Source organism: Gastrolobium bilobum, unplaced genomic scaffold, assembly GCF_033153095.1.
Source record: "Gastrolobium bilobum isolate Gb01-03AN ecotype WA unplaced genomic scaffold, APGP_CSIRO_Gbil_v1 utg5155, whole genome shotgun sequence".
Taxonomy (NCBI): domain Eukaryota; kingdom Viridiplantae; phylum Streptophyta; class Magnoliopsida; order Fabales; family Fabaceae; genus Gastrolobium; species Gastrolobium bilobum.
In genome coordinates, this window is record NW_026899054.1 from 445,944 (window position 1) to 590,122 (window position 144,179).

At 31.8% G+C, this 144,179-nt stretch overlaps 14 protein-coding genes and 1 pseudogene across 20 annotated transcripts in view; 6 read left to right on the top strand and 9 right to left on the bottom strand.

The window, feature by feature from the left end:
* Positions 1–10,523: 10,523 nt before the first annotated feature.
* LOC133286668 (phosphatidylcholine:diacylglycerol cholinephosphotransferase 1-like) lies at positions 10,524–12,003 on the top strand. The gene is made up of 3 exons (XM_061484113.1): positions 10,524–10,933; positions 11,163–11,300; positions 11,410–12,003. Exons 1-3 carry the CDS (start codon positions 10,556–10,558, stop codon positions 11,698–11,700), a joined length of 807 nt encoding a protein of 268 aa, XP_061340097.1. The 5' UTR covers positions 10,524–10,555; the 3' UTR covers positions 11,701–12,003.
* A 12,115-nt stretch (positions 12,004–24,118) lies between these two features.
* Positions 24,119–28,477, bottom strand: LOC133286635 (protein POST-ILLUMINATION CHLOROPHYLL FLUORESCENCE INCREASE, chloroplastic-like). The gene is given in 9 exon segments (XM_061484073.1): positions 24,119–24,258; positions 24,334–24,413; positions 24,415–24,428; positions 25,383–25,475; positions 25,553–25,637; positions 25,930–25,982; positions 27,087–27,179; positions 27,554–27,681; positions 28,308–28,477. Coding segments are annotated over 9 exon segments (771 nt in total). The 5' UTR covers positions 28,393–28,477.
* A 754-nt stretch (positions 28,478–29,231) lies between these two features.
* On the top strand, positions 29,232–30,964 carry LOC133286651 (palmitoyl-monogalactosyldiacylglycerol delta-7 desaturase, chloroplastic-like). Its single transcript, XM_061484092.1, has 5 exons — positions 29,232–29,845; positions 29,938–30,078; positions 30,197–30,337; positions 30,483–30,589; positions 30,680–30,964. Exons 1-5 carry the CDS (start codon positions 29,282–29,284, stop codon positions 30,891–30,893), a joined length of 1,167 nt encoding a protein of 388 aa, XP_061340076.1. The 5' UTR covers positions 29,232–29,281; the 3' UTR covers positions 30,894–30,964.
* An 8,001-nt stretch (positions 30,965–38,965) lies between these two features.
* On the top strand, positions 38,966–40,386 carry LOC133286679 (pseudo histidine-containing phosphotransfer protein 6-like). The gene is made up of 5 exons (XM_061484127.1): positions 38,966–39,064; positions 39,245–39,375; positions 39,582–39,725; positions 40,153–40,225; positions 40,333–40,386. The coding sequence occupies exons 1-5, from the start codon at positions 38,996–38,998 to the stop codon at positions 40,384–40,386; spliced, it is 471 nt and encodes a 156-aa protein (XP_061340111.1). The 5' UTR covers positions 38,966–38,995.
* Positions 40,387–58,062: 17,676 nt separating this feature from the next.
* Positions 58,063–59,542, top strand: LOC133286658 (protein LURP-one-related 5-like). Of its 2 annotated transcripts, none has more exons than XM_061484099.1 (2): positions 58,063–58,487; positions 58,952–59,542. In XM_061484099.1, exons 1-2 carry the CDS (start codon positions 58,263–58,265, stop codon positions 59,387–59,389), a joined length of 663 nt encoding a protein of 220 aa, XP_061340083.1. In that variant the 5' UTR covers positions 58,063–58,262; the 3' UTR covers positions 59,390–59,542. The 2 variants fall into 2 exon arrangements, with proteins under 2 accessions (XP_061340083.1, XP_061340084.1); XM_061484100.1 differs by having other exon boundaries at positions 58,955–59,542.
* Positions 59,543–65,574: 6,032 nt separating this feature from the next.
* Positions 65,575–66,320, bottom strand: LOC133286637 (cucumber peeling cupredoxin-like). The gene is made up of 2 exons (XM_061484074.1): positions 66,131–66,320; positions 65,575–65,936 (listed from the first exon to the last, which is right to left on the bottom strand). The coding sequence occupies exons 1-2, from the start codon at positions 66,318–66,320 to the stop codon at positions 65,575–65,577; spliced, it is 552 nt and encodes a 183-aa protein (XP_061340058.1).
* A 2,005-nt stretch (positions 66,321–68,325) lies between these two features.
* Positions 68,326–70,485, bottom strand: LOC133286675 (glucan endo-1,3-beta-glucosidase 14). Its single transcript, XM_061484119.1, has 3 exons — positions 70,416–70,485; positions 69,149–70,182; positions 68,326–68,449 (listed from the first exon to the last, which is right to left on the bottom strand). The coding sequence occupies exons 1-3, from the start codon at positions 70,483–70,485 to the stop codon at positions 68,378–68,380; spliced, it is 1,176 nt and encodes a 391-aa protein (XP_061340103.1). The 3' UTR covers positions 68,326–68,377.
* Positions 70,486–72,750: 2,265 nt separating this feature from the next.
* Positions 72,751–77,515, top strand: LOC133286642 (pre-rRNA-processing protein ESF1-like; annotated as a pseudogene).
* Positions 77,516–78,446: 931 nt separating this feature from the next.
* LOC133286640 (methyl-CpG-binding domain-containing protein 11-like) lies at positions 78,447–81,726 on the bottom strand. The gene is made up of 2 exons (XM_061484077.1): positions 81,493–81,726; positions 78,447–79,528 (listed from the first exon to the last, which is right to left on the bottom strand). Exons 1-2 carry the CDS (start codon positions 81,571–81,573, stop codon positions 78,758–78,760), a joined length of 852 nt encoding a protein of 283 aa, XP_061340061.1. The 5' UTR covers positions 81,574–81,726; the 3' UTR covers positions 78,447–78,757.
* Positions 81,727–91,892: 10,166 nt separating this feature from the next.
* On the bottom strand, positions 91,893–93,799 carry LOC133286671 (uncharacterized). Its single transcript, XM_061484116.1, has 3 exons — positions 93,092–93,799; positions 92,657–92,829; positions 91,893–92,260 (listed from the first exon to the last, which is right to left on the bottom strand). Exons 1-3 carry the CDS (start codon positions 93,659–93,661, stop codon positions 92,107–92,109), a joined length of 897 nt encoding a protein of 298 aa, XP_061340100.1. The 5' UTR covers positions 93,662–93,799; the 3' UTR covers positions 91,893–92,106.
* Positions 93,800–98,184: 4,385 nt separating this feature from the next.
* LOC133286666 (uncharacterized) lies at positions 98,185–99,405 on the bottom strand. Its single transcript, XM_061484111.1, has 2 exons — positions 99,121–99,405; positions 98,185–98,543 (listed from the first exon to the last, which is right to left on the bottom strand). The coding sequence occupies exons 1-2, from the start codon at positions 99,380–99,382 to the stop codon at positions 98,404–98,406; spliced, it is 402 nt and encodes a 133-aa protein (XP_061340095.1). The 5' UTR covers positions 99,383–99,405; the 3' UTR covers positions 98,185–98,403.
* Positions 99,406–113,209: 13,804 nt separating this feature from the next.
* LOC133286620 (26.5 kDa heat shock protein, mitochondrial) lies at positions 113,210–115,011 on the bottom strand. 2 transcript variants are annotated; one of them, XM_061484057.1, is made up of 2 exons: positions 114,683–115,011; positions 113,210–113,788 (listed from the first exon to the last, which is right to left on the bottom strand). In XM_061484057.1, exons 1-2 carry the CDS (start codon positions 114,945–114,947, stop codon positions 113,391–113,393), a joined length of 663 nt encoding a protein of 220 aa, XP_061340041.1. In that variant the 5' UTR covers positions 114,948–115,011; the 3' UTR covers positions 113,210–113,390. The 2 variants fall into 2 exon arrangements, with proteins under 2 accessions (XP_061340041.1, XP_061340040.1); XM_061484056.1 differs by having other exon boundaries at positions 113,210–113,803.
* Positions 115,012–115,543: 532 nt separating this feature from the next.
* On the bottom strand, positions 115,544–118,650 carry LOC133286645 (uncharacterized). Of its 2 annotated transcripts, none has more exons than XM_061484082.1 (6): positions 118,458–118,650; positions 118,234–118,340; positions 117,503–117,759; positions 116,685–116,775; positions 116,051–116,159; positions 115,544–115,969 (listed from the first exon to the last, which is right to left on the bottom strand). In XM_061484082.1, the coding sequence occupies exons 2-6, from the start codon at positions 118,242–118,244 to the stop codon at positions 115,916–115,918; spliced, it is 522 nt and encodes a 173-aa protein (XP_061340066.1). In that variant the 5' UTR covers positions 118,245–118,340; positions 118,458–118,650; the 3' UTR covers positions 115,544–115,915. The 2 variants fall into 2 exon arrangements, with proteins under 2 accessions (XP_061340066.1, XP_061340067.1); XM_061484083.1 differs by having other exon boundaries at positions 115,553–115,969; positions 116,051–116,117; positions 118,458–118,647.
* A 20,909-nt stretch (positions 118,651–139,559) lies between these two features.
* Positions 139,560–140,289, top strand: LOC133286677 (uncharacterized). The gene is made up of 2 exons (XM_061484123.1): positions 139,560–139,771; positions 139,902–140,289. The coding sequence occupies exons 1-2, from the start codon at positions 139,609–139,611 to the stop codon at positions 140,144–140,146; spliced, it is 408 nt and encodes a 135-aa protein (XP_061340107.1). The 5' UTR covers positions 139,560–139,608; the 3' UTR covers positions 140,147–140,289.
* Positions 140,290–143,876: 3,587 nt separating this feature from the next.
* LOC133286619 (phospholipase D alpha 1) overlaps positions 143,877–144,179 on the bottom strand; it is a 3,923-nt gene continuing 3,620 nt past the window's right edge. For all 4 annotated transcript variants that reach the window (XM_061484052.1, XM_061484054.1, XM_061484053.1 and 1 more), the window contains exon 3: positions 143,877–144,179. This exon is cut by the window's right edge and continues 276 nt beyond it. In XM_061484052.1, the coding sequence (XP_061340036.1) occupies positions 144,022–144,179 (158 nt within the window). In that variant the 3' untranslated portion in view covers positions 143,877–144,021.

Below are 144,179 nucleotides of genomic sequence, written 5' to 3' on the forward strand. Positions count from 1 at the left end.
AAAAATGCAAATATTTTGTGTATAATTAGAATATGTGTTATTGGTTTTTTTCATTTGGTAATTAGCTTCTGTGCACATATTTCTTCTCTTATCTGTGTGTTTATCTTCTTCATCTTCTCATATTGTTGTTCTATCACATGAATATGTAATATTTTTGCTTTTGTTTTGCAGTTTTGTTGTAGAACAAAACTGACGGGATGATTTGGAATCACTGGGATATTGCTTTTGTACTTCCTCAAAGGAAGGTATGACATTCTTTCTTCTCTATCTGCTTCTCTTCTATAAGTATTTTCTCCATAATATAATATCATGAATGAATGAATGAAATGATATAATAAAATGTTTTAACTTTAAAGTATACAACGAGCAATGACATATTGCGTGGTTCACCCTAGCCTTTTGGCAAGTTCTGTCTTTTTCTCTCCTGTGTGTTATCTGTGCTTTTTGATCACCATCTCAAAATTCAACACGGTAAAAATTTCTTCTTTATCTTAAAGTTCTTCTATTTTCTATCTTTAATGTCTGCAAGAGGAAGATGAGTTTTCCCTTCTATTCTTCCTGTCCATGCATAACTTGTTTCGCATTGTTGTTGATGTTCTTTAATTTATGTTTGTTCTGTGCAACCCAGCAACATTGTTTTAAAGCAATTTTTCTTTTAGGAATTTTTTGCTTTAATTATCATTATTAATTTATTATTTTACTTTTTTTAATTTTGTTTGTTCCTATTGTATAAGTGCCTAGCCTAATTCAATGTAATTAGACATTGAAAAGCTCTGCTTTGCATGCTCATGACGAGAATATGAACTAGAAGAGAAATGGATGGCTCTTCAATTTCAAAATATAGTACAGGCATATGAAGCTTTTTTATATTCTAATTAAATTTATCATAATTAGCCTTGAAACCAACATCGTTTAAAAATAAGTGAATATTCCAGAATTTATTTTTAAAAAAATCGAAAATATAAAACAAAAGGATAAAAGAATTTCTTAAACAATGACATCAAACAAAAACCAACAAATTTAAACTTTAAATTTGACTCACTATAAATTATTTTCCTCATTGTGACAAGAAAAAAAAACAAATCATTATCAGAAAATATAGCCATATAATTCTTAACAACTTATACCACATTGTTTTGGAAAGATCTAATATTAAAAAAAACAAATCATTATTTCAAACATTTTTCTTTCTCTACATTTTCAACAAACTTATTTCTCAACTAAAACATTTCATATGAATTTGACTCAAACCAATTTAAATTTAAACTTTAAATTTTAATATTTGTTTAAAAAGGATTTCGAGCGTCTAGTTTAAACACAAAATATTTAATGTTTTTTGAATGCCTGGTTTGTATTTTTAAAATTTAAATTCTAAATTTGACTCAAACAAAAATAAACTAATTTAAACTTTAAATTTTAATATCTGTTTAAAAAGGATAAAAAGGATTTCGAGCGTCTAATTTAAAAACAAAAAATTTACTATTTTTTGAACGCTTGGTTTGTATTTTTAAAATTTAAATTCTAAATTTAACTGAAACAAAAACTAAGAAATATAAACTTTAAATTTTAATATCTGTTTAAAAGGGATAAAAAAGATTTCGAGCGTCTAATTTAAAAACAAGATATTTACTGTTTTTTGAACACTTGGTTTGTATTTTTAAAATTAAAATTCTAAATTTGACTCAAACAAAAATTAACTAATTTAAACTTTAAATTTTATTATTTGTTTAAAAAGAATAAAAAATATTTCGAGCGTCTAATTTAAAATAAAATATTTACTATTTTTTGAACGCTTGGTTTGTATTTTTAAAATTTAAATTCTAAATTTGACTCATACAAAAACTAACTAATTTAAACTTTAAATTTTAATATCTGTTTCAAAAGGATAAAAAAGATTCCGAGCGTCTAATTTAAAAACAAAATATTTACTGTTTTTTGAACGATTAGTTTGTATTTTTAAAATTTAAATTCTAAATTTGACTCAAACAAAAATTAACTAAAAAAAACTTTAAATTTTAATATCTTTTTAAAAATGATAAAAAGAATTTCGAGCGTCTAATTTAAAAACAAAAAATTTACTGTTTTTTGAACGCTTGATTTGTATTTTTAATATTTAAATTCTAAATTTGACTCAAACAAAAACTAACTAATTTAAACTTTAAATTTGTCTCACTGTAAATTATCTTTCTCATTGTGGTAAGGAAAAAAACAAATCATTGTCAAGAAAATATAAAAATATAATTCTTAACAACTTATACCACATTATTTTGGAAAGACCTAATGATGTTACTTGGTTCTTTAAACAATGGTGTATTTTATAACGCATTGAAAAAGTTAAGTGCTAACGACACAAATCGTTGCAAAAAATATTAATTTATTATTATTTTAAATCTGTTATAATAAATGAAAGTCCATCTCTGAGATAAAATATAAAAATCTAAATGCAACTATAAGAATATTTTTTTTTGGATAAATTTTAAAATCTATTACATGCTGATAGTTAGAGATGGCAAACTAGGTTTGTCCCGAAGGACCGACCCACCAACTTATTTTTATAATTAAATTAAAATTTCACTATTATTCTTTTATAATTAAATTCCTAAACCTGTTTTCAATTTTTGTAAATACAAATTTTTAAAATTTCAAATACTAACGACACACATCCTTGCAAAAAAAATAATTATTTATTATTATTTATAAATCTAATCGTAATAAATGAAAGTTTATCTCTGCGATAAAATATAAAAACCTAGACGCAACTATAAGAGGCTTTTTTGTGTGGATAAATATAAAAATATATTGCATGCTAATAGTTAGAGGTGACAAACTGAACTCGAAGAGAAGGGCCGGCCCACCAACATATTTTTATAATTAAATTAAAATTTCATCCTTCTTTTTTTATAATTAAATTCATAAATCTGATTTTAATTTTTGTAAATACAAATTTGTAAAATTTCAAATACTAATGACTTAAATCCTTGCAAAAAATAACTATTTTTTTTTTTAAATGTGATTGTAATAAATGAAAGTCCATATTTGAGATAAAATATAAAAACCTAAATGCGGTTATGAGAACTTTTTTTTTGATAAATATAAAAACATATTACACGCTGATAGTTAGAGGTGGTAAACTGAGCTCGACCCGGAGGACTGACCCACCAACTTATTTTTGTAACTAAATTAAAATTTCATACTTCTTCTTTTATAATTATATTTCTAAATCTGATTTCATTTTTTGTAAATAGAAATTTTTAAAATTCAAAATACTAAGGATACAAATCCTTGCAAAAACATTATTTATTATTATTTTGTAATTCTGATTGTTATAAATGAATATCCATCTCTGAGATAAAATATAAAATCTTTGATGCAACTATAAGAATTTTTTTATGTGGATAAATATAAAACATATTACTTGCTGGTATATAATGCTGACAATTAGAGGTTGCAAACTGGATTCAGTACGGAGGATCGGCCTGCCAATATTTTTTTATAATTAAATTAAATTTTCGCCTTTCTTCTTTTATAATTAAATTTCTATTTCTTATTTTAATTTTTGTACTATTGATGTTTTTTAAAAATTAAAAATATCTAATGATTATTTTAATTTTTGTCCAAACCAAATGGAAGAAGTTTTTTTTTTAACCGATGTTATTATTAAACTTACAATCAATAAAATTAGTCATGATATCGAATTGTGGAGTAATATCAGCCAATTCTTTGGAAAGTAAAACAAATGAATTGAATACATATACTTAAAATCAAAGTAAAATTACACTTATAGTTATATATAATTTTTTTAAAATTATATGTGACTTTAAAATATAAATTAGACATAACTTATTATTTTTAAATATAAATTTAAATTCTAATTTTGAATTTTGAATATGAAATCTATACTATATTATATTTCGGAGCAATTATGCTGAAAAATTTGCTACGTGTAATTCATGCAATGATTTGAAATCTTTTGAAAAGTGTAAATTTTCCATCTTAAGTAAGTTTTATAAAAGTTTAAATTATATGGGTCGCAATTTATTTTAAGTGGCAAAATTTTCATATAATTGGTTCCTTACTCCCAAGTCCCAACTAAAAAATGACAGCCAAAGTTTGCTCAATTGTATATCTAGATACTCAAAATGAAATTTCAAATAGAATGAACCCTTTAGGTGATTCAAAATTTTAACAAATATCTCATAATGCTTAAAGTATTCTTTTTTGTTATATGATATATCAAATGCTCATCATTATAGTCAATAAATCATTTATATGTTCTCTTATTTGTCAAAAATAAAGGTAGCAATACAGGAAATTTTGATGAATCTTTGGTTGAAGATTTGAAACAGATGATTGATGAACACAATGTGCCTGGCAAAGAGCTTTAGAGGGGTTAAAAATTATTTTGATCAACATAAAGCATTTGTTGGCCTTATATTGTTTTTAAATCGTTCAAGAAATTTAAGGACATACAATCTTTAGCGTATAATATTCATATAAACATGTAATAAAAATTATTTCATCGTAAGCCCCGTCGTCGCATGGGTTAAAATACTAGTTTTTTAAATGGTACTCTCTCTTTTTTACCTATGATCTAGGAAATGATTTATTTTATTTATCTGTTTAAAAAATTAATGAAATAATTAATATTTTTTATAATTAAAAGATTTTTTTTTTTGATATAATGGTAGTATTTAAGTTTGAACCTATAACTAGGGGTGTAAATGGGCTGGGCTGGGCTGGGCTTTGGCCATCCTGGCCCAAGCCTACGTCAAAAAAAATTCAGCCTATCTGGCCTACTGGCCTATTAAAGGCTTTATTTGTAGGCCAAGCTCGGCCCATTTTCAAAAATAAGAAAGCCCGACATGGCCTACAGGCCTTGTAGGCCTCCCACTATATATACTGAGCAAAAAAAATAATTGTTGATATCAAAAAAAAAAAAATAATAATAATAATAATTGTATAGAGCAAAGAAAGCTCCATTCATGCATGCACTAATACTTCTCATAAGAAAAAAATGACAAACAAGAAAGAGTCAACATACTACCTCAGCTCTAGAATGTATATCATAGAGGAATAGAGTCAAAGAAATGGGAAAAATATGAAAAATACAATTACTGGATGCTGAAATAAAGTCTACAAGAGAATGTCATTCATTTAAAAATCTTTAAATCACCATCAAGATAAGGGAAAGAAGAGTATTATTGAAAGATTTTCATCAGCAACATCATAATCCAGCAAGGTACCCATTGCTCTATGGTATTAAGCTGCAACAGCATGTAAAATTTGGAGACATTAGACAAGTTTTCCTTTCATAGAATAAAATAGCACAAAAAGTAAGAGATATTAGTATTTGGTACTTTGTGTCTTTGCCACATAAAATAAATATTATTTTATTATTTTATTTTAATAAATTAAATAGGCCAGCCTACAAGGCTGTAGGCCGGGCTTGACAAAATTGGCCTATGGCCTATTTATTAAAAAATCTTTTTTATAAGCCTAAGCCTACTCTATTTTTCTGAAAGGCCGGGCCTGGGCTGGGCTCAATGTAGGCCGGGCTGGGCCAGCCTGACCCATTTACACCCCTACCTATAACCTCATACACAAACTACTCAAACTCCGTACTACTAAACCAATTGACTTATATTTTAAGGTTTTTTTTATGTAATATATACGTCAAATAATTTTTTTTTCTTATAACCAACTTTATATAAAATACAATAAGGAGAGTAAACGGTTAATAACTCAATGTATTATTAAGGACGTATCTTATGTGTTACGTAGATAACTTTTTTTTTTTAGTACAACAAAGGAGCAGAGCCTAAAAGAAAAACTAGGAAATCAAAATGTCAGAATCCAACAGGGGACCCAACTCAATAGGAGTTGCTGGTAACAACAAAAAGTCCTCAAAAGCAGTGAAAGAACTCTTGGCTAGGTGATCAACACACTTGTTTCCTTCTCTTCCTACATGCTGGAAAGCAACTTGCCAGTTCAAAGAGCACCAACGGTTAATGCTGAAGATAATTTGCTGACGAGGGGAGTCATTAGTTGGGTTAGAGAGATAACTTTAGCTTGAGATTAAATTTTAAAAATATGAATCAAAGAATCAATATTTAAAAAAATAGAAAAATACATAATTAATTTGGGTAAAATTTAAAATATAACTTTTAAAAATTTAAATTGTAAAAATGTCCATAATTAATTTTAGAAAAATAAAATTTAAAAAAATTCAGAATGACATACTATTTAAAAAAGAAATAGACTAAGAAATTAAATAACTCAAAATAATAAAATCTAATATGTTGGGTTATGTTTAACAAGAGAGGTTATTGTAGTCATGAGAATATTAAAATATGGTTATTTATATCCTATATATTATGTAAAATTTCCCCACTAAGTGAGAATCAAAAAATACCACCCACCTAGTGGTATTATTTCATGGGATTCTTATTCATAATTATAATTTACAGGAATCTCATTTTTTTAAAAAAAATTTAAGAATACTTGTACTAAATTTGGATAACTAGAATTCTCAATATGAATTTTTTAAAAATTTAAAATCTATCCTTTTACGGAGTTTTACCAAACCGTCTATATATGGTAATCTGAAAAGTGATTCTGGCACTGTTGGGTTATGTTTGACAACATTATAAATAGGCCTTCTTCATCACATGAAACCCATTTACTTGGAATTGTTGTTTAGCCTTAGGGAAAACTCAGGCCCGTTTCTAGAAATTATTTTCTTCAGGATCCTCAGGCCCGTTTCTAAAATTTCTCTCTCTTGGTTGTTTTGGTGCAAATCCGCAGGCCAAATTTACGGGTAAAGAAAACCTAGCAAAGTATTCTGTTTGGATAACAAATCGAAGAACGCAAGAAAATTTAAAACAAGAGACTATATTACAACATATGGTATATATTTTAAGAGTGTTGGTGGTAGTGGATAAGAAATTGTTGGAACTCCTCAAGTTTTCTTTCCATTTACTGAAATGCAATGAGATGTAGCTAGCAACTAATACGATTAATACTACCTTAATGAGTTATGATGTAATTTTTAATCATTCTTGTTTTCTTTTCTTTTTTCTTGTTGCAAATTTTCGATAGATTATTAAGAAAAAAATCGGAAGAAATGCCCCAATTATATAACTTGCAATTTGGATCAGATTTACTAGATATATAACGATTTAATAGTACAATCACACCATTGAAAAGGATTCCAAAAACGGCATTCCTTGTGTCTGTTATACTATAACAGTTAAGATTTGGCTCAAGCTCAAAAGTAAACATAAGGAACAGTGACTAATGTACCACATATTAGTCATCTTTTTATCAGTATGTCACGCGAATAGTAATATTTGTCAAAATGTCACGTGTCCAAGTCCACTCTACAGTAGTTAGCAAACTCATTTTGTTGATGTGACATATTTTTGATGGTCACATAATTCGCTACTGGATGTAACGAACTATATGATAATAAATATCCCTCTGCTGTGACAAAAGGTGGATACGTGACAGTGTTACACAAGTTTGCTACACTCAGCGAACTATGTGAAACATGTACTGTTTATAATGGCAAAGCTACCTCTATTTAAAAGACCCTGTCTGCGTGTATGTGCCAAAAAGAAAAAAAAAGACACCGCTGTCAGTCTGTCACTTAATCATAAAAAAGCATCTCAAGTCTAAGTATAATAACATCATTTATTCGGAAGCTAAGAGCACGAAGTGTTGGAAACTTTATATGCACGATGAGTAAGGGTCAGGCTTAGGAAAATATAGGGGAATCATTTCTCTTCGAGAGCAACTTTGCAAAAGGTAAATAAAAGGTTGCATGTAGTTCGCTAATTAAGCAGCGAATTTATGCATATTTCAATAATTATTTTTAGCTAGTTCGCTATCACTTCTAGCGAATTTGTATGAGATTGTCATATGTACAATTTTTGTCGGAGCAGAGTAATATTTATTTCCACCCAGTTCGCTACACCTAATAGCGAATTTGGTGTCCTCAAAAAACACGCTACATCAGCAAACCAAGTTCGTTAACTGCTGTAGCGAACTCAGACACATTATATTTTGACAAATATTACTGTTCGCGTGACATATTGGTAAAAAAGTGACCAATGTGTGATACATTGGTCACTGTTCCTAATCATAAACTAACAGATATAAAAGAAATTGACATTACAGAGCTAGTATTTATGATTAATTTCCATAGTGTCTCAGTTATTTAAATACTTTTTTAGAAAATTACTATTATTAATTAAAATAAATATAGAATGAGAAAAATATTTGTCTTTTTTAATAATATAACTATTATTTTAAATGAAACGATCATATTTTGATACATATTTAATTGTCTTTTATATATTCTCCCTTTCACAAAATAAAGAAAAGAGATAATATTACGGAGAAGAGAAAAGTCAAAAATCAACTAAAGTACAATAGTTTTAGTTAAAATAACACAAAATTATATGGGAGAAGTTATACTTACAACCTATTTTCTTTTACAACTTCTTACAATTAATATCTTAACCGTTGATTTTCGTCAATCAACGGTTAAGATTTTCGCAAATAAAATTTATTAATTAATTATTAATTGTTATAAATCTTAATCGTTGATTGACAGAAATCAACGGTTAAGATATTAGTTGTAAGAAATTGTAAAGGAAAATAGATTGTAAGTATAACCTTTCTCAAATTATATTATTTAAAATGATAAATATTTTTCTCATATACAATAACAACTACCAAATATCAAGCATTAAACTCAGGTACCGCATATTTCTGAAATCAATAAATTACGCTAATACTATCACTCGAATTATATGGTAACCCTTTGTATGAAAAGAAGTCATCATATTATAATAGATTTCACAGATTCCAACGAAATAGAGGTAAAAAGGATCTCGATCCCCAACAAGAGTCCAAAACAGTCGAATTGATGACATGAATCTCTTTGTTGTAATTGTGCACGTAATCTAATCACGAGTTATTGGCCTGTCTCTTTTAGGATAATACGTACATACTTAACTTTTTCTTTCCCAACAAACTTAGATATAATGTATCAAAAAAAAAAAAAAAACTAAGATCTTAGTGCCATCATATCAAGCCAAAATCACGCCTCTTATTTAAAATAAAATGTAAGATACGCGTTTTTGTCATTTAAAACTTCTAGTTGCTTGTACTCTTTGTGCTAATATTTAATCCAGAGTTAATAATAAAATCATAATTAAAAAGCAGAACTTGCGTCGTGTCAAAAAAAAAATCTGCTCCCAATATTTTTTTTGTTATAAAAAATAAATTTATTATCTATATAGACATAAAAAAATATTGAATTTATATTTTTTTTCTCACATAAATTTTATACACTTTTAAATATGGGTAATGTGTTCCTCCTTTCATATGACACAATCAATTTTCCTACAGACACATAAAAGTAGGTCTATTAATTCTTTTACTTTCTTTTATTTTAAAAATAGTGGTCCCCACAATTGTTTGTCTCTATGACATGATTTAAGAATTTTCCTACAATATAATAATTGTTTTCCCTTTAAATATATATAAAAAAATTATTTTTTATAACAAAAAAATATTAACGCTTGCGAAGAAAACTCAAAGTCAAAACATACATACCTCTTCCCAATGTTATTAAAACTGGTCCGGTCATTGATCCGGTCGAGGTACTGGGACACTGGTTCAACCAGTGAGTCACTGGTTCAACCGCATGACCCGGTAACTATATATAATTTTATAATTTATATTAAAAAATTATAAACACACTCAAATATTTAACCAAAAATGACAAAAAAATTCAATGTTTTAATATAAAAAAGAATAAATCACATATTGTTATACAATAAAGGATCAAACAAAAATATAATGATCGTGATACGAGGCTTTAGGTTCAGAAAATGACATCTCTAATTATAAATCAAATCAAAATTTTCTACATAGTGTATAATTAAGATAATATTAGTGTTGTAGGTACATAGCTTATGTAAGTTAATAAGAAATAAATATATTTAAATATGTCTGATATTTTTTTTTGAAAAAAAATTTAAAAGTTTTTTGGGACCGGACTGAGTCACCGGTTAACCGATCGGATCACTGTTTTTATAAAAACTGGCCGGGTCAGATCGGGTCGCATCGATTCTGATGCATGGCCGATCCGTTGCTTGAACCGGACTAATTATATGACCAATTTATCGATTCACGGATCAACACGACCAGATCGGTTCGATTTTAATAAATCTGAGTCTTCCGATCAATTCTGACCACCTTTTCCTACGCGTATAAATATTCAACGTAACCGATCACAAAAGGCAGAAATAATCACACATTCACACCCACAAAAGCAAAGACCCTTTTGCTCTTTTTTTTTCAAACGTAAAAAAGAAAAAATAATAAAAATTGGAAATTTTTCCAAAATATTGCATATTCCAAGATCTAGAAGACAACAAAACAACCCTTGACCTAACCTTTGGAAACTCCGTCACAGCCATCGATTTATATCTTCATATCCCCAACATTATGCTTTGCGCAGTAACAACATTCTCCAACGGTCATGAACGGCGTCGTCGCCTCTCCCTCCGGTGACGGCACCGTCAAGCGCAGGCTAAGCCAACAAACAAAACCTGCTAACGGCGTTAACGTGGTAGATCCCTCTTGTGGTGGTGTCATGGCGAAAAACTCTCTGCACTATTACTCTGAGGCTTCGTTCATGAAATGGACCTATTCCGATGCGGTACACGTGGCGAATCACCATTGGATACCTTGCTTGTTCGCTCTGGGGCTTCTATTTTTCATGGCCGTGGAGTACACGCTCCGCATGGTCCCGCCGTCATCGCCGCCGTTCGATTTGGGTTTCATCGCCACGCGCTCTCTCCATCGCGTGCTCGAGTCATCGCCGGAGCTCAACACTCTCTTGGCCGCACTCAATACGGTACTTCGTTTCTCTTTTCTTCAGATCTGAATGAATAATCTGAGTTTTTTTTTTTTTTTTGGGACGTTTTGGTTATGGTTTCTCGGTTTTGGATTTCTTGGCTTGTTTCTTTGTGGGTAATCTTGGAATCGAATCTTTTTGAAGGAAATGGAAATGGGTTGGTGTCAAAATCTGATATTTTTTTGAATTTTTACAGTGTTTGTGCATTTATGAGTTTTAACATTGGTAGGTGTTTGTGCTAATGCAAACGAGCTATATCTTATGGACGTGGTTAATTGAAGGACGCCCAAGAGCAACTATCTCAGCACTTTTCATGTTCACATGTCGTGGGATTTTGGGGTACTCCACTCAGTTACCATTGCCTCAGGTGATTCATTGAAATAACCTTAACCAACCAAATTTTCTATTTTCCATTTTTTGTTCTTCTTATGGTTATTATTGATGATGAAATCTTTTTTTGTTTTGTTAATGAATAGGGGTTTTTGGGTTCGGGTGTGGACTTCCCTGTTGGGAACGTGTCTTTCTTTTTGTTTTTTTCGGGGCATGTGGCGGGTTCGGTGATTGCGTCGTTGGACATGAGGAGGATGCAAAGATGGGAACTGGCGTGGAGTTTTGATGTGCTCAATGTTTTGCAATCTGTGAGGTTGCTTGGTACAAGAGGCCATTACACTATTGATTTGGCTGTTGGGGTCGGTGCTGGCATTCTTTTTGATTCTTTAGCTGGCAAGTACGTAGATAGCAAGAGGAAACACGATTTGATTGAATGAACAAAATTGACAAAGCCAAAAGGGATAAAGGATAATGGGAAAAGTTGACTGTTTTCAGAGAGTGATATATGAAACGTAAAAGAGAAGGGAAGAATTTTAACCGTAAAGAAAACAAAGAGAAGGCTAGAGAGAGATATAATATTCGGTAGCAGTCTTAATTACCGTGTAATTTTTAAATTTGATTTATTTTCCACTAATGGATTCTGCGTTGGAATCTCTTGCTGTGCTTGCTTGTCATATTGCTCTGGCGGTTGCTCCGGCCTTGTGAACGGCAATGCATGTTAACGGAACTTGATGGTAACATCAAATTTTTAAGATGTTTTTAAAGTTATTTCGCAGTTGTAAATTTTTTTGAATGTGTTAAAGACAAGTCCGTTGAAGATATTCGAAATTAAGCTGGTTTGAATTCACATCTGAATAATGGGAGGAATAAAAACTTACAAGAACAATTAAAGGATTAATTGATAATGTTTGAATTGAAGTAGTCAAAATTTTGATAAATCAGTGAAAAAATAAAAATAAAAATAAAAAATTGTTGACTTGAATCTTTTGTTTGGTTGGTTGTTGTGTCGTACAATGTATATATTATGGAATGAACGAAGTAATGATTCTCATATTAAATAATTTTATTTTTTATATATAGATAATGGGAGAGGTTATGTTTACTATAAATCTTAATTGTTGATTTCTGCCAATTCAACGGTTATAATTTATTGAAAATTAATAATTAATTAAAATTATGACCCAATAAATTATAATCGTTAAATTAGCGAAAATCAACGGTTAAGATTTAGTAGTAAGAAGTAATAAGAAAAAGAAGTAGTAAGTATAACATCTCCCGTACATAATACCTAAAAGTGTCTGATTTTTAGATTTTCTTTTATATAATTTTATATGGGTTCTATATATTTTTATGTATATATAAGAGATAAAACAATCTGGTATAAAAATATGAAAAATTATTTTCTCATTTTAATGAGATAATTATCTCATATTACTCTCACGTAAAAAGTTGTGCTATAACTTTTTTTTCTTTCTATTTTAAGGAAAAAAACTATTTTCATGTTACATGAGATAAGTTTTCTCTCTTATATATCTTTCGATAACTGTGTCACTTTTTTTTTCAGGTGGTGGAGCCCACAAATTTGTCTCTATGACATGGTATAACTTATCTCCTTTAACATGAGATTAATAAAATCCTTTTAATGGGTGGTGGGCCCACCATATTATATGTCTATGATAGGAGATACTTATCGCCAATAACACGAGAGTAATAGAATCCTAAAAATATTTATCCCTTGTGGAATTTTATATTAACTGTTTTTATAAATCAAATGTTAAGAAAGCATTAAAAGTATAAAAGAAAATGGAGAGGGAGGATTAAAGAGTTCAAAGGGTAAGTACAAGCCACATTTATATGGAATTAAATGAATGGGCATAAATTGACATGTACTCTCTGTCAAGGGGCATGTAGAGAATTGAATTCAAAATTAGTGGAACATGCTTCCTTTTCTCAGGTGAGGTGCAGTGCCAACGCTCTGCACGCTGTTTCCAAATAATACTATTATTAACTCGCGCTGTACACTTCTTCTCAAATAATACTTTTGTTATTAATGCAGCACTTCCTCTTTAAATATTGCCAAGTTATATGATAGAATGCACTTCCTCTTCAAACATTTGATTTTTGGTTTGGTGTTGAAATTTTTGCACGTAAGAAGACTTACTGGAATAAATTATTGTTTTTAAAACTGATCGTAATTTGAGAGATTAGTTAGTTTTTCTTTTCTTTTTTGGATATTGAGATATTAGTTTCATACCTAATACATGGAAAAACTAAAAAAACATTACTCTGTTCATTTAAAAAAAATTGTTACTTCATTAATTTTGGTCTATTTCATATTATTTATCACTTAAAAAATTAATATTAAGTTTTATTTTATCTCATATCGTTATATTTATATTGAAGAAATGATTTAGAACATTAATATAATAAATAATAATTTAGGGGGTGTATTAGATTGAGATTTGCCCAAAAAAATCCATTAGTATTCGATTAGGATTAAAAAAAATCACGTGGTAATCGATTAGGATTTTAAAAAATTATTTTAGAGTCCGTCCAAATCTATTGGTATTCAATCAGAATTTTAAACAAAGAAAAAATAATCTTGTGGTATTTAAAAATGTTACGATTGTAATGAATTTTCTATTTGTATGGATTTCTTGAGACTTTTTACTGAGAAATATAAATAGGATGTCTCTCTCACAATCTCACTCTAATCCCTAGAATTTCTTGAGATTTATCTATTACAGTGTCTTCTTCTTTCTTTAGTGGGTTGACCCGTTTGAAACCAAGTTTCGCCATGGGAGCTTCGCCAAAGCTCAAAAATAACATATTTTTGAGCAATTTTCATCACAAAACAACCCAGAAAAAACAACCCAACAAGATTTTAATCTAATTCATCTCAAAAATAGCATATTATCTAGCAACTTTTGAAAGTTTAAGCTATTTGTTATGATTTTTCAAGCTATGGTTATGATTTTTCTTGGTAAGAAAATGTGTGATTTTTGTATTAAAAACAACATAAAATAGTGGGAAAACAACAAGGGAACAAAACCCCCCAACCAATTTCTATTTTACATCAATGAAACAAGATCGATTTAAAGAAAGATTGAAACTTTCATAATATAAACCCTATATTTTATAATAATACATTTATGAACGAAATTCTTTCGCTATATAGAAAACAATTTCAAACAATTTTTGTGTCAATATATAACTAAAAATTTGCTTTTCAAAATGCTTAAAGCAATTTAAGATTTCAATATATTGATTGAAAATAATTTGAGAAATTTTCTAAACTTTCATGTAATAAAACCCATAAATTCAGATTCAAAATTTCTTGGATTACTCAATGAAAACATGCATATGATATATGGTTAGAAAACTCTCATCACGTAGAACAAAAACTCCAAGATTTACAGGATCAATTGCAAAAAATTCCAAACAAAAATTTATCATGAGTTTCACTAATTCAGAAAATTATATTACGTTTTACATTTTAACTTTTTTTATTTACTTTTGTAATTTTGAATGTTTGTTAAAAATTCATATTGTCCTTTCAATTCTTATAAATTCTATTAAAATCCTTTAAAATCCAATCTTACGAAATCTTGAGTGTAAAAAAAGTCTTTAAAGTCTCTTCAATTCTGAATAGTCTTTTAAAATCTATAAGATTTTTTATCTCAAGAAAGTCTTTTAAAATCTTAATCCAATACACTTCCTTAGTCTTTTCTATCATTGTTGTGATTTTTAATATATTTCATCTTATTTTTTCTTCAATATTTTCCTTATTCTATTTTTTATACATTTTTTTATTATTTAGACACATAAAACATTTGATTTTTTTTGCTATTTTTTATTTTAGTCTTTGATTAAGTGTTATAAGTTTTCATGATTTTTGATCTTATTTTTTTTCTTTATCGCTTTATTTTCTTCTTTTAAGAAGGGTAGAATAGGTATATTTAGGGGGTGTATTGGATTGAGATTTTAAAGGATTTCAATGAATTGTTTTTGGACAAAAAAATTCATTGGTATTCAATTAGAATTTTAAAAGATTGTAAAAAAGTCACATGATATTCGATAATGATTTTAAAAGATTGTTTTAGAATTCGTTGGTATACAATCAGGAATTTAATAAAAGGAAAAATAATTTTGTGGTATTCAAAAATTTGACAATTTTAATGATTTTTCTATTAGTGTGAATTTTGTGAGACTTTTTAGTGAGAAGTATAAATAGCATATCCTTCCTACAATCTCATCCTATCCCCTGAGTAGGGGTGAAACTAGGCCGGGCTAGCGTACAGGGGCCTACGTCAGGCCAGACCTGACATAGTATATTTCGTAAAATAGGCCGAGTTTGGCCCTTGAAAAAGCTTGTTTAATAAAAAGGCCGTAGGCCCACTTTCACAAGGCTGGCCTATAAGCCTACAGGCCGGCCTATATCGTACTATTTATTTTAAATAAAATAAAATAGAATAAGTATGCCTTGAAGAAAAAACAAAAGATATAAATTTAATCAATTGTAATTATTTATAACTTAATTATATTCGATTATATTTTTCTTATGTAGGAGGAACCAAGATCTCAACATGTTAGATTATGTATATGAATATATTAAAATGTTTTCAGGAGATGTTATACTTATCACAAGCATCATGATGTGTTTGTTGGATTCATGAAGTTATTCTAATTTACATAGTATGGATTTGTTTGTTGGATCTGATGAAATATATGTTATTTAGTTTGAACATTTTGCTTTTGAAAATGTTTTAAATGCAAATTGTATGAGTTTTGTTGTGATTCATAATTCTGTTTGTACGTTGAAATTATGATTTTTAGTTTAGCAACAGAATTTGAGTATTTTGTAAAGTTGATTCATGATTCTGCTTGGAAGTTAAAAATTAGAGTAAATACCATTTTTGGTCCCTAACAAAAAACAAGGTTCCCACTTTAGTCCTTTACAAAAAAAAATTAGTCAGTTGGTCCCTAACAAATTCAAAGTGGACCCATTTAGTTGAAATCGTGGTCCCTCACAATTTCAAAAAAGACCCATATTAGTCCCTCAAAAGGACTAAAATGGGTCCATTTTGAATTTGTCAGGGACCAATTGACTAATTTTTTTTGATAAGGGACTAAAGTGTGGACCATGTTTTTTGTTAGGAACCCAAAATTGTATTTACTCTAAAAATTAACAGGCTAACGGGCTAGGTCGGGCTATTTATTTTTTTATAAACGGGTCAAACCAGGCTATCAGTTAGACTCATACCAGACTTGGGCCAGGCCAAATTAAAAATTTTTTGTGTAGGCTTGAGCTTTTCGGTGCATAGCTTGGCCCAACCCAACCCACTTTCACCCATACCCCTGAGGTTTCTTTATTCTAGTGTTTCACAATCAATCATATCATTTTTTTCAAAGCCAAGATATGTTCTTTTTTTACTCTCATATATTTTTCTTTGATTTTGGCATTCTTCTTTATGTTATTCTTCTTCATAATTAATTGATGATTTATGGTTGTGCTTGTTATCTGTAATGATGTGTTACATTTTATTTTATTTTTATATAATTGTAGCACTGTTAATACGTTGACGGTAAACAAGTTTAATAAGCATTATATTGCCGATAAAAATTTCTCAAGACTTTTTATGCACCATATTAGGCACACAATGAGAGACAGATTTTCAATATTAATTTGTTGAATAACAAGAAAAAAAATCGTTGTTGCTATTGCATAATTTGTTTTTGTAAATGAGTTAAAAGAGCTTATATTCAACAATGTTAAGCATTCACATACCATAATGAATGAAAGTAACTATTTCATAAGACAATCAGCAAAAGAATAATGTCCCTTGCACAATACATATGTGCCAGCTTTTCACTTTATGATATATTAAATTGGGATAAATACATTTGCATTTACTATAAATAATTTTATATAATAATTTTAATAAACATTTTTAAAAAATATTGCTGAAAATGAAATAATTTTTTTTAAATGTGAATAACATGCTACTTCACACTAATAACGTGCAAAGATATCATGAAGTTTTAATGAATTTTATACATATAAATTGTTGATTTGATTATCATTCTTAAGAATCACCTTTCAATAGTTCACCAAAAAAAAAAAAAAGAATCACCTTTCAATGTTTGTTAAAAATTCATATGATTTTTTAAAATCTTATAAATCAATATTGTTATTTCAAATCTTATAAAAAGAGAAATAAATTTTTTTAAATACGAGTAACATGCTCCATCACACTAATAACATGCAAAGGCATCACCCAATTTTAATGAATTTTATGCATATAAATTTGTGATTTGATTATCTTTCTTAAAAATTACCTTTGAATGTTCGTTAAAAATTTATATGATTTTTAAAAATCTTATAAATCCATATTGTTCTTTCAAATCTTATAAATTCTATTAAAATATTTTAAAATTCAATCTTTTAAAATCTTAATTGTAAAAAAATCTTTTAAAAAAATCTTTAAAGTTATTACAATTCTTTTTTTTTTTGATAGACAAGTTATTACAATTCTACAAGACTCTGGTGAAGCTGATTCATACCATAAGAATCAGCTTATGATTGCTTGAAATGCTGCAACTCTTGGTTCTTATTCTCATAATCCGCCAATTTTTAGAAGCTTTAATTCTAAAAGCATTTTTAAAAGAATTTTTCTCCCTAATCAACACTTCAATTTGCTCCTTCAGCCTCAAATTTTTCCCGAAGCTTCTTGAATCTTTCTAGAAAATCATGTCAGAAATCACCTTTGATTATCCCTAATCAAAAGGGTTCATTTAACACTTAACAAAAATTCATTTTCCAATTTCTTTTTGTTGAAATACTCATTCCCATGAATTTCTTGAGTTGAAAAGTGAAAGAATCAAACCAATGAGATAAAGAAATAGTAACAAAGAACATAAAAAATTCATCCAATCATTTTTTCATACCCAGAAAAGAAAAGAAATTAGAAACCCATATTCATATAACGAAATCAAAGATTAAAGAAAACAGAAACATGCATTTAAAGATAAACGCAGAAGATTTGTTCAACAGAACACCGATCCTAAACTAGAGCAGGATCTTGAATCTTCACTTGCATGCACCTCCTTCGATCCTTTCTTCCAGCGTTGTCAATGCTTGAGATTATGGGTCTTGAAGATCTAAAGAAGTGAAGAACATGCGAGTTTTCTAAACAATGAAAATAACGAAGATTGAAATTTTTCTCTCTAAGTTTCTGGGTCTAAAAATCTGATTTCCAGAAAATGAAAACATATTCCAACAATTATCATATGAACACAGCCCAGGGACACAATGTTCTGTCCTTGAGACAGAGATTTCTAGCCCAGTCAGGCTAGTACGTTAATATTGGATCTGGTGCCATCTCCAAGGTATCTATGAGGGAGATACCTTGAGTCAAGGATATCACTGTGCACGGAATACTATAGTGGCATTAGCCAATGGGGTGTGTGTGCACAGTGACAAGTGACAGCATAACAATGAGAGAGAGAATGCGTGTACCTTTAGGGTTTGTCCTGGTATTTATACTTGAAAAAGGGTATTCTAATATATTATAGAATTGTGTAAATAATCTGTACAAAGGGTTCTCTATTTATAGAGAATATTTGACCTACTTTTAACCTAATGGGCTTGGCCCAATACAACAAAGGGCTTGGCCCAATACAACAATAAATGACTAAATAAAAACTAAATAATAACTAAATCAATATTATTTACAACACTCCCCCTCAAGCTGAGGAATAAATATTTATCATTCCCAGCTTGCTAGTAAGTTCTTGAAATCTGTCTGAAGGAAGCCCCTTTGTTAATAGATCAGCCAATTGACGCCCAGTGGGAATGTATGGAGTGGTAATCAACCCGCTATCAAGTTTCTCTTTGATGAAATGGCGGTCAACCTCAATATGTTTAGTCCGATCATGTTGAACTGGATTATGAGCTATACAAATAGCGGACTTATTATCACATAGCAGTTTTATAGGTCCCTCACATTTTATTTTGAGATCATCAAGAACAATTTTCAGCCACAGTAACTCAGAAATGCCTTGAGCCATAGCTCGAAATTCAGCTTCTGCACTTGATCTGGCAACCACATCTTGTTTCTTACTTCTCCATGTCACCAAGTTACTGCAAAGAAACATGCAATAACCAGTGGTAGAACGACGATCAGTCACGGATCCAGCATAATCAGCATCTGTGTAGACTTCTAAAGATAGATTGCCATCACGTCGGAATAACAATCCTTTACCAGGAGTACCTTTAAGATACTGAAGAATTCTCTCTACTGCCTGCATGTGTTTTTCTTTTGGATCGTGCATAAACTGACTGACAACACTAACAGCATAAGCTAGGTCTGGTCTAGTATGGGCCAGATATATCAATTTCCCAACTAGCCGTTGATATTGTCCTTTATCAACTGGAGGACTCTCTTCTTCATAGCCCATCTTGTGATTCTGCTCAATAGGAGTATTAGAGGGTTTACACCCGAGCTTTCCTGCTTCTTTGAGAAGATCAAGAACATATTTCCTCTGGCTGATAAAAATTCCTTTGCTTGAATGAGCTACTTCTATCCCTAGGAAATATCTCAGTTTCCCAAGGTCTTTGATTTCAAACTCAGAGGCAAGCCGTGTTTGCAGAATCTGTCTCTCCACAAAATCATCACCTGTGATAATAATATCATCAACATATACAAGGAGCACAGTAAGCTTCCCATTTTGGGAGTGCTTGAAGAAAAGAGTGTGATCTCCTTGGCTCTGTCTGTATCCTAAGGTCATCATAACCTTAGTAAATCTTCCAAACCAAGCACGAGGTGACTGCTTCAATCCATACAAGGCCTTTTTTAATCTACAAACTTTATTTTCCCCCTTCATAGAATCAAAACCAGGCGGGATTTCCATGTAGACTTCTTCTTCTAACTCACCATTGAGGAAAGCATTTTTCACATCAAATTGATTTATATCCCAATTGTAATGGGCAGCAAGGGATAACAAGATTCTCACTGTATTCATCTTTGCAACTGGAGCAAAGGTTTCTTCGTAATCAATGCCATAGGTTTGAGTGTAACCTTTGGCCACTAATCGAGCCTTATATCTCTCAAGAGTGCCATCAGAATTATATTTCAGGGTATAAACCCATCTGCACCCTACTGCTTTCTTTCCGTTGGGTCTATCAATAACCTCCCATGTTTTATTTTTCTCCAAAGCATTCATCTCCTCTTGCATGGCTTGAGCCCAATTCCTATCTTTCAAGGCTTCATGTACTGATTTTGGGATTGCAATAGAATCTAATGCTGAAACAAAGCTTTTGTGCTGCACAGAAAGATTAGCAGAGGAAACAAAGTGGGAGATAGGGTATTGAGTACAAGAGGGACAAGAGGAACAAGTTTTCTTGTGACAAGATCTTTTTCCTTTTCTAAGAGCAATAGGTAAGTCATCAGAAGTAGAAGCAATGGGTAAGTCATTAGAGATATCAGAAGAAATAGACAAATCATGAGAGGAAATAATATTAGAATCAGAAACAGGAGATTCAGAAGAAATAGGAGATTCAGGACTTACCAGTGGTTCAGACGATTGAGGTTGCTGGTGAGACAGTATGGGTTGTATCTCAGGTGTATTTGAAGGTTCTGACACACCAGGAGCAGACACACTAGGAAGAGAGAAGATTGATCCAGACTCAAAGAAGGAAGGGGACGAGTCTTCTGAAGAACTATTCTCCCCCTGACGATGAGGACCCAGGAAATAAGATTCAGATTCTTGAAAGGTGACATCCATAGAAACAAAAAATTTCCGACTTGGTGGATGATAACACTTGTACCCTTTTTTATAAGGGTTATAACCAAGGAAGACACACTTAAGAGCCCTAGGATCCAACTTACTCCGATGTTGTTTATGAACATGGACAAAGGCAACACATCCAAACACTCTTGGTGGAAGGCTCTGCAATATGGGAACAGAAGGAAAGAAGGAAGTCATGGAATGAATAGGACTGATATTGTTAAGGACCCGTGAAGGTAAACGGTTGATCAAAAAAGTTGCAGCTAATACTGCTTCTCCCCAATAAGAACTAGGAACAGATGTCTGAAAAAGTAGTGCTCTAGCAACTTCAAGAAGGTGACGATTTTTCCTTTCAGCAACCCCGTTTTGTTGAGGGGTATCAACACATGTGAGCTCATGAATCATACCTCTGTCTGAAATGAATTGTGACAGGCGTTGATTGACGTACTCAGTACCATTATCAGATCTGAGTCTTTTAATACCCTTACCAAACTGAGTCTCAACCATGTGATGAAACCGAATAAATATCTCTGGTACTTCAGACTTGTCTTTCATCAAGTATATCCATGTTATCCGAGTACAATCGTCAATAAAAGAAACAAACCACCTAGCACCTGAAACACTGTGCACTTTAGAAGGGCCCCAAACATCAGAATGGATAAGAGAAAAAGTTTCTCTGCTTTTAATAGTGCTAGAAGGAAATGACACTCGATGGTGTTTTGCAAATTCACAAACATCACAATGAAAGGTCTCAACCGACTTATTGAGAAACAGAGAGGGGAACATAGACTTCAAAAGACTAAATGGTGGATGCCCGAGACGCTTGTGATGGAGCCAAATCATAGACTCTGCAGTAGAAGGATGACGTGTCATTAATAACTGATTTTTGCTAGCATGGTCTGGAAGGAGATGATACAACCCATCCTGTTCATTAGCAACTCCAATTGTCTTCTTCGTGGTAAGATCCTGAATAAGACAATGAGAAGGAAAAAATGTGATAGAACAATTCAAATCAGTTGTAAGTTTTTGAGTGGAGATAAGATTAGTAGAAAGCTGAGGAACATAAAGAACATTTTTAAGAAACAAGGAAGGTTGAATTTGAATGTTACCAGAACCAATAACTGATTTATGGGATCCATCAGCTACGGATATAGTATGACTACCAACAGTAGGATGATAAGAACAAAATAACTCAGTACGACAAGCCATATGATCAGTTGCACCAGAATCCAAAATCCATGAGGTTTTAAAATCAGTGCAAGAAGCAAGAAGAGATATAGAATGTGTGCTCTTACCAGATAAGATCGAAGAACTATCATGCTCAGCCATTCTTTAACAAAAAAAGTTAACAACCAGCGATAAAATCAACCAAACAGAATATCAAATGACCTCTGATCAGAAAAATAATTATAGATCCAGACAGAAGACAAGAAGACGAGAAGAATGGTGGTGGTCCGGTCCAAAAACACGGCCGCACGCGCCTCCACGCGCCGGAGAAAGGAGCTGCGCGTGGGATTCACTCGCCGGGAAAGGGGCGGCGCGTGAGAGCGCGTGGATGGGCTTCGCCGGCTGAGATTTTTCTGGTGTGGTCGTCCGGTGAGCGCACACCTGTCTGTGGGTGGTCGCGGTTGAAAAGTCGCCGGAAAGTGGTCCAAACGGTGAAGACAGATCTGATTGGAGGCGATCGGAGGTGTTTCGGTCGTTTGTGGCGGAGGAACACTGCGTAGAATGATAGATCGGAGGAAAAATAAGGTCAACAATGGTCCCCTTGGTCCAAAAGGTCCCCGGAAAAATTTTCCGGTGGCGGCTAATGGCGGCAAGAGGCAAAGAAATTAGGGTTTTGTTAAAAAAGACGATAATATGTGCGGAAGCAAAGCCCTCAGATCGAGAGCTCTGATACCAACTTGAAAAAGGGTATTCTAATATATTATAGAATTGTGTAAATAATCTGTACAAAGGGTTCTCTATTTATAGAGAATATTTGACCTACTTTTAACCTAATGGGCTTGGCCCAATACAACAAAGGGCTTGGCCCAATACAACAATAAATGACTAAATAAAAACTAAATAATAACTAAATCAATATTATTTACAACATTTATAGAGTTTAACTGTAGATAGTTTGGATAGCTATGCTGACACATCAAGTGGATAGCTGTGCTGACACTAAGATTAGTAGGATTTGACTAGCATCAATCCATATCTTGGATTGCCCCTTGTTGGGCTTACTACTTAATGGGCCCATCATATGGGTCCATAACAGTTGCCCCTCAGCCGGGCTACCTGGGTATCCGGGTAGTCGGGATGAAGCTATGAGTGCGCTTTTGTAGACTTGTACGCTCTTCTGACGAGCGAATTCTTTTTTCTCACGGGATGCTCTTTGCCCCTCTTGAGTTGAGTATCAACCCGGTGCGATACTTTGTAGAAATTTTTTTATGGGTCTGGACCATGGTAGTCTATTCCCAAAATAGAAAAAAAAGAAAAGAAGAGGAATTGAATGAGAGAAAAAAAAAGAGGAATAAAAATGAAAGAAAATTGTTCATAAAAAAAAAAGGACCACTAAATAAGTGATAGGCTTGGACCATATTAAATTTTTCCGCACAGTAAAGAGCTCAACTGTGCATCACAAAAATCATGGAAAGATTGCTTTATTTGTGTGTGGAAAGATTGCTTGTTCCTCTGCCAAGCCCTGCCACACAAGAATTATTAATGCACCTTAGGCTCGTATCAAATATTGTTAAAAAAGATTCAATTTTTACATATTCAGTTTCTTTAATTACACATTTGCGTCAAATTTGTTGCAGTAAATTCTTCCAAGCTCTAATATTGTCAAATAAAAATAATAAATAAGACTCCTTTGGACTTGAATAATGTTATGTTTTGGGCTACATTACTAAAGTTTTGCCACCAACTTCTGTTTAGAATGAAAATTTAGTAATTTTAAAATCAAATATAAGACTAACAAAGATATATGGATATTTACTTTTTCTTATTTCTTCAAAAGTAATAATGTGAGTTTGATTATTAATCTAGAAAGATTTCTATATTAAGCTAGAGGCAATTGATTCAAAGAGAAAAGGTATGCATATTTACTTGATTAAAGAATTCTATTGGCTTGTTCCGGAAACCCATGGGGAACTTGAAACTGCAGTATATAAGACCATCACTATCTACTCCATTTGTAAATGAGAAGATCAAGCTCAGAGCTGCACAAAAAAGAGAAGTTAACAAGAAGACATTGAATGATTTCATCAGCAAAATAGATTGAGAAATAAGAATACCATACTACCATACTTAGGAATGAATGAATATTTGAATGGTATATATTGGGGAATCCGCTTTGCCTCGATCTTTTCTGAGCACCACACATAATTGACTCCCCTGAATAGAAGAAATTAATGTACGACGAAACCTTTCTTGAGGCTCAACATCTTCCAATACTTAAAGTTGATGTTTTCAGACACACAATTCCCATGATCTTTCCAAATTTGTTTCAAGGACTACAAACTGTTCGTACGACTCATATTTCTCCTGCTGAGAGCCTTTGTTATTGGGTCAGCATAAAGGCAATGAGCCTCTTATTTATTATAATTTTTATTTTTCTTAGTGGTTTGAGTTTGGGATCATGAATAGCTGTTGTTAGGGTTTTCTAATTCTATTTATATTCTCCTTATAATCTGAGTGACTTGTAACAAGTGGCGGTGAAGTAAATATAGTACAGACAAGCTGGACTTAGCCTACATTGGGTGAATCAGGGTAAATCACTCTGTCAATTCTCTCTCTTTCTCTTTTTATTTGCGATTTGTGTTTGATTGTCGATTTCCAACACAAACATACCATGGCAATTCTGAATTACAATTTGGAATTATTATATCACTTGTTCTTGAAATACTGTATGTATGATGGATCCAAATCTTTTGACATATAAATGTTGGGTTTTATTTGTATCAAGTAACAGCAAAGTCATTTTGTTTCCTGCTCTCACATCGGTAAGTGCGCTATTCTTTCTTCTTTTGTTTTTTTTGTTTCACCTAGTGGGTCTCGCTTTTGCATGTGAGGGCACGAATCAACTTTTGTTTTACAGTCACTTGATACTAATAAACCTCATAAATGTTATGGAAAAAGGAAAAGTGTTTATCCTTTTAAATGACACAACTTATATTCTTTCACTCTCAAAAAGAGGTGAGACTCACACCTTTGTTTTTTTGTCAACTCTCTCTCCTCTTTTATCTATCTCTTTCTCTCTCTTAAAATGACATAACTTTACTTCCTTTAAAATGACACACATTTTTTCCTACGAAAAAATGACATGTTTTGGCAACCAAGGGACATCACAAAAATTACCATTAAAAGCAATTCCAAATTCTTCACTAGGGGCAAATTGAGTTGCAGCTGGATTATAGAAAAGTTTTAGCTTTTCTCCCTACCAAAATTTGTAAAAATAATTACCAAAAGCTGATCAAGTAACTCATAATGAGTTGACTCAATACTGTCTCATACTGAAGTAGGAGGGAGGCCATTCATGGTTTTCCAATAGACAGCAGCCCTCCCAAGTTCAAACATCGCCCATGAAGGAAGCTTGTACCTGTACACATGTCACATTGATACTAGATTTTGTAAAGTTACCTAAAATAATTTGAATTTTGGGAAACAAAAAATTCTTAGAAATTGGAGAAAACTGTGACTTGAACTCCATCCGCTTGTCATTTCACACATTCATTACTTAATTTTCCAATATATAATGCCTTTCCTAAAGGGCAAGTAAAAGCAAACGTCTATAAATTTAAGGTTTTTTTTTTCCTATTGCATGTGACACTATAGTTGCAAACTGAATAAAAAAACAAAAATTGAAAATGGTATTAAGCAGGAATTTATACTCTTGAATTTGCTTAGTTGGAGTTGTTGCGTGCGCAAGTATACGCGACAACAAGTAATATAGGGCTTTTGTGAGTCCCAGTTATCGTTCCCACAAGGATCTTTGGCGTTTTTGACTTGACTAAAATTGTAATTACTAATCAGAACCAAAAATAAAATAAAATCAAATTAAGTGAACTGTTATTCTAAACGAAGTGCAAGAAAAATATTTTTGAGAAGATTTTCTTTTTCAAATAGAGATTCAGTTGATGCAAGAAGTTGAATTACTGACTGGAAATTAATTAAATAGAAGCATTTATATATATTTTTTATGATTTTCTCTCAAGTAGTAGAACAGAAAATTAAAATTCTGATTTGAACAAAAATAAGAAGTAGCAACAAAGATTGATTTAAAAACAGTGTTTGAAAACAAGTTGGATTTCAATTTTCCCTTCCCTCATTTGCTATTAAGTTGCTTTGACAGAAAATAGATGTTGCTTTTTCAACAGTTCCAGCTTAACGAAAATACACAAACAACCATTGTTTCCCAACAACGATTTTTCCCCCATAGATAACAGATGACACATCCCTGTGTATCCATTAGTACAAGACCTTGAAGCACCATTTCCTTAAGTTACATGGGGGTAACTTCATCCCTGGAGCCATACCCATTGAGAGATATCTCACTCAACTTTCCATGTGCTTACTGTGAGGTCTAGTGTGGGTTATTTCCCAATAATTTCACACCACTAGGAGTAGCCTATGTGTGGCCATCACATCTCAAACTCAGCATGAAAAACACACAGTAAACAAACTGGAAATTAATACTTTAAGCTTTAAAACAACAACTAATAACAAATGAGTTATGGGTACTCTTTCAACCCAACTCGAAAGAAATTTAGCTCATCACCATGGGTTTATGAGCATGTAAAACAGTAAAGAGAAATTACAAACAGGAATTTAAAACCCACGAACAAAGAAAATTAAAAGGCAGAAGCTATATCAAGAGAATAACTCTGCTACAACAGTACTCAGAAAATTACAAAAATTAAAATCCTTAAAATCAGAACGGAATCAGTAAAAATAAATCCAAAGAGACGAAGAGAAGAGAGAAGAGCCCTACAATGCTTTTTCTTCCTCCTTTTATAGCTGAAGCTCTTTCATGCAGAATGGTTCACACCTCAGCCAGCACGTGTGCTCCACGCTCTTCCCAATCATGCGTTTCCTTTGCTAGGGTAGCAACGCACTCCAAAAGAATCTCCAGCCAACATTCCTAACAAACTCCAGCTCACCAAATCAGTTATGGGTAGTGTTTGGCTTTTTCTGTAGCTAGCAAAATGGCTAGGGTCAGTGTGTAGGTTGAATCACTCACTTAATGAACCATGGGTGAGGATTAAAGCTTGATGGTTTAACCGAAATCAGGGAACGGTCTGGCTTGGTGGGTCGATTTGTAGAAGGGACTCAGATTAACGGTTTGAGATGAGGGTTTGGATGCTCACACGATGGCTGTGCTAGAGTTCGTGTTTTTTCTTCTCTTGTGTCAAAGCTGCGTTGCCTTTCTTTCAAACTCTTTTCTTTTCTTCAATTTGGACTTCTGACTTGCCTTTCAAAAGATCAGCCCATTCTTTCTTTTCTTGATTTTTTTATTCTTTTCTTTCTTCTTCCTTTACTTTTCTTTCTTTCCTTGTCTCTTCTGCTTGTAGTGTAAAGGTTCAACCCAACTCTTTGCCTTCTTTTTGTTCCTTTCTTTACTTGGGTAGTATCAACAAGTGGGCCTGAAAATTACAAACAAAAGCCTATTAGCACTTTAAAATGGAATCATTCAACTCAAATCATTTGGGGCTAATATTATACACAAGATACTCATTTCATTTACATTTTCATATTAAAACTGCATGTTTCAAGTCACATTTTATGGACTTATCAGTCCTCAATGAGTATATTCTGTAGCTATAATTTAGCAAAGCCTTTCTAGGGTGATAATGAGAGGATTTTGTAGTATGAAACTTTTGGAATTTGAATGAATTATAACAACCCTAACAGCTACTTCTTTCCCAAAAAATTTAGAAATAGGAACTCTCATCTTTGAGCCCTTTAAGGGAAAGAATTGCTGAACTTATTTTAGCTTTATTAAAGTTCTAATTCAATCTCAATATACTGATAATTTATTCTGATTCCTACATTGGTGGAGGAACTTTCTTCTAGAACTCTCACTGAACAATAAACTTAGTCAGCACAAATATGAAATTGTCCATGACTCACATGGTCCCTTTGAACTGTTAGTATTGTTTTCTCTGCAGCTAAATCCTAGAGGTTTAAAAATTAATCCGTCCATGTAAAAGATGGTGTAGACAAGGATGCAATAAAAAAAACAAAATAAACGTGTAATAGAGAGACTGACCAAGCGTGTTTGAATGAGAAACGGCCTGCATAGGCAAGCATGTTTGCGTGGAAGACGCAAAGATTGACGCGTTCGTTGCAGCCATGTTTTTTGTGCCTGCTTACTATTGGATTGGAATAAAGCAAGCAGCTAAAGAGTACAGAAGAGTTGTAGCTCAATTTAACAACTGAACATGTCCATAGATAAATGATATTTCAGTGTGCGTGAGTGAAATATTTATGGTATTGTACCATTCATTCGGTATATCTATCCAATAAAAAAAAAAATGACTGTCATGATTGTATGAAAAGTAGAGAAAAATATTTTTTTTATCCAAGTATTACTTGTTGAATAACATATATACATATTACAATTGAATAACAGATATACATATTACAAATATACAGAAGATGATCTGGTGCGCGAAAGTGAGAGGTGTCAAAATACAAAAGACATATCAATAACACCAATTTTTTAGAAAAATATCAGAAGATAATCGACTCCTTTTAAAATTTCTAATAACCGACTCCTTTTAAAATTTCTACAAAGTAACCTTTCATTTTGCATGGAAAGTTTTTTTTAACAAGTGTCGAATTCATCACTAACATAATAAGTGTTTTAACACTAAAAACAAAGGAATAAGGTTTATCTAAGCATTGAAGATATCTGGAATTCTGGACCTTATTTTCCTCCAATATCACCAATCTCATTCTTAAGCCAATACCCTTCCCGGGTACACAGCCTTATCCTCTCTCTCTCTCTCTACTTCGGTCCACATTTTCGTCAAACCCCATTTTCCCCCAAAAAAAACGGCCTCCACAAGTGCTTGGTTACTTGCACATCACAATCAACCCCACAAGTCCACAGCATAAAAAGCCTAAACCCAAAATCCACCAAAGAACTTCAACTTCGACTCTAAGGCCACGGTTTTAGTTCACACTTCACAGGAGCTTTGCCCTGTACAAGTAGAAAGAGTAAACACAAACTTTTCCTTCATGGCTCTGATAACATCACAGACAAAAAACCCAATTTTCCATCGCTTAACCACCTTTCACCGTGCAATTCCACGGTTGGATAGGTCCGTAGTTGGTCTTGGGTCCTTCTCTCAAAATGCCAAGGCCATTAAAGTTGGTAACTTTAACTCAAAGTCAAGCAAACTTTCCCTGAAAAACAACCCCTTTACCTATAATCTAACACTGTTAGCCAAAGCCAATGCAGCAATTGGAGAAACATTGGAACCAGAACAGGGGACTCTGAAGCATAGAAGGATTTTGTTATCGGACGTGGAAGTGAAGAGAGAAAGGAGAGTGTTCTTTGGTAGGAAATGGAACTCATTGGATGTTGCCACTGCTGGTATTGTTTTGGCAATGCATGTGCTTAGCCTCTTTGCGCCATTCCAATTCAATTGGCCAGCTTTTTGGGTGGCAGTGGCACTATATGTTGTGACTGGACTTTTTGGTATCACACTATCTTTTCATAGGAATCTTTCTCATAGGAGTTTTAAGGTTCCCAAATGGCTTGAATATTTCTTTGCCTATTGTGGGGTTCTGGCTCTTCAGGTGGAAATTTTCTTTCTTGAAAACCTTCACTTTTTGTGATTCTCTCTCATTGGTTTTTGGCTGAATGAATAGAAAACTGTTGTGGTATGCAGGGGAATCCAATTGATTGGGTGAGCACACATAGGTACCACCACCAGTTCTGTGATTCTGAGAGAGACCCACATAGCCCTACTGAAGGATTCTGGTTCAGTCATATGAGTTGGCTCTTTGATACCAATTCTGTGATAGAAAGGGTATGAAACTATGAATGATCTTTTCTCTCTCTTTCACACACACACACACACACATTTGTTGTCTGTCTCTTTCTTCTTAATAGGCAAACAAATCTTATTGTGGGATATATAAGTGCAGTGCGGAGAGCCAAACAACGTTGGTGATTTAGAGAAACAATTCTTTTATAGATTTCTCCGAAGTAGTTACATTGTTCATCCACTTGCTTTGGGAGCCCTTGTATATGCCATAGGAGGATTTCCTTTCCTTGTTTGGGGAATGGTATGTCAATTTCTTTCACTTTACTTACTTTTCCTGAATTGATTCATTGGTTAAGTATAACTCGGAATGGAACATGAAGAAATGATGGTTTTGGAAGACAATTCCAATTGACACATTTTTCTATAATAAACTTACTTGAACGCAGGGTGTGAGGATTGTTTGGGTATACCACATCACTTGGCTAGTCAATTCAGCTTGCCATGTATGGGGGAAGCAGGCCTGGAACACTAGGGACTTATCAAGAAATAATTGGTAAATTTACACTATGAATTATTCATTGTTTGGTGATTGATTTATGTTCACAAATTAATCTTTTAAAGATAAACTAAAATTATTTATTAGGTGGGTGGCGTTGCTTGCATTTGGTGAGGGTTGGCACAATAACCACCACGCTTTTGAGCACTCAGCTCGACATGGCCTACAGTGGTGGCAACTAGACATGACTTGGTACGTTGTGAGATTTCTACAAGCTATTGGGTTGGCCACTGACGTGAAGGTACCCACTGAGAATCAGAAGCAAAAAATGGCATTCAAGAACGATAGATTGGCCACATGAAACACAATTTCTTAATAAAAATGAAAAATAAGGATTTGAGAGGTGTTTGTTGATGGCAAAAGGATTTTGGTAGGGAATTGTACTTTTGAGTGTTACTTATAGCCCTCGTGAATCATGAGTGCTGATTTGACTATGTAAAAACGTACATAAGAATATTTTTTTCTTATGCTTGTCACCTTCTTCCTCTCTTTTTTTTTTTTTTTTTTTATCATATTATAAGTAGGGATAAATTATTTTATCATGTTTATATTATTCATCACTCTCCAATATTATTATATCAAAATTTCAATTAATTAATTTTTTTTGAAATTCTAATATAACAATATTGACAAAAGACAAATAAAATAGATATGAAAAAAATATAGATAGAATAAATTATTCTTGTAACAATGACACATGTTTCCTGCTTCATAGTTCATATTAAGGCAACTTGCTCCACAGTTTGCACGCTAAACCATATGCTTTCTCCAAAATCAGGTTCATTGACCGAACACGAATTTTGATGTTATAAAGTCAAACTCATAACTTCGAAAGAGACTAAGAATCCGTTTGTTTTCACTTTTAAAAAAAATTATTTTTATTATTTTTATTTTAGAAGTTCATTTTACAAAAGTTAAAGTTATTTATATTTTTATAAAAAAATTTAGTTTTTGAAAAAAATATTTGGTTTTTGACTTCTCCTTTTTTTAGAAATTAAAATTTTTAGCTTCTGTAAAAAATAGGTTTTTGGCTTTTTTAAAAAACAGATATCCAAATGAACTAAAACTGAGAAGTGCTTTTTTTCAAAAAAAAAAAAAAAAGCAGCTTTTAGAGAAAAAAAAATCAACTTTTAGAGAAAAAAAAACTCATCCAAAGAGCCCTAAGACGTTTAAAGATGTTGGTCCCATCAGTATTCAAATCAAATTGTGTTTTTTTTTTATGGATATTAATTAGGAATAAATTATATTTACAAATTATATTATGGTAGTACATGCTCAATAATATCTGCTACCCATATTATATGGTGTAATTTATGAAAAAAAATTTATAAATATAATTTTTTTTATTAAATAAATGAATTTTTGGAATATATATAAAATGAAAGATTAACTCAAAAGTTTCACGTGGCATTTGGTGCTCTTAAATATTATACAAGTGGTCAAGAGTCATGGCATGGAAAATGTACCCATATTAATTCTTGGGCACATATTAGTACACGAGTTTAATTAAAAAGGGTAGGAGATTTGTTTAAATTGAAGTGAACTTATTTAAAACTTGAATAAATATCATTTTTAGTCCCTAACAAAAAATACAGTTCCCACTTTGGTCTTTTATAAAAATAAATTAGCAGTTAGTCCTTAACAAATTCAAAGTGGATCTATTTAGTTGAAATCCTGATCCCTCACAAATTCAAAAAAGGCTCATATTAGTCTCTCAAAAGGACTAAAATGGGTCCACCTTGAATTTGTTAGGGACTAACTGACTAATTTATTTTTGTAAGGGACTAAAGTGAAGACCGTATTTTTATTAGGATCAAAAAGGGTATTTACTCTTAAAACTTATACCACTTGACTTGATGTATTTCAAATGTTGTGCAAGAATCACCAAGCAAGTAGATCAATTAGCACTAGCTTCATCAGTGTTGAGTGCACCGTCCATGTTTTTTATTTTTCTTTGGGCGTCACCGACCGGTTAAACGAGGGGTATTCATTGTTGATTTATGAGTAAAGATTTTTTTGATCCCTTACAAAAAATACGATCTCCACTTTAGTCCCTTAGAAAAACAAATTAGTCAGTTAGTCCCTAACAAATTCAAGGTGGACCCATTTTAGTCCTTTTGAGGGACTAACATGGGTCTTTTTTGAATTTGTGAGGGAACACGATTTCAACTAAATGAGTCCACTTTGAATTTGTTAGAGACTAACTGACTAATTTATTTTTGTAAGGGACTAAAGTGGGGACCGTGTTTTTTGTTAGGGACTAAAAATGGTATTTACTCTTGATTTATCATGTGTTACACGGTGACGGAACTAAAATCGCATACACTTTAATCGGTTAGAATTATGATTTTTCATGCGTGTCTAAATATGTTAGGCTAGATTTTGGCTTAAATAGGTCATATTTATATAAAAAATAGAGGGTTTGCCCTGACCTGTTAGCCTGTGTAAGCCCAAAATTACAAGTCTGGTCTGACCTATATTTAAAAACTAAAAGTCTAGGCATGTTAGCCTGTCTAAGCCCATTGAACATTCGACAATTAAAACAGTAACTAAAATAATATTACTTTATTATTCAAAATTATTAAAATAATATTTTTATTTTTTTATTTAAAATAATTAATATAATATAGGTCGATCAATAGGCTTATAGGCTTGACATGTACAAAAAAGCCTATGACTTATTTTCTAAATAGTTTTTTTTAAAAGTATAGGCCTGTTCTATTTTTTTATTTGTAATAGACCAAGTCTGGCCTAATATAGGCTAGGCTGTTGGTCCCTGTAGGCCGGCTTAGTCCATTTACATCTCGAGCTATAGTCATATGATAAGAAATTAAAAAGTTATTTTTAAAAAATTTTAAGTTTATAAAATTAAATTTGGATAAATTTTAAAATAAATGATTTTAATTTAGAAAATATGATAATGGCTGGAACATTCAAGATTCACTATATTAAGTTGCTTTTTTGTTTTTCTTTGGGTTCACAAGTTTGTCTCTTCTTTTTCTTTTTTTCCTCTTTTGGGCTAAAGAATTATCATTTGGGCTTGTTCATGCGCTCGGGCTTTTGGATTAAGGATTAACCATTCGGTCAAACAGATCTCTACCAAGCACATTTGGCCATATATTTATACACACAGAGAGAGGAAAATGTTACATTAGGAGACCAAAACTCTAATTAAGCACAACTTATAAAATGAATCATCCTTCGACTGCATCTCTTATGAGAGCGTTTAACTCGGATATAAAAATCAACTCTTACATATCACGGCACACCTTGGTGGGAATGATATACAAATTGACAATCAATAAATATTTTGGTAATTGGCAATGCTAATTGACACAAAATTATTTTGACACCATTTTTTTAATACAATCTACTAAAATCTTAATTACCCGAAGTGTGTCTTATAAACAAAAATTAAAAACACTCTACAACTAAGTGAAAAATATAATTTTACAAACTCATTATTAATAATTCTATTACAAAATATGGCTGGAACAAACAAAATATATATGTTCTTAGGATTTATAACCATTTTTGTTGGTATATATATTGCCGCAGACTTGAATACATGCACATAGCAATGAATATTTTTTGAAATAATGAAAAATAAAAACAAAGTATTGCTTTTAATTATTGTGTTGATACTCGAAATTCTCGTAGATTCTTCAAAAAGAAAAGGGTGGGTATTATCCAAGAAGTAAGAATAACCGTAACAACCTCGAGCATTGAAACCACCAATTTTCCATCATTACCTTTATAGCATAATCATCGTACCTTAATGACCTCACAGGCGTGTCAATTATATGAAAATGAACATAATAGTAGAACAGCATTAGTTCAACTTTAGGTTCCTATGGAACAAGAACAAGAGAAAGCTATTTATGTCGTTTGGAACATCGAAGCCATTAGGGGAATGAAACAATAATCATATGAAGACAGACAAAAGGCATCTCTTACTAGATTTGAATAATAGCTACCGTATATAATATATGCACGGGGGAGCATTGAGTCCAGGGACTATAGTATAGTTTAATTGAAACATTGGTATGATCGCCAACAGAAGTGCTTCCTATAAATTAAGGAAATTTTAGTTTGTTTAATCAGCAGCTGGTTACGTCAACACAAAGCATGCTTCAATTCAGGCATTCGCACTTCAAAAATAAAAATAAAATAAAAAATACATATACTGCATAAATTTAATTTGTATAAAGCATGCATGACTTAATATCGGGTCCCAAACTAAAAGATTCGTGTTGACTTGGATCTATTTTTGTGGTAGAATAAATCAAAATTAATTTGTTGTCCCCGATTCCTTGATTTGTCATTATTTGGGTAAAAGATATTTATTTGGAAATTTTGTTATACTATCTAATTTTATATGTGAGCATAAGTCATTATATTTATTAAAAAAATAATGTAAAAAATTACTTGTTCCGTGTTATTAGCTTGTTGTAGCTTAATAAATGAAAAATAAAACTTAACAGTCAATTAATCAGTTTGCTTACGTCAGTACAGAGCATGCCTTTCGAGCGAGCATCGAGGTGATTATAAACAAATTAACATGCTTCCTTTTTTGATTAGTAGAACTAATTAAGTATATGTAAACCCATAACCGAGATTGGGCTGCTGTAACACTATTGTACGGTTAAAGTGTATATTTAACGGTTGCATGTGTGAATTCAGGTATATATATTAAAATATGTAAGATAAGATAACATTTATGCAGAGAGAAATGAATATTATACAAAGTAGCTAGACTAAACCTTTATTTATGTAACAAATTTTTGATATATATTATAATATACAACAATTTATTATCCACTTATAGGGTTTGATGGGTATTACGAAAAAAAAAATAGAGTCTTCATTTCTTTTGATTTATTTTATCAAGAAAAAATATAAATACATAAAAATTAATGTTAAAATATTTTATTATTTTGTATTTAATAAAATTAAGTTACTTAATATATTCATCCTTTGGAATATTTGATATAAAAGAGGGATGTAAAGTATATGGATACCCCAAATAATGCTTCTATCTGACTCTCTTATTAATTAATGGAATTGGAATATTCACTGATCAATTAGATTATTATAGAGGTAATGCTCCTAATTCTTAATTTACTTTTTGATTCAAACCCATCCAAAAAAAATTTCCCCATAGCTTGCATATTGAAAATTATAAAACAATGTTATTGATCAGTTTTTATAACTTTTTTTTTTCCAAAACTCAATTATTTTTTATAAAGCAGTATAACTTTTTCATATTTATATTTCCATCAGTACTTCTTTACAATATATTTCTACAAAAACCAATCTCTTTGTTGCTGTTTACCGAAAATAAATAAAAAATCTCTTTGTTGCTTTTCCATTTGTGTGAGTGTTTTTGAATTTCCTTCTCTTCCCAGCGAGGCACATCCTCATTAATCCGTATGAATAATTTATTTACATACTTTCTCCTAATTTAGTGGACCATAAGAGATACTTTATTATAATTTTGCCAACAATTTAAATTGAGATAAAATTAACTTTTACATATATATATATATATATGTGCGCGCGATGCTCATATATGATAATATAAAGAGAAGAAAAAGAAAAAAATAGAACTCGTACACTTATTTATGTATATATAAATATATTAAGATAAAATTATTTTTTACATTTATGTTACACACACTCATGTGTGTATATATATATATATATATATTGGTAGGATCTTTTGACACCGGTGTCAAATTTAAAGTTTGACACCTCATCTGAGAGTCGTTTGATTTTGACACCAGTGTCAAAAGATCCTACCTCATATATATATATATATATATATGAGATTAATATTTCTTATATTATAGAAAATAATTTTATCTCTTACATATACATAAAATCATGTAAGATTTTTTTTTTCTCTTTTCTTTTTATATAGACTTTATATATTTATATATAGAAACATAAGAAATATTAAACTCCATGTATATATGCATCTTTAAAACGTAATCATTTGCCTTTGAAATATTAGTATTAACATATAATTTTGTCATGAATTTCCTGGCAGAGTAACTGCTAAGTTAAGGTTTTTTTACCCTTAAAACTTTTAATTAATAATTAATTACCAATTTAGCAGTTAAACTGTATTGTCGTGTTGCCCCATTACCAATGGCAATCCATTTGAGAAGTCTTCTCAAACATCAACATGGACCTGCTTTCTAGCTACCTCCAGTAAAGAAATATTTTAACTCAAAATTTTGAGGTGTTAAGTGATAGTTTTTTAAATGGTTTAACACATCTCTTCGTGCAAGAGTTTATTCGGCTTGAAGCGTGAATATTGTACAAACTCAATTTTAATTTACTTTTTTGTACTTTTTAATTAATTCCACTACAAAGTGGAAGCTGTGAGGATCGAACTCATGACTTTGAGATCACTTAAACTCTTATACCATGTAAAGAATCACTTCAACCTAAAATCTTAAGGTGTTGGATGATATATTTTTAAATAGTGTATATTATTTTCTAAAGACACAAAAGTCCACCTCAGTCACCCATAATCCACCACGTGGCCACCATGGCCCTAAACTTTTCACTGAGAGCCTTGTTCAACGGGCGTTACCTTACCCTCAGCTCTGAGTCCTGACTTCGATGCACCATCACAGTCACTCAGCTGGAGCAAGCGTTTTTTTTTAACCTCACCTTTTCTCCTCGGGAACGTGGAAAAGCTTACAAGAGGGAAACAATAGCAGAAAAAAACTTGAAGGGAAAGTAATCTTTTGTGGTAGTGGGTTTGAAACTTTGAATGGTGACAAATAATTATGAATTTTATTAATTTTATATTAAAAAAATAAATTATTTCATGTTATAAAAATAAATTTATAAATTTTACTATTAAAAAAAATGACATAATTATGTAGTACGAGAATAGTTTCTTTCAATAATTGTGTAATTATTTTTTTTCAAAATATTACTAATCTTATGTATGAAATAAAATAGGGATTTTATTTTCTAATTATTTCTTATTATTAGAATTATATAAAATAATTTAATATATACTAATAAAAATTAAATATTATTCACTTGTTCTTTTTTTTTTTTTTATAATATATTCACTTGTTCTTTACGGAAAGATATCGTAGTTCGTAATTTAACGGTGGTGAAGGTGATAGCCCGGGAGAATTTATTCTGTGCTACTTTTGTATTGAGTTTTTAATGTTAATTTTTTTTTTGGGCACAAATTTTTAATGTTATTTCAACTCATAATATGATATGTATTTTACTTTTATCATATTATTAATATAAATTTTAATATAATATCAGGTAAAAAATAATTTAATAAAAATGAGACAAGTGGAAGTAAATTGAAAACTCAATAAAACACAGCATTGAATAAATTCTCGTAGCCAGGACGAGTGGTAACTGACAGGTTACCGGTTGCAGGGAGTTGTCGGGTGGAGGTGAGGCTGCAACGCCGCTCCAACCTGCAAAGGACAGGCGCATGCCAAGTGACCGGGGACGGGGACAGCAGGTACCGCCTCCACTTCGCCTGCGGGCATGTAGGATGGTCCGGTAGATAACACGCATTCACCTCGTGAAACCCAAAAACCTGCACGCTCTATTCCCCATTTTTGCTTAAGGTTTTGTTAGGTTAAAGATTAAAATTGCTCTCTTTATTTTAAAATAAAATAATTATTACTTTAAAAAATTCATAATATATTAATTACTTTTTTGACTTTTATCTTTATTGATTTCTAATTCTATTTTTACTAAATGAAAGGAGAGACCGAGAGAGAGAGCCTTAATATAATACAATGTTAATTTAGTTAAATGAATTTAGGGTTATGTTGATCTCATTTTACATGAGATAAACAACTTTCCTACACACTCAAAAAGGTATTGAGTCTCACTACTCTTTTTTCTCTCTCCTCTTACCTGTGGATCCCACTTATAATTTTATTTGTACAACATGAGGTAACTTTTTTCCTAAAATATAAGAAAAATATTTCTCATAAATTTATATATTTTTTAAATTGAAGATATTTAATAAATTTTTTAAATTTCGTGTAAAATGAAAATAATTATAAAATGGAAACAAACAGTAACAGACGTTATTTATTTTAACATAGGTTTTGCAGTAAAACATTGAATGGAAGATGCAGAAGAATAATGAATGTGGTCGAATGCTTTAAATACTAGTGCTATTCCCGCGACAACAATAGGAGCTGGAACACAAAACCCTATGACCACAGAAGAAAAACAACTAAGAAACTTGAAAGTTATATAAGGTGGAGAGTTATTATACTTTTCACACTCGTTCTTTTGGTCCCTAGCTAGCCACTCTCAAACTTTGAACAATTTTTGTTAAAAGAGTTTGAGAGTTGAATTCCTCAATCAGCCAAAACGGGTCTTCCTCTGTGGATGCTTGGCTTGGGTGCGGACCTCTTGTGGGCCGACATGAACCGCCTCCTCGCCTTCCTCTTCCACCAGGTACAACCTACGTCTCCTCTCCTCTCATCTTTGTTCCTTAATTATTGTTCTTTCTTACGTTGTTAGCTACAATAGCATTTGCTTCATTGTTAAGTTTTAACATAGCCACGTCATGTTTGTATAATATATATAGATGCCAAAAAAGTCATATATGGTTTTTTTATTTAATTTTTGGGGCAGGGAGTGTTGGATGAGCAATTCTTGCAGCTTCAGCAGCTGCAGGATGAGACTTCCCCAAACTTTGTCTCCGAGGTTGTCAACATTTATTTCCATGAGTCCGAGAAGCTTCTCAGGAATCTAAGAGCATTGCTGTAATAATCAATTCTTCTCCCCTTGAATTTTCATTTTTAATTATGATCATTTTAGTTCTAAGCTACTATAGCTATAGAGGATAACTATGTTGTGTTACGTTATTATTAATAATTGTAACTTTTGTGTGTATATATGATGAAATTAAATGATGCGCTTTGGTTGGTTTGATTAATGATGAATAATTAATAATAATGTGTGAGTGCAGGATGGAGAGGGAGTTCTCGGACTATAAGAAAATAGGGATACATTTGAATCAATTCATGGGTAGCAGCTCCAGCATTGGCGCCAAGAGAGTCAGAAACGTTTGTGTTGCCTTTCGTGCCGCTACTGAGCACAAAAACCGTGCTGGGTTGGTGCATAATTTATACTTTTATTTTTTTACCATCCTATAATATTTTACACTTTATCTATTCATTGCACTAAATCCTTATTTGCAATGTTCATGTTCCCACGTTCTAATAGTAAGAATGTAGACAACTGTATGTTTATAATTATAATAATGGTTTCATCATATCTCAGAAAAATATTCTATCTAGGGAAATTTTTTTGGTGCTACAGATACACCGTAAATTCGGTGCATCTTCTACTCATATTAAAAATAGTAAAGATAGTGATTTGATATAAAGTAAAGACACATGTTACAATATAAGTGGAAGATGTACTGAATTTTCGGTGCATCCGTAGTACCAAAGATGTTGATAGTTTTAGTTCTATTTATTAATTGTTATTGCCAAGTTCTAACTTAAAGCTATTGTTTAATCTTTACCAAATTTCAGATGCTTACGAGCGTTGGAGATGCTGGAGCATGAATATTGCTATCTCAAGAACAAATTACATGAACTATTCCAAGTAAAGTTACACTCCATACTGAGTTTTATTAAATTATTATCATTATGATTTAGACATATAGGAGTCAATTTATGATACCTTTTTGTTTATGATATGGTAATGAGCAGATTGAGCAACAACGTGCTTTGGCAGCAGGAGTGAGGTACCCGGTGCAGAATTAACAAAGCAAGTGAAATGATGATTAAATATCTCTATAGGACTTTTTTATTTGTATTTTTTTTCTATTTTTCATTTTATTTCTTTCTGGTTTTGTAAGGCTAAGGGCAGGCCTTTCCGGTTTTAGACAAACCAAGCTATACCAGCTTTTGTACTTGGGTTGTGTAGGGAATAGAAAAATGGGATCACCGCCTCTGGCATTTTGGATTCTCTCATGTACGCCGTGGCATCATACTCTTCCTTGCAGTGTGTGCTTTCGCTGTATGCCTGTTAACTTTTTCAACCAAAGTGGATCAAATCTATTGAAAGTTGATGTTTACTATTCATAGAAATTATTATGTGTTAAATGGGTGTTCACTGTTGATAGTGAACTGTGTTCGAAGGACTGAGTAATGCTTTTTGGGGCTATATATTCAAAGCATTCGTTGTATTAATGAAGAGTTAGTTTTAGGGTGCTTGAAGCGGGTTGCGTAAAGAATTTTGAAATACATTATCTCAAAAGCTAGCTCGAAGGGTGTGAGTGTCCAAGGTCTTATAATAGCCACATTAATTGCACATACAATCAATGTGGAACTATATATCTCAACACGTCCTCTCACATGAAAGTCTTTTGGGCTTGAGGTGTGGATATTGCACAGGTCTAATTTTTGGTTGACTTCTTTGTGTTTTTATTTTAATTCCACTTTAAAGTGGGGGCAGTGAGCATCGAACTTATGATCTTATAGTCACTCAAATTCTGATACCATGTAAAGAATCTTGGGATACACTACCCCAAAAGTTAGCTTAAAGGGTGGGAGTGTCCAAGGTCTTATAACGGCCACCTTAATTGCACATACAATCAATGTGGAACTATATATGTCACCGGGTTAAACGAGGATATCTCCTTAATTCTCACTAAAAAAATAAAGAGAAAGGAATGGAACGAAAATGGTTAAGAAGGAAATGGACACTACAAAGCTGCAAGAAATCTCAAGCATTAAAAATATTGATGATGAATATAATTAATTCATTAACTTTCAATGTCATTAATTAAATTGAGGACCACACCTTATGGAGTGTTTGATTCAATACTTCGCTTCCATTTTTTTTTTCCCTCAAAAGGGGGAAGATAATAAAATGGTTAATTTGACTCACTTAATTTTATCCCGCAACTAATTTTTCTTCTCTTTATTTATGCGGTACCAAACAAAAAAGAAGAATGAACATCATCCCCCAATCAAATCTTTTTTTCTTTCCTCGCATACCAAAAGAAGCCTTAAGTGACTATATTTGTATTCGAATCTTCTTTGAGTCTTATGTTTTCAAAAAATCGTCATAAAAGTCAAATTAAAAAGTACAAATTTTTTCTGGTCTCATACACAGAAATGGCGCGTTTGGTACACGGCATTTGGCCGGATTCCCGAGAAACTGAATTTTTTTAAATTTTAAATTTTCGGATATTATGGTAAACTGAATGTAAAAATCATATTTTTAAAAATTGAGATTCCCGGACAAATAAAATTTCTCCTGTACCAAACGCCAAAAAAATTTTCTGGCCTCAGAGATATATATATATACTTTCACTCACCTGTTTCCAGGTAAAAGAACTGTGCTAACACCAGGGAATCGAAAACAGGGTGGTGTCAATCAAAATCCAGTAGTGTGAGGAAAGCAGGTACCCTTCTAAAAGCGGAACAAAGATCAAAATATCATTGTTGATCAAGTTTTTTACTCAAATATCACGTGAATTTATTTTTCAATATCCATGTGGGCAAGTTCGTTACTCTAAATAGGAAATTTAGTGTCCATAAAAAATGTGACACATTAACAAATTGAGTTCGTTATAGTGTTCAATAAACATATTCACGTGAATTTTGGAAAATAATACTATTCACTCACATGACATTTGAATAAAAAATTCGGTGAAGAATGAGATTTTGAGTATTGTTCCTATTGAAGCTCCTTTCCTTTGTAACAGAATTCGATAATGTCACTCTGGAGAATCTATCAAATTTAATTAGATGGGTCAAAAGTTCAAAGTGACTGCACTGCACTCTCTGCACATTTTCAAAATTTAAACCATATTGGGCCTAGCTATTGTCACATATATGACTCGTTCATTCATATCACAGCTCAGCTATGAGCCAAGCAAATTGGGTCTGTTCTCGTTTTCGGTACTAGCTATGACCACATGAAATAACATCAAATATTTGATAAACTATTCAGTTGAATCAGGACTCGGAAAAGTGATTATTTATATTAATATTCGGCCGATTCGATGTTGCTAGTCAAATTGTTGACCAAAGTACAAAATTTTAATCCAGAGGCAGAGGCTGTTTCAGTGCAAAGAGCAACAATGTATCTGCATTAAGACAGAAGCATAAAGCGGGTGACTGAAACACCACGTATGGTCTAGCTCATCTACAGTTAATATTCCGTAGCTAGGAACTTGAATAAGAATAGCTAGGTCCATTGGACCACTAAATGAAACGCTGATCATTTTATTATGTTTGGACAAATTATTTATCAGGACTGTTATGTTAACAGTAAAAAAATTTGAAATGTCACGCGGCATAATTCGCTATACTTATGTTTGCAAATAATTTGTTACACAGTATAGCGAATTATGCCATGTCAGACTCCATCCAAAATTACATGTGTCAAGCAGGCATCAATACAAAGCATAATTCGCTACACAGTGTAGCGAATTACTGACTGCTTAACATGTGTCATTTTTGCTGACTGTGCAGCCTGACATGGCATAAGCTAATTATTTGCAAACATAATTTGCTGCACAGAGTAGTGAATTATGGCGCGTGGTATTTCAAATTTTTTTACTATTGATGTGATAGTCTGGTGAATAATTTGCTGAAGTGTGATAAAATGATCATTGTTCCCCACTATCTTAGTAACGAATGGAGTTGGTAAACGTGGTAGTCTTTCTATTTATTAAAACCAAATACAAGTATTTTCATTAAAAAAAAAAAAAAAAACTTTTTATTATTTTTATTCATTGAATAAGTAAAAATGTAAATGATTGAAACGCGATAATTTTAAATTAATTAAAAATATTTATATTTTGGAAAAAGTATTTGTCATGTTATATGACAAATAAATAGTTGTTACGTTAAGAAAAAGATAAATTATATAATATTAAAAGAGTGAGAGGACACATTATTCAATGAATTAAATTTGTCCTCTCTTTTTTTTGGTAAATAACTTGTCTTTAGGGGTGTTAACGGGCCGAGCCGAGCCAGACTTTGGTCTTAAAAGGCTAAGCTTGTGTTTAAATATGTCAGCCTGACCTAGCTTATTACTTGTTATGAATATAATTATTGGACTGTGACCTGTCTTATTTATAAAAAATAAAAGTCTGATTTAGCCTGTTTAAAAAAATAAGACAACAAAAATTTATTCAAACAAAATATATTATCAACAACACTAATAACTTCATAAAGATCCATAAATTTAATGTATATCCAAAAAAGCATAATATAGAACAAAATATTAAAAAAATTTGTTTAACCAATAAAATGAGGTGAAATGGATTGAAGAGAGAGAGAGAGTAATTATGAATAGTATAAAAAATATAAAATAAAAGTTAGTATACTAGGTCAGCCTGAAAGACTTGAGGCCAAGCTTTTGAATTAGAGTCTGAGGCATTTTATTAAACAAGTTTTTATACAAGTCCAAACTTGGTTTCAATAATAGACATGTAAGCACAAGCCTTCACGAGCCGAGCCTAAGACCCCTAGTTCGTTTAGCACCCCTATTTGTCTTTTTCTTAACATAACAACTATTCATTTGTAATGTAACATGACAAATGCATTTTCCTTATATTTTTTAAACATTATTCAAATAGTTAATAATAGTTAAAATATGGATGATTTATTTATTAAATAAATATAAAAGTAATTAATTATTGCAGTTTATAAATCACGCATTTAATGAAAATGTTATTTTTTGTTTATACAATTTTTTAATTCATATGTTAAAAATTTATATCATTTTGTTAATCAAAATCATACTTCTATTATTTTATATGATTTTTATTTAAAATTTTTTTTTTTAACAAAATCAAATATATGAAAATTAATATTACTAATGACACGGAAAATATGAAAGCCAAAAAGAGGTATTTTTGAATACCTCATTATCCTCTCTTTAGGTTCCTTCTTTTACGGGCATTTGAACCTGGACGACGATGGATATATGCTTTCACAATTGCCATATTAACCAGAAATGCCAGTGTCCTTTGGTTGCATCTTTATATTTAAAATATAAATGCTAAAACTTAATGAGACTCATTAAACATTGGCCCAAGCTTACTTTTTTTAATACCACATGAATCTATTATGCTGCCTGCATTGGCATCGGTTTTTCTGGGCCACCAATTGGATTATATATAACTTTGGGATAAGATGGGCCCTAATCAAAGGCCTATAAGGAAGAGAAACGAAATTAAAAAAAAAAAAGTTGATCATGCGAGCAGAATTATTATTACATTTTAACTAAGGGTAAAGTTAATCTTATGTTGTGAAACAAAATCAAGGTGGGTCCCATTAAAAAAAAATCAAAACGGGATCCACCATAATTTTATTTCACAACATAAGATACACTTTCTTATGCAATATAAGATTAATTTTACCCTCTAACTAATCACTTGAATGAATCCGGATCAGCATTGTATCATTGGGTCCAATAATTAAATATAAACGGAAAAAAAAAACATCATACAAACAAAAAAAAGATAATAGGAATTTACTGAACTTTTTATAACACAAAGAGTACTTAAGACAGAATTGGATTACAATTCTACTCATATTAGAAGAGTAAAAGAAAAACAAATTAGTATGATTTTTTTATTTAATTTTTTAGTATATTTTTTTTTTGTACAAAAAAAATTAGTATAATTTACTATTATTTATGCAGGACGTGACTCCAGATATGCAACGGAATTCATCATTTCTTCACATGTTATCAATTTATGAGGACTGATCATTCCTATATTAGGATCTCTAAGTCAACATATTCATGACAGCTAATCTTCTGATGGGATTGTTTATTTATTGATCACACTCTAGAAATCAACCGGTTATAAAATTTATGGTTGTTTGTTAAGATTGACATATTAATTTATAAAGAAAATATTCTTTTTGATCCCTAACAATATTCACGAAGTCTTTATTGGTCCCTAGCAATAAAAAGGGACATAGTGGTCCCTTAAATTACAAAAAACAGGGCACGTTAGTCCTTTTGTTAAATCTTATCCAACGACCTAACTAACGGTGCACACTTGACACGTTAGTTTGCTGACGCGGATTTGAGTGGTCCACCATGGATGTTGAGACGACGACGTTTTGATAATCAGTTGCATCCCCATGGTCGTGTGGATACCTGACCTAGCATCAGTTGCATCTCCAACGCCCTTATTGGTCCCTAGAAAAAACCACAGGGCCTTTTTTGGTCCCTAACTAAAGAAAATTGGGGACATGAAATTAGAGGATTTCTATGCAATCAAATTTGTTAATGCAGAAGACATTGATGTACAATAATCTGAAGTTCAGCTTTCTAAATCATGAAATTATTGTATGACACTTTCACCAACCACAACTATATATGTTAAATGCAATCAGAAAAGGTAAAGTTAAACATTCATCAACCCTATGAAACATCATTGTTGGAACATCCACGACTTGGTTGGTTTTGTTTTAATTGTTTCACTCTTTAGAGTGATTCATCATCGTTTAACTGTTATACTGTGATGTGAGTTTATTTTGAAGTTTTGGGTGACACTTCAAATTAAAGCACTCCTTTTTTTTCCTGGAATTTGGAGTGCCGATTTTTTGGTTTTGTTTTGAATTTCTTGCTACATAAATGTTTTTACAATTTTAGTTTTTGGGGTAAATTTTGACTTGGTCCTTTGTGAAATTTGGAATATAATTTTTTATTTTTTTACTTGCTTTGGCTACTGAAAGTTGAAGTTTGATTCTGGGGTAGCAGCTTTTTACGTTGTCCCAAGAACGTGTTTTGAAAATAGTAGACATTGGTAATCTAGTTCTCAATTTTGCTTTGGTTAATTTAATTTATAAACCTCTTTCACTTTTTCTTGGGTCTTTCCTCTTGATTATTTACTGTATGCCAATTATGAAACTATTGAAGTAAAGACAATTTTGGTAAAAGGTTCACCGTAGGATATATGCAATGTTATGCACTGCTTGATATTCGTGAGGACTGGGGATGAGGGGTTTTGCTTTGTCCTTCTAGTCTTGAGGATCTTTTTATGATTGATTGATATTAGAGGTTAGTGGTAATAATAAACGCAAAACTTTGTTGCTATGCTCTATGCTTTCTGGATCTGGGTGTATGTAAGTTTAATAGGATGCTATATTTTTAAAAATTAAATTTCAAATTTACATTTAATTTGGAGTGAAAATGAAAGTGTTCGCTTGGCTTAGCTCTTGAAAGTTCTTTTTACTATGAATTGACTAAGAGATTAAGGGTTTCATGGTATTATTTTTTCGTCTTGGCTTTATGTAAGTTTCATTTTATATCCTCTTTTATTTATCCTACTTATAGAATAACTTTTAAATTTTTCTGTTGAAGAAAGAAGGGGATATTTTTGCAAAATTGTAACTAATTATGTTATTTAGTATCTGCACTGCTGCAGACTCTCATCATTGACAAGTAATGTGTTTGTTGATAAAAAATATGGCAGTAAAAGTGACTAGAGAAGATATGCATATTAGTCAGTTCTATTTCTCTGAAGTCTAAAGTAAAGCAGCAATATTGTATGCACTGTTTAAGGTGTCTTATCATTTAAGCTAGGGACATACTTCTATGTTTGGTATACAACAAAGTTTTAGCTTATATGTTGTTTGATTTATTGCACTTTCGTTTGAAACAATAAGTGTCATACAATGATTTCATGATTTAGAAAGCTGAACTTCATATTGTTGTACATCCATGTCTTCTGGTTTAACAAATTTGATTGCATAGAAATCTACTGATTTCATGTCCCTGTTTTTCTTTAGTTAGAGACCAAAAAAGGCCCCGTGGTTTTTGTCAAAGACCAATAAGGGCGTTGGAGATGCAACTGATGCTAGGTCAGGTATCCACACGACCATGGAGATGCAATTGATTATCAAAACGTCGTCGTCTCAACATCCATGGTGGACCACTCAAATCCGCGTCAGCAAACTAACGTGCCAAGTGTGCACCGTTAGTTGGGCCGTTGGATGAGATTTAACATAAGGACTAACGTGGCCTCTTTTTTGTAATTTAAGGGACCATTATTTTTTATTGCTAGGGACCAATAAGGGCTTCGTGGATATTGTAAGGGAGCAAAAAAGGTATTTACTCTAATTTATATATGTGTATATGTTTACCCGAGTCGCTAAACTTAACATGTGTATTTTAATGATAATATATTTCATACAAGTGATTATGTAGATTTAATATAGCTTCATATATAATGTGTTTTGTTATAAAATAAAATAAAAATTATTAAGAAATATATATATATATATATATATATATATATACTAAAAAAGATTTCTAATACATTTTATTTGGAAGAATTTCACTACTATATTATTCTTTAAGAAAAATTACAAAATGTTTTTTTCAGTAAATCATCTCAATTTACTTTTGATCTGGATAAAATGTAATAGGCTCATTAATGACCCACATACATAAGGACAAGACCCAAAAATCCTTAAAGCCCAGTATAAGGCGCGATGACTCACATCGCGCATAAGCATGGCGCGATGACACCATCGCGCACAAAATCGCCTTTTAACATAACTTCAGAGATAAGGAAGCCAACACAAGAACTGACAAAGGTCCACCGCACCCTTAAGCAAATAACCTTCAAAGATCATAAACTTTATGACATGACTACTGACAGCAATTCCCTTTTATGACAAAACGTCATACGATAAAAAGGTCCATACGTTGTTTTCTTTTGATACCCCTTTACAAGTTTTAAAATTATTTGTGAAGAAGGGAAATTTTGATATGTATACACCAGGATATATACATACCAGGATAGATCAATAATCATCCTGTGAATTATGCATGGTATGCAGTCATAAAGAAGCATTATGAAAAGAAAAGTAAATTCATACGCGACATAAACATATCGCAGCATTAATCATTGGAAAAGTTAGTCAGTGTTTACAACAGAAAATAAAAAAACATTCATGGGACAACCCATGTACAAACCAAATGTGGAAACAATCAAAATATAAAATTCATATTGTTTGGATAGACATATCCTGGGGATCGTCATTGGTAGTCACATCCCCACCTTCAACAGCTGGCCCTTGCGGGGTAGGCTCTTGAATGGATGACGCGATTGTTTTCGTGTCGATCGCGCTCACAAGGTCCACCAGTACCTCTTCATCTTTGTCATTCAAGGTCATTAGTTGGCCATCCTTGATATAGTAGAGATAATGAACGTTATCCAGTTTGGCAGTAGGATTGAAGAGGTGCACTTGCTTCAAGATATTTGCGTAGGTCCCTTTCGGCCTCCTTCTACAAAAAATCTTGAAATTTCTGGACTTCATCATTTAAATGGGCCACCTTTTCTTTCCAAGAATCGGCGTTTCCTTCCAGTTCCAAGACGCGCCTGTTCAAGTCAATCTTCTTCGTCTTTAATTCTTTATTTGCTGCTTTTACCTCTTCAAATGAGCCAAATTTATTTGGGTAGAATTTATTAATATCATTTATGTATTTTTTTTTTACTTATACCTTGAGAAAATAATACAAAAGAATCTAAATCTCTAATAGTATCAGGTTGGGATATGCATGAGTCCAATTGAACTGAATTTTTTTTAAAATCGAACCGAATTGATTTAAATCGTTCGATTCAATAACGGTTTGATTCGGTTCAGAACCGATTCGGTTTAGTTAGGTTCCCAACCGATTTGGTTTGGTTCAGAAACAGTTCGATTCGGTTCAGAACCGGTTCGGGTTGACCCTATTTTGAAAAGAAAAAAATTAAAAATTTAAAGAAATAAAGTAATAAAAATTTGTTCGGTTTAGTTTACAAACTTGTTTGGTTCGTTTCAAAAACGATTTGGTTCTTGAACTGATTTTAAAAATTGGTTCGGTTCAACAAGAGAATTTTTAAAAATCGATTATTTGAAGTGCAGTTTGCTTCGATTCACAATTTGATTCAACTTTCTTTTATTTTACACATCCTTATCCCTATTATCGTGTATCGTTACATCGCTCCAAAATGGAAGTTGTCCCATTATAACACTTCGTAATTCTAAAATACTTAATTACAATTAAAATAAGGATTTAAGAGTAGGATTAGTTGAAATCTTGAATTCGGGGTCAAAATGCATATGAATGATAAAACGGTAATTTGTCAAACACGTAATTCTAGGAAAGAAAATTTGAGTAGAAGGTCTCAAATGAAAAAACTAACCCTGAAAATGGATTCAGAACGAAAAATTGAGTGGTTAGGGAAGTTTTTAGAAATTTGATGAATAATGTTTTTACCTGGTAAAAATATCGTCGTACAATTGTAACGTAAAGCGTGCCAAATGAATTTTGAGCTGTAGGTTTGAAAATAAGTTAGAAATGGCACATGGGATTAGGAATTATGAATTCTGGTGAAAACTAAATGAAATTGAAGATTAGTGAGTTAAATGTGTGAGTTTTAAGTTGAGGTGGAAACCGTGTGACCCACCCCACTTAAGTGGATGTAATAACCCTCACTTGTTATTGTGAATTTAATATTAAAAAAAATTATAAAGAAAAGAAATAAAGTCACATTTGATGAAAAAAGACTTAAAATGACAGTTAAGGGATAAATATGCGGGTAATCAAAGTTACCCTAAAAGTGAAAGTAAAGTGAGAAAAATGACTAAAAAAATAGTATAGTCCATTGGGTAAAGTTTGGTAATGAATGGAGGTGACTAGATAGATAAACCTTTATCCAGTTGAATTTCAATCGCAGCGATACCAAGGTAAAAGATAACAGGACTTGTGAGTGATACCTTTTTATTACCGTGTAATAACCTAATTTAACCTAGCAAAATTGATAGTATGTAAACAAGGCTTAACATTGTGTGATAAAGCAGGAAAAATAAACAACTAACAAAATAATAAACCGGAACTTGATGCTACCAACAATTTTTTTTTTTTTTTTTTTTAAGATTCAGGCATGGAATTTAACAGAGTTTTTGATTTCAAAACTTCCAAGGATCATAACTTGAGTTAGGGTTAACAAAAATCATTCGTTCCAAAACCAAAGATGAAGTGTGCAACCTGAGGAACAGATCTACGGTAAGAAAACTTCGTTTTGATTGAGGTTTTGTTGTAGATATAGATTTATAGTTTTTGGATGAATAATGAATAGTAACTTATTATACATACTGAATTTGTATATGCTTCTATGGAAGAAATGATAGAGAATTGAATTTGATCGGTGAAAGTAAGAAAAAATTGAAGGATGGTATTTTTGAATAGTGACATATGTGAATAGTATCATATACGTGAATAGTGAATAATACCGTATACATGAATAGTACTGTAGAGATGAACAGTACCGTATGTATGCATTGATGATGGATATTGATGATCCTTGTGTGGTCATTGTAGGTTGTCTTCCACGAAGGTGAATTTTGAACGGTGAGCTTGATGGATTGCCTTTGGTCCTTGATCAAAATGATAGTGGCATTTCTTGTTAGACCTTGCTCGGTTGTACCTTGCATTGAACCTAGAGAGGGAGCTTCAACAAGGTAATCCCTTAGTACTGGGGTTAGTCCTCGTGTTTGCTCCACCATGCCCTTGGAGGTAATGGTTGGAGGTGTATTTCAATGATGTGTTATAACATGTTCATGCTTATATGTATATATATTGGGTACATAGGATGTACCGTATCTCTGGCCAGTAGATAAATGCTTTCGGGCGTTACGGACTTCCACTGGATAGGTCTCTGTGAGGGAGTTCCAGTTGACTTGGGGTTATGGAGATGTTATCCGCTGAGTAGCACTCTAAGAATGTCTCGGGTGTATATGGATGGAGGGTGCCTTGGTTGATGTTCAATGAACACTTCTTTGGATGAGAACCCGTAGGCTATATGCCGAGGCCAATGGGTCAGATGTTGCGTGGTTTTGGCATCGACCATTCCAGCTTCATCTTATTTTTACTCCCTACGCATCCCTACTTCACTAAATTCTTTGCTTTATTTCTTTTTGGTTGTTGTAATATTTTGTTAATTTACATCTGAGTGAGCCATTAGGCGAAGTAATCTCTAGAACCTCTGGATTACTTAGATATATTCGTATATCTCACCCCGTGTTAGGGCGTTATTTCAGATAGTAGCAGTGGGACAGGAGCTGTGGGCAAGAGGCCCGTAGGATGAGCATGTGGACGTAGATCTTGTTTTGTATTTTGAGGCCACTTGGCATAGACTAGACTTAGGGCATGAATATTGTCTATGGATTTAGAGTTAAGCATATTGTCATGCCATCTTATTGCCTAAGTCTAGTTGTACATGTATTATGTTTTACATTGGAGAATTGTGATTATAATATTGGACCTGATGTAACAGTGAAGCATGATATATGATGAAAAGGCAATATGCCTATTCTAAGGTAAGCTTAGTATGATAGTTAAGCAATTATTTTAATTTTTCCTCAGTTATGATCACAAATTTTATCATTACGTTTTATTATTGATTTTAAATGCTTACGTAATGAAAAGGAAAAAGTTTACGCACTTTTTTAAATGAACTGCTGTGATTATAACTGCGTTTAATATCACACTCAATGTTAACATACTGAAACGTAACAGACTATTACACCCATTATCAACCACCACATTTGGTAAAAAATCAACTAGCGTAAAAGAGTATTAATCCTCCAAACTGAATCCTTGAGCACTCACATGAATTCAACTTTACGCAAATTTGTATTAAGTTGACTTAGGACGAATAAAATGATTATATTTTGTCTTTTCTTTATAAGAGGAAGAAATTAGGCCAAACAATATTATTTAACATAGACTCTTAAAAAAGTAATTCTTTAACAGAAAAATATTTCTGCAGTTAATGCAGATATTTATCTGCATTTACTTATAAAACGATATCATTTTAGGATTGGAAGATTAAAAAAATTTAATTATAAAGACTATAATAATCTTGAAATAAATTAAAATTACAAAAATTCTATGATTTTCAACCCAAAATAATGTCGTATTGAGCTTACTGCAGATAACTTATATACAATAACTGCAGAAAAAATGAACTCTTCTTTTAATAAAGAAATAAAAGCATCATTTTAGAAAAAGCTCTTTTAGCTCTTTTAAAAGAGCTTTTAAGGTTGTTTCTTAAGATGGATTATTAAATTACAAATATGCATTGAATTGAGAAGTTAAAACAAGTGTTAAGATGTTATCAAAAAAAAAAAAAAAACAAGTGTTAAGAAATCCAGACCGACTCGGCCGGGTCGACCCGGGAACCGGTAAACCGATCATATAACCGGTTCGATTGAAGCAACGAACCGGTGCGACCCGGCCGATTTTCTTGAAAATCGGTGACCCGGTCCAAAAAAAAAATATCCAATTTTTTTTTTTCAAAAAAAATCATAATGGACATATTTAAATATTTTTTTACTTATTGACTTACATAAGTTATGTACCTACAACACTAATATTATCTCAATTATGCACTATGCAAGTGACCCTAAAGTCCCGTGTCATGATCATTAGATTTTTGTTTAATCTTTTATTGAATAATAATATGTGATTTATTATTTTTTATCTTAAAATATTTGAAATTTTTATCATTTTTTTTAGATATTTGAGTATGTTTATAATTTTTTAATAAAAATTATAAAATTGCATATAATTACCGGGTCATACGGTTGAACCAGTGACCCACTGGTTGACCCAATGACCCAGTACCTTGTCCGAGTCAATGACCGGATCAGTTTTAATAACATTGGTTAAAACTAATGCGTGCATTTTAATGTGAGTGTTTTTAGATAAGTGATTATGTAAATTCAAAATAGTTAGATATATAAAGCTTTTGTTATAAGTTAAAATAAATTTTTTTAAATAAAATCTATTTTGTATATATTTTTATAAATATCTAATACTTATTAAAGGAAAATTACGGAATACTTATTATTTTTCTTTAAATCATCTCAATTTACTCATATTTTTTTTTTTTAACAAACATTGAAGAATATCATAAGAGAGATAACTTTTCAAACAAGCTGTGTGGGGTGGGTGTGGGCGGTGGAGGTCCACCCAGCCCACCAAGATTGCGTGTACTTTGACTTTATGGAAATTGAACTATAGTCATCTATGCTTGATTCTATGATTTTTTTTTTTTCTTTTTAATCTTAGCTTAGAATTTGAATTTTTGGGTTGGATTTGATAGGTCATGGCCTTATGGGTGGTGGGGACTTGCCGACTTGGGAAAGAAAGGCTGGCATTGGTTATTGGTTACCAGAGAAGGATTTGTTCTTCTTCCACTGCCCAATACCTCCTTTTCCATATTCTTCTTTCTCCTATACATGCCTAAATTAAGAGTCCGTTTCTGTGGGTTTTTTTTTTTTAAAAAAAATTATGCATGATTTTCTTAAAGTGCTTTTTTAAAGTTGAAAATTATTTTGTATTTAGATGAAATACATAAAAAAATTGGATGTTAAAATTAAAAAAAAAAACTCTTTCACATATAAAGTTATTAAAATTGAAATTTTTGAGAAAAATATTTAATTTTTCTTTTATTTTATTTTCATACGTCAGGAATCTTAAATTCAAAAAAAAATATTATTTTAACTTTTAACTTTTAACTTTTTTGAATTTTTTCTTTTTTTGAATGTTATATTCAACTACATATATTAAATAAAAATATTTTTATTTTGAAAAAATAAACTATTTAATGAAAAAAGCTTTTTCAAATGCATTGTAAGTCCACACATGCATTTTTGTAAGCATGCATATTTTCATTTACCCATCATAAAATTATGAAAATGGAATTATTTACGAAATAATGACTATTAAATTTTTTTTAATGAAATATTTTAATATTATTGCTTTCAAGTTTATAAAAGCGTTTAGAATTTCTGAAGTGTTCAAACTTAAACTCCTTAATTTGTATATGATTCTGGTGTTTCCTCAAATGAAACAAAAGATTGATGAGATCTTAAAAAACAAAATTAAAGTCCTTGTCATTTGGAGCATGCAGATTCTGTTCTAGTTTTGGTGAGGTCAAGATAGATTTCTAGTTTTGGTGAAGTTAGGAAATTAATTTAAGTTCTCAACCAAACTTCACCTACTCACAGCTTATTTAAAATCATATTATCTATTAATGGACCCCAAAATTTTGACTAATAAAGTCAAATTTTGTAATTAATTGCAACATATTATGGACATTTTCTCCTTCTTGGTCAAAATATAAATTACATTGTAAACTTCTTGGTCAAAATATAAATCACATTTTCTCCTAGTCTAATAAATCTTGTGGTTGATAACTTACACTTTCCGTATTCTAAAGATATTTTTACCTCTTTCAAAGATTTCTTTTAAAAAAGAAAAATAAAAAACATTGGTAGATATTCGGAAAACATAAGCCATGCATTTTGTTTTTGTTGATTTTTTAATATAAATTATAATTTTTTTTTTCGAGAGATGGATGAAAATTAAAGCTTTGAATTCCTTTTAAAGATAATATTGAAGGGAATTAAAAACATACTCTCATTCCAGCTGTTCAATTTTTATGTACAAATTAAACTATTATTATTTGATTGTTTTTGTCAATTTTTGCATTTAAGAAACTACGTACAAGACAATCCATGTTTTGCTTAGAATCCAACCTTCAGCTAACATATATCAGGTAGTGTTTGGTTTGAGAGAAATGAAAATATTTCTGAAGAAGTGCATGTGGGTAAGAGACATCTCCATGTTTGGTTGAAGCATTGTGGTAGATTTTCCTATCAAAACGCTTTGTCTAGCAATTGAGGAAAATGAGTAAAAAATGAGAGTCTATACTGTTTAGGAAGTCCTTTGTAAAGGTGGAATTGTTGAAAGAAATTGGATAAATGAAAAAGGGATAAATGACATGACAGATTTACCCTTCTTTCTTAAGCACATGTGACCATTTCAAACTTTTAAAATAAAGATTACTTTTGTAATTGAAGATATTTTTCCCATCTAATTTTTATTTTCAACCAAACATACATTAGGCTTTTTAACCCAATTTTTCCATCAATATTTTGCGGTACCAAACAACTTTTTATAAATTTTCCTACCAAACTTATTTTCCTTTGTTTTTTCTATCAATTATATTTTCCTAGTAAAAGTTTTTTTCTCCCGAACCAAAGACTACTTTAATAATTTTTCTGATTCCTGTAATTCTCCAAAACATCTGATGTATAGGCTATCTACACGTGGCAACGAGTTGGCCAAAACCAAATAACCGAGCCGCATTCGTAAAATCAAGCGAGTCATATCATATGCATTTGAGTGACAACCAAAACTTCATTCTGATAGCCAAAATTTTATGAAACGTCTTTTTATTTTTTACACAAATTTTTTTTGTAAAGAATTGGCCCCTGTATATAGAAATCCACGGATAGAATAATCAAAATAAATTCTTTAAAATTGGAAGATTAACCGTTGAACTTAAAATTGCGTCACGTTACCTACGTATGGACAAAAACTTCAGCAGACAAAACTGCTATACAGAGTGTAGATGAATAACGTTTTTTCCCCCCATATTCTTCATCTCTTTATATTAGGTAAAATCAGAATATAGATATATAAAAAGCGAGATAGACTTAGTTATAATTAAAAAATTAATATTATATAAATACAAAATAATATGTGTATAAATATACGTAATATTGTTAAAGTATATACAGCTACTCAAGGATCTAATTCCATAGAAAAACACTTATGACACGTGTGCTTACATTCTATTTACTTATGTGATGAAATCAAAATAAAAGTCCGGAAAATTATTTACGTGACGTGTAAACATCAATGGGGATTCAGTAGGGACATACACGCAAACCCCACGTTTTATAATTGTTAATACCTTTTACCTATATAGACAGTGAATTATTATGCTGATGTAGATTTTTATGTTATATATGGGCTGTCGGCCTTTTCTATGATGTCCCGTTATTAATTTGTTAAAAAATAATTAATTCATTCTATTGGCAGATGAAGTGGATTAACCTACTTATCTGAATTTATTTTACATTAATTTGTCCAAGTTTTTTCTGTCAAAAAATAAGTCAGTCTATCCCACTTTGTTTTTTAGAGTGAATTGTAAAACTCAATTTGCAACGAGAACAAGGGCTGACCTAGTAGGGGGGCTAGGGTGGGTCCCTGCCCTCCTCTAAAATTTGGATTTTTTTAATAATATATGTAGAAAAATGTAATGATAAAATTATCGTGTTGTACACGTTTTTTCCTTCAGTTTCCTATGCTTCTGCTCACACTTTTGGTATAAGTTTTATTTTGGGTTTGATGGGGAAGTGTGAGTGGGTATTGAAAAATACCACATTTGCTTCAAGTTTTTTTAAAAAAATACTAGGCAAATATGAAGGCTAGGAAACGACTTTGGTGTTGATTTTTAGCTGAAATTCACTTTTACAAAATACCACTTGAGATGTGGTATTTTGAGATAACTGAAGAAGTGAAAAAACAGGTGTGAAGTTTCTTCCGAACATAGATTTTATAAATTTAATATTTCGGTCAACCAAACATTTTTTTTTTAATTTTTCCATCAAACTGACTTTCCTACCATTTTTTCAGTAATTATATTTCCCTGGTAATTTTTTTTTCTCCTCTACCAAAACCCCCTTACCTATATTTTTCCTTGAGAACATCATATCATCCTCTCTCTCCCTTCCTTGTTCCGTCCATCACCAACCTCCTTCTTCAGCCTTTCGATTTTGGCTGTGTAAATTCTAGAGCCAGGCAGAATCAACTTCCACCTTCCTAAGATCATTGCATGTATGTATAGTCATAGATTATCTTTAATTACATACATTGAAAAAAGAATTATTTTGAGTTTTAGCACAGATTCAATTATATATGAGTTTAATAATATGAAAACACGTAGAGTAAGAGTAATTGAAGTGATATTAGTTTCTGTAATAGATTTCTTTCAAATTTTTTGTATATTAAGTTTGTATTGTATTTCAAGTACTTTTATTTATGATATAGCATTTTTTTATTTTTGCCCCCTCTTATTAAAATTCTTGTGTTCGCCATTGAACGAGAATAGTACTTTTTGACAAAATTTTTACTCAAATGTCACATGAACATTACTTTTTATCTGACTGTTACGTGGCATAATTCGCTACGACTGGTAGCACATTATATTCGTTAATTATTTTGTGACACGTGGCCATATTGAAAATCAAATTCGCTATCTTTGGTAGAAAATTATGATGCGTCAGTTAAAAAAAATGTGTCACTTGTCATAAAATCATTTACGAACATAATTTGCTATCAGTTATAGCAAATTATGTCACGTGTCAATCTGGTAAAAAGTATTGTTCGCGTGCCATCTGAATAATTTTTTTACAAAAAAATTACATTTTGGTCAGTGTTCCCTATCCATCCACCGACCTAAACCTATTTTGCCACGCTTGCCCTTCATCTTGCTTTACATCCCACACTTCATCTCAAAATTTTCCTTTACCATTTCACAGAATCACGTTGCTAATACGAAAACACCTTTACAGCACATTTCAAAAGCTGAGCTGTGAGTTCTCTGTCTCACTCTCTTCACTCTCAACTTATATATAAACTCAACGTTTTCATTTCTTGAACTCTTACACTACAAACTCCTCACCCTTATTCAATAAGCGTCTTTTTGGCCTCCAGTGAGGAAATCAAAGCGCGTTGTTAAAGAAGAATGAGTGAGAAGTTGGTTGTGCAAGATGGGTATGTGTTCAAAGAAGAGACCCACCTCACCGTTCTCAAAACCTCTCTTTTCTTCTCCGGTGATGGCTTCGCTGTTTACGATTCCAAGGGCCAACTCATCTTCCGAGTCGACTCGTATGGACCCCACACCACCGACAAGGACGATCTCGTTCTCATGGATTTCAATGGCCGTTGTCTTCTCACTCTGCGCCGAAAGGTACGTATCTTCCTTAATTGTTTCTTTCCGAGTCCACTCACTGACTCCGAGTTAACTCGCCCAATCAAATCGTTTCTGCATATAAATCGTTTTTTTTTTTTTTTTGTCGTATAAATAATAATCACCCCATCAAATTTTTAGAAGTCTGAACTTCATTTAAGTTTTTTAGTCACATAAATAATTATACTTTATAATGAATATTATATTTTCATAAAATTTTCTGCATCCGCTATATTACCTGAATCGATACTACTAATTATGTTTTTTTTTGTTATGTATAAGATTAGATTAATTTAATTATGTATACAATTACCATGATTTTCTCCAATCATTTCTTCTTCAAGGTCAAAAGATTACAAAATTTTTTTTTTAATAATTTTGAAACTTTGTATTTTATTGTTCATAGACGAGTCGTTGATTTTGAGTCGACTCATTGAGTTAACACGGGGTTGGTATTTGCGAAGCAGTGGCCGAGTCTTCATCAACGGTGGGAAGGGTTCAAAGGGGAGAGAACGGACGGTGATAAACCGATGTTCAGCGTGAAGAGATCGTCGATCATCGGACGGTCACGGACGAGCGTGATAGTGGAGGTGTACGATAAACCCGGTGTGGAGTACCTCATCGAAGGGTGCTTCTCGAAGCGGTGCTGTAAGGTTTTCAACGCCGTGAAGGAAGTAGTGGCTGAGATTTGTCGAAAAGTGGACCCCACCACAAGCGTTATGCTTGGGAAAGAAGTGTTCTTGCTTTGCGTTAAGCCTGGTTTTGATGGGGCCTTTGCCATGGGATTGGTCTTGGCACTTGATCAGATCAACGGTGAGGATTACTTTGATTATGGAACCACGGAGATTGCGGTGCACCCTGCTGCAGAAGATCGACGATTTGGTTCTTCGGTTCCATCTTGAGATTTGTGTTTTTATCTTTTTTTACTCACTGCTATTTGGGGCTTGGATTGTCCCCTTAGAAACGCTATGCAATGTTGTACATGTTATATGCATAGAAGATAAAGATGAACTCATCATTCCTCTTTTTGATTTTGCCCTTTTTATTTCATCATTGCCTGAATGACTTCAATTAAATGGTTAATTGTGTACAATACTACTTTCAAAATTCAAGTTATGCTTCAATTAAATATAACTGTTTTATTTACTAAATAAATTAATAAATAATTTTTCCCCATTTTCAACATAAATTGTAAGTATCTTTAATTTAGGTGACGAACTAGCTCTTTGTAAACTTTAATATTGAAACAAATTGAATGAAATTATTTATATTAGTTAATTACTTATTTGATCAACTCTTTGTACGGAGGAGGTAGTGGCAGGCATATTATAAAATATTTATTTATACACATATATATGATAATTAATTCGTTTTAAAATTATTATAATATTTTCTATAAATTCATTAAAGATTGTTATCTCCGCATATATATTGTTTTATTTATTAAAAAGTATTTACTTAATTAATTAGTATCACTCTCAAGAAACTAAACGCTATGATGCACGAATACGGGACACGATACGACACGTTAATTCTAAAAAATGTCATATTTGGACACGTTTTGATATTAAATAATTTTTTTAATATATAATATAATTTATATTTAATACATATAAGAATCCATAATAAGTCATATAATCAATCAAATATTTAAATTTTATAACATAAATATTAAAAAAAATAATAGAACATCCCAAGAGTGTAGAGTATAGAAAAATTATTTTACTTATGATTACACACAGTTCAATTATTTTCATCTTCATCTTGAATAATCATGGCCTCTATCTCTGGCTCATCAAGTGAAAAGGCTAGCAAATTGAAGATCTCTAATATCATCAAGTGAATCAAATGTATCTCCAGCAATATCTCACATTTGATTTGCTCCTTGTGCATAACTAGAATGAATCACGTGTCCACCTCGTCAGAAGTGGTTACAAAAACATAACTAGATTAACATTATTATTATTATCTGTCCCAAATTATCTTGTACAAATATTAGCATTCGGTGGGTTAAGAGTAGACTTAAGCGGAGAAGCAGAAATCAATAAATAAATAAATCCATTATCTTATCCATCAATACGGATAGAAAAAGAAAACAAAGGAAGGCTGGAAAAGAAAGGAAAATAAGCATGAGCTGCAGCAGCACCACGCTACTAGTGCGACTGCGAGCCTAAAGGTGGCTCTGGTTTCTTCCTCTTCGACGAACACTTCGTCATTGGTCAGCGTCTCCCCCAATTTTGCATCGATGCACACGAAGACGATGCCTTTGTCTTCTTCTTCCTATTGCGCACGACAACAAAGAAGAAAGCCTCCAGCGTGAGAGAGGATCGGAGGAGAATAGGGTTCCAGATTTTTATTAAATATTTTGTATTTTTTTAATTGTAATTTTATTTTATTTTTACAAAAAAATGCAAAACGTGTCCATTTACGTTGACCGCGGGTCAGATACGGTCAAATTCGCGTGTCTCACTAATCAACGTGTCCTAAAAAGTCAACTACGTGTCGGACGTGTGTCCGAACGTGTTCGTGACGTGTCCGTGTTTGACGGCTTGCAGCTGGCTGGTGCATTGCATCGTAATAAATGTCTGTACCATGTCATGTCTTTCTCAATTGAGTTTTTTTTTTTTTTTTGTATATTTTATTTTATGTCTGATATATATATATATATATATATACATATATATATGAGTTTTATTAATCTTATGTTAAAGGAAATAAGTTGTCTCATATCATAGAGATAAACTTGTGAGTTCTGCTACCTGAAAAAATAAAAAATAAAAGAAAAAAAAATGGCACAATTATCGAAGGGTGTGTAAGAATAAAAACGTATCTCATGCAGCATAAGAATATATATATATATATATATATAGGTCAGGATTATTTTATACCAGTGTAAGTTACACTCTCAATTTTGTCTATTGATTTCACTTATATCTAAGGGCTCTAATTTTTTAGTAATGTGAGCCGTTGGATACAAGTGGATCAAAGGTCAAGATTGAGTGTAAAACTTCTAACTCTTACACCGGTGTAAGAATATCCTACCCCTGTATATATATATGAGTTCGCTTTTTCGACAGTTACTGCAGATAAGTTATCTGCAGTAAGCCCAATACGACGTCGTTTGAGGACGGAAATCATGGTGATTTTGTATTTTTAATTTATTTCGGAGTTATTATAGTCTTTATAATTATAATTATTTAATTTTTCAATCCCAAAACGACGTCGTTTTGGAAGTAAATGCAGATAACTTATCTGCATTAACTGCAGAAATATTTATCTATACAAATATTTGGGATGGGATGGTCGTAGGTTTGGGATGTCTGTAAACTTATCTCAAGCTGCTTGAGAAATGTTTTTCCTATATATATTATATTTTGATTTGTTTTATCAGTTCTTTCTGTATTTGATTCATTATTGTAAATGGATTTATTTAGAATTTCTTTTGTTGATTTAGAAAAAAGTTGTACATTGATCCTAGGAATACTAATTATACATACAAAGATATCTATGTATACCCTTTCTACAAAAAAAATTTGAAAAATGAGTATGATTTTCGGGTTAACCGATGATTTATTCTTTGTAATATCTGCAAAAGATTTTTTTCCAATTCTAATATATATATATATATATATATATATATATATTGGGGTTTACATTTCTGCAGTTGTTGTACGTGCAGCAATCAAATGCTTGCCATATATATATTTAAAAGCATTAAATGCGAAGAATCATAACCATACGGAGAACAAAAGCATTAAATGTGGAAAATGATAATTATACATCTGTCGTGGTTGTATATAAAGCGGATGCAAAAATAATTTTACCATATATATATAAATAGAGATAGGATCCTTTGACACCAGTGTCAAATTTAAAGTTTAACACCTCATCTGAGAGCTGTTAGATCAAAAAAGATCAACGACTCTGATTTGTAAGCATGTGATACTATTGATCTTTTTTGATATAATTGCTCTCAGATGAGGTGTCAAACTTTAAATTTGACACTGGTGTCAAAGGATCCTACCTTTTATATATATATATATATATATATATATATATATATATATATATATATATATATAGGATGAATTAAGTGAAGTGTGCTTTTTATTTCTATAAACGAGGATGAATTAAGTGAAGTGTGCTTTTTATTTCTATAAACGAGGAAAGAGAAATTTTTTCCCCCCTTGTGTACCCGTTCATCTTACTAATATAAAGTTTCGTTTAATTTCTGGGAGGTGATATATTAAAGAGTGTGAAGTTGTTAAAGCTACTTTGAGATTATTTTGTATAATGTTTATTAAAATATGGGTTATGTTTATCTCATTTTACATGAGATAAACAACTTTCCTACACACACAAAAGGGAGTTGGGTCCCACCATTCTTTTTTCTCTCTCCTCTTACCTGTGAGTCCCACTTATACTTTTATTTCTACAACATGAGATAATTATTTTCCTACAACATAAAAAAAATATATCCCTTAAAATATATGCATAAAAGTGTATACGGTTCATATTTTATTTCTTTTCTTTTATTTTTATATGAGTCTAGATGAATTCCATATATTTTTTTATATGTATTTTGGTTAATATTAAATAAAATTATATAAAATAACTGTAAAAAGTACTTCAAACACTCTATATTAAATTAGGAGAAAAAGTATCTAATGTTACTTTAGATAACTTTATCTAATGTTCATCAAAACGACGTCGTTTTAGGGTTGAAAAATTAAAAATTTAGAATGATAAAGACTATTATAACCCTGAAATAAATTAAAATTACAAAAACACCATGATTTCCGCCTCAAAACGACGTCGTTTTGATGAACATTAGATAAAGTTATTTAAAGTAACTTTAGAAAACACAAACTCATTAAATTATAGGAAAAACTACTCTTCAGCTATAGGAGAGTAATTTATTTTCTTGTAGAGACATGGATTCTTATATTTTTTTATGGGAAATAATTTTCTTATGTTGTAGGAAAATGCTTATCTTATGTTGTAGAAACAAGATTGTAAGTGGGACCCATAAGTAAGAGGAGAGAGAAAAAAAAAGAAATGGGACCCACCTAGCTTGTGTGTGTGTAGGAAATGTAGTTATCTTATGTAAAAGTAGATAAATATAACCCTTTTTTTATTTTATAATTATGTGAATTTCTTATGTGATTATGAGTAGAGGTGGCAAAGTGGGCGGCCCCGTCCCGCCATCAACCCGTCAAAAAATGAGTCAGTCCGTCTCGCCCCGCTTTTGAAAGTGGGCTGAAAAACTCAGCCCGCCCCGCTCCGTTTGGCGGGTTGGCCCGCCAGCCCGAGTCTATTTTACACTGACCCTTCTCGCCCCGCCAATATCCGCTGTCAACCCGCCAAAAAATGAGCCCACCCCGCCCCGTCCTGCTTTTGAGATGGGTTGAAAAACTTAACCCGTCCCGCCCCGTTTGACGGGTTGGACGAGTTAGCCCATCGAGCCGAACCTATTTTGACGGCTCTAATTATGAGAGTGATAGGAGATATTCTCTCTCCTAAGCCCTTAAATTATTAGTATAAAGCGCTATCTCATTCTCTCATGCATTCACACATATTCTATGAATAAGTTCTGCGATGATATGAAACGGCTGGATAATTGCATTCTCTCATGCATTCACACATATTCTATGATCGACCTTTTGCACCTCTTTGACCGATAAAGTGCAGAATAACTTGTTCGTACCACGCCCCAATAAAGTAATAAATAAGAAATAAAAAGCATAGAAACAATGCGGAGCCATGTATCACTATCAACAGGATGTGATCTCAGTTTGGCTTAAATTTTAAGAAATTGTAGTTATTATATATAATTATATAATTAATTATAATTTGACTTGAGTTAAAATTATAATTTTAATCCGGACTATAATTTATAATTTGGTCATATTTAAAACTTAAAATAATTTTGGTGAAAGATTTGGGTAAGTTGTATAAGTTATGTGTTTAATTTTGACTTGTATAAAAAAATAAAATATGTTTTTAGTAAAATTAAAAAATAGAGTAAATACCATTTTCGGTCCTCAGCAAATTTTACGATGCCCGCTTTAGTCCCTAGCAAATAAAAAGACTATTCGTGATCCTTAAGAAATTCAAAGTGGACCAATTTTAGTCCTTTTAAGAGACTAATGTGTATATTTTTTGAATTTGTGAGGAATCACGATTTCAACTAAATGAGTATTTACTCTTAAAAAATATTTAATAAAATTATAATTCTTCTTGTTGTTATATGTTCAGGTGCTCTATATTTAATATAATTTAAATATATTATGATATAAACTAACTAAAATTACAAAAAATAAATACACATGTAATTTTTTTGGTTCGGACTCAAATTGAAATCCGAATCCAACAATGCATAGAAAAGTACAAAACATAAGGAAAGAAAAACGATATGTTATCATGAATTAGGTTCCGATAGCTTTACTTTTGTGTAGTTCTGAATGCAGAAAGTCTTACGAGAGCCAGCCACCTGGCAAGGAGAAGTCATGACATCTCAATCAATCCATCCCTGTATTAACATGTTCCTCAGTTAGTCTATCACACTAAAATGAGACTTTATGCTTCACACGTAAATTCTACTAAAAAGGTAAAAAGACCTATACCTAGCTTAGTTGACAAAACACTATACGTACAAATGCAACCAAACTAAAGCGACAAAATGAGAAAACGGTGTGAGAATTTGCTGACCTGACCTGAACTGTAAAGGGAATCAAATTCCTATTTCATATATCACCATTGACAAATGTGGCTTGTGATGTATGGTAAGAGTTGTAATTTAATTGATATTGTTACCGTGTCAAGATTTCTTTAGTTCAATTGCATGAGAATTCTAGAAGGGTTATTATTTATTTTATTTTATTTTTCAAATTTGCTTTGATGTGCGATTAACAAATAACATGAAAGTTTAATAAATTTAGAAAAATGAAAGGCTTTATTGATCAACGTGTCGTCATAATACTACAAACTCTCCTACAAATATCTAGAGTATAACAAAGGCATACATACACACCAATGAATCACAAATTATTCATAAGTAGTAGGTCAATTATTTTGACTGAATCCTCTACATCCAAAAGGCCATGCAGATGAATGATAACAATAATAGGAAAGGAAAAGTAGCGAAAGCACAAGATGCAGAAGATGGAGATGGTGGAGTAAGATCAGGGGTGGCCGTGGTAGCTGGTGGAATGGCGGTAGAAGGTGGCAAAGCAATGGTAGAGCCTGAGACATTGATGGCTAACTTCTGGCCACGATTGCAGTGCTGACCGATGGTACAAATGTAGTAATGTTCGCCGCCTTTGTTGAGGGTCACGTTGGTGGGGCCAGTGGTTATGACCGTGCCTATAGAGTTCTCCGAACTACACGAATTATAGGACTCTCTTGGCACTTCAAGTACATCATGTTGGTTTGTCTCGAAATTAAACACTTGAAATCCAAACCAATGCAAGGGAAAAAGAAAAAGAAAATAAATCAAATGAGAAAACCTTAATTATATATAGTAATTTTTTTAGTAGTAAAAGGATAAGTGGTATTATGTTATGTAATGTCATATAGGATTATATATATATATATATATATAGGAAACATAAGAATAAAAGAGATGAATGTTTCTTGCTTACATAGAATATCTCCAACTGCAAAATTATTCTTAGAAGCCCAAGTTTGATATGCGGAGGTATTTTGTGGAACTATCCAACCCATGTCATCTCCAACCACATGCAGTCTCTGTGCCTCCACGCGTTGTAGAAGCATTAATATTGCCACAACCCCTCCAAGAGCAGCAATTGCATGAGAACTCATTTTGTTCATGTTTAATTTTTTGGAAAAAAATATTTGTATAAATTGAAATCAGAAAACTATAAGAAATGCAAATGAAAGTGGTGAGATGAATGCCACAAGTGGTTGTAGTATTTGGAATGGGGAGCGTAGCTATAAATAGGGAAACAAAATCATAAGGGAAAGGTGACTTGAGTGCACTATTGCATAGACAATAGAGTACATGTATGTACGTTTCAAGTTTCAAGTTTCAACACGGCCTTGTCGGGATAGCGTGAAACACTGGTAGCAGCACCGAAACGACACTAGACTCAAAATGACCAAGTCTTGATGATGACATCCCCAAACATTTAATTTTTTAGATCTTAATTGACTTTTTCTTTTAGTATTTTCTTTTCCTTTCCTTTTTCTTTTGAAGTGTTGTGAGTCATTAGAGTGCTAATTTTATATGATAAAAACTATCAATTCAATGATAGGTTTTGCGATAAAGTTATACAATAAAAAGGAGTTTAACTTTTTTGCATTTGTTGCAGAAAAGTTTGTCATGTCACTTTCACCAAAAAAAAATTAAAAAATGGGTCCCCTATAATACAGTTCGTATCAAAAAATTTGCCTACGATAAAAATTAGCAATTCAATTATAGGTTTGCAATAAAGTTATATAATAAAAAAAGTTTAACTTTTCTGCGGTTGTTGCAGAAAAATTTGTCTATCACTCACAAAAAGAAAAAGAAAGAGTGAGTCTCAAAAAAATTTGCTACTGTATTCTAGGAGTACAAAATATGTGACCGATAAAAACTTCTGCATGAAGAAATATTTTTCTCATAAAAAAATTAATGACATAAGAGTAATTTAATTTGCATCACTATTCTAGGAATTCATCTCTCCCTGTCGTAAGCGTTTATAAATTTCGTTAGTTTTTCTGATACTAAAAGTAAACACCATGATTTGCCATTAAACTGTTATACATAAGTTTTTTTTTTTCATTATTATTATTATTATTTCAAATGCTAGTAATTCTGGGAGGAATTTTCATAGAGGAAACCCAAAGTCTCTCGTGTATTTCATACGCAGTTTCCATATGTTGAAAATTTGCTTTCAAGTGTGTTGTTGTGTTCGTGTATCAATTCATCAAACAAAAGAAGCAGACTTTTCCAATTGAATGGACCTTGGTTTGGAAACCATAAAGCTGATTCTTTGACATTCTTACATGCATATAAAAGCAACATAATTGGAGATATTATAGGATAAAAAGAAAATGCTTTGGTTAACTTTGTTTAAGATTGTCCAAAAATGTAATAACACATACCTTATTTAAAATTTTGAGCTAGTTAGTACATAGCACACTTCAAATAGTTAAATGTTATCCGTGATAACATGCCATTCTCTCTGTTTCATGGGTTAATTGAACCATTGATCTTCTATCTTCCATCTTTTGTTCTGTCAACTTAATTATTTTCTTTGTACAAACAAGTCTTTGCAAGAATCGCTCTATTGGCCAATAAGAAAATTCTACATTCATATACCCCATAATTCTTGCCCCTATATTAATTGCTATGCGTTTTTATTATCGAATTGGACTTGGCTCAAAGTTCTTGATTTCCCATTGCTTTGTTCAAACTTAATGGATCTATAAAACACGTTACATGGACCTAGCAAGTTATGCGACAACTGGTTGCGGTCGAGTAAAAGTACAACCCTTTGTGTTATACATTGATTGAACAAGTTCTATATTCTTTGAGCGTATGACATTAATGCCAATCCGAAATAAATGACAATAAAGAAATATTAAGCAAAAGATATTGCCATCTTTTTTCATAGATTCTTTAGTCGCATAAAACACACTTGACACATACTAGTGAAATGTTGAAAAAACAACATCAATACTTGATCATCAACTACAACATGGAGACAGGATTGAATGGATTGTGTGTGTTAATAAAGAGGAATAAAAAGGTTAATCAACTATACATTGAGATTTCGCAACTGTATTTTGGAAATTCCACAATTTGAATGGTTTGTGAGTTCTGAAAATTGTTACACGATCCAAAGAATCATTGAATCCACTCGTGCCTTCGATCTCATGACCGATTAGAATGCAACAACAAGAAGAAGAAGAGTAGCACAAGTTGAAGAAACCATTACGTATGAAGACCATATCCCCTGCAATGCATAATTGTTAGAAGCTTGGAACTGGAAAACAGAAAGTTTAACACATTAATTATACCTAAATACAGCACCAACATTACTCAACCGAGAAGTGGTGAACGAAAAAAAAAGAAATCAAGAGTGCTACACAATGCCTTCTGACATGTTTTTCTTATGTAAATTACTCAACCATAAAAAAACCTTATATTCCCATTGATACATTGGTACATTTCATAACTGCAATAAACTATGAAAAAGGGTACTTAAGAATTTGAAGGTTCATTGTCGTGACATGGTAGGTGCTTCAATAAACATAACAGAACAAGCATTTCCAGAACTAAAATCAAGGGCAGGGGCAGAAGAAGGGAAATCATTTTTGCATTATTATCAATTAAAAGATGTTAAATATTTAGAAGAACATGGAGTGTGAATCAAACCCATGTTTGTGTGCATTAAATAGAAACACTTTCACATATAGTATCTAAAGTTAGTAAAAGCTAACTGGTATCAAAGTTTCAATTAAGTTAAATCAATGAAAATAGCCAATTTGTGTGCAAGTAGATGTTACTAATTCAAATCTAGAACTCAGGCTCATCAGCATACATGGGGTAAAACATATCCTATTTTTCATGGGCATTTTATTTTTGGCAAGTTAGTAGCTCAGAATTCCTAGAGATTATGTTCAATAATACAAAAGTTACAACATATCCATACCTTGAAGGAAAGAAATGATGAGGTTGCTGAGGAAACAAGTCCAGTAAAGCCTATATCATATGCAATGCTTCCATCTGGCTTGAACAATCCAAAGTTTCTCTCGGATGTAGGCCCAGGCTTCAAGTTCTCATTAAACAAAGCAAAGATATAAGCCTTCACCTCCATCTTTGGCCTATAAGGGGAACCCTTTTTCTTGAGTAGCAGCTTGCGCAAATTTTTATTGTAAGTCCTTGCATTTTTCAGGTTTGCTCCGGCTTCATCATCGTCCCCACGAGAAGCCCAACCAGTCTCAGAAACAATCACCTGCATCTTGTCATACCCAACCTTCTCCAAGGCAGTATAAGCTGCATCAATTTGAGCCATAAACATGTTATCATAGTGTAGTTTAGTCTTGGCATCATAAATCCCGGGATTTTTTTTGAAGAGAGCATAGTTAATGTCAATATGCTGAGGATCATTCTTATAGGCCAGGAAAGGGTATGCATTGATGAAGAAAGGAGTGCCAATCTGTGAGAAGAATTGCAAGAGAGGCTTCATGTATGGGAGGACATCATCCCTAAAAGTGCATGCAGATGGAGGATATGAATTAGCAAACACAGCCTCTGAATGTGGACTTGAAACCTGAATATCACGTGTTAAACCAAGCTTATCAAGGGCACTGTAAACATTTTTTGCTGCAGGAAGCAAAGCTTCCCAAAGTCCTACATCTGTGCCTCCCAAGATTTCATTCCCCACAGCAATTCCACTAATTTTAGTCCCTGGAAGAAATGGCTCAACATTTTCTTTGATCCAATCCATGGCACGATCCTCTGCAACACTTATGTCTTTCAGAAATTCATTGCCAAGTCCTACCACAATTCCAATTCCAGACCCTTTGAAGGCACTGAGGACTTGATGATCAGCATCATATATTCTAGTGTTTCTAATCTTCGCAGCTTTGAGCAGCGTAACCACACTCTCTGGTGAAGGTAAATTGTCTGCTATCCTACCGTAGTTTACTCCATATGTTCCTGTAAATGCTTTATCCCCTAAAACTGCACCACAGAAGAATGTGAAAGCTTGCATAGAAAATCCATGTCATGCAATGCATAATGAAATTGCAATAAAACTTTTCTACCTATGTAAAACGTTACTAAGCAAAATGTACTCTACAAGACTAAATGCTAAAGCATAAATCTCCGCAGAGTATTATATATAGAAAATGTCATCAATGCAAACATTAAGAAAAGAATGTGAAAATGATGAGTTTAGAAGGAGAAATACACACCAAGAGAAAATGTTACAGATAAGATGAGAAGAAGCCAAAGAAAGAAGGAACTCGAGGAAGAGAACAACATCTTTAGTCTGAAAATATTCAGAATGAGAGAGTATTCCACTTGTGGAAAGGATGTGGGTGCTTCCGTGTGTTATGTAATACTATTATGGTAACATCCTCAGCGAAGAAATCATAAGCAATGGATGCAAAACTTTTCCTCGAGGCATGCCACAATCTATAGATTCTTAGCCTTAAACCAATGATGATTGCAATAAAACAAGGATGTTTTCAGCGGCATAGAATAGATTCTCCCTTTAACTCCTCCTTAAAGTATACCTTTTTTAACTTCCCAATCTTGTTTTCAACTTTTCATCAACTTTATGTGTCTCTTTTCTATAGCTAGCGTAGCAAGGCCATCAAAACTTGACACGAAGGATATGCAATTGGGTCATTAATACCTTTCGTGGCCTCGTGAGTAAAGGGTTTCTGCAATGTTGGAAACGCATAAGAAATGTTGCAGAAAACTTCGATTCCGCAACTTCTTGAGGTCTAGAAGATATTACAAGCTAGGAAGATAAGTGTTCGCTACTATTCAACCCTACAAGGATACTGGTAGCCGTGGATGTTTGCACAGTATTGACACAGTAATAATATAAATCGTTAAAAGATAAAGATCATATTCCCTGATCCTATATAAATTATATTGATATGATAAGATTGAGGTAGATCCTCATCTTCTATTGGATAAACGGTTGAGATATGAATTCAATCTATAAGTAAATATTTAATTATTATAATATCTCATGAAATAAAATTTTAAAAATAATTAAAAGATAGATATCAAAAAAAGCATTACGTATTAAATATAATTTTTTAGATAAATACACACATGGATGTGATAATTATGTTATAATACCAGGGAATATGTTATTTTACCTACTATTTTTTTGTCTATCTTTGTTTACCACCCTCTAACACCGTTAGATCAAAATCTCAAGAAGAGAGAGAAAGATAAATATTAGTTAAAATTCTGATCTAATATTATTTTAAAGTGATAGACAAAGATAAGTAAGAAAAATGATAAGTAAAATAACTTCGGTGTTTTATAATTTTATAGGATAAAAGTGTATGTTTTTTTTCTTCTTTTTATCTAACCCTGACATGCACGTAGCAAAACAACTTAACTTTGCTCTGATATCAACCATTCACTTAACCATGATTATTTCCTCTGATTATTCTTTGAACTATGGTTTGTTCGTTCCGACTTTGTTTTGTTCTATGCTTCCTCCTTTCACCTTATCATTTTTCTTAAGTTGCTGGCTTTCCAGAAAAGTTTACGTTTTTTTTTTTGGATCACAGAATATTCGGCGCTTTTTTTACTAACTATAATAAAAAGTAATATTTTTACATTATCCTTATCTTTATTTTTATTTTCATTCATATCCCATATTTTTTCATTTTTGGGCAAAGACCATGTGGTCCTTGACCATATAATTTTATTTTATTTTTTTAGTAAAAAGACCATATAAACTTTTCTCTTGATGTTTTCACTTTCTTATTTTCAATTAGTATATAATAAAATTGGGTTCTTTTTTTCTAGTGTAATATGAGATTTTTTTTTTATTATAAACACAAAATATGGTGGGCTTCATAACCCATTAAAAATAAAAAAATAATAAATTATTGCATATAATTTAATGTCTTACTAATAGGAAAAAAAAATCTCCTACAATATAAGAATTCTTTTTTTCAATAAAATTAATCAATCATCATTATTTCAAGTGAAAAAAACTTGTTTCCGTTAACGAAAGGTATTAAGTTGAAGTTGCTAGAATAGAGAAAATAATCTGATTAATTAAATAATTGATAAATCAATACATATATATAAGAAAAGGAATGGTTGTCTTATGTTGCAGAAAGTTTTTTTTATCTCTTACTTTCACCATCAAAAGTCGTATTTTCATTTTATTTTTTTAAATATTGGCTGAGCTTATTATTTTTTGTATCAGCGGTTGATAAAGAGTATCTCCTAGCAAGAGAGTCCATATAATTATAAAATATAATAATAATTTTGTATTTTGTTAGAATGAATTTCATCAAAATCTGGCTGTGGCTCACTTGTCAGGATTTGAGCGGGTAAAATTAGAAGCACTTCTACTTCTAGTCTTTTATCCTACAAATTTACATATTAATCTTGTGCAAATACTCATGAGTAGCAAATAAATAAATATTAATGTGGATTTAATAATTTACAGGGTGACTACATTAATATTTTAAAATAATATTTGTAAACCCTAACGTTGATTATCTTGTCTCTAACTCAGAGTCTCACTCACATTGAGAGTGTTGAAACAGAGCAAGATGGGATCCAAAAACGCGAACGAGAAGAACCACAACAAGAACAAGACGAAGAAGAAGATGAAGATGAATATGAAGAACGATAAGGATAATTTGAATTAAAATCCTTCATCACTCAGTGATGGCCTCGATTTTCGAGGGCGCACACTGACCCTCGGTTCCGTGAAGATCCGAAGCGCGAAACGGAGGTTGCCATTGACTCTCGCTTTGACCGCATGTTCACTCACAAGAGCTTCTTCCCCTCTTCTGCTCCCGTCGACAAGAGAGGCAAATCCTACAAAACCCCAACCTCGCAACTCGGTTCTCTGCGCCATTACTATAAAATCGACGAACAAGATGAAAATCAAGTAGTAGAAGAAGAAGAAGAGGGATTGGTGAAATCCAATCGTGTGAAATCAGATAATGAATCAGAAGAGAGCAGTGAATCTGAGTCTTCTATGGATACAGATACAGATATAGATGAGGAAGTGGAAGCACCTGATATGCAGGTACTGCCACTGAAACTCTGAAGGAATGTCTTTATTTTGAAGAAAAGAGTGAATTTTGAATTTTTTTTTTTTTTTTTATGATGCAATTTTTTAATATGCATTGGTCATTTGTTGGATTATTTTGTATTTTTCTGTGGATAGTGTTAAGAAACTTGGTATACACCACCACAAAAGTTAGCTCATCAAAAGGTGGGAGTGTCCAAGGCCTTATAAACTCCACAATAGTTGCACATACAACTAATGTGGGACTATATATCTCAACACGTTCCCTCACACAAGAGCCCATTGTGCTAGAAGCGTGGATATTGCACAGGTCCAATTTTTGGATTACCTTTTTGTTCTTTTTTTTTAATTTAATTCCACTTTAAAGTGGAGGCGGTGAGGATCGAATTTGTGACCTTGTAGTCACTCAAGCTCTGATACATGTAAAGAATCTTGGGATACACCACTCCAAAAACTAGCTCAAAGTGTTGGAGTGTCCAAGGCCTTATAAATTCCACATTTGTTGCACATACAACCAATATGAGACTATATATCTCAGGAAGAGGTACCGGAGGTTGAGAAAGAAACACATAGGCTTGCTGTTGTTAACATGGATTGGAGGTATGTTAAGGTTCGTAATTCAAGTCTAATGTGCAGTTGATGTGATAAGTTTTTTAATATCAGAAATATTTAATTGAAGTGCTTGGGAACACGATTTTGTTTGGTTAAAATGTTGTTTTGTTTTGTTCTTTTTTTGTTGTAGGCTGTTGACTTGTATGTGTTGTTGAAGTTCATTTGTCCCACCTAATGGACTCATCAAATCGGTAGCTGTCTGTCCATCTGAGTTTGGCCTTCAACGTATGAAAGAGGAGGAAGTTAATGGGCCTGTTGGTCTTTTTGATTATGAAAATGAAAAAGGTGATGAAGATAGCACCGATGATGATCTTGACAATGAGAAGCTGCTTGCGTATGAGAAGAGCAGGATGCGGTAAATAACAATCAAAATTACTTGTGTTGTGACATATTGGCTTACATGGCTTATAGTTAAAGCTGTCAAGTGTGGTTTCACCTTTATTAAGTATAACTTTGAATAGTAATTTTATTAGATTTAGAGTGCTTCTCAGTTCTCATCATTTAATATTTAGTTTTTTTTTTTTTTTCCTGAAGCACTCATTACTTCAAGGCGTACATCTTATGCTGTAATGTTCCAAGAATATGTTACACGCCAATATTGTTAGGCCGAAGAGTAATGTTCAAAGATGATGAATATGAAAAGACCATTCTTCTTTATTTTTTGTTTCCTTCTACCTTTGTGGTCCCCTTTTTTATAATCTAGCACGGTATCATTATGGTCAACAATGTTTAATGTCATGCATGCTTTATTTGATGGGGATTAAGCTTCCCAAAACACTCGGTAAACACACTGTTATTCACTCTTGTATGTCCATGTCTCACATGTCATTCGAATTATTATGCCTTTTCATTTGCAGCACGTGTTTGATAAACTGTCTTACTGTCCTGCTGACAGATACATGTATCTGTAACGTATGACTAGGAAAACTTAAGTAATCTTTTCAGCTTTCCAAGTTCAGTATTTTAATAGATATATTTACCATGTGATGTACGTGTCTCTCTTTCTTTCCTCTTTTATCGTTCTGTATCTTGATTCTTTCTCTGGCTCTCTAGGTACTATTATGCTGTGGTGGAATGTGACTCAAGTACCACAGCAGATTACATTTATAAAGAATGTGATGATCTTGAGTTTATACAGTCATCTAATGCACTTGATTTAAGGTTTATTCCGGACAACATGGAATTCAAACACTCACCTCAGGATGTTGGTAGGGAGGTATTTCACATTTCGTTGTAATTAACCATCTTTAGTATGCAATAGAGTCTAAACTGCTATTAAAAATGTGATTGTGATGGGGTGAATTTTATGCAGTATAACAAGAATTGGCAGTTATTGATTCCTTTCTCTGCTTAGGCACCTGCAAACTATGAGTGTATAGATTTCTATTCTCGAGCACTTCAGCTCAGTAAAGTTAATCTTTCTTGGGATGAGGATGAACCTCTTCGTGCAAAAACCTTGAAACGGAAATTCAATGGTGAGCAGGTCAGCTTGCTTTGTCCTGAGTCTCCTGACCTCTGTGAACGTTGTGTATAATTTGTTTCTCCTTTCGGAAAAATATTGCATTCAGTTGGTTTGGGACTTACGATAATTCGCATCTTTTATCGCCATTGGTCATTACCAGATAGTGTTCTTTCTTCTAAAATTATTTAAAAGCCCATTTCATACATATTCCAATGGAAATATATACACAATCCATTGATGTATGCCTCAAAATATCCATGTCGTGCACATACATATACGCTCATGAACTTCATGTTGACATATTAATTAACATGCTTTTACGCTTTAATATCTTGCAGTACCTATGTATCCTGTACACACGTGTCTATTTTATTATAAGCATGGATATTCTTGTATATTGTTTTGTATATAGTGATTTTATTTATTTACTTGTTGCAATTTGCTTCATACTGAATTGCTCTTTTTCTTCGTTTTCCTTCCTCCCTCGTTAATAGCTAGCTCAGTTAGAGTTGAAAGAATTCTTGACTTCTGATGAGAGTGAAAGTGATTATGGTGACAATAACAACGAGACATATTATCAGCCTGATAAAAAGGCTGGAAAACGAGATATGTATCGTGTTTTGCTCCAGTCTTTCAATGGTTCAGATGAAGATGGCGAACGTGATGATGTCCAGGATCTGGAGGTGACCTTCAATACAGGTTTAGAAGATATAAGCAAACTATTATGGAAAAGAAGGATAAAAAATCAGAAACAGTTTGGGAAGCATATTTGAGGAAAAGACTAGAGAAAAAGAGGGCTTGGAAGAATAAATCAAAGTATTCATCTGATGATGATAGCGATGATACTGATCAAGAAGCAACTGAAGAAGCAGATGACTTCTTCATTGAGGAGCCTGCTGTTAAGAAGAGGAGGAAGGCACAAAGTAAAAATGAAGAAGAGCATAAGCTCCAAGATATGGATGGGGCAGACAAAGCGAGCAAAGAAGAGCTTGAATTATTGCTTGCTGATGACAAGGGGACAGATACTGGTCTCAAGGGTTATAATAAAAAATTCAAAAAAGGCAAAGGCAAAAACTGGGAAAATGCTATTGATGAGGGAAAATACCAAGCAGTGTGTATGATGATCCACATTTTGCATCTCTTCTCACCTGACTATGTAATTGATCCCACTGACCCACGATTTAAAAGGTATGCTGGGTGATATAGTGCGTTTGTGTTCTTATAAACAGTTTTATAATTGAAAGCAGAGAAGCAGTGAGAGAAGTGCCAAGTTCGAGTTTTTCATCATGACTATTTCTCTCCCCTAGGGTGAACATGGGATATTATTGTCAAATATTTAAAATGTATTTGTTGGATAATTCTCTTTCAACTATTATTATAGTCAAATGCAACTCAATCAGACTTTTTATTAACTAAATAGGAATTGCGATATTTGTTCATGACTGGGTGACCTGGTAATATTTACATGTTTAACTTATAATTGCCAAGATTGGATATTCTTGATCTCAAAAAATAGGACTTTCTGTGGTTGAAGAAGCTTGTATATGCTGTTTTTCATGTAACAAACTCACTTTAACATTGTGGTTGTTTGTAGGAGTGCTGCATATGCCAGGCAGCTTGCACAGAAACAGCAGAAGAGTCATTTGGAATTATCAGCGGAAAGGGAGCATGCAAAGCTTTCTAAAGGAATGCAGTTGTCTTCTGATTAATCTGGCATGATGAAGAAGGGTGAGGAAGAAGCATCAGATGTTTTGAAATCAAAGAAAGATCAGTATGAGTTATCATGTTTGGTTAAATCGATTAAGATGAAATCAAAGCAAGTTCAGTTACCCTCTCATGGCAAGATAAAGAAGGATGGGAAGTCTTTGCAATTTAAATGCATGGAGAAAAAGAGGCGCTAGTTAGCATCATTGTGGTGGTTCAATCCACACACTCGAATGCAAGAGACCAACGAAAATGCATTGTTATTACTCCTCTTCAACATGTTATGGAATCCATAGACACAAGGTTGGGATTGGATGAATAGGTTCGGTAGTTATATCTTTTCTCAAGAAAGTTCTAGGTATCGTATTGCTGACCTAATTGTCCATTTGAATTCACGTGCCTTTCTGTTTGACAATTTCCATGATACTTCTTGTATAGAACTTAATCATTCAAGGCGTATGAAATTACTCAAATTATCCTCCAGTTCCGATAATCAACTTTTGCACTTTATTTGGTTAAACATTACCGTTCTTGTGCCTTGTTTGCTCTCTTTTGAGTGCGTTATCAGGGAAAAAAACAGAGAGGTAAACAACAAACTAGAAACTTTGCCGCTTATATTTTTCATGCTGAAAAAAGTGTTTAGAAATTCTTGATATTTCCCGCTGGGGAGACAAACGGAAATCTCTAGAAAAGTTGACACCTGGATTGACATGGCACGACATCACACATGAATAACTTATAAAATGATTAATGTTCATCAATTTTGAATTTGTGAATTGACATGACACGACATCACACAACATGAATAACTTATAAAATGATTAATGTTCGTCAATTTTGAATTTGTGAATTGACATGCGATATCACAAATTATTTTGGGTCAATTTTTGCTAAAATGAACACGAAAAAAATTTAAAAATAGATTGGCTCGAATACTACCGTGTCATGTCCGTGTCAGCGAATCGTGTTAAAAATTGCCTCCTCTAGTCAAGCATTTCCATTATTTCAAATTGTGCCACACTAACACTTGGGACTAACGCATATGATAAATATCAAGATCAAGAATCCCTACATGAAATTTTAAAGTTAATAGAAATTTTAAAACCACGATGAGTTTTTAAGTTCAGGGATTGATTTTAAGACGGTGATAAAATTCAATGACTAATATGTTAATTTACTCGACTCCGTTTGTATTGATACAAAAATTCAATGACTAAAATGTTAATTTACTCAACTCCATTTGTATTGATACAAAAATTCAAAGGATAGTTAAAAGATGATAACTTGACGTATTATGCGTCAAATATAAACTGACAAATACAGGATATTGGACGCAACCTTAAAACAAAATCTTTTGTCCTAACAAGAAAACGACGAAAAAAATAAATAAAATCCCGCATTTACTCTCTTTTTCATAATAAAAAGAGAATTCAAAGATAGGTCAAGAGATCCGGGCAAAATAAAATTTAATTCCTAAGACAAATGTGTGACAATCTACATACAGAACTGCACTATGGAAAGTCTAAAGATCCAATCTACCAGGGATACGCATTTAATTTCCTAAATACAACCATACCTTAGACAGAATACAACACGAAAGTCATCCAGGGGGTCCCAAATAACTAAATTACTAAAGCAACTTGAACAACATTACAACAGTTAAGGACACTAGGTAATTAGTAAAGTACATTTCAGCAGGATACACTACAGAAGATGATGAATATACTTCATTGAGCACAGCTCCAAATAACTTGTCCATTGTCAACCATTTTCTTGACTTGCTCCTCAGCTTGAATGGTGTTTTTTCCATCACTTACAGGGATTCCTTTCTCAGCATTCATCTCTTCATCATAGGGATTCACCTTCTCAGCTCCACCATTTGCCTCAAGAATCAGAGTACCTGATTCATCCTGCTTATTTTCAACATTACCATTTTCATTTTCTGATACTACTGGAGCCTCCCCATGGGGTTTTTTTTCAGTGACCACATCATTCAAACCTTCCACAGCAATTTTGTCCCCTGATTCTGCTGCTTCTTCCCCTTGAGGAGGCTTTTCAGCAGTCACATTTTCCCCTTCCACATTAGTACTATTCTTAATTTCCTCTGCATCACCCTTTGATTCATTATTATTATTGTTATTATTATTATTATCAGTGTCATTGGGATCAGCCTTAGTTTCTTCAACAGCAGATTTTGCATTGCCTTCCTCTGAAGCAGGTTCAGTTTCTTTGTTATCCTTCTTTGAACCTGATGATTTTCGACTCCGTTTCTTTGGAGGCTCACTCTCTGCTGGTGGAGATGATTTGACTTTCTCACTAATCCTAGCTGATCGCCTAGGGGTCTCACCAGTTCCCCAATCAAACTCTGATATTGCAGGATTCCCAGGATGTGCCTTTAGGTACTGCTCCAATTGTTTTCTGGAACTGATCTCTTCCCCAGTTGGAGCAATGAACATGATCTCACTTTTCCTTGGTGTTCCTACTTTCTTAGGGAAGAACTGCAGAGTGAAACTAAAAATGCATTACAAAACAATTACTATACAACATACAATTACAAGCATAGTAATAGGAATTGCATCATTCCTATTACCTGTAGCCAACGATCCCTATCATGTAATGAATAGGAAATCACTTAGAATTATACAATACATACATTAATATGTGTGATTCATCACCGACATGAATCACATGATTCAACTAGATCCTTTTTTTCTTTCATCAATTCTCATAAAAGAAATTGAAAAGTCAAATAAGCTTAAGTTGTAAAATCAAAAAGGAACATTATTGAATGCGCCCTACTTGATTATTCCACTGCCATGTTTTTATTCTTTTGAAATTGGGGCTTCTTACACTCATTTTATCCACACCCTATTTGGGTATTTCATTGCTTTGTTTTTGTAAAATCCGGCCGATTCAAGAATTAATGACTATTCTCACATACTAACACGAGACTTTTCAGTGTGTGTTTTCCTCACTCGCACACTTCCTGAGAAAACTTCCCAGGAGGTCACCCATCCCAGAATTACTGCAAGTTAAGCACGCTTAACTATGAAGTTCTTCCGTTCTAGGCTACCCAAAAGTAGATGCATCTTGTAAGTATATGTAGTACCAATTAATTCTTATAAGTTATCTCAAAATGTGCAGTCTCATACATGCACATTCTTTGGAATCCCTCTCTTTCGGGTGTCGATTCGATTCATTCATGTAACTCCCACTGGAAGCCTGTCAGGAGCCGCTCCTTGTCCATGCCCTTTCGCACCGACCATCACTCCCCGTCCTCGTCAGCGCCCGGGATGTTATAGTTTTCATTCTATTGAAAGAGAGGCTTCATACAGTCACTCGCTCACTCTATATGCAACGCATTTGGCTATTATCATTACTCTACTATCGTTCTATCTTTTGAAAGATAAGCTTCATGAACTCACTGTATGCAATTCAATTATGACTTATGATTAAGTTACTTAGCCAATTTCTAGTTCCTACTTTAAAACCATTACATTGTTTATTATATATCATATCATAAGCTATTTTTTATTATGTCTCTCAATCTTAAGATTCTCTCCGAATTACAATTTACGATTCGAAAATTAACTTGGATATTCACAATTCGAATTGTGATTCAAAAACCTTGATTACAAGCAATCAAGTAAATGTTGTCAATTTCATACATCATATATACAGCTCAAAACTGCACTATAATCTTGTTATTGATTGGTTTCAGTAACCAACTACATGAAGTAAATCTTTGTATAATAATATATAATAAAACAAAATCAGAAAGCAACTGATCATCAACAAATCACTAAACATAGTTCACAAAGTGTTTAATGCGCCCATAACATTCTAGTATTTTCAGAATCACATAACACGCCGAAATACTCGAAGCCATGACACTGGTAAGTAAAGAACAACACATGTTTCTTGTAAAAAGACAATAAAGATAAAAGCAACGTCAAATACATGAAATGGAGCTATACAAACAACCTTTGTCTTCTAGTTACTACGTGTGATGCCCATACCATAATATTCTAGTATTTTCCAGGAAAATTGTCCAGAATACTTTTACATTCTCACAGGGGACACACAGGTATAAAAAAAATTAATAAATAAATAAATTAAACAAACTGAAGTAGACAAATTTTGCTAGGAACTGAGCTCTTTATTATGATAATAATGATATTAGTACAAAGTACAAACCCTAGAAACAAAAATTAGCACCAAATTCTCAAACATTTAAACTAGGAGAAAAAAAAAAACGAAAAGGGAGAATGGCGTTAGTAACAGAATTGAAGCAAGGAAAGTGAGAAATCAAGCCAAGGTAACAAACATAACAAATTAACAAAAAATATAATAACGGTAACAATGAAAACCTAGGAAATTGGAAACAATTATTTAACTAACTTGAAATATGAAGTAATAATAACAATAATATTAGAGGAAGAGAGAGAGAAAAAAAAAAGACCAGTTTCTTCCAAGAAGGAGGAGCTGAAAGCTCCACCGATAACACCTCATCTTTGCCACCACTTTGTGCTTCATTCTCCATTACCAAAACCTCTCTCTCTCTCTGACTTTGAAGTTTGTGAAGAGTGAGAATGGTAACTAACCTAACCGGTATGCAAATTGCATAGCATGGAATTAGGATATGGTTTTTGGGTTATTGTTTCTTTCTCTCTCAAACCGTCACCAATTTCAATTTGGGATCGGGCTTTGATAAACTCACCCGCCTCTCTGTTCTGCCCACTTGGCGACCCTCCAATTAAACACCGAAACTTCAGCTTTGCCTTCATTTCAATCAATTATTATTCATTCGTGCTCCTTAAATTCTGACACGTGGCAAAAAAAAAAAACTCACCACGAAGTTCGTGTCACCGAATCATGCGTTTCATGTCTTCCCCTCTCTTCATTTTCCATAACTATACAATATTCCATAATTATTTATGAAATTAAATTTTATATGCTTTTTGTAAATAAAAAAAAATTAAACGTGTAAAAGAAAAGTTAATTAACCGAAATGGTTGAAATTGAAGAGAGTGGTGGGTTGTGGAACGTGAAAGGTGCCATAGAGAGGGGCACGTGTCGCTCACACGTGAAAAGATTGATATTTGTGGATAACGTTCCTTGTTGAGGTGCTTTAACCAAATTTAAATGTGCGTTTGGAATCCGAAACTCACCCTCACTCACCGACCCAAATGACATTTCAAAATCTGAAAATCTAAGTAATATTATAAAAATCTAAGTAATATTATAAAAATCAAAATTGGACCCCATTTAATTATCAATTTAACCAGTCAAATTAATGAATTGATTTGAAAGTTTTCCCGATTCAAACTATAGTTTAGTCCTTTATAAGATTGTTTCTAAGTAATTAAAGATAAATTTATGTACAAAAAAAAAAGATAAATTTTGCTTACTTTGTATGGCAAGGGGAGATTTTTTTTTTTTCTATTTCAGACTAAGATTTTTATTTCTTACTCTTTATTTCAGTTATTGATAGACGAAAATTAATGATTAATATAATTAATAATTAATTAATTAATATAACTTTTTAAATTATAACTGTTAAATGGACAAAAATTAACAATTAAAATAAAAAATAAAATTTATAAATGTTAGTGTGAAGTCAAAGGTTCGCTCTCCATTGCAAGGCTTATTAATAAAAAATCTAATCACTCTAATGCGGTGCATGCATTTTAGTTTTCGCAGTTAATTAATAGTTTTAATTAAACCTGTCACGCTCATATCATTCGCTGTTTTCTACTAAGTACGAAGGGCTTCAGAGGATAAATATGGAATCTAAACCGAATGTTCCCTCACTCTCCTTTATCCCCCTTTATTTTTTTTTCTTCTTTTTTTCGCTACACTGAAATTCTTTCTTCGTTATTATTTTTTTCTTCGTTAAGCTCTTATTTGAAAGGGGACAGGTTAACTTACGACAACAATTATTTTTAAAAACCTATATTAATTTAAATTCACTTTCTCGAAGATGGATATATTTGTAATGTCATTTTTTATTTTTTTATTTAAATATATTTTTAAATCTTAACATTCTTATCTATTAATTCTTTTTTTTAATCTTACCATTGAATTTTCTTAAAATATCCGCACACTGATTACTCAATACTTCCATATATTTTAACTAGACTCTGGACATTACGGATCTCAACATTCACATCTCCTTCTTATTAAGAAAATAATATTCTAACATCAAGCACTTCAGACTTTGGACTTAAAAGATTTTAGAAAATGAAAGGGGGAATAAATTTAATTTTGAATAAATATTTTCAGTTTAAGAACTTTTAAAAAAATTAAAAATAATATTAACTTACTATACTATATTTCAATTGTTTTTCATATTCTTGCGAATAGTAAATAATTTGTTAATTTAAAAATAATTTTTTTATCAGTACTTATCTACCTGCTAATTCCTATCCAAACATACCGTCACTGCGTAATGATATCCGCGTAAAATAAGTTTTATTATAAATGTGATTTGGGTTTTTCAAGTTACAAAAGATAATAAACATACATAAAAAAAAAAAAGGTGCGAAACTCATTTTTTTTTTTTCAAATGAGCTCCACACACATTTTTTATATGTACTATATAATTTCCTCTCCTATAATTAGTGTTTTAAAATTTTGCTCCACTCAGAGTTAATTCTTTGGGGCCACTTCTTCTCTCTTTCTAAGAGTTCAGATTAGTAATTAGACACTATTTATACGTTGACTCATCTAACTCCCGAAATCATAGGTTGAATCTGTGACTTCTGGGTCAGAAGAGTCATTGTATTTTTTTTTGTAGGATATTGTAACAATCAATTAGTGTTACTACCAATGATATTAACAATCAATTTCACCGTTAGATTGGTTATGTTGATCAAACGGTAATATTTATTTTTATATTTGTATATTATGATTCCTCATATTTAATGTGAAACCGTTAATTATGAGGAATCATAACTATACAAATATGGAAATAAATATAACCGTTAGATCAATATAATCAATTTAACGGTGAAATTGATTAGTAGTATTGTTGATAGTAACATTAATTAGTTGTTAGTAGTATCGTTGATAATATCAGATGCATTACATTAATCCTATTATAAATATGAATAAAAGTTTTCAGGCTTAAATGGTAGTGTAAACTTTGACAAATTGTCTAAGTAGCACGGTTTGAATCTTCAACTCAAAACTACTCATATCTTGAAAATGAATTGTATAAATGAATTTAAAGTAGTTATACTTTATCAATTTTTAGTATTTATATAATATAATTTAATGAAAAAATGTTTTTTTATGCCATAAGAGATAGGGGAATGAATCTTTTACAAATTCTTTTTACAAATTACACTAAGTCTGACGGTCATACACTCTTAATTAAAATATGACCGATCAAATATAGTGTAATTTGTAATAAAATTTTTGCAAATATAATTTGTCCTTAAGAGATAAAATGATTTTCGATAACTTAAAATAACATTATTTTGGGATTTAAATTTTTTAATCCATTACCAAAAGACAATTTGTCAGCTTCTTATTCAGAGCTACATTCTTTTCTTAGTCATGACAAATACAGATATTATGTATAATTAATATGAGATATAATATATTAATAACAAGCAATAGGCTGATTGAAAATGAAAACCAAAACGGTAAGTATTCCCACTATAAACTCGCGCCACATATTACTATAATCATTATAGTAAATACCTGTGTATTCATCCTGTCATATAAATATAACCCCAATAAGTCCACGCAGTGAATTATAAACTACCCGGATGGGAATCTTTACTCTCTCTTTTTCGCCTTGACATTTGAAATTTTATGGCATTAGTACATAATATTTTCATATCAATTATTACTTTGAAAATGACTTAGCGACTGATATTTTAATTATTATTTTTCAAGACTTTGTAAATTACTATTTCAAGGTCACTACATCAAAAATGATGCCGGAATAACTAATTACTCTAATACCATGACAGAGTATATGAAAGTTTATATGAAAGTCAAGCATGGATTACAAAATTTTACTTCTGTACTAAAATCTCGAACCCTGATATAAATGGGTGAAAGGAAACAGAAGTAAAGGAGAAAATGGCCTCTCTTTGAGGGTATATCTAATGGTTCTAATAAGCTTTCTTGTCTATTTCTCAAATACAGCAAAAAGGGTCTTTATACAAGGCAACCTACACAACCTAAACTTTCTAATACATGCTTTCTTAAGGAGTGTGAGGCTCCCATTCAACTGAACTATCTTAGGCTTTAAATAGAGCATGATTAGGATTTTTGAAAAATTCATTTAAAAAATTAGGACTTAGACTCACTTTAAAAAACTTAACCTAAAAGTCTGCATGCTTGCATTTTAACTTTTTAATAATATAATATATTTATAATATATATTGTTCACTTAAAGGCATATTCTGATATCATAATGGGATTCATTAGTATCAAGTAACAAGAAAACAAACTTTTATTCCTGCACACTCATTTAAAGTGGGACCCACCAGGAAAGAGAAAAAAACAGAAAAAAAAGAGTGCAGCTCGTTTATCCATGTGAGAGCAGGAAAGAACCTAATTTTTCTGTTACTTGACATAACTAAAACCCTATCATAATTTGTAACACTAATTTTTAAAGTAATAGAATTGATGTTATTTTAATAAATAAAAAATATTTATTTAAATTTTAAAATATAATATTAAATAAAATTAATAAAGAAAGTGCAAGTTATATGCATATACACATGAAATTTTCATGTGATCTTTGTGAACATTATTTCATGTGTTGTTAATGAAAATATTATTTATGTGATCTTTGTGAATAAGAAATTGTAAATTTTATATTTTAGTTTGATTTGGACCTATAAACTTTAGTTAGCAACCTCGTAGGCCTTACTTGTTGCACAAGTGACTTCAATATTCAAGAGATGTGTGAATTGAGTTTTACAAAATCTTTTCGCAAAGTGCCTTCTTTGATATTTTAATTAGTGTTTATTCAATAAAAGGATTTAATAAGAAAAAATCTAAGTGTGAGAGCAAGTGTGTGATCAATAAAATAAGCAAGCAAATAGATAGACACAATCTAAAAAATGCAATTTCAATACTAAAGTAAAGAGTTTAAGGTTTAGAGAAATTGCAAACTAGATTTATCCTTCGGTCACCACCACCACGACCTACGTCCAGACTGAAGTCGCTTAATCAAACTTTTCACTAGCTATCAAGCTTGAGAAACCACTACAACCTTTCAAGACTTCGGACACTTGATACCTTACAATTTTTCTCTCCAAATTTTCTTAGGAATTTGCTGACCTCTCAAGTGTAAAGGGTTCACTCCACTAACTATTCAAGAAATCAAATGGAGGTGTTTAACAATGGCTAAGTACTCTCAAAGTATAGATTATATAAGTTGAAAAACTATGGGCGTTGACACTCTAACAAGAATAAAGCTCAAAGAGAATTTATGATCAAGAAGACAAGAATAAAACAAGTAATATGATTTAAATGAAGAATAATGATCATGAAGAAGTGTCCAATCAAAGGAACATTGATCTCTATTTATAGAGGGCCCCAGGGGAGTTTGTCCACTTATTTTTGCAAACTAACCATTTTATAGCAGTTATTTTTGCCTTCTGCACAGTGGGCGATTATCATTGCTTTGGTAATCGATTATCATGAAGGGTAATCGGTTACCATTGCTTGGGTAATCGATTACCAACCTCTTAAAGGTTGGATTTTGCCCCAAAATGATTTTTCTCATTATCTAAGTTAGTTTCAAATCCTTTTAATCATTTGATAAACATTTAAAAATAGATTTTCATGCTAGGAATGAATTTAAATGTCAAAGGATGATTTAATGCATCTATTTGAAAAAAGCTTTGAGCTTTGTTCATGCAATGGCGAACCCAGAAATATTTTTTTATGTCTGCACACAAGGCGGGGGTTTGAAGGTGCCACCTTCGATTTTTTTTTAAAGATCATAATCATGATTCAATTTTTGCTTCCACTTCAAAAATAAAGCTTTGATGAATCAACCAAAATTTTAAGAAGATAATCGATAATGATAAATAAAAAATAAATAAGCACCACAAAAAGATATTTATAAAATATAGTATAATTGTGGGGGTTAATCGATAAAAAATCCACCTTTGTCGATGTCTATTTGATCCAAAATTGACCAATTTTATTTCATAAAGAAACATGAAAAATCCCCTGTAATTCTCCTCCACTCTTTATCTTTTTCCTTTTAATTTTTTTTTTTACTTGATTTGAATCAAACACACTATGTAAAAAAAAAATTCCTCCTTAATTTTATGTCTGCAAGTGCAGACCATAAAACCAATGTAGGTCCGCCATTGTGTTCACGTAAGAAATCAATTTTCTTTTCAAATAGTCCTAAGTCCTAAGATATATTACTTTGAGGTTGCTTGGACTTAGAGTCTTCTCTTGAAGCTTGAGTCTTGATTTTCTTTAAACTTCTTTTTGATTGTTGCACTTTGAAGCTTTCTTTCCATGCTTGTTTGTTATCATCAAAATTATTGAATCTTCATATTCTTTACATAGAGTGCATTGGTTCCACATTACAGGCTATGTTAGGTTTTTTAATTTTTTATAATAGGTCAGGTCATACCTATAAATCAAGTCTTTAATAGTCCAGCATAGGCTCTAAATATTTTAGATAGACTTAAGCTATCAAAGCCAAAACGTGGCATAATATGGCCCATTTACACCCTTAAATATGAGGAAACAATTACTGGTGAGTGTCATTGATGGAAGTAGTCGTCCTAGAGGTGAGATTTTTAATGAAAGCACCAATTGATATAAATGGGTGACAAAAAACAAAAGTAATAGAGAAAACGACCTCTCTTCGAAGGGAGGTGGCCTCCTATACCAAATGATATTGATAAACTTTCTTGCCTTTTTCTCAAAAGCAGCAAAATGGGTCTTTATACAAGGTAACTGATATGCCTCCAGCATATGTATAAATCTAAGCCAAAAAGAGAAAGAATCTTGATCAATCCTGGATAAAAAGAGCTAGAATAACTGATAATTTGATAAATCTCAATCAGAGATCACGCAACTGATTTCCTTTTGATTTTGTAGGAAAATAGGACAAAAAGAAGCCCAAGTGGAAGTTTCCAAGATGAAGCCCCACGCTACTAGCGTGGAACTCACGCTAGTAGCGCCAGAATTAAATTTCATCCCGAGACATCCACACTCACAGCTTGAAACTCACGCTACTTGCGCCAGACTTTCTGGCAACCCACGCTCACAGCATGGGAACCACGCTAGTTGCGTGAACTTCCAAAAATATGAACAAAACTCCCACGATATTAGCGTGGGATCCACGATAGTAGCACCAAGCTCCTGTATCAAGAACAATACTCCCACGCTATTAGTGTGGGATTCACGCTAGTAGCACGAGAGGCACGTGGTGATTTTTCAAGCTTATATCAAACTATATCAGAGGGAGATTGGACCAAGAGATATGATGAAAATTTGATCAAGATTTCTACACAAGGTCACAAACTCTATAAATAGATACTCAGACCTCAGAGACAAACAATCTTTGGCTGGAGAGAATTCTTGGAGGCTCACGCTGGAGATCAGGATTTTGACGAAGTTGAAGAACAAAGACCATTGATTCTTCTTCTTCTTCTTCTTCATTTTCTTTATTGTTTTGATGAATACTTTTTATTTCTTTAATTTATTTAAGCCAGCTATGTGTGGCTAGTTTGTTTTTGTAGTTAGGATCACGGACCCGATGTGAATCCTTTATATTTTCTATATTGTTCTTATAATTTAATTAGTTTGTTTGTTCTATTCTACCTGTGTTACTTTTTCATATCCTGTTTAAAACTGATCACTCTAAATTATAGGGCTTTGAAGGTTAGAATTCACAATAGACATATTGGGGTTTTAATCTGGACAAGGGTAGAATAACAGTTTGTGTATGATCTAGACATAGGCTTACATAGATTGCAGACTCATGATTCATTTGTTTAATGCTTGATTCAAGAGGAATTACTAAGACATTAGAATTCTAATTGGGTTAAAGGGTTGAAATCACTAAGACATTAGGGTTCAACTATTTTATAGGGAAATAATGAATTGTCTAAGCAAACCAATTAATTAATTACAAAATACAATATAGGAATATAAGGGAGCATCAGAGGTGAAGTGCATCCTGGCTACATCCTTTTTACAAATTTCTATCAATATTTTCTTACGTTCTTGATCTTTCTTGCATGCGTTGGAAATTAATTGTTTTTAATTTTCTGTTTTTAAATATTATTTTATTTTAAATTCTGTTTTTAAATTATAAACACTCAATTACTTTCACAAACCAAACCAATTTTATGTTCCAACTTAAGAGGAATAGTTAAACTAGTACTTGATGCATTAATCCTCGTGAGAACGATACTCTACTTATCACTTTATTACTTGAAACGAACGGTGTACTTGTCGATTTCGCAACAGCAACCTACACAACCAACAGAATTGCAAAACTAAAAATGTGTAAAGAAAAACAAAACCACCATTCATAACAAAATACACTGAGCACCACACATTCCCTACCACTCTTTGCACACTCCACTCTCAACTATTTAACAAATAATCTCTCATCCACTTGGGCTTAGTTTTATTTCTTTTGGACCATCTTGTCTTTGGACTAATGTGATGACCATTTGTTGTTGCTCCAGCCAAGGTTGTTAAATTGCAATATGTATCGTGAATCGTTTGACGAATTTTTTGTATCATGTATCGTATTGAATCGTAAGATAAAATATATAATAAAAAATAATTTAAAAAAATAATTAATATCATATAAATTCAAATTGCAAAAAGGATCCAATAAGCAAAATACATAAGTAACTAAAGAGCAAACCATTTATTCTCATACTAATCAATCATTAAAAACTAATATTTTTACTAATATCGCTATCATCATCTATTAGTGACATAACTAATCTATCATCCTCTTCATTAGGATAGTTATTTAACTCATCTCTCATTTCTTGTTCAACAATCAGAGGTCCTTTTACTTTATTATTCTTGTTGCCAATATCATTTCATTTATCAAGCCTGTTGACATTATCTTATTCTTGTATGATGATGCCTTTATCTTCCTTATAGATTGAAAAGATTTGGAATATTTATTTAATTATTTTCTTTATTAATACAGATTTTTCAAATTATTTTTTGAGTTTAAATTATAAATTAAATCTTTATTTTTTCTTATTGATAATAATTTTTTTATTTAAATTGCAAATCAAATTTTTATTTCTTTTTTATATTCAAAATTATAAATTTTGATTTAAGTTTCGTATCGTACGATACACGTATCATATCGTTTGATACAAATCTATTTTTAATACATTCCAAAATATATACCGCTAGACTTGTGAATCGTATCGTATGAATCGTATCATATGTCATAAGATACTGATAACTATACTCAAGTTCAATTGCTTCAGCCTGCTACTCATTCTCCTTGGCTAGTACCGTAACAAACCCCTCAGTGATCCAAATATAAGTTGCTGAGTTATCTCCACCTTACCTTATTGGATAACTTCCACAATTTAAAGAACTAAAATATACTTATAATTTCTATTTAAAACGAAGTTTTGGAGAGAAAATTTTAAAAATAATGAAATAAAACATAACTAACTTGTTGTCTTATAAAAAATTGCAATGTATGATGGCAGAGGAGAAGATACGAAAGATCCTAATTTAAACAAAAAAAGTGCAAAAATGAACGATCCTAACTTACTAGTTTTGGTATTCATGGGTGGCCACCACCGTTCATAAGTCATAACATTGAACAAGTTGTGCTTAACTTATAGCGACGCTATTTCTCATCAATTTGAAAAGGACGCACTCTCAACACTATATCACCTTATCACTGAATCTGACAGGTGAAAAGTAACATGAAGAAAGACAAGTGACCCCATACATAAAATGGCGCACTGATACAAAAATGTTGCATTCAAAAAAGTTAGAATATATCAAATGGTGGTAGCTCAGTTGGCGCATGGGAGCTAAGCATGTGGGGGTGAGAGCATGTATTCAAATCTTTCCAGTATCACTTTTGGGAGGGGTTTAAAGCCTTAATCCTGAACCCGCCCCGAATCAGATTAGTTGCGAAGCAATGAAGCGATTGGAATATTTCAAAAAAAAAAAAAAAAAGTTAGACTATCAAATTCCTAAGAGAGAGAAGAGCCATATGTTTCAACTTTTCAAGCCCCTCTCCTTTATTTGGAGCCATATGTTTATATCTTTAAAAACCTTATTATCATCTGTTGGAATTTATGATGTTACAAATATATGCTGTGGTTGTTGTCAATGCCCCCATGTTGATGCCCTAGTCTTTTTCTTTCCTTTTTTCTTTTCTTCTTAAAAGATTTGAGATCTTTTTTTCGACCCAGTGATCAATAGATATTGCTTGTCACCCTGCTAGATTTAAAACTTCATTAACAAATTATGATGTATTATTTTAAAGCATGTAATATTGTATTTTAGGGTAATTGTGAAATTGCATTATACTTCTAAATCTTAATGTTGGAATAATTTGAGAGTATATATGAACTAAAAAACAAAACTTGTCTCATATGCTAATTTAACTACGGTTTTAGCTTTTTGAACATGAAGTAATTAAACAGGAACACCAACTGATGCCACTATGAATGAGTGTTTTAAATTACCTATATGTTATTGCACTTGGGTGATTACTTTATTTTATTTTTTAGGAAATCGAGGTCAAGACAAGATAAGCAATTAAAGGGATATGATGTAGGGTGCTCTTTATTCCTTGATATCTACAAAACTTTACATTATAAAATTGACATCAGTGGAAGCCTTACTACTTACTAGCACAAGAGGCAGGCACCGAAAGCTGCTTTCTCTTATTATGGTCTAAGCAATTTAAAGTAGACAGTGATCTCAATTAATCCAACCCTTCATAGTAACCACTTCCAAAAGATGCAAAAGGTGATGGATGATTTTTTGATACCATATGCTTCATTTGTCATGCAAGTTACCCACATGACCACCTTCACTTAAGAGACAGAGGTAAGGCTTATGAGGCTGCAGTTAAGTGAGGGCGATTGTTAATTCCTTGAAAGAGATCAGTTGGATATGTATGGCTGTGATCTGAATCATTTAGGCAGTCTTTATCTTCTTCATCTTCTTCAGCATCCCAAAGAAATTTAGCATATGAAGCCAGGACATAGCTGCCAACAATTAAGATTTATGCATTAGTTTTATCAACCAGAGAAATCAGGACAACATCTTTTACTTTTGAGAAACAAAAGAAGAAAATAAAAGCAAAATGTCTTGACAATTTTATTTTATTTTTGGTAAATAAATGTCTAGACAATTTTCTTGGACACCAGATCATCAACAGATTATATAATAGTTTAGCTCATAGAACGCCTAATATGGAGGAGGGTAGACAAAAAACCAACTTCATTTAATGTCTACCTAGACCTAATGTTATGAGACAAAAATAAACATGTAACACATTAACACATGCTTCAATTTCTGTAAACAATTAGGAAAATGTATAGAAAGAAAAATAAAAAATAAAAAACCATAATCAATTTTGAGTTGTTATTTATAAATCTCACCAATCATCTGGGGCACTTTTAATAGCTTGATCAAAATATCCTTCAGCTCGATCAGCATTCTTTCTTGTTTGCCATATTAAATCAGCATAGAGGGATAGAATATGACCATCACCAGGATTAGCCAAAATCGCCCTTTCAAGATACTCCTCTGCTTTAGGATAATCTCCCCGAACCTATTTGCAAATTGAATATCAAAACAGCCATAGTAAGAAATATGCAATTCCATGAGACGAGGATATATATTTAATCAATATGAATCATATAGTTTTCCTTGCATTTCTATATATCGACAAGGTACACAATCTAGCCAACCTCAATAGTTTTTTTAATTAGTGAATAATCTGACCAATTGGGTTGAAAATTTCATTTCATTTTCAGCATTTTTCAAACTTCAGACAAATTAAGAAAACATGATCGAGAAACAAATTGAATTACCTCCTTCAAAAACTTTGCATAATTTCCTAGCAAAAGAGCATCACTGGGGTTTGCTTCAATCATGTTCTGGTAATAAGAATCCATCCTATCTCTACCATGATTATTTTCTTCAGGGTAATCCCACTTTCTTCCATGTCCATCATCCGAGCCTCTTCCACTACCATTACAACCACCATTGCTACCCATCACTGAAGTCTGCAACCTACTATCTTTCTTCCCTCCACCACACTCTTCATGATCCCTGACTCCCTTATCTAAATCAGTGCTTGAGAAAAGTTCTTGAATTGAAAGTTTTGCTTTCATGCAATTTTTTTGTTGCTGATCTTTGACATCGTCACTTTCTTTGATCTTTGTACTTGGTTGGATTTTAAGAACTTTACTACGTGGCACGAGATTCTTTTTCTTTGGACATGATGGGTTTTGAAGGCCTATATCTGACAAGTTTTGGCTTAGACTTAAAGCTGATATTGTTCTAGGAAGTTGGAGAATGTGTTCTGGCTCGGAAGAGGAACCTTTGGAATAGAGTTGCAATGAACTTAGAATTGGTGCGGAGGAACTTCTAAGTAACATGTTCAACAGTTGAGAGAGACAAATGAGAAAATCAAGGAGTTGTGATAATATAAGAGCTAGATATAGGATGCTGAGAAAGAAATGGTGCAAGTTGAAACTACCATTGGAGTTTGGAGCCAGATAAGGACTGAAAAAGTGAAAGAAAAGTACTTAATCAAAAGAAAGAAAAGAAAGAAAAGAAAGAGAAACACTGGGGAAACAAATATTGAGACATGTAATAGAATGTAAGAAAGGAGTGAGTGCTTATATAACAAGACGACCTTGGTACTTTTAAGAATCTTAGATGTCCAATGCCGTATTAGCAATTAGCGCACGGATTACAAGGATGCATGAAATGACTGGAAATGGATATGAAAAAAATAAAAATAAATAAATACCCTTTTAGGTCTCAGCAAATTTTACGATGTCTACGTTAGTCCCTAGCAAATAAAAAAGCTCATCGTGGTCCCTAAGAAATTGTAAATGGGCTCATTTTAGTCATTTTAAGGACCAATATGGGTCTTTTTTGAATTTGTGAAGGATCACGATTTCAACTAAATGGGTCTATTTTGAATTTCTTAGGGACCACGATAGCCTTTTTTATTTGCTAGGGACTAAAATGGGCATCGTGAAATTTGCTGAGGACCAAAAAGGGTATTTACTCAAAAAAAAATATAACATGGTCATAGCCATAACAATGTAAAAAGATCATAATCATACAAAAATGAATTAATGATTATAATTTTGTAAGAATCTATTTTAATATATTTTTTCTCTTTTTTTATTATTATTAATTCATCTTTAAATGAATATAATTCTTCACATGATTATATCATATATTTTTTAAGGGTTTGGTATTTGTCATTTTAAATGACATAAATTATGTTATTTTAAGAGAAAGATAAACACAAAAAATAAAAATCATGGGAGAAGAAAAGTGGGTGATTTTTTTTTAATTTAAATTTTAAATAAAAAAATTATTTTATATCTATCTCTCTTAAAAAGACATAACTTTATGTCTTTTAAAATGATAAACATTTTTCTCAAATTTTAACGTGAAAGAATCAAGATCCGACGTGAGTTGGGTGGGGCCAGAATGCCGCCGTTCTTGTGTTGTTTGGACTTGTGAGTTGCAAAATTGAACGGCCACAAATTGGTTTTGGAAATGAGACAAGTTGCATCGCCATATCGCCTTACCCTTCTTCCCCAAACGAGGCCAACCATGTACGAACACCTGCCTCGGGAACTATGGGCATGTTTTGTTTGTACACGGCCTTTGCTAATAATGTAGCAGCCTTCTATTATTACAGGGTGGCATGGAATATGATGTACTTATACATAGGTAGTGATAGAAAATGTTTTTATGCTATAGTACTTTTCAAATGGATAAACCAATTATGTTTAGTTTCTAAAAATAAATAAATGTAATAATTGAAGTTTGAAACGATAATAAGCCATACGATTGAATTGACGATATTGTGATATAATATAATAATCTTACATTACCCAATAAGCATCTCGCCCTGTGCCATTCAATTTTAAGCCGTTGTTTTTGTTTCGAGTTTCAGCACACTTTGGTAGTTAGTGAGGTGACAGCATGCATAGATAATTTGAGTTCCCGTTTTCACCCTTAGCAATGCGATAATAACAAAAGTAACATCATTTGAGTTCCCGTTTTCACCCTTAGCAGATCACTGCATTTGTCGCTCAACTGGCAATATTTTTGTTTATTATATTTACTTTTTTATATTAACAACATAATATTTAAAGTTTACAAGAAGCTAAAAGTACATTAAATATTAAATTTATATCTATGAAGACTAATTATATTTTATAAAAATTAATTATATATATATATATATATTCAACCATAATTAAACCATTAAGTTGTGAATAAATCCTAAAAGTTTGGTCATCACAACTTCGTAAAATCAATGGTTTTATTCTTTCCACTAACTTTTGGGGCTAAAGAACACGGATATAGCTCATAGTATCTTCAAGTTTCAAGACAAGAAACAGAAGAATGTGTTGAACCATTAGATTATATTTGTGCAAAAAAAATGGTAAAACCTTGAAAGTACAAGTATCTATTAGAAATATAATAGCGCAAAAACATGCGAACTTAGTAATATGTGACATAGCTACTCTGATTAGAAGAGATATATCAAATAAAAATATGACAACACACACTACAGCCCAAAGACATTGGCCAAAAAATTGATAGTGACGGTGGCATTCTCCTGCGAAAACATTTCCTGAAGCTCTGAGAAAGAACTCTAGAAAACTCTATACAACGTATACTAAAACGACACGTTAACCTAGAATAAAAATCTTGAGGCTTTTTATGAAATGAATATTATATTTCTAAGCAATGATTCTTCTTTGATGTTTACTGCAATGGTAGAAAAAACAACAAAATATGTCGTATTCATTATTTGCTCCTGAGAAGTAACTCTATGAAATGAAAGATTGCAAGCTACATGGCACTTGCAACCACCAGTAATCTATATGCATCAGCAAGTCCAAGTGAAAATATCAACTCCGCGAAATACTGAAAACTGACGTTTAACACACATTCATAAATGAATCAAGTGCACTCTAGAAAGGAGGGGGAAAAAAATATCTTAACCATACTAGCTGACTCAATTTTCAGGGTTTCGCGGTTTAGGCTAAATGGGAAGACATCATTCCCTATGAAAGGAAACACTTGTGTACACATAAAATGAATTGAAACATTCAGAAAGTTTAAACAGCTTGGAACTACTCTAACTAGTCCCAACTGAAATGAATAGTAAGAGCAATCACTGAAACCCACAGACTTGCATTGTGTCCTTGAATTAAAACTTGGAGACTATAAAAACAAAAGGAGGGATGTTCCTCTAAATTTTCAAAGTTTCGGAAATATGTCAATTGTCTAAACTTTATAAAATTGTAATTTCTTATTAAAAAAATGTATAAAATCATTAATATAATATCACTTACTAACTTAAGTTATTGGGTTAAATTGAATTTTTACATCAGTGTTTTAAAACCCGACTCGGACCAGCCGGGTCGACCCGGGACTCAGTGACCCGGTGGGTTCCCCGGTCCGAGCAGGTAGTTGGACCGCTTCTGCAGTCAACTCGTATTGGACCGGTTGACCCAGTCGAAACCCGATTGACCCGGGTTAGACCGGTTATTCCTTTTTTCTTCTTTTTTTTGGTAATTTTGTTTTTTTTGTTGATAAGAACTCTTGAATTAAATCATATTTACATTTTATGATGAATACGATTAAAAGTAAGATGAAAATAATAAGGTATTTTAGATTAGTGCAGTTCGTTTATGTAATTTAATTGCATCTTATAATGATCTCATGAAGTTAAGTGATGATAAACACTGGTGGTCTCATGATCTCATCTCAACGGTGGACACTTTTTTTTAGTGTATATTTTATGCTTTCTATTTGTTATCATGATAACGGTGACACTCTTTTCTTAGTGTATATTTCATGCATACTATTTGTTATCATGATGTAATTTATCCGTATCATATCAAGCACAAAAGGTGCATTTAACTTATATTGCAATTTTAATCCAATATTAGGATATGGTCTAGAGGTAGAAGCTTAGAAGTATATAATATTTGCTATCATTGAAAATCAATTTATTTTTTGAAGCTCATTGATAGTTTTCTTATGTGAATTTTTATTAATATAAGTAATATTTTTATACTTTTAATATGTGAACAGTAAATTCGATTGAACCCGGTTAAACCCGATTGAACCAGTGACCCAGTACCTCGATCGGTTCGATGACCGGTCCGAGTTTTAAAACACTGCTTTAAATGGTATCAGATATTTGATAATATGAGTTTGGTTCTCACCGCCCCATTTAATTAATAATTAATTAAGTCTTGTAAAATTTCTTAATACAAATAAATGAGCCTATACATTAGTAAGCTCTCATGTGAAAGAATATGTTAAAAAAATATGAGTAGATCCTCTCATGTGAAAAAATAGTCATATGATCATGTTATTTGATCACAACCACTCATTAACGATGAGATAAGAAAGAAAAAAATATATAATTTTTAAATGAATGATTGTGATCAAATAACATGACCACATGACCATTTTTTCACATGAAAAAATCCACTCCCGAAAAATATAAACTCATTAATATAACTTCACTCAATAACTTAAGTTTTTGAGTTAAATTAGTTCTTTACATTCCAATTTTACTCCCCCGCATTCAATTATCTTTTCACCATTTGAAATATCTACCTTCATAATCTTCACCATCATATCTGAACAAGGACTAACCGAACAACACGAGTTTACACTAACAACTTCAATAATGCTTCCATAAAGAAGTGCTGATTCGTGCCCTATTGAAAATTGGAAGTTTGTAAAGCTGTGGTTCCATGTGATTTTACTTTATAAAACAAGCTAAGAAACTTTAACGTGAGGACCTTACAAATAAATTACTAAATTTCCTATGCCGCCTCTGTCTACGAGTAACGCCAAACTTAAGTACTAATCCAAGACATTTAGAATTTGAATATAATTTCAAATTAAACATTTCGTCACAATTGCAGCATAAATAAGGAAAAGGAGATTACTCATAAACTACCTCTGACTGGAGGAATCTAAGTAAGCAGAATATTTTCAAGCATAAAATTTACATATTCATTCGACACATATGCATCATTTTTTTTTTCTGTCGCTGTATAATTCTGTCCCCCAAGTTATAATTTGATAATATACAAATTATATGCTTACTATTTTATCTTCTAAATCTTGATCCCTTGTTCGGTCTATTCCTCCCATCCCATGCAGAAGCCCAAAAGAATAGAGACATCCAGAAAAGAACAGCAAAGAAGATCTGTACTCTATCTTGAATTTTGGATAAAGATCCAGCAAGATCTGCTCCTCCCAAAAAAAAAAAAAAAATTTGTCAATACCAAAAGCTGAACCTTCACTATAGAAGCATAAACGCCAAATCAAAACATAAATCATAGAAATCGGCCATATCAGCATGTGAGAAATTTAATATCACAAAATATGGGCACCATTATGCCTAACAATACTTGCTCTAAGGCAAATTTTTAACATTGAGTAACGCACTTAGTATGTGTGTACAGAGTCTAGACTAAAAATGCAATGGAACAAAGATCAACACTCAAAAAAATACAAATAAAGTTGGCAAAACATAAAGTGGCTTCTACAAGATAGCAATCCAAAACTAACCATATCCTACATAATACAATGCTACAACAGACCACAGTTCATTTCAAACAATTTTCTAAGGATTTAGATAATTAGTTATTAACTTCCATAACTGAAAATTATTGTCCAACCGACCCTTTATGAGTCAAACACTTATTCTCAAAAAGAACAGGACATATATAAAACAAATAAATAAATAAATAAATTTAAGCTAAAAATATCAATGAAACCTAAATTATGCAATTAAAGCACGAAAACAATCGAAAGTTGGAACCTTTAAGGTGGCTTGAATCGTTTCCTGAAGGTGGGTCAGTCCGGGGTGGTGGTGGAGGGCCTGGGGTGGCGGCGCGGCACCTGGGAAGACGGAGCACGGTGGAGGTAGAAGAGAGTGGTTGAAATACACGGTGAGAATGGATTGGGAAGGAGAAGGAGGAAGTGGAAGAACGAGAGAGAGTGGAGAATGAGAGACACAAAAGATGGTTGTGGAAATTTGGGTTGGAGGTGGTGGAAGCGGTAGTTACAGAGAGAAGAGTCATTTCGATTTTAGAGGCATTTCAAGTTGAACCAAAATGAATGATAGATATTCTTCTATTTTTGGGTTATATTGGCTATACTGTTGAGTGACCTTAATGGGTCAAATTGTTGGCTGAATTCATGGATTGGCCCATGCCTAAGTGGGCTAGTCCTGACTAGCTCCTTGTATGGATTCATATGTTGTCCTTGAACAAGACCCACAAAATTGCTTAACTTGTAGTTAGTTGAGTTCCATCCAAAATAGGTAAAATTCATGAAAAATGTTAAATAATACGTATGTGTTAAGAAATTATTGTGCTTTATTAGTTGGTACATTTCAAAAATAGAACAGAACAGGGTATGGAGTTAAAAAGTGGTACATTTTGGTTTCACTCAAAGGGTTGAAAAAATGGAATAAAATGAAATGCTCTGTTTTATTTTGTCCGCCAGATACTACCAAAAGAATCATCCAATTTGGACACATATAATATAATGCTTCTAATTTCGATATGCCAACTGTGATATGTGTCTCCCGTAACTAAAAGAGGATTGGCCTATTTTTCGAAGCCTCAGCCTCACTTATTTACTTAACATGGGCATTTTTTTTAAGTCATGACTTGATCTGTTTTAAGGCATTTTGTAACCAGGCCAAACCGTGAGATCTATCCCTAAATAGGTTAAAGGGTTTTATTAATCTCATGCAACATGAGAGAAACTTTCTTATGCTACAGAGATGATCATGTGTGAAACCTATCCGCTTATAGAAGAAAAAAAAAATAACACGAAAATCGATAATACGTAGAAGAGAAAAATACTCTCCAACAACATAAGAATATATTTTCCGCAGGTTAAAAAGCCTAAACTTTTTGTGCAGAACAACGAACTCAAGCCTTTAAATGGACCAATAAGTATATGCTTTTGAGACGAAATAATAAAGTTATATGAACACTCTTAAATAAGCTGGCTCATCTAAGCCCAAAAAAGATGTTTTCGATGACCTAAAATCTAACCTTTTTTAGCAATTATTAGCCCAACTTATGTAATAAACAGCTTCAGGTCAAGCCAAATTTAATGTAGAACAAGTCGAAGGCTGTGACGGGTTACTGCATATTCCCACCCTTAATAAAGAGTCTTCTTGGCTGTTTGTTTTAGGGTGGAGCAATGCAAAATAAGTCAACAAGTACTTATGTTGATTAATTATAATTCTATTAATTATTAAATGAAAAAAATAGTGAATAAAGTATTAAATATTCTATATATAACGTATCTACTTTTTATTGAATGTGTTTTTATTAAATATTTATAAAACTATTTTAAAGATGTTTAAGGATGACATTGTAAAACTCATATTTCGTTTACCAAAAAAAAAAAACTCATATTTCATGTTTTATGAACCCCGGCCCCACTCCTCCTCTCAGTTTATCAACAGTGTGAAGTGTGAACTGGTGCCAGTAGACAAGAGACATGATCTACTTCCAGTTTGGTTGTATTCAAGAAATTAATTTATTCTGTTCATATTCAAATCAACACTTTTTTGTATTTGTAATCAATAATCAGAATGACAAACAAAGGATAATACTTCCATTTCCATGTAATTCAAGTGTGATTATAAGTAATAATCAATTAACTAGCTATCACATAAATTTATATTGTCATATAAAAGAGTGGCATTAAACTAAATCTGAAATAATAAGCTCCCAAAAACAAATATGTAAGAGTATGATGTTTCTAATATTATAGTTCATAAAATTATTTCTGCAATCCATGTGAAAAAAATAAAAATAAAATAAAAGCACAAGACTCACATAATTTTAAAGAGAGAGATTGCCAAAAGGAAGCTCCAACCCATGTTGGGTTCTCTGTCTCTTAATTTCTCTATACATATATAGGAATTAATGGTGAGAAATAGTACTAGATGATATAATCAAGGTTGAAACAGCCTATTCCCACATCTGCATTTCCATGAAAGGAGGTAATAGGTATCATCGTCCCCACGAGATGTTACTTTCAAACCCTTCCTTCTTGGGTGATTTGGAACAACCAGAGTAGCCATGCAAGGCCTACAATTCATGCACTTGTTTACACAAACCGGAGGCTTTGACCCTATCAACATTTTGCTTTGCTCAAAACTCTTGCTTGTGTCCAAATTCAATGATCCACCTATCCAAACATACCTACACTTTATTAAAACTTAAAAGGGTAGCTAATACAAGAGCAGTAAGAAAAGGAAGAATAAAAGATAAATATTTAGATTTTAACTGTAGAAAGTATAAAAAAAAACACAAGAAAAAAAACAATCATATGAAAGAAATGTTTGGCTTTCTAACATCAATTCTCAAAAGAAGTTTCAAACAGTTTTTAACTTAAATAAGATATTAGGGTGATGGAGGCTTTTTACCAGATTTGGAAGGTAGAATGGAGAGGAAAAAGATGAAAACCACAGTGATTGCAACTTTGAGTCCATGTAGAGGATAGTAGGATCTACAATGTGGAGCCATCAGTGATGGGTCTATGAAGGACTTTGACGTGTGTTGGATTTTGATGCAATTCACAGTGAAGAAAAAGTTGAAAGAGTGTTTGAGAAAGAATGGGGAAGCCTAAGAAGCAGTGAGTGAAAGGGACTGGTGTGTGTGTGTGTGTGTGTTTTGAATGAAATATGATAGAAAAGAAGACCCTTTTAAATGTGTTTGACAAAGTTGTGGGATGTTTCCTTTGGGAGAGACAATGCTTTGATTCCATGGCTTGTTCACCAATCAATATGAAATTCACACAGTGAAAATGTGTTGCTTTGGTCTTTTTGGGAATTTGGGGAACAGAGTTTTGATTGATAATGAATTTTGATTGACCCACCTTGGGTTCATCAACATGCTTTACTGTTGCCTATCAAATTACCCTATTAACTTTAAATTAATTGTTACCATTTTCAGTAATAATTTGAGTCCTCTAAATTTAATTTTATCCATTAATAATGTATTTGGTAAAACTACAGTCAAACTGTATTTGAATATAGTTTTGAATCTTAATTTTAGTCAAAATAAAAAAAAATATTAGATTAAATAATAAATAGTGATGATTAATATCCTTTACTTAATTATTATATAAATGAAGGGATTTACATTTGTCATTTAACATGACACAACAAATTTTCCTACACACATAACATTTTGTGGGGCTCACACTTTTTGAAGAAAAAAGAAAAAAATTGCGGCATACAAAACGAAACTCTATAACATTACACTATCACTCTTCCTACAAGATAACTCTTGTAAAATCCATAAATGAATTGTCCGCGTTTTCTGCTTCAAGGTTTGGAAGTGAATTTGGCTCTTCGTTTTTGCCCTTTTTGTTTTTCTTCTTTTGCTAATGTTTGGAAATCCCTATTTATATAAGTCACTCGTAGGCATAATCATTCCTGTCAATTAGCTTCCAGAATAAATTTCCATTGCAATCAATTTCTCTGCAGTCCTTTTCTTAGCAAAAGAAAGCTTTGGATGTCGGTGACTCGGTTAGTATAGCCATAGGAAAAGAGAAGATAAACTAGAATAAATAATAATAATAAAGAGTTATTACTTTTTTTATTTTATATCATTTAATATAGAATTTGATGTTTTTTATGTTATAAAAGATAAAATTATGTCTATACATATATAAAAGTATATGAAACTCGTATGAAAAGAAAAAAAAAACATGAATCCTACATATTTTTATATGTTTATAAGAAATAATTTAATTTTATCTTCTACAACATTAAAGACATCAAACCCTTTAATATAAAAAAAAGGAGATGTTTCATTTTTTATTATAAAATAAAAATATATGTAAATATACAATATTATCCATAAAAATATTACCTCTTTGAAATCTATTTTGAAAAATAGTTTTCTGATTTTTAAAAAGAAATATATATATATATATATATATATGTGTGTGTGTGTTTGATAAAGCCTGTTTTGTAAAAAAAAAAAAAATTTGTAATTTTTTTTTAAAAAAATATCAAGGTCTATTTATTTTATTTAGTTATTCAGTTAAATTAATTATTCGTTATTGGAGCAGATAGCAACAAGCATCTCATCTGGGAAAGCCATCTTTTTATCAGGTTGATCTTCCCAAAGAGCTAGCGAGGCGGAGGAGAGAGGGAGAGAATATCGAAGATGATATGAGGAACCACCACCATGACGAAGGATATCACCAGATCAGGGAGACTGAGCCTGGGTCTGGCTCTGAGAGAAAAGATCGGAAGATAAAAAAAAATTATTCAGATTTCAGATCTAGTTATAGATATAGGAAGCAACGAGTTTTTGTTTTTTGTTTTATTTTTATTTTTTCACATCAATGTCTTTTCGTGGGGTAATTTTTTTTTTAAAAAAAAAAATTAGTGACCCCTATAATCCCTTTGAGTCGGGAGTCACAGGTTTAATCGAAAGATTTCAGGTGTCAACATGTATACATGGTTTAACTGTTGACCTTTATCCTCAGAGAGCGGGGTTAATGCCCTGGCGGGATCAACCCTAAAGTGGGATGAGATTTTAAAACACTGATTTTGACTTTTAGGTAAAGAATTTTTTATTAATTTTATATTATATTATTTCTTAATACAAACGTCTATGTAGAGGCAAAAAAATTAAAATATTACATTTTTAATAATTAATTACGGGTAGCAGTTTGGAAACTATATTCGAATTTATTGCACTCATTCACGCCCAAATTAGGCGTGACTATTCACGCTCAAATTAGGCGTGACTCCCAAGATATTTACGCTTAATTTAGGCGTGAATCATCTTGTGTTGACACGTGACAAAAAAATCAACTTACGAACCGTAAAACTTTGAAAAGTCATAACTTTTGACTTGGTTATCCGAATGAGGTAATTTTTTTTTTGATTCCACATAACTTTTCGAGATCTACGCAATGACATCTCATTTTGATATATTTTATCTTTCACAAACATAATTCAAATTTGCAATAATTGTATTATATAGTATATTACCAAAAAAAAAATAAAAATTATTGTTAATAAGAAAAAGAAAATAAAGATTGCACCACTAGGGTTAGCCTAGTGGTGTGGGGTGTGTGTGTTAGGAGTGTGTGTAGTGTAGGGTGTTGTGTTCAATTCCTTGTAACCTCCAAAAAAAAAAGAAAATAAAGATTTAATTTGTGATTTAAACTCAAAAATCAATTTGAAAAATCCGTATTAATAAAGAAAATAATTAAACAAATATTCTGAACACTTTCTTTTTTAATAAATAATTACGAGTAAGTTGCGGTTTTGAACCTAATTACGAATATATTGCACTCATTCACGCCCAATAATGGTACTATAACATTAAATTCAAAATTCAAAATTCAAATAACCTCCAATAAGTTGATTGCATTTTGTATTTAATACGAGTTGATTGTGTTTTGTATTTAATAGGAGTTGATTGCGTTGTAATTTTATAAGTAGGTTACATATTGTCGCCAATTCAAATAAATTCGCTGGTTTTGAATCTAATGTTATAGGAGTTGATTGCGTTTTGTATTTAATAGGAGCTGATTGTGTTTTTTATTTAATAGGAGTTGATTGAGTTTTGTATTTAATTGAAAATTTGATGTCATCTTATTTATAGATGAGTTAATCCACTTTGGTGCCATCTTTATAGCATCATTGTTGTAAATTTGAATTGTGTTTATAAGAGATAAAATATATCAAATGAGATGTCATTGCGTAGATCTCGAAAAGTTAGGTGGAATCAAAAAAAAAAATTACCTCATTCGGATACCCGAGTCAAAAGTTATGACCTTATAAAGTTTAGCGATTAAACTATTAATTTTTTGTGTCACGTGTCAACACCAGACGAGTCACGTCTAATTTAGGCGTGAATGCCTTGTGAGTCACGCTCAAATTAGGCGTGACTATTCACGCCTAAGTTAGGCGTGACCCTAAAACAAAATTCATATTTGAATAATGTATTTAACGAATTGAATTTAAATAACCCAATTCATTTATGACCCGATCACAAATATAAACGTATCCCGCAAATATTGTGCAACAAGAGTTTCAATGAGTCGTCGATGGATTCATATAGATTGTAGTTATTAAAATATCGTACACAATATCAATTCTATATTAATTTAGAGTTTTGCTGCTTCTGAGATTCAGTCTGATTGAATTAGATTATTTGATAAACGGAGGAAAATTTTCAAAAATATATATTTTATTATAGAATATAAATTATAAAAACTATAAAATAAATGACAATCATTAGATTAAAAAAAATGCATGAGGCGTAATTGTTTTTTTGAGACTGCAGGTTATCTTTTTCAGTCGCTGATACTTCAAATCAAATAATCAAAACCTTAATAACACATGAATTCATGTGCTTAACAAAATAATTGAAAAGAATATGTTTACCAACTCATCTAAAAATACGATTTCCTTCTAGATCTGACACTGAATACTGATACTGACATGGGATGCTTTATATGGTTAAAGTTTGCTTAATATGGGTTGACTCCATATTCAGAAGTTTTTACCCCACACATTGCCGATGAAGCAACTTTTTCAGTGTCCCCCATTCAACAAACCAAAGAAAAATGAACAACTTTTTGAAAACAGCAACCCCCATTTCCCGAAGAAAGAAACTGGTATGGACTATTGCTTAATAGTATATATAGTATTCGGGAAGGCACCAGAATTATGAGCAGTTTGTGTTCAAAAATCACTGTGAAAAATTTGTTTTTACCTTGCAGGACACATTCGTAAATGAATTTAGTTATATGTAAATTCACTTGTGTATATTGTTTATTTTGCATCATGCATTAGTAGATACTATAAGCGGGTGTTTGGTACGCGAAATTTTGAGGGATTCTTAGAAAACTGAATTTTTTTAAATTTTAAATTTTCAGATATTATCGTAAACTGAATGCAAAAATCATATTTTTGAAAATCGAGATTCCCGAACAAATAAAAATTTCTCCCGTACCAAACGCCCCATAAGTGTTATCCTAGGGGAAATTGTTCTTTTTATCCATTATGATACATCTAAATTTGGTAGTAGCAAATTTAATTAATAAATTATCTGGTCCTGATGTCAAATCTCTTTGTCTTGATTACGCTTTTACCATGTTTTTTAAGGTAGATTATATTTATAAATTTTTTATTTATAAATTCTTATAAATTACATTATATATTCTTGGAAATGCATTCATAACCAAATCTATTTTTAAAAATACATAATTGAGTTTACAAGAATTTATAAATAAAAATTTCATAAATATAACATTTCTCTGTATTTTAACCCGTATACAAAAATCCTTGGCATACTAAGCCTTAAACTTTTAATGTGATAAAATAAAAACAAATAATGAAGTTGCGCAGTACATAAGTAAATAACAGATAGCACTTGTTTTGGAAAATCAATGACCATAGTAAGGGCATGTCTTGTTTTTAAATTATTAATTATTTGGGAAAACAATTTTTTTTTCCATAAAAGCTGATCTTATATTCTGGCAACATGTTTGGGTTGTTGGATCGAAAGTTATTTTTTATATTTTACAATAAAATATTTTCCCTCAAAATTTAATATTTGAGTTAAGGTTGTAAATAAGTTCGGCCGAGCCAAGCCTATAAAAAAACTTTGAGTTTAACTTTGTCCATTAACCTGGTACAAGCTAAATTCTAAGTTTAGTTTGATTTGTTTATGAAAAATTAAAGTTTTAATTTGAGCTTTGCATGACTTATTTATAATTATAAAATATTTTTTTTTTCAAACTCATATAGATCCAGATGTTAAGACTATAAATGTATCAAATTTTGTATTCTTTCTTCAAAGAAAAACAAACGTACTCAGTTTATGTATAATTACATCTTTCATGTTAAAATTTTGTATTCCTCATTAAACTATGCTTGAGCTTGTTTGCTAAATAAACTTCTTTTTAAACTTGAACTCATTTTATTTATTAAACAAATCACGTCAAATCAAGCTTAAAACAAGGTAAATCTTGAACTCCTTAAATATATAAAATAATACTTTTAATCATTTTATATCTCTTGGCAACTTAATATATAAAAGTGGCTCTTTTCATATAATTCAAACATAAATTTGTATCTTAAATTTGACTATAAATTTAAAAATTTAACCAAATTAATTTTTTCACTAATTTTTTGCATTATCATTTTTGCAATATTTTTTTTTTTGGTGAACTTTTTTTGCAATATTTAATTTAAGCACAGACTAACACCACGCTAGAATACCATCTTAACGTCTTAATGTGCCTATGTAATAAGAGAAAACTATTTCTCCTGTCATAAGATAAAAATTATTTAGCTTTAAAATTATATTATTTTGATGGTTGGGAAAATTAATTAAGAGTATTTTAAAAAATTTATTCTTTCCTTTGATAAATAAATTTACCAAATATTCTCTATTGATTTTCCTAATCTTCAAAATGATAAATTTTGAGATTACTAAAAATAACTTTATTATATGTGATAAGAAAAATGATAAACTCATTAGAAATTTTAATTACACAGGAAAATATATTTAAAAAACAATGCATGTGTTTTTAATTAAACTTTGAATTGATTTAAAAGAGAGAGAGAAAAGAAAAAGCACCCACAAAAAATATATCTGTGTATGAGTATCGAATCTATAATTGGTAGTCTGTACGAGAAATATAATATATATGTGCAAAGCACAATCTCCCAAAAGATAGTAGCAGAAGCAAGTACCCTACATCTCCATAAGATCACGGATCCTAAGGCATTTATTTCCCAAGTCGATGATGCGCCCAACGGCCATGATTATAGCCTTCAATCTCTTCTCCTGAGATCGTACGGTTCATGTTGTTGGCCCCACTAACCTGAACTGTACGGATATAGAAGAAAGAGTGATGAAAAGATCCACAACGTTTCAGGCTTGCACTTGCACTTTAATGTACAATAACGTCATCAGCAGCACTTGTTCCACTCATCTTTTCATTGTCCAGTCTTTTCACTCTAACAGTTCAACTAATGGGAGTGAATTTTCTAGAAAAATATTCATGTTATTGCATCACAATCACTCATTGATGATGAGATAAGATAGACAAAGAAATATATAATTTTTAAATAAATAATTGTGATCAAATAACATGACTACTTTTTTACATAAGATGATCCATTCCTCACTTAATACAGCTATCCAGCTATGTGTAAAATAATTAGAAAACTAAACTGAAATAGAATTGTACTGCACTATATTTAAAATTTTTAAAAAATCAATTCATCAGCTGAACTAAATTTTAAATAATTAATTTATGAATTTAACTGATTTAAAAAAATCTGTTCATAAATCGAATTATTCTTTTTTTTTTCTTTTTTCTTTATATTTTTTTTATTACTTTATTTTCTTTATACTAGATTCAATCTGAATTTATTCTGAGCCAAACAAATTTATTTTTTACTTAACAGAACTGTTTTTAGATCGAACCAAACCAATTTAGGTAGAAAAAAAGTTTGATTCTTTGATTTTTATAAATTTAAATCAATTCAGTTCAGTTCTTTAAAAAAATTCAATTTAATTTGAATGATATACATTCCTATAGCTACCTATACACCTTTATCTTTTATTTTTTGTCTGTCTAACGTATCAATAACTTACATAACTTATTTTCTAGTATTAATTTAATTTTAAGTTTATATTAATTTTTATGCTAATTCACATGAAAATTGAATTATTTGTGTATTATTTCTAGCCTTCCAGGTATGTTTCTCTTAAAGGATCCACTGTGCTAATGTAATAATAACCTAATGAGGTAGAAGTATGTACCCAAGCTCAATAGAAAAATTATTGTAAAGAATCTTGGGATACATCACCCCAAAAGCTAGTTCAAAGAGTGGGAGTGTCCAAGGCCTTATAAAGACAACATTAGTTGCTCACACAATTAATGTGTCTTTACATGGTATCAGAGCTTCACTGTCCCCCACTTTAAAGTTGAATTAAAATAAAAAACACAAAAGGTAAACCAAAAATTGGGCCTGTGTAATTTTTACGCTTATAGCCTAAAGGCCCTTGCATGAGGGGCCGTGTTGAGATATATAGTCCCACATTGATTGTGTGGGCAACTAATGTGGCCTTTATAAGGCTTTGCACACTCCCACTCTTTGAGCTAGCTTTTGAGGTGGTGTATTCAAAAATCCTTACGTGGATAAGATTCTACAACTGCACTTAAAAAATAGTTAAGCTATTGGATTTGATCTGGTGGTAAGAAATTAAAATAATTTATATAAAATCATAAGTTTGAATCTTCACCCTTATCATTGTATAAAAAAAAACTACAATAATACAATGATAAGTGAGTGAATAATAACTATTTTTGACTTGGTGAGCCCACTAATATAAATATATAATGCAAGCATTCTTATCTTGTACACAAGATGTATGTGTAAAGAAATAGAATTCAGTGTGATATGATAATATTTATATAACTTAGAAATGGAATAACCTGAGCACCTTCGGACCTTGAAGGCCAATCCAATAGATTAAACTTGTGTAATTTATCCAAAAAAAAAAAAAAAATTAAGAAAAAATTGTTCTCTTAGTTTAAAGTCTAATTCAATGGATTGAACTTGTGTAACTTATCCACAACAATAAAAAAAATTAAGAAAAAATGGTTCTCTTAGTTTTAATAAATTAAAAGATTGTGATAAGGGAGTTAGAGAAAGGAATAGATAAACTTATAAGAACTCTTAGAATATCATAAAAATAAATAATTATACTCGCTATATATAAACACATACAAAAATTGTTTGATATAATATTGTTAAAATTATGCAATTAAAGGTCTAAATATGAATATACATAACTACATATACATAAAATTCTAATCATTCCGCTGAATGCATTCTTGGGGAGGGGGCTGAACCTTTAGCCATCACTATTTTTCCGCACTCCGGATTAGTCTCATAGCCGGCTCAAAGAGTCGAAGCTCGTGGGGATACCGGAGAGAGCCAACTCGTCTCAAAGAGATAATTAGGGTTGGGTAACTCAAAAAAAAAAAATTCTAATCATTCTCACACTATTTTATGTATAAATTCATATAATTTTTTATTACATTACTAAAATAAATGTTTATATATTTACATTTATTGCTTTCGTTGATTGGGAGTGGGCCCTGGGATATTCTGTCAGAAATATTGTGCATCAGTAGTTGTATTATAATCTTTATAAAGTAATTTTTTTTATGAATTATAAGTTTTTTCGTAAATTTTTTTTTAAAAAAAAAACTTACATTCACAAGTAACATTTAAAACTACCTACTAAAATTTTTGACAAAAAAATAAATCAATAATTGTTTTTAGTCTAACGATTAAGTCAACGTGTTTAGAGAAGAATTAAGCTTGTGTTGCCAGCTGTGCACGTAAAAAAGAAGAGGCCCAAGTACCCTTCAAATTGGGCTCCTGTCCCTTTGGCCAGAGCCCATTTCCATAATTTGTATTATTACTGCAATTTCTCTATTTTTTTTTTTTTTTAAATAATTTCTCTATTCTTTCGACGATAGAGTCAATGGTTTCTAATAAAAAATAAATATAACTACCTAGAGTTAATGGTTCCCAATTTTATTTTATTTTAATATTCCTAATTATAAAAATATATTAGTGAAACCATTTTTTTTTATCATTATAAGAGATTTTTGAATATGGAATAATGGGAGGAAAAATAAAGATAAAAATCAAGGACAAAACAAAGCCTAAGCTAAAAATTATTTCTCCACCTAGATGTACCATTGGAGAGTGAAATGTGTTGATATAAGAATGCTCTAGTAGTAATGGTAAACACCAAAGCACTATTGAAACTTCTCATTAGGGATGACAAAGTGGGTAACCCGTCCCACCCCGCCATCAACCTGCTAAAAAATGAGTCAGCCCGTCCCGCCCCGCTTTTGAAAGTGGGCTGAAAAACTCAGCCCGCGTGCCCCGTTTGGCGGGTTGGCCCGCCACCTCGAGCCTATTTTACACTGACCCGACTCGGTCCGTCTATGTCTGCCATCAACCTGCCAAAAAATGAGTCTGCCCTGCCCCGCCCCGCTTTTCAAACGGGTTGAAAAACTCAGCCCGCCCCGCCCCGTTTAGCGGGTGGGGCGGGTTGGCCCGCCAAGCCGAGCTCGTTTTGCCATCTCTACTTCTCATGGTGATGTATATCAAAGGGGGAGTGCGTGAGAATGCTAAAGTGACTTTATATTGTAGCAAAGTAACAACTCTTGAAGAGAATAGATCTCAAGATGAAAGATGCCCCCTCCAATGAGAGAAGGGGGATATATTAAGAGGGGATGCCTTTGTCAAACTTGGGAAAGAGAAAGGGCTCTCTCATATCTAGCTAAACCTAAGCTTTGTGATCAGACATGCTATCTCACTATCAGTGTACAACGAGTAGGTGTATGACAAAAAAAAAAAAGAATTATATGTGATGAGAGTGCCCTCTAAAAAATTTTAAATATTTGATATTGGGCCTAATAAATTGGGCTTTAAAGGTCCTGTCAAAACACCACCGATAATCCAAACATTCACCAAGACTAGATGATATATCTACAAATCTTAGAATACCAGTTTGATGTCGATCCTGTTTTTTAAGTAATGGGAACTAACATATAACTCATGGAAAGTGGAAGTTGCAGATATTCTATTGTACAACGAAAGTGAAACAGTGTAGGAAAAATGCCACTAACATGTTATTGATGAGAGGCTTTCATTCTATTATTTATCTTTAGAATAAATTATTTTTTAAAATTATTGTATCAAAGAAAAAAAAAATCTGTTTAATAAATTTTATTTTAAGAATAAATTTTGAAAAAAATTAAAGATATTTTGACAATTATTCATATGTGTATACCTAAACATAAGGTTGCGCTTGAATTTTCATGAAGTGAATTTGACAGTAATTATAGCAAGAAGCTGCTTCTCGTGCTTCAATGGAACAAAGGAGGGTAACTTCTGCAATACACCTACCTAAGAATCTAGAATTTCTTATTTAGTAAATAAATCCAATGCAAGATGAACCTGAGTTGGATTCTCCAAAACAACTTGGATCATAAATCCAAAATAACTACAATAAAAAAAACGGCGAAACTGGTGATAATGATAACAACAACGAAAGCAATAGTGATAACAATGTTAATTTAAAGTGAGAAAAGAATTTTATAAAGATTAGCTAAAAAAAAAAAAAAAGCTATAATATATTTGTTAATTTTCTATTCTAAAAATCGGTTATGGAAAACAAAAATTTAAAACAATTGAGCATAGCTACTAAAACAAGGTTGTTTATGATTTACTAAATTGTAATAGTTCAGTTAGTACATAAAATCTGAATAAGTAATAAATGATAGAAGAACCTCAATTCAATCCTTATCAATATCATTTTTAGAAGGAACATAAAATTTTAATTTCAGACTTACTCCACACTCGAAAATAATGGATACCAGGTTCACATCAGACAAATAATGGACGTTTAAATTTTATGAGTTTTATAATTCTCATATTGAATGAGAATTGAAATATTATGTTGTAGAGATATAAAGCATATGGAACCCATGCGTTAGAAAAAATTATATGTAGGACTCATGTCAGCACGGAAATCGAAAAATATATAGGAAAATTGTAATTTTCATGTTAAATGAGAATTATAAAACCTAAATTTTATATGGGTTTGTTTTTTCTGATATTACTTTATATAACTTTATCTAATGTTCATCAAAACGACATCGTTTTGGGACGGAAATCATGATATTTTTGTAATTTTAATTTATTTCAGAGTTATAATAGTTTTTATCACTCTAATTTTGTAATTTTTCAACTCCAAAACAACGTCGTTTCGATGAAATAAAGTTATCTAAAGTAACCTCAGAAATTTTTTTCCCATTTTATATATATAAATGTGAAAAGTCATACAGACACATAACGGAAATTTTGACATAAAAGGTCTGAAATTTTATTTCCAAAACCACACACACACACACAAAGTCACAAAGTATTAATGCCATTGTCTCACAAGTTCACAAACCCATCATCACAAGTTATTAATGGACAGTAACTTGCTTGACCTCCTTTTTGGGCTTGTCAGTCCTAGGAATGGTTACGGTTAGGACACCGTCCTTCAACTCTGCCTTAATTTCATCAACCTTGGCATCATCAGGCAAAACAAGACTAGTATCATAGTAACCATAGCTACTTGATGACCAATACTCATCATCATCCCCTTCTTCTTTCTCTTCCTTGTGCTCTCCCTTTATTGTCAACACCCCATCACCAATGGTGATCTTCACGTCCTCCTTGGCAATCCCTGGCATGTCATACCGCAGTTTGTAGTGGTCCTCCCTCTCTTTCACATGCCCACTGAGAGACCAAGGTGTCAAATTCATATTCTCAAACAGCCTGTTGATGTTCTCAGTTGCCTGCATCAGTGCATTCCCAAGGCCTGAAGGAAACAATTCTATAAACCAACCAAACAGAATATGTAAGTTTGTGTTGTGTTTCATGTCCTCTCTTAATAAGTTCACAATTTGGAGCATAACCAGGATTTTTATTATCAATTAATAACTTCTCATGCTGCTTTGATAGAAATAAAATAAAATAAATATTATATTTACAAACTCCCAAAAATAGACTTCATTAGGAATATATTTTTGAGAATATATATTGTAATTTGTAACAAAAAAAATTTGTAAATATAAATTATCTCGTAAAATAATATAGACTCTTTTATAAAATGTTTAATGAAACATTTTATAAAAGTTTTATCAGTAATAAACATGTCTACTAATTAAGATTATTTAATGCCTGATTCATTGTCTAAAAGTGGGTTTTCAAAATCATGTAAAGAACTTTGAGATACACCACCTTAAAAGTTAGGTCAAAGAGTGGGAGTGTTCAAGGCCTTATAAAGGCTACATTAGTTGCACATACATCCAATGTGAGATTATATATCTCAACACACCCTCTCACACGAGAGCTCACTGGGCTTGAAGGGTGGACAATGCACAGACCCACCTACATGTGCGAACAAAGAAATTCCACTTGAAAGAAAGTGGGGCGACAACAAGGATCGAACGGCTTTGATACCATGTAAAAAACCTTGGGATACACCACTCCAAAAGCTAGCTCAAAGGATAAGAGTATCCAAGACCTTATAAAGACTACATTAGTTGTTGCACATACAACTAATGTGAGACTATATATCTCAAGAGTTTAAAAGATTTGAAAGTTTGATTGCCTTTGGTTTTGGAATTCAAATTACACCTTATTTTCAATGTGTAGCTGTAAGTGAAGGTTGTGGGATTAGAAAACATGGGAAAAAAGAGGTAGAGAATACCATTAAGGGCAGGAGAGAAGTCACGGTCATTGTTTCTCCAAAGCCATCTTCTGCCTTTCCTTCTGGGGAACAACCTAGACTTTTTGCCTTCAGAGACAGCAACTTCAGTGCCTTCAGATTTCCCTTTGTCACTTGCTGCAGTAGTAAACCTTTTCAGCAACTCATTGCCCCACCTATGCTTCTGCACACAGTCATATCCTATCAATGAAGAGGAAGTAGACACCCTTTGCTGCAAATTTTTCAAAGCCAAACGTGCCAAAGCCATTTTTTTAAGCTTGATATTAAAGCACTCGTTTCTGCTTGTTTGTCTTTGCTGATAATTGAAGGAACTAAGACAATTTAAATAAAGATATGGGATTGGTGTTGGTTACATGGCTTTGGATGCTTAGAGAAGTTTCCAAGAGATTCTAGGATATGAGAAAGCGACACATCACAAAATGGATACATTTGGAATTTGAGAATAGTAATAGTAAAGGAGAGTTCTCGTTTCTTCTTAGACATGACATGACTCGATTCACAAGAGTGTTCCAGAGGGAAAAAACTATATACAGGTTCTTTTGGGCCCATTCTGGCCTTGAAAAAATCACTTCCGTTCCAGAATAATTATTTGAAGGAATAACATCTCCCATTAGAGAATATGCGTCAATCTAATACGTAGCTTTGATATTGACGAATAAAAATAGATAGAAAAAATAAATAAATGGTATTAAGTGAGAAAGTTTTACGTACGTAACCTTACCCAATTACCTGAATGTCAAATCGAAGTTAGATATAGCCCATTTCAATTTTTACTATAAATAAAATCAATGATATAAACCATTCATAATTCTTAACATTATTGAGATAAAATTTAAAGTTGAATGAAATATGAAACCAGGTTACAAATTAGATATGTGTGCTATGGACCACTTGTCCTACATAATAATTTCGGTCTAATTTAACGGAAAGGAAGAGCAAATGAAAGTTGCAGCCAGTGATGAAGCATGCCGTCAACAAAGGGGAATTTTGTTTTTCAAAACCTGCCTACCAGAGGCAACCTGGGCAAATCAATTAAATATAGTATAATACAATTATCTGAAGGTCAGCAGAGAGAAATTTTCCTCATTGTTGGCATGTGACAATTGATATACAAACTCTAGTACATGGCCAATAATCCTCTTCCTACAGAAGAAAGAACTAAAAATTATTTCATGGATCATCTAACCAAACGGCACTTCCTCAAGCTTCAACAACTTAGTCGTATAGGCCATCCTGTTCCCATATGTCCACAAGAAAATCTACCATTTCCTATAAGCATTGATACAAGCAAACCATTAGATCATCAATGTTTACTTAAAACTGCATCATGGTTTACATGTAGATGCTTACAGCAAGAGGGATAGGCTGACGGAATGGCTTGTTGCTTCCAAGTAAACTTTCGTATGTTGCATTCCAACTGCAAAGCCAGAAAATTTTGGCAAGGCACAGACAATAAGTTCTGACAAGATAGAACAAAAATAAATTCATAATTACTGACAAAAAAAAAAATATTCATCAGCCACGCACGGCAATCTTATTAACCAATTTGAGTAGTTTCGCAATACACCACACTAACATGAAAGAACTTAGCATGCCAGTACTGATGAAGGCAAATATTCAAAAATAAACTAAGCTCCTTATGACATGGCAATCGTAATCCATGTAGCAGCAACGATATAGTTACACACCATTGATTTCAATTTACAGGAGTCATTGACACACTTTTCTCCTTTTAAGGCAACAACTGATTTTCAAATGAATAAGCTATGAGTTTTAATATAGAATAAGATTATGCCCCCCAGTCTGTGGTTAAAATATAATAGTATAACCACAATGTCGACTTGTATAAGTTTGGTACAAAAATCAGACAAGTAGAAAGAAGTAATGATAACTTATAGAAAAATGGATTTGCAGGAATCCTAACACAAATGAAACTACAGAAATAAGAAGCTGCCAATAAAACTAATCCAACAGTGTAATTTACCTCAATTTAGGTTCTCGTAATTGTTGTGTTTGGTTCTCAATCTTTTTATTTCCAACCCAACGTTGCCTAGTCTGATTCCAAAGAATTAGACCTGCAACCAAATATAAGTTCATAAATGCCTTTGCAAATTAAAAAACCAATGATTGCACCACTAACTTATCTACCAAAATCTCGTTTCACAACCTAATATCTGTACATACTACGCAGATAGCCAACAAGATATAAATAAGACAATAAAATGCAAAACTGACTAGAAATTGCCATGAAACCTAGTCAATAATAAAAAGATTTGGTGGGGGAAAAGCATATCAATGGGAAAAGAGGTGACAATTAGTGATGTTTCACAAATGAGCACAAGGCCCAAAAGAAAAGTATACGAACAGCACAAGTCAAACCTAAAAATGATATTATTTGATAATTCAATACAAACTAAATCGAATCACCATGTCACTCAAACCCCATTTCATATATGAGCAGCAACATGCCTCAGATATATCTTGATATAGTACACCAAAAAAGGTCAGCCCCTATAAAGGAAATAAGGAAGTGTAAAGCAACTACTTTACAGAAACATCAGCTTAATGTTATCATCATTTAACCCCCCCATGAATAGATACACACACTGTGTTAGCTTTAGTCTTGTTGAAACAGGAGCTGATCAACCGTCCAATAGGCAATGGATGCTTTCAGCTCCCACTGTGCAAGGCCATTTCATTCTCTCTCTTTTTTATCTCAAAGTTTATTTTAAAAAAACCATATCAAACTATGAAATGCTTATTTAGCAAAATATCTGCACAATAAAAAACAAAGAAGAATACCGTGATTTACAAATTCAGTGTGGTTGCTGCTTTTGGAAGAACCACCATGAGGAACCACAGCTTGGTTTGTTAGACTTGTTGAAGAGATGCTCCCCTGTGACTGAACAGCACTATTGTCCATATCATGCGTGCTGGTGGTCCAGAAATCCTCTGATGTACTAGGTTTCCTCACTGCCTTACCTTGTTTTGCCAACCCTTTTGATGGCACATCCACAGTGGAAATTACTGTGGGCCTTTTATAGCATCCAACACAACCACTGCTCTGTTACAATCACGTTAATTTCTGTTATGCACCACATTATAATCATATAATATTCTCTAAAGCAGCCAACATAATTCAAACACTTCAATTTCACAGCTGCAAATTGATTTACACACACTGCAATCTAGTCACTTAGATTCAGAAAATTAAAAATCCTAAAATAATTGATTGACGAATTTATCCAAAAAGACATAAACAAAGCTACCCCATCCTCTATTCCCAAAACAAAAATGCTGGCATTGGAATCCACAATCCATCTTGAATCCTTTTAATCAATTTTGTAGACAACCATATGAATCAAGAGAAAAAAAGGAACAATTTTCCGGGTCATCATCCCACTCCCACCAAATGATTATAGAACAATACAAGGAAAAGCATTGATACCCATGAAGGTATAATAGTTAATTGAAAGAAAAAAGATAAAAAGGAGTTAACTTTCTTCAGTTATGGTTGGAATCAGAAAACATACCCCATATGCATGTAGTGCCTGAAACACCAAAAAGCCTGGTTAGATTAGATCTGCCACAAGGAATTTGTAGAGAAACGAAGAAGACGAAGCCCAGTCCCAGAGCAATCCTAACAATTCGAAAGGTACGGATTGGAAAGAAAGAAAGAAAGAAAAATCAAAAAGATGATAAAAAATAATAATTGTGAAAACAAGAGAGAGAAAATGCATAAAAAAGAGAGAGCAACCTTTGTGATTGAGAATTTGAGATATTGACGTTGTGAGGTTTGGACTGTCTTTGCGTATTCCTGAAACCGATAGCCCTTCCTTCTGATGTGCAAACACACAGATAGGATGGCTATTGGATTCTTCTTCTTCTTCTTCTTCTTCCTCTTCTCTTCTCTGCCAAATGAATAATCCAAACGGAATAAAATAAAGCAAGAGTGGATTATTTATTTTGGTACGGTGTCCAAAATCATAAATGGACATACTAACTATTAAAATAAATGGAAAATCATATTTTTACGTTGTAGAAAACATCGATTTTTGTATTTTTTGTATTTATATTTTTTATAAGTGAATAGGTCTCATACATGATTATCTCTATAGTATGAGAGAGCTTCTCTTCTATTGCATGATATTAATAAAATCTAAAATAAATCATAATGGACACAATAATCTAATTTTGGATTCGTGCCTTTCCATTCTCAGCATTTCAAACTCATTATCTTAGGTCAAATTGTAAAATATAGCTCCGTCATTACTAAAGTGAATTATTTCATGAAATGTTATTTTTATAGGAAAAAATATTTCTTTCAGTCATTATAGATAAAATTATCTTCAATAAACTCAAGATTATTTTGTTTTGAAATTATAAGATTAAAACTTATAATAATAAAGACTATTATACCTCCGCAATAAATTAAAATTACAAAAACACTCTAATTTCTGTCATAAAATAACGTCGTTTTGAGTTCACCGAAAATAATTTAGCTTTATTGACTAAGATAATCATTTACCCTATTTTCTTTTATAATCTTGTATGACTATTTTTGTGGTTCTAACTTTTATAAATTAGAATCGTTGATTGAATTTTGATCAAACAATCATAAAGTGATGGTAAGAAAAAATAAGTTGTAAATATAATTTTTCTCTAAATATTTATATATTTATCAATATATTTAATTTATTAGATACTATGCCAAATTTACTCTCATTTTAATTATTATTAGTTACTATTATAATAATTTTTGCAGTCATGATGTTAATTATGGTTTCATTTGCTTACGTAGATGCATTAGTTGGTGGTGCTTTGCTTTGTATATTGCTTTATGAGTTGTGCCAACAATTTAGTCCATATTTGTTACTTGTTAGCTGTTTGGTTTAATGCTTGGCTTTTCCAAATTCCATCTTTGTGAGCTTGCATTAGTCAAAGACGCTATTGACGAACATACTCCGTGGACTCTGGATTTCAAAGGGAGTTAATTCAACGTATTAATTATAGTAAATAAATTTCATGATCAATCTAAAATAATGTAATGGTAACAACGAATGGCCATTTAGCGTTATTTGAAAATTAAAAAAAGTCATTGATTTATAGGGAGACAAATAGCCTTACATGCAAGTTGTGAATACGAAAATTCAAGTGGATCAAAATCCAACTTGTCGTTTTTAATATAGTGCTTTTCTGCTTACCAAAAAAATAAAATATAGTGCCTTTCTTTGATGTAAATTCTTATTTATTACTTTTATAGTTAAAGTAACCACATTTTTCGTCCAGAAATAATAGAAAAATAAGTTTTTGTCAATGGTCTTTCTTGTACTTGTCAAAATGCAAGTCACTTTAAATGATATATATATATATATATATATATATATATATATATATATATATATATATATATATATATAGGGTTTAAATTTTCTTATGTTGTAGGATTGTAGAAGAGAAAAAAAGTAGAGAAAAATTAAATGTGGATCCCATATTTTATATTTAAAAAGAAAAGAATAGAAAAATGATTTACTCTCATGTAGCATGAGAGTATTATTTTCCGTATATATATATATATATATATATATATATATATATATATATATATAAATAGGATCCTTTGACACCGATGTCAAATTTTAAAATTTGACACTAAATCCTAATCTTTGATTTTCGTCAATCAACTGTTATCATTTATTGAGAATCAAACTTATTAATTAAAATTAATTCTCAATAAATGATAATTGTTGATTGACAGAAATCAACGAATATGATTTGATGTCAAATTTCAAAACTTAACACCAGTGTCAAAGGATCCTATTGCTATATATATATATGTGTGTGTGAGTTTGATGTTTGTCTTTTTAAATGACATAAGTTATGTCATTTTAGGAAAGAGATATATACAAAGAATGAAAATCATGAGAGAGAAAGTGGGTGGACTTTTTTTTAATTTAAATTTTAAATAAAAAATATTATTATGTGTCTGTTTCTCTCTTAAAATGACATAACTTTATGTCATTTAAAATGACAAATACTTTTTCCTATATATATATATATATATATATATATATATATGAGGTAAGATTATTTGACACCTCATATGAGAGTCGTTAGATAAAAAAAGATCAATGGTGTCACATGCTTACAAATCAGAGTCGTTGATATTTTTTGATATAAAGGCTCTCAGATGAGGTGTCAAATTTAAAATTTAACTCTAGTATCAAATAATTCTACCCGTATATAACAGAATTGTTGGTTTAGATGCAATTTAGTTCAATATCAAGTTATGACCTGTTTAAATCACAATACATACGACTTTTAAGAGTCGAAAGGGAGAAAACACCGAAACCCAAAACCATTTGGGTAGAGTTAGGAAAAAATATGTGTCATTTTAAAGGATATAAAATTGAATTATTTTAACTGGAAAAAAAAAAAAGATAGAGTATAAGCGAGAAAGTGGATACAAAAAAATAAAAATATGTCTCGTTTATTTGTGAGAATAAAATGACATACTTGTGTAATTTAAAAGGACAAATATTTTTCACTATGGATTAATATAAAAAAACAAATAAATTTTAGTTTCTTTTTTTTTAGTTACCAAATGGAATTATGGAGCAGAGTTAACGTTTTCTGCTTTTTATTACAGATCAATCATCGTAGTCCATTTCATGATCTCTCTCCTTTTCAGTAAGTTATTTACGACTATGAACGGGATAGACATTATTACTTCTGGATAAATTAGAAAATAATATTTAGATTGTAATAGCATCTTAGTATTGCAAGTACAGTCTCACCGGTCAAAACACCGGATTTGAGAATTGCATTCTATCATTCTATGTAATTGCATTCTATCATTCTTCCCATTAAAAGAAAAAAGAAAAAGAGAGAAACTACTAACTTCAATCAGGATTTATATTAAAATTATAGATCATCCAAGTTATTGATACTAAGAATGTGTGCTAAGGAAATTAAAAAGCTCTAGCTTTTTATTATAAACGTTAACCATATCTGAGATAGGTTATTCTACTTACTTTTATTTTGTCTATTTTTGCCTACCTTATTAATACTGTTTGATTATAATCTCATCCAACAGTTGATATTTGTAATATAATATTAGAAGGTAAAAGAGAGAAAAGGAAAAATATTAATTTCATTGATTGTGGTGAATTAATTTGTACAATGAGTGAGCTCTTATATAGAAGAGCATAACAGAAAAGAGAGATCTAGAATATCATTAAAATACTAAACTACCCTTATACCTAATATCTAATACTCCCCCTCAAGATGAAGAGTGAACAAAGAGAACTTCCATCTTGAACAAGAAAAATAAAGAAAACATAATAACCAAATAAAAAATCCCCAATGAGAAACCAAAATCTTCAGTGTGTTGAAATGAGCTTCAGCGAAATCAATGGTGCTGGTATGGACATCAGCTAAGGAAGAGAGGGCTGGGATGGACATCAGCCACAAAATACCAATCGGTGCCGGGATGGACATCGGCAAAATCAAATGTTCTGAAATGAACATCAACAAACTCGAATAACACCACAAACATATGCGGGAATAAAAACTAAATGGCCAAATACAAGCCAGAAAATTAAAACAAAAATAACTGCAACACAACATAGCAGCTCCAAACAGCATCTGAAACCAGGAACAAGTCTGGGAGATGAGTAGACCGGAATGAACATCGGTCATGAGCAAACGTCGGCCGAAAAATAAGACACAACCGGAGAAGATAGTCACGGCTGGAGATGACCGGAACAAGACTCTATGAGCAGTGAAAACATCAATAAGATCGGGAGCAGATCTTAAGAAGACAAACCGACCGGGAACAGGTCCGATTAGAGCAAAAAGCAGATCAGAAAAAAAAATTAGAAAATAAACACCACCGATGAGCGGCTGGAGAAGAAGACATGGTCGGAGGTGATAAAAAGACACAGATCTGAAATGTGAACGATCGGGAACAACGGTCGGAGAGATGGATGATGTGACCAGAGAATAAGACGTGGTCGGAGAGGATGACCAGAAAAGAGGAAGACGCAGCCAGAAAATTCCCAGATCTGAAACTAAAAAAAAAAAAAATGCAGCCAAAAATAATGACCGGACCAAGCCGCCATGAATGGCGGAAACATCAACCAGAAGAAAAAGATGTCAGATCAAAGAGATACGAATAAGAAATCAAACTGGGAGCAGATCTTGCGAAAAAGAAGAAAAACTAGATCATGACCAGATCTGGACAATACAAAGAAATAAATGGCCAAAAGGACACTAAAACGCGCCGCCATAGGCGAGAAAGAAGACAAACAGACCATGAACAAGTCTGATTAGAGTAAGAGATACCAAACAGAACCAAAAAATAGATCGGAAAACATGTTGATCAGATTTGACTAAAAAATAATAATAGAAGAAATGCAAGAACATAACAGATCGGCAATGGAAGACAACCAAAAAGAACCTTGGCCAGAATCACTAATGGAGAATACAACCGGAGAAGGAGGAGATGCGATTGACAATGGTAAAAGCATCACAAGAGAAAAAGACACCATCAGAGCAAAAAAAAAAATAGATCCGGAAAAGAAAAAGTAAGAGAAAGAAAAGTGTTATGACGTAGCTTTGATGATAAAAAAAATTCACAGATCGGGATTAGATGCGGAAGAAAGGAAACAAGAAGAAAAAAAAAAAATGATTGCAGCGGAATCTCCATTCATGGAGGATAAAAATACTCTGATACCATATTAGAAGGTAAAAGAGAGAAAAGGAAAAATATTAATTTCATTGATTGTGGTGAATTAATTTGTACAATAAGTGAGCTCTTATATAGAAGAGCATAACAGAAAAGAGAGATATAGAATATCATTAAAATACTAAACTACCCTTATACCTAATATCTAATATATAAAATAAATATTTTCTTCTTCTTCTTTCTCCTCACTATTTCTCTCTCTTCCTTTTTTTCTCATCCTCTGCCATAAGTGTTTGGTAAGTAATGGGTTCTCAGACAAGTCTGTGGAAGATTTCGTGGAGGGGGTTAATGGGGGCTCTTTCACCCACTAGGGGTGTTTATTTCTTTAATTTATCAATTTGGTATTGGGTTAAAGCTATTTATGAATGGGGGTCATTTAGTGACGCGAGGGGGACCCAGCGTCACTGAGTGCCGCTATCATCCCCTCGCGTCACTCTCACTTTTTTTATTTTTTTTTACTTTTTTCTATTGAGTGCCGCCCCCCCTCCCCTGGGGCACTCACAGAATTGTGCCAAGTGGCACAATCTGGTTACTCCTATTACCGTAGAACTTCGGAAAGCCATAACTTTTGATTCGGGTATCCAAATTAGATGATTTTTTTTTGATTTCACATAACTTTTCGAGATCTACGCAATGACATCTCATTTGACATATTTTATCTTCTATTAATATAGTTCAAATTTGCAACACTAATTACACTTTTTTACAGATTTGAATTATGTTTGTGAGAGATAAAATATATCAATTGAGATGTCATTACGTAGATCTCGAAAAATTATATGAAATCAAAAAAAAAATCATCTAATTTGGATACCCGAGTCAAAAGTAATGGCTTTCCGAAGTTTTACGGTAATATGAGTAACCAGATTGTGCCACTTGGCACAATTCTGTGAGTGCCTCAGGGGAGGGGGGCGGCACTCAATAGGAAAAAGTAAAAAAATAAAATAAAAAAAGTGAGAGTGACGCGAGGGGATGGTAGTGGCACTCAGTGACGCTGGGTCCCCCTCGCGTCACTAAATGACCCCAATTCGTAAATACCTTGAATCAAATACCAAATTGATAAATGAAAATCACAAAAAACCTCAATCGGTGAAAGAGCCGGTTAATGGGATTTTGGGTAGGTTTTGGTATGTGTAAAGTGAAATCCAAGAAAAGGGTTTTTTTTTTTTTTTTTTTTTTTTTTTTTGTATAACAGAAAAGGGTTTTTCTGGGCATTTGATCAAATAGTGGAAACGGGACAGATTCCGTGTAAAGGGTTAATTTTTTATTTTTTTGATACGAGCAACAGATGTGAACACGATTCACAATGAATATCTATTAAAATGCTTAAAAATGAGTTTCTATTACTTTTCAAATAGGGTGAAAGTGGGCCGGGCTGAGTCAAGCTTTGCTCCGAAAAGCCCAAGTCTACATCAAAAAATTTTAATTTGGTCTGACTCAAGTCTAATACGAGTCTAATTGTTAGCCTGACTTGGCCCGTTTATAAAAAAATGAATGGTCTGACCTAGCTCGTTAGCCTGTTAATTTTTAACTTCCAAGCATAATCATGGATCAACTTTACAAAATACTCAAATTCTGTTGCTAAACCAAAAATCATAATTTCAACGTCCAAACAGAATCATGAATCACAACAAAACTCATACAATCTGCATTTAAGTCACTTTCAAAAGCAAAATCCACAAACTAAATAACATATTTCATTAGATCCAACAAACAAATTTATACTATGTAAATTAAAATAACTACATGAATCCAACAAACACATCACGATGCTTGTAATAAGTATAACATTTCCCAAAAACCTTTTAATATATTCATATACACAATCTAACGTGCTGAGATGTTGATTCCTCCTACATAAGAAATAAAGTCATATTTCTATTAAATATAATCGAATATAATTAAGTTATAAATAATTGCAATTGATTAAATTTATATCTTTTATTTTTTCTTCAAGACATACTTTATTCTATTTTACTTTATTTAAAATAAATAGTACAATATAGGTCGACTTATAGGCTTATAGGCCAGACATTGTGAAAATGGGCCTACGGCCTTTTTATTAAATAAGCTTTTTCAAGGTCCAAGCCTGACCTATTTTACAAAATATACTAGGTCAAGTCTGGCCTGACATAGACCGAGCCATAGGTTCCTGTAGGCCGGGCCGGTCCAGTTTCACCCTTATTTCCAAGTTAATGAAAGGGAGTAACAAACTTTATGATTTCCTACATTAAGGCTTTGTTTGGGAGTTTGGAGGGAAAGGGAAGGAAAGGTATCTAAGGGGGAGGGAAGGGAAGGATATTATAGGGTCTTCCCTTCCCTTGTTTGGGAGTTAAAAAATGGGAAGGGAGAAAAATAGAGGGATAATGAGATATTTTTACCATTTTAACCTTTTATATAAAAATTAATATAATTATTATATTTTACAAATTAAATTAAATTTAAAATTTCTTACAAAATTATTTACGTACTTTTCCCAATACATAAAAAGATCATATTTTCGACGAAATTTTTACGTTGCAAGTGACGAAAAAACGGTCACAAAATTAATTTTTCATCGAAATATTTTTGGTCGAAAAGCAACGTAATTTTGTTTCAAATGAAGATTTTTAAAAAAATAAATTTTCTGTCGAAATTTAGATGGAAATGTGTTCTCACAAAAATTTTGACAGAAATTTTTTTGTCAAAAGTTGTGAGGAAAATGTTTCATTCAAAACTTTCGACGAAATTTAGATTCTGTAAAGAATTTTGACAGATATTTTATCCGTAAAATTTTTTTATCGAAATATTTTTCGTCCAATTTTTTTACAGAAATATTTTCTATCAAATTTTTTGATAGAAATGTATTCCGTTGAAAATTTTGATGGAAATAATTTTTATAAAAAAACTTGACAAAAAAAAATTTCATCGAAATTTTTTTATGGAAATGTGTTTCCTTAAAAATTTCGACAAAATTTTAACGAAAATATTTTTGTCGAAACTTTCTATGAAATTTAAATTCTGTAAAGAATTTTGATGAAATTTTTTTTCCATAAATATTTTTCGATGGAAATGTGTTTCATTGAAAATTTTGCTGGAAATATATTTCGTCAAAAATTTTGATGAATATGTTTTTTATTGAAATACTTTGACGAAATTTAGATTCTGTAAAGAATTTTGACAGAAATTTTTTTCTGTCAAAATATTTTGCAAAAATGTTTTATTCACAAATTTTGATGGAAATATTTTGCGTCGAAATTTTTTGCGGAAAATTTTGAGGGAAATGTTTTTCGTAAAAAATTTTAACATAATTGTTTTACGTCGAAACTTTTCGATGGAAATGTGTTCCATCAAAATTTTCGATGGAAATATTTTCGTTACCAACAGTTTTGACTGAATTTTTTTCCTTAAAAAATTTATGTTAGTGATTATGAAAAAATATGGTTCCAATTTCGTCTTTAGTTTTGACAAAAAAAATTTGACGTATGTGATTTTCATCAAAAATTTCATCACTATGTTTGACGAAATATTTTTTGTCGATAAATTCTGTCGGTATTTAGACTTTTCTAATAATGTCACATTTAAAAATGATTCACATTTATGTAGATTTCACATTTTAATGCTAAGGGTAAATAAGTAATTTTTAATATTTTTTCCCTCAAACCCCTCAAATTGGGGGAACTTTAATTTTAAGGGTGGGAAGAGTTTTGGAGGGTTTAGTAAAAATCCTCAATTCCTTCCCCTCCTTTTTTTAAACTCACAAACAAGGGAAGGGCTTACTAAAACTCTTCCTTTCTTTTCCTTCCCATCCTAAAACCCCCTCCCAAACAAAGCCTAAGAGTTCACATTTCACAAAATTCAAGTGAAAAATTGTTCAGGGCTTCGAGGCCAAGCACATGTGCGTACGAAGTATTTTGAATAAATTGAAAATAAATAGTGCAATTATGTGAAATTGGCGGCGAAAGTTTTGAAAGGTAAAGAGGATTGGTGACAGGAGAAGAGAAAAAAGAGAGGAGAGAGAAAAGATGTGAGAGGAAAGAAACAGAATTTTTTTTTTTATATCACAAATATAAACCGTTAAATGAGATTATAATTAAATGGTATTATAAGGGGTAGGCAAAGGTAGATAAAATAAGAGTAGGTAGAATAACATATCTCTACCAATATTTCATAAAATTATCATTTTCCGTTTGTTAGTTTTAATATATGGGTTTAACATTTAAGCTTTTATTGTAGAAAATATTTATTTGCTATACTCAAATAAAAATTAAATAGGTTTCATATAAATAAAATTTATTTATTTTTATATGAATATATTAAAGAAATATTTTTTTACGCCAAAATCAAAAATATTTTTTGCTTTTAACATATTTATATGAGTTTGGTAGGGAACAAAAACACGGGATTCCCGTGGGTCAGAAGCTTATCTGTTCACGCGAATGCTGGACTTTTCTAGCTAGAACTACTAGAGTCATTAGGTAACACGAAACTACAAGCTCCAGCCACCATACATACCAAAGGAAATAAGAAAGGTCGAGATTAGTTAGGAAGGGAAACGATTTGTAATTTATGCCTTTTGCTTTCTTCTTCTTCTTGTTTTTTTTTTTTTTTAGTAACATGTCTTGTCATGGAACCAATTATTAACATATCCCCTCACACCAATAATCTTATAAGATTGAAGCATCAACATTATAATTCATACAGACCTAAGAGTTCTTATAGGAATTGAAAAATTGATTTAAATTTATTTACTAAAAAATGAGATATTAATGATCGAACTCTAGACATCTGAATCATAAAAGCTCGTATACCATATAATGTATTCATCGACTAATCAATTACTCTACTAATCTACTTTGAGTTTAATCGGACTCAGATAAGATGTGATTCTTTTAAAATTATTTTCTTTATTCTTAGGAACCGAAAAGGAAAATAAGATATTGATCACTTGAACTGATTGTTACTTTCCCACTTTTCTCTTCTTTTAGTTTAGAGTTATGTATTGAGGTATCATTCATAAGATTCATTATTATTAAAGTGTTCCCCAGCATTATTTTTGAGATAAAATATTTTTTTTCTGATTCTGTGCTTTAAAAGAATTCTGAGAATTATAATTACATTTGTTAACACATTTTATTTTCATTTGATAACATAATACAAATCTATTTCTTTACTCTCTTTTTTCACATATTTCATCAACTATATAAAATAAAAAATTGCAATAGACTTTAACCAAAATGCTAACATTTCATATTTAAAAAAAAATATCTAAAATATTATAATATTTTATTGTGTAATTATTTTTACAACAACTGCTAAAATTTAGTTTTAACCATTATTTTTCATCCTATTATCAATTCATATATGTTTTATTATTTCTCATTTACTTGACCATTTCACTTTTTAATACCATATTATTATCTTAATATTAATTATACAAATGAATAAATAAATATATATACATAAGTCACATGACTCAATTAAATTTTCATGATATCACAATAATTTAAAGCAAAAATAATTGATGTTGCATTGACCAAAAAATATGACAAGTCTCCAATGTATTTCGAATATGTCTCTTATTTCGTCAACATCATATTAGGGGCAAGTTATTGTCCCTAGCTAATTGGTTTACAATATTTTTCTTAATAATGTTTATTTTGGTCACTTGATTTGAGGGCCTCTCATAATCTATAGTTGCAGATGTCTGGGTTGATGCTGCAATGTTGGGATTCACATACTGTGCTAGTTTTTTTCCCCTCCTCTAAATGGTATTTGCTTATTCTCAGGTAACGTAGCACTTTCGTGAGTGCCATCTATTACGCCAATACAATCCTTATATTTAAAATGAAATATTAAAATGGAAAACAATTAAATAAAATTCTGAAAATAAAAAAAATGCTTAAATCCTTAAGAAAAACTTTCCTTGAAGCATGAGAAATGCTTAGGTTTGTCCCTAATTTCCTTTGGAACCGTATCTAAAGGAGGTGGTTGAATGATCTCCCGTGCTAATTGAAGCATCGCTTTCAATATTTTGCTGAAATACTTGCTAATTGTTTGCCTTGAGCGCTGAAATCTCTCACTAACATTTCTATTTGAACTCCCATGTCCAATCAAGTACAAAAAAAATCCTAATTGTTCATCAACCCTAATATATCTATGTTTGCTAACTAGCCTTTTCGTGTCATCAACGTACATAGTTTGTTGAACACAAATCTTCCCATTCTAAATGCCTCATATATTTTATCTGATTGGCCAGATCTAAGTTTCGCAACTCATTCAACACCTGTCAGGCTACTATCTCTAATGGGTTCTTTCGTATATATTGAATTATTAGTAATAATATTCAACAAGTTTGAAATAACAAAATCTACATCTATTGATTCGTCATCAGTATGAGGTTCAAAATATTGCCCACAAGTCAGCGAAACAGGAACACTAGCCATGAGAATACTGCATCAATACATATCATCATCATTAATTTCATGCTAACATATTTCAAAAAATAAATCACATTACAAAAAATTATCCATATCATAGTCATAAGAAAAATGGAAATTTTAAAAGTATCATCATCATAGTCATACGAAAAGAAAATTAAAAAAGTATCCTCAATCTAGTTATATGAAAAATTAAAATTAAAATATAGTCTTCAACGCCATTAAACAATAAAAAATTAAAAAATTGCAACCTAATTTTATTCATTTAAAAATTTATAGTAGTTAAGCTCTCCTCTTAGGTGGAGCCTCTATAAATGCTACTTTCCATGCTTGGCTCTCAACCACTTGATCAACTGCTTTGTTGTACACTTCATTCTCCAATTCCACTATGTCATTCAATGCATCCATTGCAGCCTCAACTGAGTATAGATCCTTATTCATTTTTGTAGTAACAAAATTAGCAAAATTATGGTGGCATTGGTGTTGTCTAATCTTAACCAGATCATGAATGGCTTGACATGCCATTGCAATATCTATGTTCCCATTACCTTTGCTACGCTTTGCATTTGGGGTCCTATCTTGTCTATGTAGTACACGACTAAGCGTCTTAACAGGGTCAGATGCAAATAAATCTTCATTAAGCATATACTCATCTTCTTTATATTCTTGTTTATGTAGTACAGGACTGGGCGTCTCAACAAGAATGTCAATATTATCATCATCTCCATCTAAAATTTGGTGTTCCTCAGCATTTCTTATGACATTATCTCCACTTGAATAAACATCCCCAAATATTCCACTAACTGTTCCTAATAAATAAGGTCATTCTTCCAAAATTTCTCCCATTGGGGAGTGTCCTCTGCAAAAGATTTACCTAAATTTGTTTAAAAAGCCCAACAAATTTATAAGAAATCACAAGGGGCACTATGTTAAGAGTTACCTTAATGTGGTCCTCTCATAAAGATGCATCATCAGATGTAGAAGTTTTCAAAATAGTGTTCTAACCAAAACCAGATATGCTTAGTAATTTCTTGAAACTTGATAATTCTTGTCTAAGTTTATTCAAGCCCTATTTTTTAGTTGATTTTGTGTGTAATCAAGCCCTGTTTGTTTTGTAAATTCATCATTAATGTTTTTCCAAGCTTTCTTACTGAAGGTAGTTGTTGTTCTATTCATTTTTTTTACTTCCGCAACAATTAAATTAACAAAAAAAATTGTGTTTTTATCAATCCTTTTTTATGTAACCCCTTCGTATGTCATTCTCCTTACTGACAACATGTCAGAAAACAAACCATAATACCAAAAATTACAAATGTTACATACTCAGCCTAATGAATAATGGTATAAGAAGCAACATATAATTCTTTACCCTGTTCCTATACTGTATAGCTCCTCAACGTCACATATAACACAAAATCAATCAAATTAACACATCATTTAGTAATATTTGATTACCAAAACACCTATGAGAAATGACTCAGCCACGTGTAGCTTCAGAATTTAACTAACAATACATTAAATATACTTCATCTATCATTTAATCAAACATGGCATCCAGTTCAGATGCATTCAACAACTCATCTTAAGAAAACATAGCACCATCATAACATCCATAACCCTAAACCCAAACCAACGTAAGAATTAAAAAAATCAAAACAAAAACAAAGATTAAATCGACCACTGCCAAAAACCCCAAAATAAGAAATCAAAATTAATCAAATAAAATATTGAATTAGAGAGCAGATTTACCTGGAATCACGGTAGAAAAATGAAGCAAAGCGAGAAACAACAACAAACAACAATAGTGGAGAAGAACAAAATAGAGAACAACGAAACATAAAAGCAGCGACAGTAGGGGTGAAGAGAAGAATGTTAGAAGAAAAAAGCGAAGGAGAAAAAAGGAGAAGAGAAAAAAAATTACATAAGAAAGAAGCCTCAAAGGAGTAAGGAGCAATAATCATCTTCTTCTTTTATGAGAGAGAGAAAGGGTTGATAGTGGCAAATGAAAAAAATAAAAAATAAAAAAGTGATTCTCTTTTTGTGCACCGAAATGGAAAAGCAAAAAAAAAAAAATTATTCCCCAGCACAAAAATTAAACCGTTTCATTTCGAAAATAAAAAAAAATAAACCAGTTTTATCAAACGTTTCTATCCATTTCTGTTCCCGTGAACAAAAAAAATAAAAAATAATTCTCGGATGATTGTCATGTACACCTTTAGTTACCGAATGTTTGGGAAACTGAGTATGCTACCTAGAATAAATTTTATGTTGATCTTTTGATTGGCAATTTTCAAGTGAAAAAGAAGTATCTCTCGACCCTTTTGATTTCACATTTTCTTTTTGAAATTTCATGATGCATATCTAAACATGTGTAATTTGATGTTTTCTTGTTTAGATTTCAATTTATGCTCTTGTATTTATTTTATTTTTTAAAAAAGAACTAAAACTAGTATTAGCCCCACATAACCAAAAAAATAAAATAAAATGCTTGCAAATAGAAGATCATAGCATCTGCAGTATTAAAGTTTCAACTTCTACATTTTATATGCTTAACATTGTTTTGGTATGCACAGAGTTAAGGGAGGAGACTTGTAAGACACCCTACAGCACTAAGGCCAAAAAATTAATTTAATGTTTTTTAATAAAATAATTACGTATTTATTACAGTTTTAAAAATAATTACGGATCTACTGCACAATGTGACACCCCTTTTGGGCGTCACATTGTGCACCCTATATATTCCCCTTCCACTCTTACAAACTCTTCACACCTCTTCTTTCATCTTATATTTCTTCTCTACCAAAATTCCTAACATCATACATACATAATCCTTCATCTTTAATTTAGTATTTGAATTTTATTTCTTATTCTATTTAAGAATGAGTTCAAATCCTAATTATGTTCGTGTTGTGTTATATTACAATGGAAGGAAGTTAGAAGGTCGACGAGGTGTAATGTTTGAAGGTGAAAAAAGGCCAACACGTATCCAACACAACGCAACCATTGGCGAACTGCATTAGAGAATTCGACAGAAGTTAAGTCTTCAAGGCAACCAATGTATCACTCAGATCACGACAAGGTTATGGCAATATGATAAATACATTAGTTTGCAAGTGGTTGACGATAAAGACGTTGAGATGACAATGAAAGAATTTTTCAACCAGTCAAGGACAGATTTTCTGGAGTTGTATGTCGACATCGCCGCAGCGGAGAATGTTCCATTACCAGTGAGGTCAGTTGATTTAAATTCTCCTCGTCTTCCATCAACGTCTGCCGCTCATGCGTCTCCAGTTGGTAACATTTCTGAGGGAGATAAAAATGATCCAACTTGGGAAATGCACGACGAAGAACACGATGATAATGGGGCATCGATCTGAAATAAGTTATACAATTATCACGTGTTAACGAATGGTATTGAATAATTACATAAATACAATACGTCGTAAATCGCATACCTGGATATGTCGCATCCGGGCAACATGGATAAATCCATCCTGTGTGAGGTCGTCTGTGACCACCTCTGGAATAACCCCGGTAGGTGGCACCCCGTATGGTTTCCCACGCCTGGTCTTCAGTCTCCTCACATGCTCCGTATTCCATACTCGTTGTGAAATATGGCATGCTGCGTCCTCTTACGAAGGACGTCCCATCTGTAAGGCCCAAGTATGATGTACATGCTAGGATCAGTAGGCTCTGCATCCGATGCAGAACCCGAAGATAATGATGAATCAGCCATGACCCTAAACTCACCATAATATAAAACAACAATGAAATTAATCACATGTAACAACACATTTTATGTACTAATTAATTAAGCAATGCCCTAATTTATTATCAACAAAATTAAGCATAAACCCTACGTTTTTACTAGAATCGAGATTGATAAAATATTATTAATACGTAGTACAGTCATTTATTTGTAATTAAATTATAATAAAACATCGGACACAAATTAAATCATACTAACATAATACTTAACCCTAAGTCACTAATAACTTAATAAATATATACTAATCATCACACCTAACTGACTACAAAATTATCAATACACTCTCGCATTAATAACATCATACAAAATTTACGAAATCACTATCACTATTTTCTAAATCACTATCACAAAATAACATCATAAATATGTATTAATAATCATGACTACGTAACAAAAAAATTACTATATCATTACAACATTCATAGCATGGTACAAAATTTCTAAGTGACTATCCTAATGTTCTAAGTCTCTAATATACGATAAATCCTAACATGTTCGCAAGGTAGCACTGTAATTTAAACGTATACATAGCAGGTATTACGAACTTACCTAAGTTGGCAGAGCTTCGCTGCGAAAATCTCCGCGTTTGGTCGGCAGCACAAACCGTGGTTAGAGAGATTAGAGAGAGTTGAAATAGTGAGAAGTGAAATGGTAAAAAAAAGGGTATATATAGGGCACATATGAGACGCCCCTTTTGGGCGTCACATTGTGCAATAAATGTGTAATTATTCTCAAAACTGCAATAAATGTGTAAATATTTAATTAAAAAGCATTATTCAAATTTTTTTGCCACAACACTAAACATAGATGTTCATGGCTGTTGTTGATTTTATCCCATATATATATATAATTAGAGTTTTATAGGAGTTATGTTGTAGGAAAAGTGATTGTGTAATATTATAGAGATTCGTTTTGCGTGCCGTAGTTTTATTTTTTTTTGTTTCAAAAAGTGTGGGCCCCATAAAATGTTGTGTGTGTAGGAAACTTTGTTGTGTCATGTTAAATGATAAATGCAAGCCCCATATAATTATTAGGAAAAGTTATATTTATAAATTTTTTATTTACAAACTACACTATGTTTGGCCGGTCATACATTAATCAAGAGTGTATGACCGGTCATACTTAGTGTAATTTGTAAAAAAAGTTTGTAAACAGATCATTCCCCATAATTATATTATTGAACATGTTATTGATTCTATCTAGGGGTGTAAATGGGCTAAGTCGGCCTACAGGGACCCACGACCTAGTCTATATTAGATCAGACTTAGCCTATTACAAATAGTAAAATAGAATAGGATTAAACTTTTTAAAAAACCTATTTAGAAAACAGGTCATGGACTTTTTTTATACATATCGGGCATATAAGTCTACAGGCCGGCTGATCTTGGCAAATACTTAGGTATCCCTATTCATCATAAAAGAGTGAACAGAAACACTTTCAGATTCATTCTTGATAAGGTCTTAACAGCAGATTAAGTGCTTGGAAGGAAAAGTCTCTCTCCATGGCTGGAAGGGTGATGTTAACAAAAGCTGTTTTGGCTGCTCTCCCCACTTATTCCATGCAAACATCCTTTATCCCTGTTGGAGTGTGTGATGCAGTGGAGAAAAGAATGAGGGGATTCGTTTGGGGATCAAGTTTGGAGAGAAGAAAGATGCATGCTACCTCTTGGGATGTGGTCTGTAGATCGAAGGAAAATGGAGGATTGGGAATTAGAAACTTGAGATTGACTAACAAGGCTTTTTTGATGAAAGTTGGGCATGGAATGCTCACTCATAGGAATGATCTGTGGGTCCAGGTGCTTAAGAACAAATACAAGGTCCCAGACAGCTTACTCCCCAAGTTTCCTATGAAATCTGGTGGATCTAATTTGTGGCTGGGATTATCCAAAGTTTGGCCTATGGTACATGAAGGGTCTAGGATTTCAGTGGGTAATGGTAGGGGTACTGCCTTCTGGAAGGACAAATGGTTGTCTATTGGTCCCCTATTAGACCATACCATTCTGGAAATTCTTCCTGAGTTGTTGGATGCCAATGTTGCTTATATGGTGGATGCTAAGGGGGAATGGAAATGGGAGGTGTTTAGAGATATGATTTCCCAGGAGGCATTGAATCTCATACAAGGTATCTGTCCTCCTAGCCTGAATGAAGACGAGGGCAGGGTATTATGGGACTACTCCCAGGATGAGGGGTTTTCAGTTAAATCTGCTTTTAGTTTGCTGAGTAGTGAGGATAGCAGCCACCTTCAAAGCCACTGGAGTAGAATTTGGGATTGGAATGGGCCCCCAAGGGTCAAAACTTTTCTTTGGATGCTCCTTGGGGAAAATTTTCTCACTAATCAAAGGAGAGTCCAAAGGCACTTGGCTACTTCTAGCACCTGTCCTAGATGTCTATCTTTCTATGAAAGCTGCCTGCATACTATCAGGGATTGTAGCTGGTCCAAAAAGGTATGGCTGAATTTTATTTCACCTGATAAATGGTATGCTTTTCTGGCATTGCCTCTACATTCATGGTTGAGCACTGACTTGGGGGGAAAATCATGCATGGTAGGAGGGATGAAGGGGAATATTCTGTTTGGGCTTGTCTGTTGGTTCATTTGGAAAGAGAGAAACAGATTTCTGTTTGAAAACATTGTTCCTAAGGTGGGTGAGACTAGGAGGTTAGCTTATTCGTATTTTTCAAATTTTATGGAAGCTGGTGTTTTGTATAAAAAGGCTGGCTTGCAGCATGGTATAAGGCATGAGATTATGGTCTAGTGGCTCTCTCCCCCGTTGGGTTGGATCAAAGTGAACACGGATGGCTCTTCCAAGAAGGGAAATACACAAAGTGGATGCGGTGGCGTTTTACAAGATCATGATGGAAATTGGCTGCATGATTTTGCAAGGAATCTGGGTTATTGTTCCTCTGTGAAATCTGAGATTTGGGGAATATATTTAGGACTTCAACTAGCCTGGGACCTTGGCTATAGGAGAGTTATACTGGAGGGTGATTCACAAACAGCTCTAAACATGATTATAGAAGTAGTGGCAGACTCTCACCCTCTAGTTGGGTTGGTGAAGAAGGTCATTCTGTTGAAGAACCTTGACTGGCAGTTAGAACTCGTGCACACCTTTAGAGAAGCCAATAGGGTTGCTGACTGGATGGCCAATTTTGCAACATCTCAAGGATGAGAGACTGTCTTTTTGGCTAATCCTCCTGAGGATTGTCTTAGTTTATTGAGTAGTGATGTTATAGGAGTAGCTTGTCCTCGCCTAGTTAGAGGCGTGTAATTTTGTTTTGTAATTCCTTTGATTCAAAAAAAAAAAAGTCTACAGGCCGGCCTATATCATATTATTTATTTTAAATAAAATTATTATTTTAATAATTTTGAATAATAAAGTAATATTATTTTAATTATTCTCTTAATTGTTGAATGTTTAATAGGTTTAAACAGGTTAACAAACTTAGGTCAAAGCTTTTATTTTTTAAATATAGATCAGACCAAACTTATAATTTGGGGCCTACACAGGCTAATAGGCCAGGGCAAAACCAATTTTTTTTACATAGGCCTCACGTATTTAAACCAAAGCTTAACCTAACCTATTTACACTCCTAATTCTATCTCATATATATAATTATATTATTTGTTCAATTCTGATTTAGGGCCTTTACTTGTATTTAGTAGTTGACTTACAGAGGATGATCACCACCTTCAATTTTACTAAACCTTTGTTTTAAATTATATTATGAATTTGAAAAAAAGTATTATAGTATAAATTCGTCTTCATTTATGTTTATTAATTTTTGTGTATTATATTAAACCTTTGTCTTAGACTATATTAAGACTTAAAAAATAATGTAGCATAAATTTGTATTCCTTAGTCTTTATAATTTTTCATATATAAAATATTTTGACGAATTCTTTGAATATATATATATATATAATGGGTTTTGTTAGAGGAGAATTTTTTTTATACGTGAATCTCAATTTTCAAAAATATGATAAAAATATTCCGTTTACGATAATATCTGAAAATTAAAAATTTAAAAAATTTATTTTCCCAAGAGTCGTAAAAAATAACTAGTACCAATACTAGTTAAAGTACCGCGCTGCGCTGTATTTATCAAAAAAAAAAAAAAAAAAAAAAGTACCGCGCTGCATTCTAAGCTCACTTTCTGTGTGGAACACATCAATACAGCAGATAATTTATAATTTTACCATTACAAATTTACGGGAAAGGAACAATTGACACCCATTCAATGAGTTTTCGCGCATTTCAAGATAATGCAATGAAGTTTGTTGAAAAGTTTGTAAGATAATAGGGTTCAAAGAAAAAATAAATAAAGATTACGAATTTATATTTCTCATTGAATAATACTATATGAAGAATATTTGAAAATTTAAAAATAAATATTCAAAATTATTGTAAGTAAAATTTATTTGAATTTGGATACTCTTATATGAAAAAGTGGTCATGTGATTATATTATTTGATCATAGTCATTCATTTAAAAATCATATATATTTTTCTCTCTTATCTCATCATCAATGAATGATTGTGATCAAATAATATAATCACATGATTATTTTTTCATGAAAGAATCCAAATACAGTTTATCCTGAGTCAGTCCACTAATTACTGAATGGTAGTCGTCATTTATAGTTTAATACAATATTACACGTTTATAATTAAAAATAATGAAATGCAGTGTTGAGTCGTCAACTACTCCTTTTGTGGTTTTATTTTATATGGTCTCCCCGTTCTCACATAACAATAAGTCAATAACAATAACAATGCAACTTCCAACGTCCAATTCTCTGACCATTTTTTTCTTCTAGAAGGAGAGTAACTTCTTTGACCAGATTTTCTTACATTTAATTCGAGGCAGGTTATATTGTCTACCACGGCCAGTTTCATTTTTTATTTTTAATATCATTTTTGTACTGTTGGATAAAATATTAAATATGCTTTTTTTATTTTTAAAATAATTTAAAACATTTATCGGAATAATTTCTTAATTATTTGACATTATCCTGACACGGCAACCAATTACTCAATCAACCACTGCCATTCCTTTCTTCTTTTTCTTTTTTTCGTTCCTACCATATTTGATGAAAATTTCCGATTTCTTTTTAATAATTTTCCATCCATTACCACCTACGAAGGTTCGCAAAAAGACACTCACTCATGACTCACCGTTCTATTCAATATTTATATTTGTTCGGATCGAGATTTCCAATCCAAGATTGGTTAATTAATATTGAATTTTAATGCCCTTATTTATAAGAGAAATATTTTAGAGATAATAAAAGAGAAGGTTTAGAATATGTATATATAATTGGGAGATGTTATAGTTATTATTTTTTTTCTTATTACTAAATTTTAATCGTTAATTTTCGTCAATCTAACGGTTGTAATTTATTGAGTCATACTTATTAATTTATTAATTTCTAATAAATTATAATTATTAGATTGGAAGAAATCAATGGTTAAGATTTTGTAGTAAGAGATAATAAGAAAAAATAATAATAAGTATAATCACTCCCTATGTTATAATTATTAATGTTACGCACAATGTTACGACCACATCTTAACCGTTGATTTCCGCCAATCAACGATTATCATCTCATTAATTAATTATTAATTCGTAATAAATGATAACCGTTGATTGACGGAAATCAACGGTTAAGATGTGATCGTAACATTGTGCGTAACATTATTTATGTGTCACAATATCCTATCTCATAGATTATATTTTTGGGCCTAATAAAAATATTGGAGATGCAGTTCTTAATCTATTACTATCACATTAGGATTAATATAATTAAGAAAATTTTCCTTAATTTTATTTTTAATTGTGAATTTTTTAAAATGTGGGCTTTTAAGTTTATATAACAATACGGCTCTCCCTCTTATGGTCAACTCAAGTCCTCATCTATGTTCCTAATTCTTCTCACAATACAACGTTGTTGCCTTTTGCTCTGTTCCCAAAACATGGCTTCGATCTCCCAAGGTCTTGTTTTGACCACAGCTATGGTTTTGTCAAGCACTGTGCTTTACCTTGCTTTCTCTAAGCAAAAATCTTCTTCACCATTTCATGGGAATTCAAATTCTCCCCTCTCTAATAAACAAATTCTACGCTCTTGCTTATGCTCAGGTAAATCTAAACTCATTTCTTTCAACTTTATTTTTTTTTTTCAATCGTTCTTTTCACTTCACCTAACTTTGTTGACGAAATTTTTAGAGTATGAGTTGTTCACGTCACTTGTTTATTTTATTTTTTTCAGAGGAAAAGAAAAGGGAAAGGAAGAAGAAGAAGAAGAAAGTGAAATTTGCAGAATATGTGATGGTGAAAGAAGTGGCAAGAGATGCAAATGATGAAAACAGAGAAGAACAGAGTAAGCAAAACAGAGTATCGAGCAGCGACTGCAGAAATGAAACACCGAAAACACGTGGAATGCCAGAGAACAGAATTGCTCTGTATAATGGGATTTTAAGGGATCGAAGTTACAGAATGGCGTTCTCTCACTGATCACAGTACAAAATGACTCTGTTTTTTCTAATTTTTTGTGTGTGTTTTCGTTTAGAGAAATTTCGTATTTACTCTTTTCATTGAATGTATAAACTCATTACTCTCTCAATCATCGAGACTTATATGGGAAGGGTGTTATGTGATGAAGAAGAAGAACGAAAAAAAAAATCTTATTATTCTTGTGGTTGCAAATTATGTAGCACTGATACAGATACGTGACACCGACTCTACACGATATTCCTCAGATACGTTAATTCTGAAATGTTAGATTTTGACACATTAGGACAAATAATATTTTAAATTTATGTACTGTATATTATATTTAATATTCAATAATTTAATAAAAAATGAAATTAAACTTATAATATTCATCAATTTTGTAAAGAAACATAAGATATTCTAAATATTTATATTAAACTCAATAAAATGGTAATCATAATCTAACAAATCTAATAGTTGGAACTAAAAACGCAACGCAAGACAATTTTTGAACTATTTTTTGAGTTTCTACGACTTGTGTTAGAGAGTCGGAGAGTGTCAGAAAATATTGAACATGACACGTCAGAGTTTTTGAAATATCGGTACTTCCTATATTGTAAATAGGTGCATGACTTTGTACAGCTCATGGTTTTTAAGGTGTTATCAAAATATTTGGCAAGGTTTTATTGCTTTCATAACTGTTCTATAAATAAATAATGTTCTGTTAAATCCCCTTTTAAAGGAAAAATTAAATAAAATCATATTAACAGTTTTAGGATTTCAACCAGGCTAAAATAATTATACGGTTTGAATTTGATTCATGCCAATATTAATAGAGAAAATCTCTCAATTGAAAATCTGATTTATAGAAAGAATAGATTTTTGAAATCTTTTTCATGAATAGAAAGTTTGGAGACATATTTGATTGTGTTCTTTTTTTTTTAAATTGTTTTGTAAAATAGTTAAAAGATGTTTTCTCTGATTTTTTTTTTTGTTTTGAAAGTTAAAAGTCAAATATAACAACTCAGACAAAAAAACTGCAGAATAATTAAAGGAAAAAAACACTTCTTATATTATATTATCATATTATGACTGAACTAATGATGAATTTTCCATCTTTCAGTCTTGCAATCTATGTCGTCAATTGAGCTATTGTTTTAATGAATATTTAAATAATTGTAATATAAACGTTTCTATATGGTAACAGTATATTAAATATCAACTATTACTTTAAAAAAATATTTCTACCCTTTTTTAGTGTGATACAAAGGGGAACAGAAGTAATTGGAGCTTTTGTGAGGGGATCAATTTGGCTCATGAACATAAGTTAACGTGGCGAGTGACGTCAAACAAAATGGACCACTGACATGTTTTGGATGCATTGGTGTGTCAGAGCTTGAATCTTGAGCCAGGGGAGCCATCGTTGTTCCTTCTTCAAGATGTTATAAGGTAGGACCTTCTTGAACTGAAAGGGAACACCACTTAATCTAATTATAAGGTAGCCTAACATATTTGACCAACCCAATTTGGACAACTAGCAATACTTTAGTATCTCATTCATCTAGATTCTGGTTTTTTGGATATCATTTTTTTTAATTACGAGGCTGCTGTTATTAGATGCAGAAACATATAATAATATTTTAGATTTGACTATTGTCCTTTACATAACCCAAAATAAAAATCTCCTATACGACATTCTCATGTTTTTTTTTTTTTTTTGAGAATTACTTTTTTTATTTTATATGAGAAAATTTTTTCATACTACACATACAATACATAAGTGGGATCTACAAAAAAGTGATAAGACAAAAAAATCGAGATGTGACCCACTCATATATTGTGAGTGTAGCATGAAAATTTTTTTTTATATAAAATGAGAAAATTATTTTTCTTTTTTTTTTTAGTACAAAACGGGTTTTACATACATTCAATATTTTATTCTTATTCTACATCAGTATTCGAGAAAATTCCGCAAATCGGTGTAATTTATATTATTACATTTTTTCCAACCAATATTTGTTTTTATTAGAAACAAAACTTTTTTGAATTCCCTGTAAAAAGGGATTGGGCTAATGAAAAAGCTTTCAGTGCTGTCCAATATTTCTTCTTTTTCCAAAAAGTGTTTTGAATGATTCTTTTCGATATGGAAGTGCGCTTTTTTGGAACTGCCATCCAACTCGAACCTCCTCGTTTTCTATCTTTAAAGTAAAACTTTCTAGATTATAACACACTTTTATAAAAAAGGGAACTCGCTTTCAAAATGTTTCCTCAATTATCACAAGAACTGACCTTTTCTATTATAATAATTAGGAGAATAATTTTTTTATATTACGTGAGAAAGCTTTTATCATATTACTCATCTATCGAAATTTGAGTTAGTATTTCTTTTTTTATGTAACATGAGAAAAATATTGTCTTAATAATTATTATATTCAGATCCAAGTCTCATTATCTCAATGCTTTCTATACAGAAATTTATCATTTTTTTTATGAATGAGTCACAAATAATGCATATATGTATTTTTCTTAACAAACATAATTTTTATAGGTAAGAAAAACATTTATGCATATCCATCTTAGAACACTCCATTGCATTCACAAATAATAGCATGCTTTGGAACTGGAACCTCTGCAGTCTGAAATAAAAATGCATTACTTTTATTCTCAATCCGACGGCTTATATTTAACAAATTTACGTGTATAATTATTTATTTATATTTTTGGTTATAAGCTTAAAATTTTTTTCTGCTTCAGATTGTGTACTGTTTTTAAAAAACTGTAGAGAATCTGCATCTGCTAACACCTATATACAATACAATATTGTTCGAAATATAAGAATTATTTAAGGTATTATACAGTATATATAGCACAACTTTTTTTGAAAAATTGCAAGGGCCTTCCCAGCCAACATGGTGTCCCAGGACATGACACTGAGAAATTACCTCGTACACAAGTTGTGTGCGAGAAATTGATCTGCAAAGGTTGGCTTAATCACAAACACACTTGCTTCGTTTATTGCCATCCTTGTTTGGATGCACGCATGTTGAAATTTCAAGCATAAGAGGGGAATCTGAGGGAACCCCACACAGTGATGGACCCACTTATTTAAAGAAAGGGTTTTATTTCTATTATGTCACATAAGAAAAAATTTATCTCCTACTTTCACTTTGATTTCTATGTTTTATTTTTTTCTTTTCTTTTTTAAAAAATAAAGTAAGTCCCACCATTTGTTGTGAGAGTTGGAGAGAAAATTTATCTTATGTGACGTAAGAAAAATAAAACTCTTAAACAAATTGCTCCGTGTACATTATAGGATTTTTCTATTCTTGTTTCCACCATTTAAAGAGGTTTGCCCCTACTACCATTTAAATAAAAGATTAATTGTGTATTTAAGACTTTTAAAATATTTCTAACTTGTATCTATGTGGCTTGTATTCAAAAGACAGTTTTAGTTAAACCCGCTCAGAATAATTTAAGGCAAAATTTTTTTTCTCATGTTGCAGGAATTCTTGCAATCGTTTTATAAAGTTACAGAGAAAAAAAAAACTTTAATATTATAACTATATACTACCGTTAATACATAGTTAAAAAACGATTGCAGAAATTCCTGTGACATGAGAAAAAGGAACCCATAATTTAAACCAGAAAGCAGGTTGAAAAACAACAATCACACTCTGGGATAAAAACAAGACTGATTAGGAATCAGCTAAAGTCATACCAGCCAACAACATCATATCACCAAAATCTGACATTGCCATCTTCAGAAAAAACAAAAACATCTCCACAAGACATCACATACTACATTAAGATTATTACTCTAACACCACAAATAGTAATGAAAACAAAGATTAGGATATAAGCAGTCACAGTTTTGTGAACAAAAGTACAAAATCAAACTAAGTAGTAAGGATAGGGGGGAGGTAGTCAGCTTTGCCACCAAGAACACGAGCCTTGGTGTCAGGGAAGAATTCAAATCCTGGCAGCTCTGTGACATCTCCTTCCCCGGAAACCCCGATAGGATAGCGGAGCAGGTGTCCAGGAAGGTCATGCTCAA

Excerpts from the sequence above, each read along its gene's own strand:
- LOC133286668 (XM_061484113.1), top strand. The coding sequence starts at position 10,556 with ATGAACGGCGTCGTCGCCTCTCCCTCCGGTGACGGCACCGTCAAGCGC. Across the intron at positions 10,934-11,162 it reads TCTTGGCCGCACTCAATACG|GTGTTTGTGCTAATGCAAAC; the intron begins GTACTTCGTTTC and ends TAACATTGGTAG. Across the intron at positions 11,301-11,409 it reads CTCAGTTACCATTGCCTCAG|GGGTTTTTGGGTTCGGGTGT; the intron begins GTGATTCATTGA and ends GTTAATGAATAG.
- LOC133286651 (XM_061484092.1), top strand. The coding sequence starts at position 29,282 with ATGGCTCTGATAACATCACAGACAAAAAACCCAATTTTCCATCGCTTA. Across the intron at positions 30,079-30,196 it reads CCAATTCTGTGATAGAAAGG|TGCGGAGAGCCAAACAACGT; the intron begins GTATGAAACTAT and ends ATATAAGTGCAG. Across the intron at positions 30,338-30,482 it reads CTTTCCTTGTTTGGGGAATG|GGTGTGAGGATTGTTTGGGT; the intron begins GTATGTCAATTT and ends ACTTGAACGCAG.
- LOC133286679 (XM_061484127.1), top strand. The coding sequence starts at position 38,996 with ATGCTTGGCTTGGGTGCGGACCTCTTGTGGGCCGACATGAACCGCCTC. Across the intron at positions 39,065-39,244 it reads TCGCCTTCCTCTTCCACCAG|GGAGTGTTGGATGAGCAATT; the intron begins GTACAACCTACG and ends TTTTTGGGGCAG. Across the intron at positions 40,226-40,332 it reads AATTACATGAACTATTCCAA|ATTGAGCAACAACGTGCTTT; the intron begins GTAAAGTTACAC and ends GGTAATGAGCAG.
- LOC133286658 (XM_061484099.1), top strand. The coding sequence starts at position 58,263 with ATGAGTGAGAAGTTGGTTGTGCAAGATGGGTATGTGTTCAAAGAAGAG. Across the intron at positions 58,488-58,951 it reads TTCTCACTCTGCGCCGAAAG|CAGTGGCCGAGTCTTCATCA; the intron begins GTACGTATCTTC and ends GTATTTGCGAAG.
- LOC133286637 (XM_061484074.1), bottom strand. The coding sequence starts at position 66,320 with ATGAACAAAATGAGTTCTCATGCAATTGCTGCTCTTGGAGGGGTTGTG. Across the intron at positions 65,937-66,130 it reads TGCAGTTGGAGATATTCTAT|TGTTTAATTTCGAGACAAAC; the intron begins GTAAGCAAGAAA and ends TTGGATTTCAAG.
- LOC133286675 (XM_061484119.1), bottom strand. The coding sequence starts at position 70,485 with ATGTTGTTCTCTTCCTCGAGTTCCTTCTTTCTTTGGCTTCTTCTCATC. Across the intron at positions 70,183-70,415 it reads ATCTGTAACATTTTCTCTTG|TTTTAGGGGATAAAGCATTT; the intron begins GTGTGTATTTCT and ends TCTGTGGTGCAG. Across the intron at positions 68,450-69,148 it reads CATCATTTCTTTCCTTCAAG|GGGATATGGTCTTCATACGT; the intron begins GTATGGATATGT and ends TATGCATTGCAG.
- LOC133286640 (XM_061484077.1), bottom strand. The coding sequence starts at position 81,573 with ATGGAGAATGAAGCACAAAGTGGTGGCAAAGATGAGGTGTTATCGGTG. Across the intron at positions 79,529-81,492 it reads CTCCTTCTTGGAAGAAACTG|TTCTTCCCTAAGAAAGTAGG; the intron begins GTCTTTTTTTTT and ends TTCACTCTGCAG.
- LOC133286671 (XM_061484116.1), bottom strand. The coding sequence starts at position 93,661 with ATGTTACTTAGAAGTTCCTCCGCACCAATTCTAAGTTCATTGCAACTC. Across the intron at positions 92,830-93,091 it reads ATGCAAAGTTTTTGAAGGAG|GTTCGGGGAGATTATCCTAA; the intron begins GTAATTCAATTT and ends ATTTGCAAATAG. Across the intron at positions 92,261-92,656 it reads AAAAGTGCCCCAGATGATTG|CTATGTCCTGGCTTCATATG; the intron begins GTGAGATTTATA and ends AATTGTTGGCAG.
- LOC133286666 (XM_061484111.1), bottom strand. The coding sequence starts at position 99,382 with ATGACTCTTCTCTCTGTAACTACCGCTTCCACCACCTCCAACCCAAAT. Across the intron at positions 98,544-99,120 it reads CGATTCAAGCCACCTTAAAG|ATCTTGCTGGATCTTTATCC; the intron begins GTTCCAACTTTC and ends TGGGAGGAGCAG.
- LOC133286620 (XM_061484056.1), bottom strand. The coding sequence starts at position 114,947 with ATGGCTTTGGCACGTTTGGCTTTGAAAAATTTGCAGCAAAGGGTGTCT. Across the intron at positions 113,804-114,682 it reads CTTCTCTCCTGCCCTTAATG|AATTGTTTCCTTCAGGCCTT; the intron begins GTATTCTCTACC and ends GTTGGTTTATAG.
- LOC133286645 (XM_061484082.1), bottom strand. Across the intron at positions 116,776-117,502 it reads CACTGAATTTGTAAATCACG|GTCTAATTCTTTGGAATCAG; the intron begins GTATTCTTCTTT and ends ATTTGGTTGCAG. Across the intron at positions 116,160-116,684 it reads TTACGAGAACCTAAATTGAG|AACTTATTGTCTGTGCCTTG; the intron begins GTAAATTACACT and ends CTATCTTGTCAG.
- LOC133286677 (XM_061484123.1), top strand. The coding sequence starts at position 139,609 with ATGGCTTCGATCTCCCAAGGTCTTGTTTTGACCACAGCTATGGTTTTG. Across the intron at positions 139,772-139,901 it reads ACGCTCTTGCTTATGCTCAG|AGGAAAAGAAAAGGGAAAGG; the intron begins GTAAATCTAAAC and ends TATTTTTTTCAG.